Below are 144,179 nucleotides of genomic sequence, written 5' to 3'. Positions count from 1 at the left end.
GCCGAGTTATGGGAGTGGTAATTTTTGACCCATGTCTATATACGAATCTTGGGGTAAGATTTGGACATGAATTTCGACCAAAAAATCGGTGTCGAGATTTGAATGCCAGATTGATCTAGAGGGAAAACCATGAAGAAAAAGCCAAACTTCGTGGAAATCGGATGAGGTTTGACCGAGTTATGGGGGTGGTAATTTTTGACCCATGTCTATATACGAATCTTGGGGTAAGATTTGGACATGAATTTCGACTAAAAAATCGGTGTCGATATTTGAATGCCACATTAATCTAGAGGGAAAACCATGAAGAAAAAGCCAAACTTCGTGGAAATCGGATGAGATTTGGCCGAGTTATGGGGGTGGTAATTTTTGACCCATGTCTATATACGAATCTTGGGGTAAGATTTGGACATGAATTTCGACCAAAAAATCGGTGTCGAGATTTGAATGCCAGATTAATCTAGAGGGAAAACCATGAAGAAAAAGCCAAACTTCGTGGAAATCGGATGAGATTTGGCCGAGTTATGGGAGTGGTAATTTTTGACCCATGTCTATATACGAATCTTGGGGTAAGATTTGGACATGAATTTCGACCAAAAAATCGGTGTCGAGATTTGAATGCCAGATTAATCTAGAGGGAAACCCATGAAGAAAAAGCCAAACTTCGTGGAAATCGGATGAGATTTGGCCGAGTTATGGGAGTGGTAATTTTTGACCCATGTCTATATACGAATCTTGGGGTAAGATTTGGACATGAATTTCGACCAAAAAATCGGTGTCGAGATTTGAATGCCAGATTAATCTAGAGGGAAAACCATGAAGAAAAAGCCAAACTTCGTGGAAATCGGTTGAGATTTGGCCGAGTTATGGGGGTGGTAATTTTTGACCCATGTCTATATACGAATCTTGGGGTAAGATTTAGACATGAATTTCGATCAAAAAATCGGTGTCGAGATTTGAATGCCAGATTAATCTAGAGGGAAACCCATGAAGAAAAAGCCAAACTTCGTGGAAATCGGATGAGATTTGGCCAAGTTATGGGGGTGGTAATTTTTGACCCATGTCTATATACGAATCTTGGGGTAAGATTTGGACATGAATTTCGACCAAAAAATCGGTGTCGAGATTTGAATGCCAGATTAATCTAGAGGGAAAACCATGAAGAAAAAGCCAAACTTCGTGGAAATCGGATGAGATTTGACCGAGTTATGGGGGTGGTAATTTTTGACCCATGTCTAGATACGAATCTTGGGGTAAGATTTGGACATGAATTTCGACCAAAAAATCGGTGTCGATATTTGAATGCCAGATTAATCTAGAGGGAAACCAATGAAGAAAAAGCCAAACTTCGTGGAAATCGGATGAGATTTGGCCGAGTTATGGGGGTGGTAATTTTTGACCCATGTCTATATACGAATCTTGGGGTAAGATTTGGACATGAATTTCGACCAAAAAATCGGTGTCGAGATTTGAATGCCAGATTAATCTAGAGGGAAAACCATGAAGTAAAAGCCAAATTTCGTGGAAATCGGATGAGATTTGGCCGAGTTATGGGAGTGGTAATTTTTGACCCATGTCTATATACGAATCTTGGGGTAAGATTTGGACATGAATTTCGACCAAAAAATCGGTGTCGAGATTTGAATGCCAGATTGATCTAGAGGGAAAACCATGAAGAAAAAGCCAAGCTTCGTGGAAATCGGATGAGGTTTGACCGAGTTATGGGGGTGGTAATTTTTGACCCATGTCTATATACGAATCTTGGGGTAAGATTTGGACATGAATTTCGACTAAAAAATCGGTGTCGATATTTGAATGCCACATTAATCTAGAGGGAAAACCATGAAGAAAAAGCCAAACTTCGTGGAAATCGGATGAGATTTGACCGAGTTATGGGGGTGGTAATTTTTGACCCATGTCTATATAAAAAAATATAAAAAAATTTGGACATGAATTTCGACCAAAAAATCGGTGTCGAGATTTGAATGCCAGATAAATCTAGAGGGAAAAGCATGAAGAAAAAGCCAAACTTCGTGGAAATCGGATGAGATTTGACCGAATTATGGGGGTGGTCATTTTTGACCCATGTCTATATACGAATCTTGGGGTAAGATTTGGACATGAATTTCGACCAAAAAATCGGTGTCGAGATTTGAATGCCAGATTAATCTAGAGGGAAAACTGTGAAGAATAATCGTATTTCATATATACATATATTCTATTTTAGAAGCTACATGTCAAGTTTTGTGACTCTAGTTCTTATTATTTACCAAAATTGCCCAAAAAACAGGATATCGATATCGATTTTTATCGATTGCTTGGAAACGGAGTACGTTATCGATTATCGGAAACAAACTCGATCTGCGCAGGAACCTGAAGCATCTTCATCTATTTCAAGTCTCTAGCTCTTATAGGTTCTGAGATCCTTGCAGACGGACAGACGGACGGACTGACGGACGGACAGCAGGCGGACATGGCTAGATGGACTCAGCTATTTATGCTGATCAAGAATATATATACTTTATGGGGTCGAGTTGCTTCCTTCTGCCTGTTACATACATTTGGCTTTCGCACAAATACAATATACCCTTATATCCATTTTTAATGGGTTACAGGGTATAAAAATGTTGTGTGGGTGAGACCTAAATATTATATCGTGCTTTCCGAGGATAATTCATATTTCTTGTTCTTTTCTTTTTAATTAATTTCTGCCCCAAATACCTTCATTATACATTTTCGAGAAACACATACCATTTTTGTTCTATCTGCCAAAAGTTTTCTTATAAATAAAAACCGAAATGCTATAAATTGTATGCTAAATATAATTACGTGGAAGCATTGTATTCCTTTTGCGGGTGTAAAACTGTGTTAGCTGTTCGTATAATTGTTTTGTTTTGCACCTTGTGCGCGTCTCAGATCTTTTGCTTTCTAAGAGAGCCGTACACATAAAAATAAATTTTCGCAGCACCGGCAATATTATTAAGACAATTATACCACATATAAAATAAAAGTATGCTCCAGCGTTTCCGTTAACCTACCCTATACGACGGACTAACAAGGACGCAACATTGACAAATTGTTGGTCGCTGTTTGTTAAGAAGAAAATTGAAATTAAAACCAAATAAAACAAGTGCGCATGCTGTAGTCGAGTGTGCTCGACTACAGAGTCCCCTGTGCGTCTTAGGCTATATAATATTTGTGTAACTAGCTTTCATATTTCTTGAGCTATGCCTAAGAACCAAGTCTTAAACTCGAATTTTAATGATATTTTGGCAATGGGACGAGATATTGCTGAAGTTTTCGAGATCGCCGCGTTCATGCCGACGGACATAGAGGCGGGCATGCCTTCTTCATGCAAGTGCACAAAACCATAATACCCTTTCTTACTCAATTAGTACAGGGTATAAAAATAAAAAAAATTCAAGGAGAAGCGTCTGAACTGTTAACAACTTCTTGTTGTGAGTCTGACAGGGAGGCTTTCCTATCTTGGTAAGGACAGTTTAAGGCATAGCGCTATGGGAAATTATCGCATTTTTGGTGATAAATCACGCAGGTGTCGTCGTTGCTTGTAGTTAAGCTTGTAGACTCTTTGTCTTGACGGTGGCTGTGGTCGCATTTCAAATTCACCAAGTTGCCACTGTTAACTACCCTACCGCTCAACATTTTAATATTTCATGTATAAGCGCAAGTAATTAAATTCAAGGAAAAGTTACAGCGAGTGCTGCACTGTAAAAATGCCATAATTACACTGCATATTGTGTGGGCTTAGAACCCACCCCATAATACTCGCACATACGCCAAGCGTCATAACCTTTTACAGCCCGTAACGCCAGTTTCGTTTCTTGTCGACTCCTTGGCATTGTCGTATTCAATAACCCACGTTTAACAATGGGTATACAGACGTCTGAGACGTGAACATAGTCGTCGGGAAAATAATCAGAAACAGGAATGAAGTCATAAACATATTTATCAAACTAATTACCTGAATATTGATCCGAAACCTTGTTTGTTTAAATTATAATTTTTTAAATAATAGTTTCGATTGTCTATATTTGGGCTACACACATCTATATTTGTTGTATATTACTCATGTGAACTAATATTTACATAACTAATATATCGTTATTTTATTTATAAAATATTGTGAAAAATCAACACAAAGTAACATATATTAATAATATTAATAGTGCAAATGTTTAATTTATATTCTCACTGATTTCTTAAAATATGTCCTTAAACATGAACGGTATGATTAAGGGGTATATTTATGTGCAGATCAAAGTCATGTGTTGCACTTTCTTGTGGTGGCTGCTCATGTCTAGCAACCACTCGCCTATGCTCATGGCGAAGGCTGTGGAAATGCGTACGACCGTAGCCGTCTTAATCCTTTTTCCATTATTATTTTCATAATTCTTATTTACGTGACGCCAAACATCTTCGCCGTCGTCGGCTTGCCTGTCGCCTGTTTTGCTGAGATTTTGTTCTATTCATGTTGCTCGAACCACGGAGACACCGCTATGGGGAGCGGCTGTCTCTTTCGTTTTGCTCTTTTTTAATGTTTGGCGAAAAATTATTTTCTTATAACTGAATTATTTACTGATTACTTGCCGTGCTTTCTCGCTGCCGCTGCTATTTACCAACCCCTTTTCCTGCTCAAAAATGTATTGCTCATTCCACCAAGAAAAATATTGCCTATCTGCTTTTGTAACATAAAGTGGTTTTTTAATACCCTGAACCCATTGAAAATGGTTAAAAAGGGTATAATATTTTTGTGCAAATGTATGTAACAGGCTTAAGGAAGCATTTCCGACGCCATAAAATGTATATATTCTTGATCAGCACGGCGAGCGAATTCCATTTACCCATGTCCTTCTCAGAACCTATAAGAGGTGGAGAATTTTAAACGTATGTCCTTTTGTGTCCGCGCCGTTTCTAAGCAATCGATAAAAATCGATATCGATATCGATATGATTTAGAACAACCACATTTGGGAAGAAGAAGGTGTACGGTATATGGTGTGCTAGGTGAGCACTCCCGAAAAATAGATTTGCATACATATAAAATATCTTAAAATAATTTTTTTTTTATAGTTATTGCATTACCTATTCAATCAGTAGCCAGGCAATTTTTATGGTTTAGTAGCTAATCTTGTTTCGACTAGAGAAAAAACTTATTTGATTCTGAACTATTTTTAAACATTTATGTAACTTAAAATTCCAATTACTACTCAACTTTTTGTTGATAGGCGTTTTTTTTTATTTTTAAGTGACAGTTCGATCTTGGAAGCCCGTCCAGTTGGTTAGTTCAGAGAGATAGTTTGAAACAATGTGATCATTTTATTAAAAAGGACATTTGTGCATTCTCATCATCATCAACTCATCATTCAAAGACCCATCTGCTGTAACATTTTGGAAGGGTGGAATAGCCCCACGTTATCAACAGAGGCCACCGGCAGCATATTAATGGGTTAATATCTATGATTTCTTTCCAGCGTTTTTATCCAAAGCGAAACCGATATTTAAAAGAGACCTTAAGGTCGATCGGATAGTAGGGAGTAAAAGTTTATACGAACATTTTTGAGATATTTTCATACGTGGAATTCCCAATGCCTTAGCATAAGTACAGATAAAATTCCAGCTTCGTATCTCTTACGGCTTGGGCTGTGCGTTGTTCAACCAAGCAGTCCGTCAGTCAGTCAAGACAAACAGTTTGATGTTAAACTTATATGTCTCACGAGTAAGCATTACAGTGTTGAGCTAACTCATGCTCAATCCACAAAAGTTACTCACACTAAAATCTAGCCGTCCGTTTAGCGAGTCTCGACATCACTTTGGTGTCGGAGTTGTGCTTTTGGCACTTAATTCATTTGTGAATGTGACAAGTGGCTCAAAAGACGCTAAGCCGTGAGCTTATGGCCACGAGCTGAGACTGAGACCCGGACAGCTCCTTAATAAGAATTGGAGAGGTGTAGTAGCGAGTTGACAACATCGCTGTCAACGTTCAACTTTATGTTGATTACCTTTTTTGATTATGTCTAAGTGTATGAAAGCACACGGCACACGGCAAAAAGCTGGCAAAACAATAAACATAAACCAAATGACGGCGAGGATGCCGGCAAAGTCGACGCGCATGAAATATGATTGAAGTCGAAATAAAACAGAGCAACCACTTGCTGGGCCCCATGTGTAGAGCACTTGATGCGCAGGGGAAGGTGACAGTGGATGCCACTGGGGACCAAATTCGAGTTGAGTTGGAAAGGTGCGTCTCACACAGGACATAATCACTTGTGCCAGAAACAAAATTAAATCCAAGAAATATGCATAAACACACGAAACCAGAGCAACGGCCGCCTTCTGTGCTCCCACGTCTTTTTGTATGCGAAATATTCTAATTGCAATAAAAAGAGACATTTGCTGCGACACAAAAGTAAGGGGTACGAGTCGCGCACTCAAAAACGGAGTTTCTGTTTCGACGACTCTGTAATAATCATCGAATAAATTATGCAAAAATCATTCCCATTGTTGTAAGTGGCTTGTCGTCGCCGGCATCTCTTATTAACCTTCTCCCCATCTTGTTTGAAAACATTTGGTATCACATTACATTTCCTTTATTGGGACAACCCAGTATAGAAAGGAGCATTTGAATTTTTAATAACTTTAAGTTCTTTTTTACTTTATTCTGTTTAGCTCTGTGTGACAACAGTAACTTTTGACATATCTTGGAGTATTGAGCATAATGAATGAATGAATAGCGAAAATATTGATCACAAGCTTTAAAATTTTTACAATGTCTCTTAATGCAAGCAGCCATACGTACATACATTTTTGACTCTTGAATACTCTGAAATTGTCTAAAAAGCTATAATCGAAAATAACAATTTAAACTCTATATTTCTAAATTTTTTTTGCACCTGTTATTTATTATCATGCTTGACCTTTGCGTGGCAGAACACCACCTTTGGGTGTTAACTGCTAACCTTTTTTTTTATCGTCAAGGACTTGCTTTTGGCAAGCAAAATAATTAATATATGTGCTTGTTTCAGTGTGAAAATCTCCTGTGTTTGACACCACCAAATTCTCTATGCAAGATTGGGCCATTTAGTTTCTTCATCTGTGATAAAAAACACATTTAACATTGGGGATTATCAAGAGTTGTATTTTCCACTTTGCTTGTATATATTTTTAAATTTGTACTCTGTTTATACGGACAATATTGCCATTATAACAAGTCGATGGCAAGAACTGTGGCTTATCGCTTGCTCAGCTTATTTGCACAGGCGATTGCTGAAAACCAATCGGCGTAAAATTGAAACCAGCGCACAGGACATGCAAAAATCGTAAACAGGGATCAGGGCGGTTTCAATGTTTGGGTGCTACGGAAGGGCATGTGCCAGAGCATAATAATAAATAAAAAACAAATAAAAATGAAGTGAGCGCATTGTAAAAGTCAGTCAATGTTTGCCAACTTATGGGCGACGAAATATGAATTTTCAAATTAAACATACCGTTGGGAGTGCAGTAGGAGTTGCCTGACACGCACATGAACATCGATTGACTGACGCGCGATTTGACACGTTAAAAATGCATAAAAAAAAAAATCCAAAAGCCTGTCATCTGTAATTGTTGCACCAACCCCAAGGATGCTCAGGTCTGCTTCCCGTCGCGACGGTTCCGAATTTCGTATGCAAATCGACGACAGTCAACGGGAAAACCGCGTTGTTAAGCGTGAAATTTGTTTTTTACTCGTTACCGGGGTTCACTTTGGATGACATACAATCAAATCGAATTTTGGCCAGAGAGTCATAAGAAAATATTTGAATAAAAGCAAGCGTAACGAAAAAACGAACTTTTGGGGTGACGCTAGGCTCTTGAGTGTTGGTTCGACTTGACGCAGTTTTAAGACATATTATGCAAAGTGAACATGCAAATAAGTTGTGCTCTTGATAAGATTGCCGTTCACCGCTGTTGCTCATGTCGCCAAGATAAGCAGTCCCCTTAAGATAAAAAATCTTCCATATGCCACATTGGGGAACAATTATACGCGAGTTTTATTTGATTGCTAAATGATTTTTGCCAAGTTAATTTCAAGAGTTCTGTCATATAAGCGGGGCGGTAGCGGCGTGTATAGCCCTTGCTTGCCCGGACCAAGGCTTTTGCCTTTTATACCCTGAACCTTTTGAAAATGAGTAAGAATGTTATTAAGATATTATGTAACAGGCAGAATGAAGCAACTGCAACCCCGTAATGTATAGATATTCTGGCTTTCCGTCAAAAATAGTGTTGATTTAGGAATTTCCGTGTGCCTGTCTATAGGTCCCTCCGTCTTTTCTAGCCCGCGGAGAGCAAATTTCTTTCAAATCTGCAATAAGTTGCCTTGTTTCCACCAAAGCGTTCAAGATCTTCTTAGAAAGATATAATATGCGACTCTATACTTTATACACAGATCCAGAATAATTAACTTTTCCCCACTTTTCCGTGCCCACAAAATTGTTGAACCCATTATTGTTGGTATTTTCTTGGGATATGGTATTTACACCCATTTGAAGCCTACATTATTCTGTATAGTATTATTACTTTTAAAGCTCTATGTCAAATCTTAATTAATACGAGATATACTGATTTCCAAAATTCTACTCGCAATTGTAAAAAACTGACGGAAAGGGTTATATGTAACTTTCTGTTTATCAAGCCGATCCTCAAACTCATTCGCTTGTCTTTGATGGGAAATTGAATGGCCAAAGGTTGTATTTGCGAAAATTTATTTCTGCTCCGGCCCGGGAATCGCTACTCAGCATAAAGAAATTTGCCTTCAAATGATTTTTAAGTTTTGGTAATATCGTCTTCCATTCAACAGTGCGACATTTAACCCACCTAAGGGTTACCGGGCAAGGTCGGCAATTGCTAAGTAGTTCTGCAATGCCTCAATATATTTCTAATGTTTTATTAAGTTTTAGTAGTGTATTAGTAATATTATGATAGTATAATGTTAGTGATAAAAGACGTGGACCCAAAGAGGCCTACAAATTGTCATCATTTTTTTTTTCTAACCCGAGAAATATTGAAGCTATATATTTTGAAGCTTTTATATTACGTCTACAAGGCGATCCGATCGACGTTTTAATATCAGTAGACAGAAAATCATCTATAGACTACATCGTACACTCTGCTTAGTTACCAATTTGTATTTCAACTTCCTAAAACAGAAGCGCAAGGTAATAAATTATGAGAAGAAGTAAGCCGATTCCCAAACAGCTGCGTCCATGAAATCAACATAAAAAGTCATTTATATATTTCACCGACGTTTTTTCTTTTAATGTATTCTGCAGTTGATGTTTTTGCTGCTATGGTTTTTTCTGCTTCACGCTTGTTACTCGGATTCATATTCCTGACGCGGGCGAAGCACCCAAAAGTATGCAAAGTATGTGGCACTGGAATGACTGAGATGGCGTCTAAGTTGTGTTCCCGTAACTCCGACATTCATTTATCTAAGCGTCCGTGTCTTTGGCTTGTTTCTTTGTTGTTCCGCTTATTAGCTTACATTTTACGTGCGGTGTATTGTGACTTTTGGCAGGGGTTCAAAATAAAAGAAAAAATCTGAGAAAAGCAATGAGAAAAGCTATATGAAAAATTATGAAGGGGGCGGGCGGCAGTATGCGGCGGCATAAAGGATGGTTATTTATATTAAAAACCATAATTTCAGTATTTTGTTTGTCATTTATTATCATTATTTACTTCTACTTTTAGTAGATGTTTTTTTGCCAAATAATTTGGTATGAACTTACTGAATAGGACTGGCATCGATTTGCTTCATACTCACTTTCAACGATCAGGCTTCGTATTTAGGTCTACGCTAGGTCTGTAGCGAGATATGGGCGAATGTTTTATAAAACAAGTAAGAGTGCTCTGGTGAGAAGTGCCCGACTAGGAGATACCTTGAACCTTCTAATACCAACACCAAATTTAAAAGTTTCTGTATATGCAGCTTACCCTAAACGCTCCTTGTATTAACCTTCGATTTTTTTTTACTATTTTAATAGGTTAAGGGAAATACTAAGGAAATAATAGTAATTAATTAAAAGTAGTTAGCATCCTCTTGATGAATTTTCTGTATTTTATATTATTGTGCTATAGAGTATTCATATATTCGCATAAATACATCATTAAACATGTGGCTTGTTTGTGTACTATACACATTGTGTTACATACATTTTCAAAAAGATCTTTGAAAACAGTTTCAAATTTTAAACCAAAAATATACAGCTGTGTGTTGAATTTTCAACATAGTGGAGTTTTGAAACTAATTTGAGGCTTGGATCAAATCGGCTGTTAATATTTTTTAGGAATATATACCTTATGAGGTCGAAGGTGCCCCATTCTGCATGCTACATATACTTTTCATAAAACCATTAGACGGGCCATAACAGCAATTTCAAAGCAAAGGACTGATAAAGTTCATCTACTCCAGGGTACGTAAATATTAGGACTCTTCTTTATATACTCCACGGTGCGGGCACAACCCTTGCTTGCGACATGATAAATGACCGGTGTTATTCAAATTAATTGATCAAATCCGAATGTCAGACTGAAATCTGCGAGAAATTGCCAAATTACGGCATCAAATGATTTAAGTGGCGCACGGCGGGAACGCGTCTCACATAACACAGGATGTGGATGGATATACCACTGCTCATGGAACCGTGGTGTGAGCTGGGGATGCGTACCAGCTGGAAATTTGCATGTGTCATGGAAGTGTAAGAGTGCGGGTGTTTCAAGTGACACCCGGCGGGCCAGAGTGCACGGCTGACAGGATGAGAGTACCATGAGGTATATGTGTGTCAAACGGTATAGCTTCCGGTTGAGTGATTGAACAAATGAATGGCTTACAACCGGTCGGACGCGGGGAAAACGGACAGGAAGCCACATGCACACACATTCATGGCTGGGGGCTATACTGACCAAACACGTCGACTGTTTGCGGTTCAACCCAGACCCAGACCGAGACCCAAACCCAGACTCTTTGGCCAGTTGGATGCCAACGGAGCCACAAATCCCCGCCAGCATATTTTTCGGTGCAAAAATTTCTGAAATTGAAATGGGAATTGCAAATTAACAGCAGCGATTTATTGCTTAGTAGGGCGACTGCAGACATGATTTGGATTTCTCATTGGATTGAGTAAGACATCATTTAGTCAGTTAATTGAGTTAGATTAATTGCATGTGCTCGTCGTTCGTTTGAAAAGTACTGATTAATTTAAGAAATTTAACATGCTGCAAACAGTTGCAGACAAACAGATACTTGAACTTTTATTCTTTAAGGTCACAAGTATAATATATACTGTACAAATGATGCACAATTGTAGTATTGGCATTATCCCACGTTTATCGAGTCTGACTGGCAAGTGACATAGCCACTTAACACCCACTCATGTCACACACACAATCCGCTTAGCTTAAATACCCGAAAGGCTAAATAAAAAAACGGTAGTGAAACCACCAAGCCACCACACACAGCAACTCAGTGTGAAGGGAGAATGGTGATGGCGACGACGAGGACTTTCTGCAAAATTTAACAAAAACAACAAGGGTGACACACCCTGCTCAAACTTTTTTCTACACTAATCGTCCCTTTATGCGTTGGTTTTCTCTTGGACAGGGTTGAACGAGCCTCCGTGTGTGTACATTGCTGGGCCAAACAACCACCAAACACTACACGGGAACGCGTTGCTAAAGTTTCAACTTGTGTGCAAAAGAAATGCCACCCGTTGAGGAAACTAAAGCAACAAGTGCCCACTTGAGAAAAACGCATTTTAATCGCCAAAAAATGAATGAAATCAATATGCACAATATAGAAAGTGTGAATCCTATTAGGTAATTCACCATGAATTGGGGGCAACAATTCTTAGTAGCTTAGCGCTTTTCAATATACATAAATAACAATTTATTGACTGGTCAAGTCAATGTACTTTATAAGTTCAAGAAGCGAATGATAGAAATCAACAATGCATTTTCGCAAACGTTATTTTAAAGAGATGCGAATTTTTATCAAGCAATGCTACCGAAGACAGAGACCTTGTCAACGTTGTTAAATTCTCAGGCTAGTCGGTTGGGAAGGACAGACTTGGCTGACCAAATGACTGACCCTCTGTCTGGACTTTCAAAATTGTTTACCTTGGCATCAATTTCAATTTCCATGTGTACATTAAAAAAACAAAACGCAATTCAAATTTAAAAGTGTTTATGGCAGCGAAATGTAAATTTGTATTTGCACAAGCCTGCGAGTCCGCTAATATCAGTGAACGTATGAGTATAAAAAAAAACCGAGCCTTTTTTGAGAAAAGCCACCCCCGTAATGTCCAACTGGTTTGAGATTTTAAACTCGTACGGTATAAAGTCGATGGCCATGCAGATTATTACTGAATGATAGGTAAGAATGCAGCAAGCCGACCTCCAAGTAGTATCAATTAATATATATTATTATATTCTTTAAAGGTATTGATTTTTCTATATATACGCTAGCTGTATTTAACTGGCGTCAGCTGGCGCAGCTTTCTGTTTAATCTTAATTAGATATCGCTGATAGAAAAAAGGATACCAAGGCTGTTCATTAAAAATGGCAAATTGTGGATAATCTTAGTTTATTTGAAAGCAAATTTAGGAATTTCAAGTAAATGGGATTATACAAAGAAGTCATTTTCATAAGACAATTTCTGTATATTTTGCTTATTTTACGAAACGTTGTAACGGGAATGAGAACAAGAATGAGGGCTTTTCTAAACGGCTTTGCAATAGACATTGGCATTGCATCGGGCCCATAGTAATTCGAAATGCAATTTTCAATAATAGCTTGGATTGAAGCTCGCTTTTGTTGTAATATAAAATCGCGTTGCATACTTGCAAGCGCATTGCATCGTCTGCAGCTGCCGTCGCCGGTTTGCCAATGGGCAGGAACTGGGAATGGCAAAACATTTTGCCGCATTTAATTAATTGTTCAATAAAATTAATAAACATTTGTGGCCCTGGCGAAATTGCAACGTACCCCCTTCCAGCACCCCACACACTTCCTGGCACGCTGTCGTTCGGCCAAAATTCATGGAATTTTTTGGTCGCTGCAATGGCATTGCAATATGTGAACTGCCGGTGAGGCTGTTTTGACTGCACTGCAATCTGTGCATTGTTTGTACAAGCGTCAGAGCACCAATTGGAGTCAGCCCCGAGCGAGCACATGTGAAAAAGTCGTTTGGAGTAAAAACATTTTGTAAATTGCTTCATAAATATCAATTTGTAAAATAATAATTGTTGGTCGACTGTTTTTGGTTTGAGTTTCAACTGGTATGTGTGTCTGCTGTCCTTTTGTGTATATTTTGTGTTCTTTGTATGAGGGGTCAAACGGCAACCGGAAATGTTATGCATCGCTTTCTATTGCTGTTGACAAGGAGAGCGTCCCTTTATGGCTTGTTAACAATATGAAGCGTAGTTCCCTAAGACCATTCTCTGATGCTTATGCCATGTGTGTCTTGCGGTTGACAGTAATAGACGAAAGATGTATGATTACATTTGGCGCTGTTCTAAATAGTGGCTAGAAAAGCTTATAGTACGCAGTACCTTATTGAACTGTTGCCATTTGCTTGAAGTTTGGTGTATTTCAATTTAAATTTATATTTTATTTCATTTATTCAAGTGCCAGTTGTACAGTACTGGCCCACCTATTATCGCATCAGCAGTGAAAAGTTTTGCTCAAATGTGCATGAACAATTTGGTTTGTAAAATTTCATTTACGTTTTTTTTTTTTTATTATTGCCAACTCATAATTCCCATTACATTTACGCATTTGAAATGTGAAAATTCGTTCTCGTTCTCTGCCACTTCGACTGCCAAAATTGAAAAGTTCAAATTGAATTTGAATTCAATTTGGCTGCTATCACCACCAGTACTTGAGCAAAGGTTGTGCGGGCAAGGTTATGCCAGACAATGAAAATCGAGTGTGTAATGGGTAGTTTACATGCTGCTTAGGCCTAAGAATGGGGATGTAAAAATTGAACGAGCTGCCAAGAGGAATGCATTTCAGGAAGGGAGTGCATTTACCAATCTTTCAAAGTTAATTATTATGAGCAACTGCATAAAATCTATCCGTGCAACTATATTTGTCCAATGGAAGGACGAATGATTATCATTCATACCATTCCATACCCCTTCTTCTCAGCATAGTGGAGTGTCGACACCCCGGAATCACGTTTAAATTACTCTTACATAGACATTGACCGCGTTTCTCAGCATGATTTGCTGATGATTGCTGGGATATTGATATTGTATCATGATATCAAACTTCTTGTTCCATGCTCAATGAGCATATATTATAGAAGTATAAGAAGCTGTGATTATGTTATTTAAGAAAGTCTGTTCCTCACCTGAAATTTATTTTTGTTAGTTAATAATTAAGAATGTTAATTGACTTTTTTACCTGCGCTGTCCATGATTTAGTTTTTTGAAGTAAAAAACATTGTAACGCTTCTAGGCCTCCACTAGTCCTTGTGAGAGTCCATTTTTTTGCAACTAGCACAGATTGAAACTTCATGCTGCGTGATTTCTAATCAAGTTCTTTTGGTATATTACGCCAAATTGAAGGTGAGGTATCTCTTAGTCGGCCACGCTCGCATAGACCACTCTTACTTGTTCAAATACTAATGCGAACGAACATAAATTTCATTAAAAATGCATTTACGGAAACTCGACCCACCGCAGTCGAAAACTTTTGACCAACCCTCCACTTACTTCTATAAAAATAGTCTACAGGAAACCCAGCTGCGACTCGGCCAATTTCGACTCCAACTTCAGTTCGTGTTTTTTTGGGCTTAATATTCATGGTAATTGTATGCTGGGTTCAGCTGTTCACCGAATATTTTAGTAATATCTAAAAGGTTCTACCTACCCCTTAACGCGTCAACTACAAAATCAACAGCATAAAAGTTAAAAGCGATAAATATTTACCTTTTTAGCGCGCCTTCGACTCTGTCTGTGAAGATTTTAATTCTAGGTATAATTTTCTTGCACTTTTGGAGTAACTGCAAAGTCCAGCTAATGAGCTGTTGGGTGGAGGAATTCTATATAATCTTACAAATCTTCAAAACAAGGGAGAAAAAAAAAATTATCCTTAGGGTGCACTAGATTAACTAACCTTGCAGACGCTGTTTAAAAAACATAGCTATAGTTGTCTGATGAAATAGTTGCTCATGAGATTTTCCTATGTTAGTTTGATTAAAGCATCATGAGAAATATTAAGTTATGCCGCAGATATATAATAGTATAGTTATATAACAATATAGTTCCCATCTAGATAACTTAGTTAACATTAGCCGGAAAAAGCTATATTGGCGCTTGTCTTGCTTCTCTTTGGAGTCGGAGTTTCTCCACGATGCGTGACGCATTTTGTGAAAATATTATAATACCATCTGCAAGGGTATAAAAAAGTGTAACGAATAGCAAAATTAGGATAGGCAGGACTTGACAGAACCTGCCGTGGACACAAATTAGTCGCACCCTGCCGCGGTAAATGTCTTGAGTTACATTTTGATGACTTCTTTACATTTGGGGGGTCTGTCATCCCATTATGTAAAAAAATTACAGCTTTTAAATGTAAAAATTTCTTTTATGACAGAGACAGCGCGTGGGGAGTTTTTATTTTGTTTCCGTTATTTTACTCAGCAGTTTCCAAAAATATTTAGCATAAAATTGCCATAACAATTTTAAACAGATTTTCGGCGTGTTTTGGTGTTGAATTGCGTCAGGTTTCAGGCATTTTATTTATTTTAAGTAATAAAATAGTTATTTAAAGTGATAAAATATTTAAGCAATAAGTTCGGACCACACGATTTCCTAAAAGCTAACATAAAACGATTAGGCTAAGTAATCAAATAATTAGGGCAGCTTTCTTCTACAGAGGAAATATCATTTGTCGTGGTATAAACTTTTGACAAAATAGGCTCTGCTGGCCTATTTAATAGACCTATCTAAGTGGAAGAGGGTGGTTCTAAGGGCACGTGACGCAACGAAAAATCGACCTTAACGTCTCGAATACGTTAAATTTGATACATAGACTCTCATATACTATGCACAGAATAACCTTCATAAGGATCAGATTGGAGAGCTCGGGCCTAATCTACAAAAAGTACAAAAGTGATCACACATGCATATAAGTAAATAAAATGTAAATACCCTTAAAAAATCCCAGACGTATTTAAAGCATATTAATTATAATATCGCGAAATTCTCTTTATTTCGCTTGAGATTTTAATGCGGAACCATCTCTGTTGAGAATTTGATTGTTATTTTAACTATTTAATGTATTCATACGCCCTGAGCAAATAGATTATGTTGTGGTGCAAAGTGCAAGTGAAAGTACAAACGCGTGATACTTTCGATCGCCTTTGGGCATTTTCAAATTAAATTTGTTCGAAATGAATTAAAAATAATATAGAGGTGTCTCAAAAAAATGAAGAGCGTTTTTCAATGACGTCTAAAGCATTTCTGGTTGCTGCGATGTGGGACCCGAAGATGAGCCTTCGGTCCAGGCTTATGCCCAGATAGAAAGGTGAGCCGGCATGCTGGATGGTCCGTTCACGAAACGTTAAATTTTACTGGCAGTGGTTCTAAGGGGCCTGAAGTGGTGCTTGTAATTAGCGCAGCGTCATATAATTTCCGCGTCTGCCTAAAACTATGCAGTATAATTTTTCGTTTGATTTTCATTTCGACTAACTATTTGACAGCAGCACCAGAAGATTCAAGAGAGTGCATCCGCTGGATCTTCCAAGGGACCAAATTACTTAATCAAATCGAAACTATATATATCTATTATATAGACTCGATATCATTGTGCCATGATTCAATGCTTAAACAGAATGATACTTTTTGCAGCCAACCTAGCTGCCGCGTAGTCATAAATTCATGTAAATATGCAGTAAGCAGATTTATAGTTTGGAAAAATAATAATTATTAGCACACGGCCAAGGGAGCACGGAGAGACGGAGACATAAGCCCGACGGCAGCACAGGCTCCACAGCCTCAGTCCAAGGGGAATTGCCATCCACCGCTAGATTCTTAGGGCTGTACCTCTATCAACTTGTGCCTCTGTTTTGCTCTGATGCTGCTGGTGCTTATTAAAGGCTTGGACGCAGATTAGTTTATCATTTAATTATTTTTTGCCTTTGCGTCCAAAAAACGACCAAAATAAAATTAAATGGTTGTGCCGAGGCTTATGAGAGCGTCTCTTTTGCGAAAAACCTTGTGTATATGAACATATAAATACATTTTGCACACTTTTAATTCGGTTATATTAGTTTGCCGAAATGATTCAATTTGTTGCTCTTGAGGGGCCGGTTGGCTGAAGAATTGCAATGGTATTCCCTGTGGAAATTTCATATATTTGATTTTGTCTCCACATCAGATTATGTGAAGAGTGTGTGGTATTAATAAAACGCCTCTGCTTGTGTACAAATATATTCGGACGAAGAAGGGAAAAACACATTTGATCCTGTTAATATTAATCTCTGATTAGCTTTTTTATACCCTTGTTGAAGATATTATAATTTTGCCTAGAAATGGGTAACGCATACAATGAGATATATCCGACCTCATAAAGTATTTATATTCTATATCAGCAACAACAGCCGTTCCCATGGCAGCTATATGATATAGTTATGCGATGCTGGGAGCATAGTGAAACTTATAAAACCCGAGTGTGGTTAAGTGTTTCATACAAGATTCTTCATACAAGATCCAGTCGGTTCCGATATATGTACTGCGTGCAACAGAAAGAGGGACTTTTTCAAAGTTTCATGACGATAGCTTAAAGACTGAGAGACTAGTTCGCATGGAAACATCTCGATGGACAGATAGAGATGTCTTCTTCTGCGCGTAACACATTTCGAGACACAATAATAATACACTCTGCCAGGGTATAAAAGGACTTTAAGCCGTGAAGAGCAAGTGTTTTAAAATCACGAAATGGTGATAGGTTGCTTACAGCATCGCCTAATCGCAATATATTTTGTTATTTATACAAACAACAATAACAACGCAAGTGAAAGTTCTTACACTTGCATTGTGCTTATGCTAACCAATAACTGCCATGTGCTAGGTCAGATTTTTCATGACATATCCTAGGCAGGAGCTAGCTGGGGTGACAGACAAAAGACAAGAAGGGACACGGCCTGTTGCTCTAAAATGAGATAGCTGAGCACGAAGAATACGAACTGTGAAGTAAAGCAACAGTGATACTACTCAATGACATTCTTGAAGCATAATTTAAACCTGAAACACATCATCAAATTTAGTTGAATTAAGCGAAAAATAAATGGAAACAAAGATATTTAAAATTGAGTTTAGGTCGATTGAAAAGTAAACAAAAAATGAAACTGTTTTCTGTGATTTTTCGCTTTCGGATTGAATTTTCGATTCCCCGTCTGTCAGCGCAATATTGAGTATTTAAAATAATTTAATTGTTTTCTTATTTTTTATTTTTTAAAAGTGTAATTGTTTAAGTAGTACCCACAGATTTGCTTTAACCATTGACCGGGCTCCACGGCAACATTTTGATTGCATACAAAAGAGGCGATGGTGTTGGGTTGGCATGGCTGTGAAACTCGGAAGTTACAGTTGTCAGTTGACACTTATGGCCAGCTGGTCAGCAGCCTGAACTGTCTAATTGTTTGAGTTCCTTTGTGACCTTTTTGGAAGGTGTCAAACGCATTTGCTGTCACACCTTCTCCGCCCAGGCACGTGCGAGGCTTTGATGCCGCCAACGTCACATTTCATATTGAAGTTGAATATTTGGTAGCTGACCACGGACTTTTACATATGACCATTAGGGGCTGGTTTATGGCGATTTTAACTTTGCCTTTGTCAACAGTTGCCTTTTAATTTCGCTTCATTTATATTAAAAAAGAAGACCAGAAGCAACACACTCTGCTCTCTAATTGCTGTCGAAATTTGTTTGTTAAGTGTTGGCCACCTCCCACATTACCACTCCCCTTCGCATGCGACTGTCGAAGACCAAAACACAGACGGGAAATTTTCAAACGGATGTTTTCACAATGTTACGTGTGCTTTGTTTATTTTCGTTTCCGTCCAGTCACAGTCTCTCTCTCTCTCTCTCTTACATAAATTCTCTGCTCTGATATCTATAAATTGTCAGTAATGTTGCATAAAATGACACCATAAATACAAATTACAGTCACAAATTATTGAATTGAAATACAACACTCTTAATATCTACATTTAATGGCGCTTATTAATCCAATTCGATGGTTTGGTTTGCCCTAGCCAAGGACAATAATCTAATAAGAGAATGGACTTCCTGAATAACTGCAGGACTAGCATCAAAACATTTTGCAAATCTAATGAGCCTCAACGGCATAAAAATGAAAAAATTAAAAAGCGAATGAAAAAAAGTAAATCTTGCCACGAGGAACTCTATATACCCTGCTTGATTTAAAAGAGTTTGCCTACATTGGGTTATTACATGTTTTTAACATGGATCACCAGCCCATAATCAGTAAAGTGCTTTAGATAGATATGTAAAGAGTAAATATTGAAAAATATATTTTATAATTGTTGTCAATATTTATTTTCAATTAGTGATTTCTCGATAGTTTCAAGCGTAATAGCAAAAAACGTTGAATTAAATATTATAATGTTTGTTTTTATTGTTTTAATATTAACGAAAACCAAAACTAGCAAAAATATATGATTGTATAATATGTGACAAGCTTCATGTGCTAGTTGTGTTGTCGTTTCTTCAAGGGTGTAAAAGAAAACTTACGCGAGGCGACGAACATTTGGCGTGCATCAAAGCATTAAGCACAAAAATTGACGCGTAGGTCGCTAACTTCGAGCTAAAACTGGTCGCTATTGTGGTTGGGGCGCATTGCTGGGGCTTTCGGCTCTCTGTGGGGTGCGAAATCAGGAATTAAAACGTCTTAATGGCTGTGTTTTTATGAGCTGTTTGTCTGTAAGGCATTGGGGTGGTTTGCTATTGTGCTTGGAATCTTCCTTAGCAAGTTGGTATGAAGTCCTAAATTTAGTTTCTCCTTAAAGGTCCAAGCAAAAATATTATCTGTGACTTCTACTAGTCAATTTTTATGCGAATAGGGAAAAATAAAAAATAAGATGAAATGCCTGTTTTATGGCTTCACTAACACTTACTTCATATATCTCAAATTTAGTGAGGTCGGAATGTAGCTTTGGTTCTAGAGGAATGTTCTGATTTTATAAAACATTCTAGTTGATTACAAACAAATATGTTTATTTAATTCGTATGACATCAAACAGCGCGGTTTTTTAAATAACATAAGTTTGAATAAGTTTTGTAGCAAAAATTTGGAATTGCCCACAATTTGGTGGAAAATTCACACTTTAACTTTTTCCACCAAACTCGGAGAACGATTTCAGCAACAATTAATCTATTTAGTTTTTATTTGTGTAGTAATAAAATTTTAACGGCCAGAAAATTTGGGAAACATTTTAGATATCAGCTTTAAAATGCCTCTTATCGATTACAACTAAAATAAAGATTAATATTTTGAGCGATAATGAAATTATTGAACTGCAGGAGGGGGGCCAAAAGTCTTTTAATGATTAGGATAGAATATTTTTATATATTTGAATGTCTTAGCCGTATTTTATACTCTTACTCATTAAAACGGAGTAAGAAGGATAAAATAGTTAACAGGAAGAAGGCGGCTATCTATATTCTTCATCAGAATAAACATTCGAGTCGCTCTAGCAACGTCAGTCTAGTGTCCATCACATTGCGACCTCAGTTAGTATGCGAATCTTATGTAGTTGAGCATATATAGGAGCTTATAAAAAAAGCTAATGCTAAAATGTTTTGAATCTGGGTATACACAGATAAGATTTGTGTGTTTGCTGTTAAATGTCTTGCGGGTGTAGTTGGTCAACAGCAAATACCCATGGATGGACAAAAAACAAAACGTTATTCCATTATTTATTAATAAACTTATTAAAAAGTAGAATTGTTTGTTTTTGTTCCAATTGTAATTTTAAATTCTTGTTTTGTTCAATGTATTTATTGATTTGTTCGCTTTGCTTGCTTCGATAATTTTAATTATTTTCCACCAAATGCTTTAGGATTGCATTTTTGATTAGATCGTCATATTTGCACCAACAATAACCAAATTAATTAAATGCATTCAAGCATTTTTAATTGTTTAGCTAATTTGACGCTTAGGTGTTGGCTGTGCTGGTTGGGTATGGGAACTTGGTCACACAAACATTGCATATTTTATGTGTTTGTATTATTTCCATTTGCTCTTTTTATGGTTGGTTGCTTGTTGTTTTGTTGTTGTGTAAGCTGACCGATGGGTAAATATAAATATAAATTTATATACACAATTAAATTGCCGCAACCGATTTTTAACAAATCAGTACGATTGCAAATGTTAAACTTATGACCACTTATTCATATATATTAATATACACATAACTACAAAAATGTGCACTTTAAGCTGAATTGCTGAAAATGACTAATTATTAAATTTAATTTGACTTACTTAAGGGCGTTGCAGGTATTTCTTCATGAACTAACTCGATTAATCATGTTATATTTCCGAATGGATCTGAATTAGAGACTATAATTTGACACTCAGTTCCAATATTCAAGATTTTGAATGCGGCAAGCTAGCTTGATCTGCCCATAAGGCTGCTTAGTCTCGAAGATCATGCAGTAGACGAACGTTTAGACAGTCAGGTGGACATGGCTAGAACAACTTGTATGTTGTGTGCTGTGTTGGAATACAAATTCTTTATACATTTGCAAAAAAACACTATACACTTTTTACCAATTCTCTATGGGTTCATGTTAAATTGAAAAGTTGATTAAGCGTGAATGTTGGGGCTTGCCCACACCGAATACAATTGCTAAATATGCAGCCAGCTGCATTTGATTGGACGCCCAATGGAGCATTATATTCGAAGACCGACTATTTGTAATCGGATACGTATTTACTCATCAGACAGCAATATGTACACTGTCGCTTGCTTTGCAAATGCGAGCAGCTAATAAATTAAACTAATGCGAATCGAAAAATGTTATTATTGCACGCCGGCCTTTTGTTTGGCGAACAATGCAGTGGCAACAATTACGTGAAACATTTTGAAAGCATGCTCATAGAGAAAACCTCTACAGGCCTGCCATACTGCCATAGTGTAAACAAAGGTGTCAGGGAATTTCTTAGTCTACCAGAAGCAAACAGCCCGACAAACAATAAAAAATAGAAATGCAGGACCACTTTGACGGCAAACAGCGGAGCTACCAAAAGGATATCGCGTGCCAAAAAATCAGCATGTAAACACCGCGCAGAAGACAAAGGTATAATGGAGACTACGAAAAAGCTTTCAGCATAGCGCCAGCGATTGTCCTAACATTCAATTTCATCCCCAAAGTGTGTGCGATGTGAGGAATGCTTCCCTTTGAAAGCCAGCCGTTCTGCTTTGTTTTATTTTATTGTGATTTTATATTAGTTGTTTTGTTTTGGCATATTGGCAAATATTAGTTTCATTCTTTCATAGAAAATGGTATGTCTCTCTGTTGATTTATAGTGGAATGTAGACTCAGAAAACATATGTATGTACTTAACTGCATGCATATGTATGTATACTAAACATGCTCTAGATTTCGAATCGATTATATATCTAATTCAGTTTGCGATAGTACCGATTCAAATAACTGTTCACTGTAAAGCATTCTACTTGTAAAATGTAAGATTATATAACACATTATGGTCTAATTTAGGACCCGACTAAGAGATACCCCGAACTTATACTAACTTTCTTCTATGCACAGAAATAGAACGTATGTATGTTACATACGTACTATACACGTATACCAAAGCACACCGCTTTTAATTTATTCAAATTATTCTTGTTTATATACTTGTGGAATCGCAGAAGGTATACGGCATACCACACACCAAGTTCGGTGTATATAATTCTTCCAAGGCAAGCTTATAATCCTGATCTAAATGTTTTGGGCTTGAAGCTGCTTTCTTCATTCGGTTACTTACTCGTTTAATAATTGAAAATGCGTTGGGTGAATATAAATCAGCAGAAGATCTTTATTAATAGAACAGTTTGATTATCATGAACATTTTGATCATGTAAGCCTAGTTATGCGTTCCAATTAGAAGTAGACTTAAGATAATATTGTTGTTCCCTTTTTTTTGTCGCTCATGGAAAACTGAAAAAAAATAATTTTTAGTACCTTATTAATTTAACTAATTGAATTTAAATTTTTATTTAATTGTTATTTAATTGGGCTTATATTAAATTATGGGTTTTTTGAAGCTATAATTGCAATACTTTACCTAAGCTTTAGTAAGTACGCCTGTTGGAATATGTGAAGCATTTAAAGATGTAAGCTTTTACAAGCCCTGCATAAATCCTATTTCAACCCAATGCTGACAGTACAAATTTGTACTTCTACGCTGTGCAAAATTTGTTTATTTCATGTGTGCATGCAACTTTAATACTAAGCCCAACGACCAAGAGAAACCAATGCCAAAGAAAACACTTCTATGTTTGCCCCTCGCACAAACGCAAATCAATTAAATTCAATTAAATTCGAAAAACCACAAGCCAAGTGCATTTGTCTTGGGAAGGCGTTTAACCTTATCGCACAGTGTCAGTGGAGCCTCGTTGAAGTCCGGGCTACAGCCATTGTTATGCTCTTGGACAACCCCGTGCTTAGCTGTCAATCTTATTCTAATTGAAATGCACACAGGCTCTGCGTCAGCTCACAAATTGACTTTTACGGACAAACAATTGAAATTGCAAGGCTCTGGGAGGCTCACAATTATAGGTTACACTAGCTTACAAAACATCGCCTTTTGGCTGCTCTTTAGCTTAGGAAAAACGTTAGTAGCAAATCTGTAGCTATTTTATTTTAAGGCAGAAACAAATTAAAGTTGCATTCCATTATCTGCGCATGCCTAATGTAAATGGAGTCTTTAAACTCAAATTATTTTTTAATTTTTGTGTGCATTTTTAGTATTTCAAATATAAGTCTGCTTTGAGATATCCTTATCGGTGCACTACATATTTCTTGGCACAACATTTGAATGTCCTGTTTAAAAATCATTTTGTTTGTCGACTAGTTTTATGAAAATCAACAAGTTAACTGCATTGGCTGCACTTTGGATGCCGGGTTTTTATCCTGCCATTCATTTAAGCCAGACTGCAGGACGTTGCATTTCATTGTTTCTCGAATTCTAATTGACTGCGCCACTTGACTTTTGTTTGGGATATCCAGACAGTGAACTAACTAATCCTAGCTACAGAATAAATTCAATGTCGTACGATATGCCCGAAATCGTTGCCATTGTGTTTTCACGCTGTAAAAAATGCAGCTGAAGCGGACGCTTAATTAATTAAAAAAGTTTTCACCTTTTACACTTAATGTTTTTTCATGCCGTTGGCCCAAAAATGTTGAAAATTTTTATTTCGCACACGCTTGGGTTTGGCAAATTAGCACGGCTTCCTCGCATGCCTTGTTAAAATATTTGAAAATATTTAAATTGGCATTTTTTTTGTCAGTTTGCAGGTTTGCATTTTTGCTGCCATGTTATGAATATGAACAATGTCAATTTGTCGGCAAGCCGCCTCAAGGCACAAGGGTTAACAGCATGATGAGACATATATTTTTTTTTTTCTATAAAGATTGTTGTATCACAATAAGCGGGAAACGAACGAAGAGCTTGCATTTTCGACAGGCGGACTTTAAATTTGTTTGCTGTCAACCCGTATGGCAAACACTTTAAGTTTTATTCGCAAAATGCTGCGCATCCATATGAACATCGCAGAGCTACAACTAATCAAAACAAATTCAATTAAACGACACGAAATACGGAATGGCCAAGTGGCGGCCATTCAAGCGGCAGTCCAAGCCCAAGTCTAAGGCCCAGCCTTTGCATGGGTTTCTTATCTGGCAGCACAATCCATTAAAATTGCACATCGTTTACACCAAAAATCAATTCGCCAAAGCATTTAGGCATTACAAATGCCAAGCCAGCCACTGACTAGCTATACGAGTAGACAGCCAACACGGGACTCGTCGACAGAATCCACGTCCTCATCCAAGCTCCACCAGTCGGCCACCAGTCGGGGGCCCGCTTCAAAATGAACGTTGATGCCCATAAATTTCATATACGGCGGTTGTGTTTTTCGTTTGTTTGTTCCTGGCTGCTGTTGTCGTCTGCCCTCTACAAAGCGATAAACGCAGCTTATAAGGCTGCAGTTCGTTTACCGGGTATTGCTTTGAAATAAATCCGCCAGATATTGGTACACAGCTATGTTTCTAAACAACCACGAGTCGTCTGTCATTTGTTCGGCATGTGTTTTAGTTTCGAATATTGGGATTTCAATACATTCGAATGAGAACTTTAAAACAGCGCAGCTTAAGAATTCTGTGATGGAAATATTGTGACGTGTCCGCGTTCATTTATTTCCGGCATATTCTCGAAAATTAGTATATAACTAGAGCAAGTGTTGCCGACTTTGATGGGGTCCAAAATGACGAAAATAGTGTGTTTTTATTCGTGCAAGGCGATAGACCGAATCGTTAATGCTGACCAAGACTACATATAGTACTGCTTTATACTGTCTCTTATACACTTTTGGGCACATAATTCAAAAATTGGAAATCAGAACAGCTTCACTTAAAATAGTACGTCTATCCACTGCACAGCCGAGCCGGTTGCAAGCAGAACCCGCCATACAACATTTTAGTTTGCACAATATATCCCTTCCATATATTGTATAGTCTCTGGTACTTGGCATACAAACACATCTGTACTCTGAAGAATACCGCCCTCAATATTAGCCTATCATTCAGAGCTGCTATCAGTGCAATGTGTCCCGCGACAAATTTGTCGCTCGCAAGAAAGAAAATCCCGATGGACAATGTATGTGATACAATCGCAATAAATGCATTTTCTGTAGTACGGTGCTCTCAGCCTACTGTATGCTGGTGGCGTCAGTTTGCCGTGCGTTTTATTAGTGGCACCTGAAACAGCAAGTTAAGATTAGAGTGCCGCCGCGAACTAAAAGTGTGCAGTCCCAGAAAGCACACGTTAAGCCGATGAGTTATGGCATGCATTAACACGCAGTAAAATGTGACTCAAACGCAGACTTAAAACTGATATTGAATATATTGTCTAATACATACGTGCATACGTATGTCTCTGTTTACGTCTCATTCACTTTGTTTTTTAAGTTTGAAACTTAAATAGGAAATTTGTAGTACCCTTTATAACATATTTTTTAAGTTAGATTTTCTTATTTTTTTTTTAATTCCACAATTCGTTGTGCTAAGATTTTCAGAAATGCTTTGCTTTATTTCGTTACTTCACGCTTGCAATTCCCAACAAGTTAAAGCTTCGAAAAGAGTATAATCGTTTTAATCTTATAGTAAATTCGAGTATTCTCAAAGAGACAATTAAATTGGTGGGAAATACAAATTGGTTTATTACTTGATTTATAGTTGTGAGGTGGCGATAGCTATAAAATGAAAGATACTATATATTTATATCTATAAATCCATATATATATCCACAAGTTTAAGGTTTTTGTGAGTTTTTAAAGAAGGACGATTAAATGCTGAGTGCAGAGTATCTCTGAGACTTGCAATCCCGACTAGAGCATTCTTATTTGCTAAACTTTTATATTTTCTGCTTAAGTTTGATTCTATATTCCTTCAAACAAGCTAAGCATGTAACCGACACGCGTCGGACTCCAATTCAAACTCTTAAATCGGCTGCTTGCTGTTTTGTGTAGTTCAGTTAGCCTACAACTTTGCTTAAAAAAGTTTACTCTAAAAAAAAAAAATTCGAAGACGTTATTTGATTTAACATGTCGCGCCCGCTTCCATTAATGAAACAGTAACAGATGAACAAACGCGAAGTTTTGTATATTTTATACGTACCATCCCTTGCCACAAATCAGAAGATAAATTGTTTTTGTTCATGATTTATACACAACAATATGGCGTTGACTTCGCAGCACTCTCCCTAGCCTACTTTTACAAGGAATTACTTCCCTCTCGCCTCTTAAAGAAAGCAAAAAATAATAATGTTGTTTGTGTATCTGATGCCTTTTTATTTCAATTTCAAATCGCTATTTTGCTTTACAGTGAATTTAATATTGTAAAATGTGAGGGAAGCCAAAATTGATTTTACCGGTAATGTTGTACAACAGTCATATCCAAATGGCTTCTATACACTCTGTTGATAACAAGTAAGAACGCTGCAGTTGGGTGTGTTTGACTACAAAATGCCATGCTCTCCTCAGTTAATATATATTTTTGTTTTCAGCACCCCGCCTTAAATTCTTTAAATCAAAGAACACACAAAAATGCTTTAGATGCATTTATGGAAATTTAATAAAAGTTTGAGGGAACAACGTGTGTTTACCATTAAAAATTAGATATTTTCGATTTTTGTTGGAAGAGACTACATATCAAAGTGACAAGAGATTGATGATAAACTTATTATATTCGTATGGTATAGGAGAATATTTATTTCAAATTTCTCATTTTCTATACAGCCTTCTATCCCATTTCTACCCTGGGGAATGGATTTTTTGAAAAGCCGATATATTTGCTTATTGTATTAAAACATCATCAGATTCAGAGCTAATGAATGTGATTTGTATCACTCACTCTCTTGCTTTGGAGCCGATTAGGACATGTGCAGGCGATGAAGGCGATGTTCGAAAACCTTACGATTGAGGACCTCAATCAGTTTTCCAGGATCGTTAGGCTTGTTGCATATTTCCTTCGCTGAAAAGTGATCCAGGTACTCATCACGTTTGCAGTAGAGGCAAACACCATTGATATACTCCTCCTCGCATAGCGTGGCGTTCGTGGAACGCGCCCAATCTGCGTTATTTAGTTGCTTGAACAGATCTCCAATATAAATGCGAGCCGAGGCCACAGCGGTAAATGCATTGGACGCAACAGTTGTAATTGGATTGTGCTCCAGATTTAAGACCAAGAGATTCTTAAGCTTATTAAAAAGGCCGCTAGCAAGAAAAGAACAGATTGGGATTGTAGAGCAAGGAGGCTTATCAGCACAAGAGGACCTACCCTTGTATGCGATCCAAATTGTTGTGGGCCAGGTGAATTTCAAGCAGCATTGGTGAGTGGTGGAAAAGCTCGTCCGGTAACCTGGCAATGTTGTTGCGCTCCAAATGTAGCATTAGCAGCTGCCTTTGCGATTTGAGGAAATCCCTGCCCAGATAACTAATGTTACTACGAATGCCGATGTAGGAGAGATTCTCCGATTTCCAGAACAGCTCGGCGGGCACATTGTCGCCGCAGTTGTGCAACTCGAAGCCACGGAGCTTGGTCATGTGCCACAACTCTTTGGAGCTAAGCAAGGACATATCCACACTGCTGTTCTTAAGCGAGCAATCGAGCGAGAGTTGGAGCAACTCCGTCTGCTTGGCAAATATCTCGCTGGCCACGCTAGCCATATTTCTGACAACAATTGATAGCCTCGTCAGATGTGTGAGCGGATGCAGCAATGTGCCTGGCAAATCACTTCTGCCCTTAAGCGTCAGTTCAGTGATCTCTGTAACATTCTCGAAAAAATTTGCGGGAAGCATCGCCTTAAACCCAATTAAGGAGATTTTTTTGAGCCCGGGGTAATTTGTAAAATGTTGTTCCAGCAGCTCATCTCGCTCGTCGCGCGTCTCAAAGTAGTTGGAGACCTCCAGTTCGGTGTAGTTACTAACTCCCAGCTTCGAAAGCAGGCTGCGTATAGTTTGGGCGTTGGGTATAGCGCAGTTGTCGATGCTTAGCCGACCAATGCTACCGGCCTTGAGAGGTGGCAAGTAACCAAAACCGCGTACATCAAAAATGCTGCAACTGATACTGTACAGCTGGGATGAGCTGCTAAGAGTTACCATACCGCACTTGATGCGCTTATCCTGGCACTCGCACTCATTGTTACTCTTCAATAATGACTCACAGCCCTCTCTGGTGGTATATAGGGCAGGTGCTTCCTCAGAGACCGTTACATTGTTCTGCAAGCTGGACACGAAAAGGTTCAGCAACAAGAACGCGACCAACATCCTCGAGTCTTGGTTCGACATCGACTGAGCGCTGCAAGGAAATAAAGTCAGCATAAATAAAGTAAAGTAGCAGAACCAAAACTCAACCATCAAATGTGTTTACCTGCCTACCTACCAACCATTAGCATTGCTTCAATAAAAAGCTGATCTCACTCTCAGGTAAGGTCAAATTTCAATGGAAATGAAATGCGCTGAGAATTTAGGCAAAATTTCAGCTGTTCTAGGATGTAGCCATTTTGCCAATTACCTGGAAGTTCTACTCTACCTTAAAGGTTCTCCCTTTTACTTATTTTCCATGGTGCCCGAATAAAATAGTTTGCAATTTACTGTGCAACTTGTTGCATATATATTTATTAGAGATGTGAGCGTGTAGTGTTTTCATTCGTGTCACGAACACAATCGCCGCTTTACGATGTTAAGAAAAAGAAAAAAACCGACTTAAGAAACCTGAGTTTTTATTATGATCTTTTCATTGTGTAGCGCACAAAATGTCCGACCTTATAAAATGTATAAGTTCTTTATCAGTGTAAATAATTAAACAAACTTGATAATTCGCTTAATTAACAGAATCTAAAGAGCGATATTTATCAATTGATTTATGATAAACTTGATCTACACTTCCCACAGGCATGATATCTGCCTCGTCTTTTTCTGCAAAACTGCAATAGAATTTTCATCGAGTATATCCTGTACGAATGTAAGAATTAATATTTACCCGAACTGTTAAAATTTTGGGAGTTACAACGCTTACAAAAAATTAAATAAATTAATTGTTTTTTCAAAATATTTAGACTTTATCAACTTAGGAAAATTTACGTTATCTAGGTTTTGCTTAAATATATATAGAAAGCGTTTTGAGCAAATTCTATCTGACGGGGTTTCCCTTATTTTTGCCTGTTTCTATACAAACTATTTATGCACTTATTTTCGGCACACAAATTCCTAACTTACTTAAAATATATACAACTTAATATGGATACATAATTATATCATTTAAGCCCTGACTATCTACTTATTATCTTCTCAAATGTATGTGGATTCTGTATTCTGTGCGACTCCCAAAGTTCAATGCGCCTTTTAGTTCGCATTCAATAAGAGCATGTCGATCGACTTTGTTGTTCGACTGTATTTTTTTTTTTGTGTGCTGCTGCGGCTTGGTTGTGGATATGGCTGCTTGGTTCAAAAATTACATTTCATTCTGGTTTTTAGTTTCATTACAAATGCAAAAATGCAAAAATGCAAAATGGCAAGTCGGCCATTATCTTCATTCGCGTCTGCTGATCGATAATCGCAGGCAGACTATCCAGTCCAAGTCGAAGTCGAAGTCGAAGACCGGGCCGGGGCCCGGTGAATCGTTCGAGGCGTTCATGCGTAAATGGCTGCCCACCTTTACGCAGTTGCACTCGCAGATCTGGCCAATGCATTTGAATTTGCAGCCGCCAGCCTTATGATCACATCAACATGAACCAATCAGCCGGCCAGGCTCACGCCAGGCCACTTTCCTCCATCTCATTCCCCGTCCCCGGCTATAGGCTTCAGGCAGCGCGGTGGCAAACATTTTTTACGATTTGCTTTTGGTGCCTCGAATCGCCGTTTCGTATTCCCAAGAGCTAAATCAATAAATTACGTGACAGGCATGCAGAAAACTTGATTACTCCCAACTAAATGTGTACATGGACTGAGCGTACTCCAGCGATCTTCGTTTATTTCGTTCATTTTGATTGAATCAATCAAAAATAAGCATTTATATTTAAAGGCAAGACGTCATATATCTTCCACATCTTTCGTATAGGCAACCCAATAAATTATTACCAAAGCAAGCCACTATAAGCTTTGCTTTTGGTTTTGAGCATTGCGTTTGATAATCTCCATTTCTTCAACGCAAGAAATATAAAATTCGTTTCTCCCCTCTTTATGTTAGCTTTATCTACCTTGGTAAAGTCGCAGCGATATCCACTTAGATTGTAATTAGCAAAGTCTAAAAGGGGCAAAAACTAAATTGCAATATGATCTGTAGTCAATTTTGAGTGCCTTAAAATGTCATATAATAAGTAGTATGTATATACCACAGGCCATGTCTATGCCTCTCGAAGAAACCCAGCCAGATTTATTGATATAATGAAAATCAGCAGTGAAACCCTGTGCCTAAACGGGGCATATTAACTCTTACTCGTGGCAAGTTTAATTAGCTTTCTTAAGATTTATTTCAAGCCTTGTGACACAAAAGTCAAGAGCATGTTTAATTTCTTCAGTGGCATTTAGCTGTTTCTAAATTAATATTAAATAATTTACGGTTTGTTTTAAGTTTGCATCAATTTGGCGTTCAATAATCCAAGCAGGGATTCAGTGGCTTCAAAAGTTGATGGGTTCTGGCAAGCGAGGCAAGGGAGTCAGAGAGACGGATGAACTGGAAGCCATGCTACTATTGAACTTTATTGTGCCGCAAATCTTCATTGATTTTGATTTCTTGGACTGCAATGTTGAATCGCCTTATTCTAAAGCTTTTTCCCAGACTAGCCGCACTGACTTCAGGCCACCTCGAATGGGAAATACTTTTGTAAGACTACCACACAACATGACAAGCAAATAAATGGTCTTAATCCTGGCCAGACAAAGGGCTGCTCTCATAAAAGGGCAAGGCATGGACTCGGCTTCAGCTTCGGCTAATAACTCACTCACACACTCCGCCGTGAATGTCTGGGCGTCTAATGGAATAGCCATGAATGGGGTTGGTGGTCTTCTATTTATGCGATTTGCATTTGATTTATTTATTGTAAATTATACGCCGCATGCAAATTGGTAGCTATACAAAAAAAAAAATTAAGTTGTTGCGCTATGGTTTTCCAAGAAACGTTTCCAGTTGCGCCAAAATTGGCCTGAAGGGCTTTTCCGTTGCTCAAATAATAATTCGCTTCAAATTCGAATACGCACGTTTCATAACAGAAATAATATATACCAAGTACAAGAAGGCAGCCAAAACATATTATATAGCCCGGAGCGCCCACGCAATGAGAAAGCCTCTCTGCCAAACCCTTTGCCTTAGGCATGGCCGTATCCCACTCGCCCCCTTACCCGTGGCCCCTTAGTGGCAAATCAAATAGACGCATGAAATTTAATAGCACGTACAATTTTTGACATTTGCCTTTGAAAACAAATGAAAATGGAAATGGAAATGGTAATGGCAACATGAACTGGGGCAACGCCCATGCCACACAATTTGGGTGTTTGGACTCCTTAGTGCATGGAATGGTAGTTTTTCTATTTGGCTTATTTCTATGTTTCCGCCTGTTTATTTATTTTAATTAAAATGGACACGTGTTGCTGTTTTCTTGTTTTCATTTGACAGGGAAACTTTGCGACAAGAAACGGAATAATGGCGTTCTTGTGAATAATTCGCAGTACGAGAAGTAAAAGAAATTGTGAGAAGTGTAACTAAGAGCTGTTTTAATTCTGGCTGTTAACAGTTTCGTCAGTAACCAAGCAAGGACATGGAAAATTCTGTTAACCCATTGAAAAACAGGTAAATTAAGTTATTTAAAGGAAAAACAGTATGATTCATATATCTGACCCTGTAAAAGCGTTAACCAAAATAAGATCTAGACTATAACATTGTAAATGATGTTATTATTTTTATTAATATTTGCCATCCCTTTCTCAATTGCACAAACTTATGTTGTAATAATAACACTTGATTTTGTATATATAAACGCTAAGACATCAAAGAGGATTTGTCAGTCAGCCAGTCAGAATTAACGCTGAGCACTTTCATGCTTAAAATTTAATTTTTCCTCAACTGGGTTGAGTACGCAGAGTTTATAGGTGAATCAATATTTTTACAACAGCCTTAAGTTGGTTTGCGCTCCTTAGTTACGTTGCAAGCTCCCATGACAATTGCTATTGTCTACCATAAAGAAATGGGCGTGGCTATTCATGTTGCACAGTCTTCAACAGCAAATTTGCATACCGCCTCCTTGCAGAAGCTGCAGCTCGCGCAGAAATGCCCCTGAGTGGTATTTGCAAAATTGCGCCGGTATATGAATGCCTAAATCATGATCGTGCCTAGAAAATGGCTAAGTTTCTTGACAGCCAGTCACCGGCTGCTTATCGCCTTAAAATAAAAAGAAGCTGGTAGCCAGTAGCCGGCCGCTCGTCAGAAGTCCGAAATTAGCAAAGCCGGATTGCTGCCGTTCAATGCCTAAGACTGATTGTTGTTGTTGTTTTTTTTTTTTTTGCTGTTTTGCTATTTTGAATGATGTTTAATGTTTTAATGCACTTGTGCGTTGAAAATTATAGAAATGACTACTGAGCCGGCTGAGCGGGACACGGGCTCAATTCGTGGAGTCGACGGCATTAATTCTATGCAATTAATGGAAATTATGAGTGGAACATTGAAATTCCTTGTGAACATCGCCCAGGACAACCGAGCCAAAACCGAGCGACTCAATTGCGAACTTTGTAGCAACGTATCGGGGGTTCGGCTTGGGTGGCCCTCTTCAGAATATTTTCATTCCAGATTGCTTTGCCAAATGAAAGAAAATTAAATTTTTCACTGTCTGCTTAATTGAAACATTAGCCGAAAACATTTTATCTACTCTGTCCCAGTTATGTTCTGTTTCTGTCTTTTTCTCTTTTGGCCCTGTGTTCATTTACATTCAAATTAACTCGTAATGAAAACGAGTTCACAAACTTTGACTTTGGGGGTTGCGGCATTTAATTAGTTGTTCTGATTGTTGTTGTTACTGATGTTTGTTGGCCATTTCTTTTAGCTTAGTCAGTTCAATTATCCACGCACAATGTGCTGCGCCATCGTAGAAAGCTTTATGGTCTGTTTGTTTAGACACTATCAAAGCTCGTTTGTTGAATTTAATGTGAGCGCAAATAAAATCAGTTAAACCAAGAACTCGCTGAAAGGGAGCGCTCGACTTGGAAATACCCTGAACCCAGCACCGAGCTACCGTTAGAAATTGTCAAACTTCCTTCTACACAAAAACAGGCATAACTCGGATGTTCTTCTTACTTAGCCCCATATCAACAAGAACTCGATCCTGAATATCTTCAGTGTTTCTTCTTCGATGAGATTCTTCAAGTTTTGCAACCTTGAATAGAATCCGATATTTCTGAATACTATACGGAAGACCTACGCTTAAATTTTAAAGTCTGAAACTCTAATAATTTATCAAACAAATAGAAAAACGCGACTTAATCGACCCGATTTCTAATGTGCTCAAGAATATATAGTATCTATGGGTTCGGAGAAGCTTCCTTCTACCCGTTGCATACTCTTGAGCAAAACCATTATACCCTTTTTACCAATTGTCAATGGGTTGGGTTTCACAATGTATGGAGTCATTTTAGAGTGAATATATTCATGCCAATTTTAATGTCTCAAGGTCTCATCTCATGTCGAGATAAGATATGGATGTGAAACAACTCAATCGAATATTACGTTGGTTATCGAAAAATTGTACATTTGTTTGCATACTTTTCGATACCAGACACTCAAATCTAGGGTCATAGCCCATTTACCATTTGCCACAGCACTTGGACATGGACCCCATTTTTTGCATACACTGCACAAACTGCAATCAAAGCCTGCTGCATCATCCGTCCCAAGCTGAGCTGCCAGGCATACCCCATACTTCCCGTCATTTTGGCACTTCAAATTGGCAAACAAACAAGCTCACGTTCAAATGAAATGTGAGCATAAACAGACATTTTTCACACAGCTCCCGTCACCGTCACATTTGCCAAGGTAAACAACTTGAATGCGTCCTGGCGGGTACGAGGAAGCAGAATTAAGGGGAAGCATTGCTCATACGGCGAGATGCATGGAGTGGGGGCCAAGAGTGAGAGATGTACTATATATGGAGATGGAAGGAAAGAGAGAGAGAGAGATAGAGGGAAGGGAATGGAAGCAATTCACTTGACACGCAAATGTGCATAAACAAGGCATGAATATTCATGCTCAGATACATATAGTCACTTCTGTGGCTGCAACTTGAAAGGGACTCGTTGTCCTGGTCTGTGATATCTCGACTAAGAGATGAAATGCAATGCGCATAGAAAAATTTGTCCGCAAATGTTTGCACATATGGTTTAGGAGGCGTCGGCTGCTGGGGCCAGCATTGGCCAAGTTGACTGAACCGGGTGTTTGGTGTAATACATGTTATGCAATCTTCACAGCACATGAATGAGCGATGTTTGCAAGTCTTTTGAAATGATCTAAGCAGGTCGTTCACATCGAGCCCTTCGATATTAAAATTTCAACTGACTAAAAACATTTGCACAACAATCATAAATCCTTGTCAATCACACGCGGGACACACTCCCCTGACCCTCCTACTGCTACTTCGAACGACTGCCATCATCATCAGCCTTATCCTAATCCCCAGACCCCATATGATTCCAGCTGCAAACCATCTATTGCCTATCGCTAGTTGCAACTTTCGGGCTCCAGACAACAGCTTCGACAACGACTTCGACTTCTGACTTGCGTAAGCGGAACTGATTACATCTGTCGTCATTGCCAACGTTTTTGAAGCTGCGTGACAAAAATTTTTGACTGTCGCCGTCATTTATTTGATGCGTCGCTTTGACAGCTGTGTCTTCGATAGCGACTTTGACTAGCCCTTGACGGTGGCTGAAAAAGTTTCGTCGTGATTGCGTGTAGGCTGTTTTGTGCTCTTTCATTGATAGTAAGTTTAATTCTTTTTCATCTTCTTGCCAACAATAGCCTACAATCAATCATTGTATATTAAACGTACAAATATTATATAAATTTAGTGGTTTTTGGCATGAGTGAGAGTGAGTGCTGTACAATGTTTTTCTACAGTAGTATGTGAGATGTTATTTTACACTGTTTTTTTGCACGCCAACAACACAACAACAAGCCATCCTCTTCCTTTGTACAACTGCATATACTTCCTTTGGGCTAATATTTAGGTGTAAAATCACAAAAGAAGGTTTGCATTTTTTTGATGTTTGAAGCGTTACAATTCGCAACGAGTTTAAGGCCCGAACAAGAAATGGCAATGTGCGTCTAAGCCAGGGACCGGTACTTACTCAAACCATCAGCTTACCTCTGAGTTTATGTATATTGGTTGTTGTATAAAATAAACAAAAAAAAAACTTTTCTATTGACAGTCAGCATGCAATTTTAGTTTAAAAAAGTATATCCAGTAACTTCATTTACGTTTGTAATTGAACAAAGCCAGATAAATACAATTTAAGATTACGCTAAATACATCATAAATTAAAATGTTTAAAAAAAATGCAAAGCAATACGGCTTGGCCGCAAACCCAACGGTAGCCGATTTGGGCTTTTGTCGGCAAAAGAACATTAACAAAATTGTTTAATTTGAGCTGCAAATTGCTTGCAAAGTAAAGTGACTGAAACCAACACCGAAAACCGCAAGAGTTTATGGCCCGCTCGCTCCTAACAGTATCTCATTGTCAGGCCTAAATCATATTTAACGATCAATAAAAGAAACAACTAAGAAGTTGTCTGAGACTCTGGATCTCCTTCCGAAGCGTCGAGACGCATTGTCAGTGTGCATTCGTATTTTGTTTCCTTAGAACTCATCCTCTGTTTTTCGTTTTGTGTGGGCTAGTTCAGGGTAGAGTTGAACTTCGCAAATTGAGTGCCCGAGCGGTAACTTCAAAGCTTCGACGGCAACTTTGTTGTCAGACCGAGCTACTTGTTACAGAAATTCCATCTCGGATCTCTATTACTTTGCTCTCATAGCGTTATGCAGCGGCAGCCCAATAAAGGCTACCGAGGACTTGCAGACTAGCACAACTATCGTCTATCGAGCTAACACAAAACAAACATGACATGAACCAGACATAACTAACTACAACATTGTAACAGTCAACGCATAACTATCGATATCGCCGTGTGAATTGTGCTCCTAAAAAATCGTGGAAAAAAGTGACAAAAAACGGACAAGCCCACCTAACAGTGGCATAATAATACAGCTGAAAGTGAATTGAACCCCAAAAAAATCAAAAACTGCGTTAAAGTGCCTAAAATAAAGAAAGACCCAAAAATCAAAACTGCAAATGTGCAATTTGCACACAAGCAAAAATTGGGAGCTGTCAAAGCCAGTGCTGCCAATGTCAATGCCGAGTTGCCTACAAAAATAGCAGTCAGCTTAAACAACGTTCAGGCTTCCATGGCAAATAAAAACTTAAAAAACGATGACGTCCCTGGTACCCATGCATACAACACACGCAGCAACACCTGCTCCAGTCATGCAGTGTTTAGCAATATTCCACCGCCAACTAACCCCGAAGTCAACAGCAATCAAGTACACGGTCTTCTAGCCCCGCTCACTGAAGCAAGTAGATCTTCACCTGATTACATGAACGAGGTTCACGCGTACACTCCTGAGGGATGGGGACAGTCGAACCAGCTACAACTACAACAACACGGCATTGTGTGCACAACAGCAACCACAACAACTACAACCACCGTGTCCTCAAGTAGCGGCTGCAGGACCTCTGCCTCCAATGGTACAAGCTGTGCCGCACTGGAGCCCTCTGGAACACACCGCAAAAGCACCAATGAAGCTTTCCAGCTTATCCCAGTAGCAACATATAGCGCCCAGAGCTCTTTCCCGGCAGCTGCGTCTTGCAGCGGTCTTTGCAGCCAAATCCCTGCTCTGCACCCTCTAAAGAGCAAAGGTAATATGCCAGCCTTCCAAGAAGCGCTGGTCAATTGGCAAACGACTAAAACAAAAAAACGACAAGGAACAACACTAAAGGCCGGAGCCATCAAAAAAGGGAAAGTACCCACAAAAAACGGGAAAACCAGCAAGGCAGGAGAAAGTTCAACTGCTCCCAGTGCCTCCCTGACAAATGGAAACAGATATGCTCCACTTGCGCCTCTGGAAGAAGCCTCTGACATCGAAGACGACGAGATTGAAATTGCAGATGAAGCTCCGCCAGCTCGTCCTGAACCTCATCCTGAAAAAAAGGTCCCTAAGCCCAGGCCCATAACACTTCCTGGAGTTAACGACATCGTCGCAATGGAACAGACACTTGACCAGGCAGCTGGCCCAGATGCCTACGAATTTAAGGTCTCTCCCTCCGGCACGCTGAGAATATACGCGAAAGATTCCGACACTCATAGAGCCATTATTCGCAAACTCACTGAGGTCAGGGTCCAGTTCACGCACTTCTGTCTCAAGGAGGACAGACCATATCGCGTAGTCGTCAAAAACTTGGCCGCTTCTACTCCCAGAAGCCAAATCGAAAATGTCTTTGCAATACACGGCCACGTTGTAAAAAATCTATACAACCCGGGGACCAGGCTACCTACAAGTGACGCTGATGCTGACCCCGCAAACGATTCGCCAAATCGCAACTACTGGTTCGTAGATCTTAAGCAGGCCCCAAACAACAGGGACGCGCTTCTAATTAGCAAGGTTGGTCGTCAAAGGGTCCAAGTTGAGCTTCCGAGAAAGAATAAAAGCATCAGGCAATGTTATCGCTGCTATGAGTTCGACCACACAAAAAACTATTGCCTCAAAAAGCCCATATGTGGACGGTGCGGCCAACCCCACTGGACCAACTCGGAGCAATGTCAGGCCAAAACGGTGGCAGACCTGCGATGCTCAAACTGTGATGGGAACCATGCTGCTTATTATAAAGGATGCAAAGCATTCCAGCAGCGCTTGAATGCCCGACAACCGGCCATCAATGTTGCCCTCCCGGCACGACACAACCAACAGGAACCTGCATGGCGCATCAACTCGCAGTTCGTACCCTCCCGAATTGTGCAACAAGGCCTGTCGTATGCTGACGCGTTGCGGCCAGGACGCAACACGTACCAGCAAAATGCACAAGCGTGCCAACCCCCTGTGTGCAATCAGCCCACCGCTACAACAATGCAGCCCCAATACCTCCAGCATGGATCTCAGGGGCAAGACACGTCCCTCGGAAGTATCCTTCAAGGACTCCAGCAGTCGATCGCAGCACTGAATGCAGCAGTCACAAGTATCCTGGTCAGCATCAAGGAGCTGAAGGACGCGCAAGCTCCACAGCTCGGTCTTCCCACTCACCGCAAATAATGGCTGCCCAGATGCGCCTCGGATCGTGGAACGCTCGCAGCATCTTACAAAATGCAAACGAGCTCAAACTGTTTTTAAGAAAACATGAAATAGACATCATGCTTGTCTCAGAAACCCACCTACACGCCGGCCTGTACTTCGCCATGGAGGGATATGTTTGCTACCGTGCGGATCACCCAGCAAATCGAGCCAGAGGAGGTGCTGCGGTGCTTGTCAAGCAGAACTTGGTGCACTACCAACTATCTCAGGTGACTTCCAGCGCAACACAAATGGCTGCTATTATGGTGGGGACTCCTTTGGGCGAAATACCTGTAGCTGCAGTGTACTTACCACCAAATCTATCCTGGAGCCGAGCTGGATTCGATTCTCTCCTTGATCAATTTGGTCATAAATTCATCGTTGGAGGTGACTTCAACGCCAAACACCGGCTGTGGGGAAGCTACAGAGCTGACAACAGAGGCATTGCGCTACATGAAGCGCTCACCAGCTGCTCAGCCCAGGTCTTGGCCACCGGGAGACCTACCCACTTCCCGTATAACAGGCAAAGTACTCCTTCGTGCATTGACTTCTATATATACAAGGGTATTCCCAACAGCTTAATATCAGTTCGCGAAGAGTATGAGCTTTCATCTGACCATCTACCCTTACTTGCAACGGTATCTACGTCTGCTCAAAGGACTGTAAAAAAGCGAAGGCTTGTCACCCCCCAGTCGAACATACAACGCTTCAAAGCTGAACTGAATGGCATGATTGATCTAAGCATGCCAATCTTGACAGCCGAGGATGCCGACGCTGCAGTTCAAACCCTGCTGTATCAAATACATACCGCGGCTGCCAACGCTGCGCCAGCACAAATGTATTTTACGCCTACAAGCCAACCTACGAGGACGCTTCCCCCCATCGTTGAAGGCCTTCTTTGCCTGAAAAAGCGGCTGAGGAGGGAGTACGTCCGGACCCAGGACCCCAGAATCGATAGGATCTATCGCCGTATCGCCAACAGAGTCAGAAAGGAGTTGACCTTACTGAGAAGAAAAGCCACAGACACCATGCTGGAGGAAGCAACGGCAGACGAGAGCTCCAAATTCGCACTGTGGAAACTTACCAGTCGATACAAGCGGCAACCTGCACCAAAGTTTCCCATTCGACATCCCGATGGCACCTGGGCCAGGTCGCCAATGGAAAGAGCCGAAGCCTTCGCCTGTAACCTGGAGGAGCGTTTCAACCCGTTTGAGACCGCATCGCATAGAAGGATACAGCGAGTCGCGCAAATCCTGGAAGCGCCGCTACAAACGGCACTCCCTTTATCACCAATCACCTTCCAAGAAGTAAAGCAGGAGATAAAGAGCCTAAAAAACAACAAAGCCCCTGGGGAAGATCGGTTGGACAACCAGACAATTAAGCTATTGCCATACAAGGCGGTGCTTTTTCTCGTAGCCATTTTTAATGCAACTCTTCGGCTAGGTCATTTTCCAGTAGCCTGGAAGAAGGCGCACATCATTATGTTGCACAAGAGCGGAAAATCCCCTAATCAACTGGACTCTTATCGCCCCATCAGCCTCCTGCCTACCTTTGGCAAGATACTGGAAAGGTGCATCCTTAGAAGGATCCTGGATACTCCGGAAATAAAACGCTTAATCCCGAAGTTCCAGTTTGGGTTTAGACTGAAACACGGTACCCCTGAGCAACTCCATCGGGTCACAAATTTTATTTTGGACGGCTTTAACAGGAAGGAGTATGTGGTGGCAGCATACCTCGACATCCAACAAGCTTTTGACCGGGTGTGGCACGCAGGACTCCTCTCCAAGATTAAGGGCAAATTGAATCCGCAGCTCTTTAACATCATTGCGAGCTTCTTGAACGAGAGGACATTTAGAGTGGTACAGGATGGAGTAGCCTCTCAAACCAAACGCATAAAAGCGGGCGTACCACAAGGCAGCGTCTTGGGTCCCACGCTATATAGCCTGTTTACACATGACATGCCCACAGCAAATGCAAGCAGACGGAATGATCGGCAGGACCTTCTGGTGGCCACGTTTGCTGACGACACGGCAATCCTTGCAAAAAACAAATGTGTGTACGTGGCAACTGACCTCTTGCAGGAATACCTCAAGCGATTTGAAAACTGGGCTTGTAGATGGAACATCGCAGTGAACCCTGGAAAATGCGCCACGGTTACCCACACTCTACGCAAGGACTCATGCCCCGGACTTTTTCTTCATGGTGAGCTTCTAGAGCAATATCGTCAACACAAGTACCTAGGTGTCACTCTCGACAGACGACTTACATTTAGTAAGCACGTCTCTGCAGTAACGAGCAACATCAAATCTAAGATAAGGCGAATGAGCTGGCTCCTCAACTCCAAAAACAAACTCTCGCTCCGAAACAAGGTCCTAATCTACAAGGTAATCCTTGCCCCAGTGTGGCGTTACGGGCTTCAAGTTTACGGTATAGCTGCAAAAACACACCTGAACAAAATTCGCATCATTCAGGCCAAACCCCTGCGCAAAATAACTGGAGCCGAATGGTATATTCGAACACGAGACATTGCAAAGGACCTTAAGGTTACTATGATAGGAGACCTTATTAATCAACAAACAGCAAGTCACTTATGTAAGCTCCGCAACCACCCTAACGTCTTGGCAAGAAACCTGCTAAGGAGACGAAGAAGGAGGCTTAAAAAGTGTTATCCTATAGACCTGGCCAAACGCCGACTATAATGAAGCAAAATTAACATGTACATATATATACACATTGTAAATATTTAACTTAAGCTTTCATTACCCAAAACTCACGCTGATAAAAGTTGCTAAAAGTGAAAAGTAACAGAAAATTAGCAAAAATAAAAGTAACTTAAACAACAAAAAAAAAAAAAAAAAAAAAAAAAAAAAAAAAAAAACAACATTGTAAACAATTCTATCAACGGCTTACCTATCATTGCTTTATCAGCCTGCGGTACTCTATTTACCGAGTACTTCACATTGACAGCTGTAGCTGGACTCGTGCAATAAAGAATTTGATAAATTTATCGTAGCCACGTGGAGATCAAATTGCAATTTTCCAACAGCTGTCCAAAAAAATTAGCCTTTATTTCAAAAAAATAACAGCGGATATTAGGCCAACATTATTTCCGCTCATTTTAATATCAAGCGCGTGGGAGACACAGTACAAATTCAAAAGATAAACACACAAATCAAAATCATGCTAAGCCAAAGGAAAGTGAAACCCGAATAGGAAAGAGATTTTCAAAAATTCAAACATTCTTGGCATTTTTGGGGTAATTTCTGTAACAAATTTTATGATGGAGGGGAGAGCTTATAAAGGAAGCACGTGCTGCGAGTTTTCATGATATTGTTAAAAAAAACACCGCAAAATCTTATTAAAAAATTAAACGACTTATTTGGTTTCTGTTTTTTTCCTTTTCGGTAGCATTAGCGAGCCTCAAAGACAGAAAAGGTTTTTGGTATTGGGGGTGTAACAAATGCATTGGGCATTATTACGAGCAACTGCAATTATTGTTGGTAATAAACATAGAAACAAGTAAAAACTTGCAGTGGGGTGTAACAGACCGCGCTATACTCTTTCTCGGTGTAATAACAGCTTAAGTCAGTGGCAGAGAGTCTCGTTGACTTTTACCATTATGTATTGACTTTGAGACTTTGGGAATTATTGTTTTTTGGAATAAGCAAAGGGGCGAATGGGAAAGGCAGCATCAGTTTAGCTTTAATTTTTCAATATTGGTGAGACTAGATCTAATAGAATGTGTCCATTTCTAGAACGAATGCCCTTGAATAGTCAACCAGCAGAAGATACGACAGATATCAATATATGTTAAGCGTCAAAAGCCGTGAAAGTACGGACAGTCGCGCGGGCGGTCGTTTGAATGGCTGGGGATTGCACGAAAGCACTCTCTTTCACTTTGTGAACAGTGTATAATGAAAAGAACATAAAAAACAGGCGCTTACAGCGAAATGGCATTTAGCCAGGTAACCCACTGTGCACAGTAGGCAAAGCTACGCAGGGTGGGGAACAACGACTAATGCACAAAGGAAATTATAATAAGCGCAGCATTTCCTTGTACGATTCCCCCAAATAAGAGGAAAATAAGAGACGCCGCAAAGTAAGTAATGTAAATCGTCTGACGGCCCTTGGTTTGTCATGTTGCGCCCATTCCCGGCATTTATCGGACTTATATAAAGGCTTTTACTCGAAGGAGTCTCGTGTTTCGTTTTATTATTATACAGCAGTCAGTAGGTGGTCAAGGCGGTTGGAGCCATATTTTTTACAAGACTTGTCATATTGCAACGACTTCTCGCCTGGCTTATTATTATTTTGTTATTTAGCTTTTTTATTTTCTTCTTCAGGGTCGCTTCATATTGTACACTACCTTCCATAAATGGATTACGGCAATTAGAGTGTGTATCTGGATGCATGACGGGTAGGGTAAGTACCTAGCGAAAATTGCGTTGTACTACTCGACTGTTGATACTAATCAAGAATATTTATACTAAATGTAACCCCATATTGGGTTTTTATACATACATTGTACGGTTATAGGGGATATGGGAAGCATTCCCTTTCACTTAACTTGACAATAATTCGATAAACATTGGAGTATTTTTTTTCTATTGCAAATACTTCCATTGATCAGACTTACATAAAAATTTTGATCAAGCTTTAATCCGAACGCATGAAAAATGAGAAAATAAGATATTCTCGGCACACCGAATAATGCCAATTGTATACATTTGACTTACGGCTTTGCAGATTTGTGAGAATAGTAAAGCACGCAAGTGCTGAGTGAGAAAATATAATTTTTTGCCATATAGAGAGCATTATAATATAGCTCATATGTATGTATGCAGCATAGTAACTAGTAAATGCCTCGTTTTCTTTATATAAAAAAAAGTGTTCTATGCAAGACCTACGCTTTGATTAACATTCTTTTACATTTCTCTAGTCTTCGATTTCTTGGTAGTCATTCGAAAACTAATTAAACAGCAGCCAATCATCATTAGGCAATGCTACAAAATATACTAAATGATTCGGTTGAGTTGTAAAAACGGATTTCACAGATACCAGCAATAAATTATTTGTAGATTGCATGGACAAACACAAGATTAAACAGTTGCAGTTGGACTCTACCGACTGCGTAATACTCTATTTCTGGCTTTTAACAAGAGTAGGAGAAAGAAGCTCCTCTTACTGTGGGCGTGGCAATGGATCCTTGTTGTTAATTCGCCATCGACCGACAATCATTAGCAATCCAACATCTTGAACTATGCGATCGCCAATACTTACTTTGATAGACATCGAGATTAAGGTTAGGGAATTAGATTCAAAGAGATTGACAGACAGACAGACACGAAACCGATATACTGTTCTTAGCTGGGTACACAGTATCATAACAAATTTGAATCTATACAAATATGTACCGTGAAATTAAACAAATAATGTTTCAAGAAAGTAGGCGAATCAACTAGAAAAACTCGAAACAACCTGGAGGTTATTAATGATCTGATGTATCAATCCCCTTTTAGGCCAGCATACGTAAAATAGCTGTTAGCATACCTGGCAAACGTGTGTGCTTTCTTCTTTCTTTTTGCCGTTTCCATAGCCATAGTTCATTCTTGTTTATATATATGTTACATATATGTACGTGGTGCGGATGTAATTAATTTTCGTTATAGTTGTATGAAAATATTTGCAATGCGACTGTAAACTCTGCGAATACTTTGAAGTGCACAAAATGCCAAGCCGAAACAAAAATTCATCGAGTATTTCGTTGTTGAACAGAATAGTTTGCAATTGGGTTTGTGCCACACAGCTACCCATCAAAGACATTTAAATATTTTGCGGTTTATTCTGCATGCCTCAGCCAGGACAGTGCTCCCAGGGCCATAGCTGCTGCCGGGACAGGACATGTGGACAAAAGTGTTGTCTGCAGCTCGTTGAGTGCTGGGCACATGCGACATTCTTTTTTATGCCACACTCAAACTAATGTGAGATTTATGCTGGAATCATGCAAAAGCCGCCCTTGCTTGACATTTATAAAATTTGTGCGGAATTTTAGACGAGCCACTTGAAAGCCGCATATCCCGAGCACCGAAACAAGAACGCGTCTGCTTCAGCAGCAGCAGTCATTCCCGTAGTAGTCCCGTGTAGTCGTGGTAGTTAGTATTATGATCAAATTATGGGCGTATGTGTGCTCGCTCGGCTTCTTTTTAAGCTACTTTTAAGTTTTAATTTATATGCAAATAAGCTGCCTGTCGACGCTGTTTTGTGGTTCGTCAGCCAGTTTTGCAGTTCAGCCAGAAACGCAAACTACAAGCACAAAGCTGCAAATAATGACACTTTGAGCGAAATTTGATGACAATTGCAATCTATTTGCAGCTGCCCACTGCGTGCTACACGTTGACAAATAAGCTGGTGGGGATTTATTGATCAGTTACGAGGTATTAATCAAATTCATATTTTGTTAGTCATATATTGTTATATTATATGTCGCAATAATACACAAATAGTTTCAGAAATATGTTCACTCAAAGCATATATTTAAACTCACATACGCTTGTCAAATCAAACGAAAACTGGCATTAACGAGCTTCACATAATTCCTGAATACAATTTTAATAAATGCCGGTTAATGCTCGCTAGTTACTTACATATTTAAATTACTTACATATTTAAAATTTTCGAATCAACTTCTTTGAGCAAGGTTACGAATTGAGATCATTATTGTGGTACATATAAAAAGGTAGAAAACGTGAAAGGAAGATACCCTTTAGAAATGTAAACAAACTGTGCAGCAAACGTCCCTGGGTTCACACCAATACCCTTTAATTTGTAATAATTCTTTGAGTTATTAAAATCTATCATATGCAATATTTGATTTTATGTAGTGCTTACTTTAGTTTTAAGCTTACCCAAATAAAATTGATTAAAATAGAGGGATTATAATATTCTGAAACCTTGTTGACCGTACCCACACCACCTGAAACACCTGCCAATTATGCAACCCCAACGCTCCAAACTCAACAAAACACATATTATCAGACTGCCAACACTTTCGCAGACGCAGACAAAAACATTTTCCAATAACGACCCATTTTCAACCCTTTTAAAGTGAACCAAAAAAAACTATTCAAAATTCATAAATCATTAAGCATGTTATACGAACTATACCAAAGGTAAGCACGCACAAATTTCATAATATAAACATGAACTCATAAACACTGAATGTTAAATTCCATTAATTATTATCATCATCTACATTCTTACTAATTTTTTATATGCATAGCACAAGTTAATGCTTACAAGCACTTTAATTTATCTGCAATTTTAATTGCATCCAAGCAATTGAAAAATAGTTTTAAGAAAATGAATGACAATCTGAAATAATATTTTAAATTTGGTGCTTGAGATTCGGATTAAGAATTCACATTCTGTATTAAGTGGAAAATGTCTGGTTCTGATACCCATTTAATGAAAGCCAATTATTACCAAGCGAAATTGACGCTTTGGAGGAGCAGCCAAAATCCATTGATCAACAATATTGATGATCATTTTGGCGTTCAGCAGAGCGAAGTTGTCTTGAGGCAGCTGCCGAAAAAAAGAAACTATCGTTTTTTTTTTTATTATTTACTAATAATTAAATGTTCAGGCTGGGAATACGTGCAAGCTGCCAAACAGATAAACAAGAACAGGAGAAAAAAAAAACGAATATGGTGCTAAATGAGAGCTTTGCCAGTGGTTTTATTTGACTGGGGCTGTCTACTTATTAGCCGCAAACGGCAGTTGGCAATCATAATCACAATCGTACTCGTAATCGTACATGTAATCGACAATCGTCATAATTTATGGGGCCTGCCTGGCGGACCCCATCAAAAAGCCACAACAAAATTGATAAAAAGAGAGAGAGAGAGAGAGGGGGGAACACAAAAGGACAGTCGGCAAACAACAGGCAACAGTTGTATTGGACAAAAAACTAATGGAAACGAAGCCCAGTGGCAATTGGGAATCGAAAATTGGCAAAGGCCGACAGCAAAGCGGGAGCTGGCGACAACAACAAACTGAAAGCAATGCTCGACAGCTGCCAGCATTCACACGTCATTTAATTTCGATTAGTCGACAGACAAACGACCCAAACAGCAAATAATGCGAACAACATTTGTCGTGCAATTGGAAAGCGCGGCAAATTCTCGTAATATCGGCCAAGAGACACCTGACCTGATCCAGAGCATAATTGTCGCCTTTCAAAATGTACAAAATGCCTAATTGGCACCTGAGGGCGCGTGCATCATGCGACAGGGGATAAATCAACAGGATGGGAGCTTTCAGTAAGTGCCCTCTAATAGCCGGCTTGCATTCTGACTTCTGGCAGGTTCATATTTGCCAGTTTCCACATTCGTTCCCATGCCTGGGTCACTAATTTCTTGATTGATTATAGCCAACTCTCGGTGGCGGGCTTAATTAAATAAATACATTAGCCAGACCTTAGTTCGAGCTATTTCTCGCTATGCTAGCCGACTGATTGAGTCTTAGTTAAGATTTAGCCTCTGGGATTTAGATATGTTCATAATGACAGGCCCAGCGATAAGTGTGAGAACTGGATTCCCAAACATTACGTGAGGAACAACTGTCCCAACTAAGATTTGAAATAGGATTGTGTCTCCCCTTATACATTCAACAGCATTTTAAATATTTATGATTAGCATGGCATTCGTATTGTAATTGCCTTCAAGAGACAAGCTGATCTAGTCAAATTCCTGCCTGTCCCCATTGTCTAACTCTTCCGACTAGTCCCGTTTAAGAGTCTATAGACTTAGGAACAAGACTTTTGCCCAGAAAAAAGGATATAAATAAAACGTTTAACACGCAACGAACAATAACAACAAAAGAAGCAGCTACGTTAACGTTAACGTTAACACAGGGGGCTATGTTTTTTGTGTAGCGGCCGCTTTGTAAATGATTATTAGTCCAGTTGCCGACAGGCCCTGAACGCATCCGAGGTATCCGAACACTGGAGGTAGTTACTTGCCCGGAGCGTCGCGTCGCAGCGATAGCAGCAGGACATGTTGCTTGGGGTCGTCGAGGGTCGTGTTGCATGCCTATGTGTTTCGCGTTGAGTAGTGAACGGGGTTCAGGTACAAGTCGGCCTTACACGAAAATAGCTGGCATTCCTTTTGAAGTTTACGCACAAATATGCCCCCATACCCGCTCCCATACCCGTTGCCCTCCCCATCCATGTTGCCCAGCAGCGTGCCAGGCAGCCAACAGGATAATAATTAACGCAATAATCATCGATGAATGAATATGAGTGAGCAGCGAGCGGGCAGCGAGAGATGACCTGTTTGGCATGGCATGGCGAGTGCGCTTAACCCGCTGCCAGCTAGCCGTGTGCCCGGATGTCCAATGCCATGAAAGGTGCCCAGATGCCTGTCGGACCGGTCACCCACACAAATCCCGGGGGATTTTGGGGGACCCCCCCGCTTTTATTTCTGGTGCGTGTGTTCATTTTGTAATTTGCGTAGGTGATGCCATGGAATTTGATTTTCACACGTGTTACTGCTGGCGTAGCTGCTGCTGGCCCCGTCTCCTTTTCCTTTTTGTTGTTCATTTTATTGTTAATAATAATGCAAATGCTCTGTACAATTATCTTCCACCCGATGATTCCGCACACGCGCCGCATAAAAATAGAAGTCCAAAATAAACGTCAGACCAGACCCCAGACCAGCGACTAGCGAGCATAGAAGAACAACTCAAATAAATTAATATGAATCACGAGCGAGTCGTAATACCCATAATTGTAAATATATGAATTGATGACAACTTTAAGCACTCAAGATGTTCATTGCTGACAACGTAAACTGTTGCCCTTTGGTGCACTATTATAAATCACGGCCAATTTGCGAATTGTGGGAGGGTCACCTGAGTTGGCAGAGACTCTTACGCAGAGATAAGCCTTACAACTGGCTTGGGATGAAATTTTGCGAGGGCTTGACAGCTTTGGGGCCCGTTGACAAGCAACTACTTGTGGTGTACATCGTGCAAATAAATATTTATACATATGCACAGTGTAAGTTAAGTCTAGTTACACACGAATGCAAGTCTCGGAACGCTCAAATTATACTAACAAGAGCAACAATTAAATACCCTTGTAGGTGAGGAAAGGTGTTCCGCTCCAACGCATTTTTCAACCCATTTGTCCTATAGATACTAAGTACGATACTGATAAGACCTTACACAGCATGGTAAAACTCGCAGGTACCAAGTTTTGCTTAGATATTTCGAAAAACAAAACGTGATTTATACAAGAACTCGATCTTTAATATATAGTAGTCCGGTCTGCAATAGAAAGACGGAACGACTAGAGGCAAGCCTTTATAGAAACGGACAGACGGGCAGGGCAATATCAACAATCTTGATACTAATCGGGAGTATATATACTTTTTGGGGTCGGAGATGCCTTCTTCCATTCATGACAAATTAAAATACCCACCACAAGGGCACAGGCATGCAAAATGCATCGGTTGAGTTAGGGGCCCAGACTTTTGCCCTATTTTAATGGCAGATAAGCATCAAGAGCCGCTCAGCCATTTTGTTGGACGAAAAGTTAGCGTGTGTTTTGTAATTTATCAAAGCATTTGATTTAGTTGTAAGAACTGCAACTTAATTTCTCGACTCCCTGAGAAAGAAATGCTAAATTTGCAACTACCACCGACGGATGTTCCGCAATGTTTGTTGCTTCGTATGTACAAATTTAGCAGCTGTCAATTTTAGACTGTGCGCATTTTTAATATAATTTCAAATAAAGTTTACACCAGCAGCAATGAAAACAAATATGTGTGTGTACCCACTGAAATCTAAAATATATAAACTAATATCTACTTATAATATAAGGTCGTGTACATTTTGTTAAAGTTAATTGGAAATCAATATCGATACGAAGCGGACGTTGACTTGTGCAATATCTCTATAAAAATGTCAATAAGCTATTACATTTTATTTATTTATTATTATAGATTGATTTAATAGACATGATAATCGAATGTCGAGTATAATCCCAACGAAATGTGAGTTCAAAATAGGAATATCGCAGCGAAAAAGGAAGAAAAAGCTCATAAACTAAAGTTCTCAGATTCAACTACAATAATAGGTCGATTTAGCAAAAGTGATCAATAAGCAACTTATTTGTTTTGGTCTTCCTAAAAAATCATTTTTAATTCTTTGCAGAGTTTCGATTTTTGCAACAATCAAAAAAATGTATACAAAATGGTGGAAAATATATCTTGTGCATATGTACATATGTATAAATAAATAAACGAGAAGCTGATAGGCAGGCGGTCAACCGGGAGATGGGCGGGACAATGCCGGCAATGAATCAGAGAAAAAGCCAGAAAATAATACACATAATAATAACACATACATACATACACCGACACAATATTGAGAACGTGAACTTTAAATAAGGAAAGGATTTATGTATGAAGGCTTCAATTGCATTTTTTTATTTGAATATGTATGCATATTTTTTTATTATTATTCATTCACACGTTTTGCGGCTGTTATTCGGCTATCGGCTACATTAATACTTACAAAAGCGTAGAAATTACTAAATAGCATCTGCAGACGCCGCTGTCTGAGCAACAACAATTGCAGAGTCTTTTTGGCAGCCAATACAAGAGCCGAGAGCCAACTGCTGCTGCATCTGTTTGTATGCAGATATTTGTATTTGTTGGGTTCAGCAGCTCTTGCATGCATTGGTATTTGTTTCGTAATTGCGCTCTCTGAGCGTGCGTATGTGTAAGTGTACGTCTCTCTCTCTCTCTCTCTCTCTCTCTCGGAATTTGCTTGCTTGTGTGTGGACGAAATGGTAGTTCAATTCCCATTTCTATTTCATTGCGAGATTTCGTTTCTATGCCAGTCGCTTGGCTCCGCCCTCAAACGCGACGCGCCGCAGTGTTCCGTTCTCGTTTCGTTCCTTATATACAAAACGACTGCGCTGTGTGTTTGCTTTTGCCTTTTCTGTTTTTGCATTTGCTGTCTTTGTATGTTATATTCCCTTTGGTTTTTAAGAGTACCTTTTTCATTATTTACTTAAGAGCTTTTGCGTCTGTTTTTACAATTTTATTATTTGTATGTGTGCGTTTATGTTTTCCTGACTGCTATGCATTTGTTTATGCATCTCGTTTTACAATTTAAAGGCATTTTCATTCAGCCAACAAGCACCCGCCCACCACCCCCCCACCCATGCAAGAAAATATTGTACTATATTGAATAAATATTTTCCTTCCAAGGTAATAACAATATTTTGGTTTAAGTCTCTGCCTAATTTGGGCCGCTGTCAGGTCTGGCTTAGCTGTTCTGCTGCTGCTGCTGCTGGTCTCTGGCCAATTTAAAATTTATGCTTTTGCAATTTTGTTGGGCCATTCGGCGCTGCAGCAGTAGTTTTTAATGAAAATTTTACGACGATGATAGAATACAAATGCATTCTATGGCAGTTCTTATTCGTATGCAATTAAAGTTCCTAAAATCGTTCTGCTTCTTTTAGCAAGTTTCTTCTCTTTCTCTCTATTCAATTTGCCCCGTCTTCTTATATCCCGTGTTTTATTGCTTTTTCTCAGCATTTCATTTGCAGTTTTCTTCTGCTGCTGTTCGTGTTTTATGACTTTTCTTAAGCTCTTCTTAACTGCCCCGCCCACGCCAGGCACAGGACTCGGCTTCGTGCAGTTGGCAACATCTGCGAAATGCAATTTTCCTGACTTGCCAGCGAAAATTTGCTTTTCCTGGCGCCTGCTCTGTGATCCTGATTTTCTTCATTTTTTCTGCAATTATACTGTTGCCAGCTGCCATCTTTATTCCTTGCTGCGACTGCATTTGAATTTCGCGGCAACGCCCACAGTCCTGGCAGCCAGGATGAAGCTCTGAAGATGCCTTCCTTTTAGCAAATCCAGCATCCTTTTCTTTATTTTCATTTGTACACATTTATATGCGAATGCAAGTGTATTTCTTACCATTGCCAGCGAGCTGCTGAAGACAAGCTAAATATCTAAATGTGAGCAGATTTTCAAATCCCAAACATTATTTTGTTTTTTTTAATAGGGCTCTGCTCATATCGAGTGATCAGCAAAGAGACATCCGATAATGCTGTGTACATAGAATACGACATACATATGTATATGTATGTCTGCAAGTGGGCGGGTGCCTGATGTTACTTTATATCTCTATGCTATGCCCGGTCATATCCTGAGTGTCCTTTGTTGAAAGTTTATGACACTGCCCAAGTTCCACGTCGCCAGAGAAGTGACAATAATTCAAAGGTACACAAAAGGCTAGCTCACTTCACCTAAAAATTTATGATCACCCCAACCATTCTGGCAAAAGCCAGTCCCCATGCTTTTGCTCGAACATTTTTGGCATTTTTTATTTCAAATTTGGCAAAACGACTTATTTTATAGTGCAGCAAGCCCATAAATACCAGTAAGGCTTAAAGAGAAAGCATTTAAGAGGCAAACTTGTTTTCTCTATGTTTATACCCTATTACTACCTATTACTACTACTCTGATTATGCTTTAACTTTAGTCTTTCTTTCAATCAGTTCTCGTTCTTAAACCTGTCTTTTGACAATTGGCGCAGTTGATCACATCCATAGATACACTCGATGCTGGAAGCTTAACCCCGATTAAAATTGTTTAAAATTAAAATTTCAGGTTAGAGAGTTATGAAATCAAATGTTTATGTTCACGTCAATATCTTTAGATACTACAGCGAAAACTTGGCAAGCTTCTGCTCCTTGAGTAATGGGTGCAGGTCATCAATATGACTTCGTTATGCTGATTATGTTAGCGACGCACTCCCGACCAGAAGCATTTTATCATATTTGCTTAATATATTAGAATTTCTATAGAAGTTTCTCACCCGTATGCTTTCCCATTTCCATCCCCTGTCCACGATTCCATTTTTTATTATCAGTTTGCTGACTGACTTGTGAAAACTTTGCTCAGCAGTTTTTGACATTTTCTATGATGGATTGCACTTTATGCTAATTGAGTTTAAACACACATACACACACACACACACTTACACACGGACATCTTTCCGAATCACTGTTTCCCTGCTCTATCGCCTTTTTTGCAGTCATTGCCTTTTTTTTCGCCAGCCAACTTCTGTTCTATTTGTGCCCCGGCTGGAATGGGTTTAAGGGTTCCAAGTGGTGGCAAGGCCAACGAGTAGAGGGCTTGGCTGCTTCCATATAGCCTCGGAATTGCTGGACCAGGCAGATGAAGTCGGGCTTATGTTCACGTCCGAATACCTGACTGTTCCTATCTATTATAGGTAATTATAGTCCGTAATTAGAAAATCAAAAAAGTTCTTTTTTCAACTTCGGGAGCATGTGGTACCCGCTTGCTGCCCGCAGGATCTGTGCAAAGTTTCAAATAGTATAAAAGCAGGGAGGCTAACCTGACTAAGAATTGATAAGCTAATAATAATTGTTATTGGTTAGTTTCCACATCGTAGAAAATTGTTGGCCACAAGCCGAACCTTTTAAATGAAATGAAATTTTCTTGCAATCACAATGCATATTCATTAAACAAATTGCCGAAAATTAGAAAATTATATGCGCCAGACAGAAGAATAAAAATACAAATGAGCATATCAATGCAGAGACAAACAAATTTTGTAAAAATTGCCTCTGCCTGATGATGATGTATGATGATGGATTGTCAACTTAATTACAATGCCAAACAAAGGCAAATTGCATAAAACACTTTTCCGAGAGTACATTTTCACATTGTGTGATGCCAACTGGCCGCAACTACCCAACTGCCTTAACAAATGCGAGTATGCAAAAGCAAACATTCAAGGGACAAAAGGACTCGACGGGCAACATGCGGCATCTGAATAAAGGGGCAGCGGCAGCAGCAGGAGGGGAGTGACGGCTTAGCTGCCTAATCTTGGTTGCAATTGTTCACCAGGCGACGTCCACAGACGGCGGCAGGCGGCAGTCGGCAGCGAAAATCAGCTTTTCGAGCATACCATATATTCTTTATAGTGCTGGAGCGAACCCAAAACCGCATAATAATTACACTATCACATTCCACGCACACATGGCTCACATGTCCTGCATCCTTGCGCGCACTTAATAAGCATAGCATCGTAAATTAGAATGTTTTTGCTTTTTCACACAATTAAAGTCAACACACAGCCCCGTGGGGAAGCAATTAAAATTCTCAGTCGCCGTGCATTGTTTTCCTCTCTTGTGCCGTTTAGTTTTCGCTTGTCATGTGATATTTGTTGACATGGGGCTTTGATATGGAGACGCTCTGCAATTCTATTAATTATTGTCAGAGCGAGTCCATCTCTGGATCTGTGAATAGCGCCCGAAAACCTAGACCGTCTCTGATTTATACGAGTTTTTGGCCACTTCACTAAAAGGCGCTCAATCATTGAGCTAATCGACTGGCTGAAAATGAGTCCTTCGTAACTTCTTTGACTTCCTCTTACTACACTACACGCACGCTCCGAGGGTTAATTATTTAATTTAAGGCCTTTTAGACAAGTGACAAGATATTGCAGTAGTTTTATCTTGCGGTTCTCCTGCTCTGTTGGCCAAATGAAAAGTTTAATTCATTTTTTATGGCACAAATGTTTCCTTTGTCCCGCCCCAAACATTGCTTCCTTGGACTCTTGAGCCTTTCCTCGTTTGCTGACCTTTTAATGGCATCAATTAAAATTTTGCGTACGTGACAAGAATTTCGTGCAGCACTTCGAAACTTCACTTTTGATGTTTAGGCCAATGAATTAGCCACGAGAGCAGCCCATCAGCAACAACATCCAACAACACAAAGTGTAAAATTTTAAATTTTGAAGCGTAAAATTAAATTTTTTAAAAGAGAACGAACCCAAGTGAAGAAGACGCACCAAAGCAGACGACTGCAAGTCAGATGACTTCAAAAAGAGGCCAAACATTGTGGGCGTGCCCAGATGTTGCACCAATAACAAGTAACAATCAAAAAGGGCTTGCCAATGTGCGCCAGGCTCGCTGATGATGGTAGAAATTCGAATAGGACTGCCTTGGGTACTACAAGTTAAAAATTATTGGCATTTTGGCAAGTTCCAATGCGACTCGCAAGATGAACAAAACAATTAACTGATATGTTAATATCTAACAAATACTGCGACATTCTTTTATAAGTGCATTGAACGTTTTTTAAATTGCCTTTCGGATTAATACAATTAGTCGACTACTTAATGATATAACAATAATTATTAATAGATATGCTGCACAAATTTGTTTCTTCATTTTTGGAGAAAAACTAAACAGAGCAACTAAAATGTCAGATTAGCTTATACCCTGAAGCTTTTCTTCTACCTAGAAGCTTCTTCTATCCTAGAAGTTACATTGATAACTATATGATGTTAAGTACGAATATTTTTTAATATCTGATTAAGTGTTGAGAGGAATGATTGTTAGCTTGGTCGCGATATTTCAAAAAGCCAAAAGCGTATCCTATGAAAAAAAACCCAATTTTTGGCCGATCGTTCGATTCGATAGCATATCCTTCCATATTGTATCTCCCACCCCGCTTGATCAATAAACAAATAGCAGGCCGCAACGCATTTATTTGTGAAATGGTGCGTGAAATAAATGTCAACCGCAACTTAAACCGCATATGCTGATATCGACCCCCAATCTCTTGTGGTGGTAACCCACCCGAGACACGGGACACGGGACACGAGACTCGAGTCCCGAGGCCCGAGACCGCTGCACATGTCCCAGACGCAGGCACATGCCCAGAACTATAGCCAGACGGGGGCGATATGAGTCGTCGCTTTATCTTTTTATTGGCTGCCGTCGTCACCGTCGTCGAATCCCTAGACACACAAAGCGAAACAAGTGCCACATTACGAGCTTGTTTTTTTCGTTTTTTTTTTTTCAATTTTTCCAGTCAATTTTTCATGCGATTTTCCCTTAGCTTTTTGCGATGTTAATTTTTGGCGTCTTCGATATTTGCAATGTGCGAAAAGGTCTTCCATATACGTACGCATGCAGGCTTACGATTATGATTCCGATTTTATTTCCTATCGCGACACACATGGGAGTTGACTTAGCGTGGTAGCTGGGGCAGCGAGTGCTGCTAATAAATTTCACATCCAACAAAGTGTCGAACCGATAGACAACTATGGGACGTGGACATGGACAGAAGTTCAACGAAGATTGATCTGGCGGAATAAATGGGGCTGTGCGAAGAGTGGGTGAGAGTCCAACGGGAATGCCTGCCAACGGCTGACTGCAGGCGATTTCGGCTAGCTGGCTCGAGTATTATTCATTGTTTTCGCTCCTAAAGGGCAGACACCCCAAGCGATGGCTGTATAAAAACAAAAACTTGGCCAGACGGTGACAAAGCGCAAATAAATTTTCGGTGAGCACATGAAACGGAGAGCGGGGCCCAACAGACATTTAAACGTTTGTACAAGCCCATGAAATGTCCTTGCCAGAGAGACAAACGACAGAGGAAAAAATGTTTGGCAACTGGTCAGGGGCTCTCCATGGACTTGACTGCGATTGGGGAGCCAAACACATTTAGTCAGTCAATAAAACTTGTTAACGCCGTAATTGCCGGCAATTTATTTATGTGGCTAAAATTAAGGAGTGGGCCTTCGATTGGTCTGAGTAGTTTCAATTTCGCATAGAGTCGAGCAAATCTTTTTGGTTTACCTCACAAATAATTAAAAATTTATTAGAACGCACATAAATTGTCCAATAGCACGCTATGCACAAAGTACTGGGAATGCAACAGCTCCAGCTTGATTAATTTAAATTGGATATTAGACTTAGACCTTTGACTCAGGCCCAGAAACAGCGACGGCAACTTGGACTTTGCATGCTTGCTAAAAATAAAGTTGTCGCAAGTGTTGCCCCAAAGCTCTTTGGGGGAAGTAAGGCCTACTCTAGCCTACCTAGCTCTCGATGTGAATGAGCCGTGACGCCAACATTCGCCATACACAACTCGGAAGAGCGTTCTAATTGTAAATTAAGTTCAGCCCAGGGCAATGGACCATGGCAATGGCGATGCCAGAAGTGATAAGTAAGACTATGTACTGTGCTAGTAAGAAGTACTTAGCTGTCACACATTAGTGATTAGTAGCTTGATGTCTTCACTCGCCAAATAATAGTGATATTCGAGCAGCTTAGCTATATTTTCACATTATAGAATTTTAGTTACATTTAAATGTTCTAAAGCAGCATGCTTTCATCAAGCTTATTTAATTGTTATGCCTAATACCGTGCATAGAAAATTGATTCTCAAATGCAATATTGTTATTATCTATCCATATGTACTTTTCATGAGAGTGACAAAAATCCATAATGTCATTGTGAGACATAATTTAAAAAACTGACTTGCATGGCAATACCCTTTTTCTAGCCGGCAGGCCTTTTCGCAAGCATTTGCATGCGATAAATGTAAATATCATTAAGTTCGTAGAATATGCTTTTTTTTTGCGCATTTTATAAACTCTTTGCTGGTCATCGTTGCCCCATCCAAAGATCAAATAACCGCACTTTGTTTTCATAGTCAAACGGCCAACAATTTGCATAAGCATCGCGACATCGACAATCCACACGCCGCCCACCAGCAAGGCCCCTACCTACAGCCAAGCCTCATCAAAGGGTTGGCATCAAAAAAGTGGGCGACTGAAGCGAGTATATATGGTATGTTTCTCCGTTGGTGGTTCTGCTCTTCTATTAGTGGGTATTTTCCCTTATTGTCGTTTTTACGCCACGTTGAATGTAATAGAAAGCATCCAAGCGTCCAATACCCAATATGGCTAACATCCCTATCCACGACTCTTTTCTGTTTGCAACTCAAATGCTGAGGACTCGAAGCATTTTGTTTCAAGTGTCAAATCTATAACAAGTAGGAGCGTGCTTTTCGAGAGTGTCCGAGTAACAGATACCCTGTACTTAGTCCCGAGGTGCCACACACAATCAATTTGTTTGGGACTTAAATATTGCATTAATATGTGAGTATCTGCCAAAGTGCAAGACTATAACTAAAAAATAACAAACTGGGAATATTCCAACTTTACGGAAAGCCGAAAATTTATGAATACCTAATTTGGGATCTCCAGCTTGGCTCTGTATATATATAGTATAGACTGTCTAGGGCAGGTCCAACCTACTTCTCCCTGTTAAATACATTTGGATAACTACAACAGTCTTTTTTAGACTCATTCGCAATAGGCACAGGGTATAATGGGTACAGCACATGCAGACAATGGAGGCGTTTGTTGCATTGATTCGTTGGCTAGGGGTTTCACATGTGCGAAAAGGGGCTGCGTCAGTTGGAGGCGCGTTAGTTTAACAACTGGCAGTAAAGATTCCAGGGATTAAATTTAATTATTGCGGCTTTGAAATGAACAATTTTAGCATAAAAGTTTTTCACCTTGGGCCATGAATGGAAACTTTGTACAGCAAAATTTAATTGAAATGAAATGTCTGTTTGTCATGATATCGTAAAGCTCACAACACTTATTTCTTGCTGCCATTAGCATAAGATGTTGGGATGGGTTTTGTTTAGTTCGAAAGGTGTCTGCCTAACATATTAGAAGGGGCTACCTGCATGTCCGATCACTTAAGACTGTCTGTAAAAGCCATGGGCTGCTAGCTCGCAACATAATTAAATTAAAATTCAAGTTATAATTTTCATTAGCTTGGTTACAACTTTCAATGCACATTAGCTTAAATTTCGTACACGGTATCGAGAAAAGCAAACATTTGCTTTCTCATTAAGATCAAACCATGAACAAAGAGCCAAAGTTCTTGAAAATCGCAAGAGTTTTGATCGAGTTATGAAAGTGGGAAATTTGGATTGTCTTTATAGGTATTTTGGATATTTGAGAGCATATGTTGCCAAATTTAGATGCCAAATTGATCAAATTGATATATACAAGTGTAGACATAATATTAAACCCATTAAATATATAAGTAAAAGGACAAGGAGCGAGTTAATCTAGCCATGTCCGTTGGTACGAACGTATCGACCATGATATCTATAGTCGCAAGAGACGTGAAATCTACAAGAGCAACAACAATCTGAAATATATTTTCTTATACTAATATCAATCGCAGCACAAGCTTATCATTTTTTATACAACTTCGCCAATATTCTTAATATCAGATGAAATCTTAGAGATTATACGGGCTAGAGATACAAAACTTGGTATTTAGGTTTCAAAATCAAATAGCAAATGTTCAGCTTGAAATGAGTAGCTTTATATTCTATATATAATAATAAAAGATAGCAAAGTTTAAGTTGATCAGTGCAATCTACTATTATATTAAACTAGCATAAAATGTTTCTGAATTCTCGTCAGTTACTAAACATAAACTTTTGTGAAGAAGCAATTTTCTTTACTTTTTGCATTTCTTCTTAAGAATATGTGTACACATAAGGCTGTCATGTTAGTACAACTATATTTCATCCATATTAAACCCATTCATTTAATAGATACGTTACATTGTATTCGACCCTAATGCGTTATTAGAGGGAAAACTGCATGCTATGTTAGGAAAGAAAGCTATGCAGGTTGCATTTTAGCAATAATCAGAAAGCCAAAGGGCTAGTGAAACAATTTAATATGATTGATAGCCCCTTCCTCGGTTTCCGCCTTTTTCAACTGTGCGCCCCATACAAAATCTACCATCACTTAATGAAGTCACAAATCAAGTCGCAGTCTGGCCTGAAGCTCGCATGTTTGCCTGCATGCAACCAATTTCTGACTATGACAGCCTCACAAAAGTTCAAATCTGATGATACATTGTGGCAGGAACTGCAGTCCACATATACAACACAGCACCAGATTTAGTCTCTCAATTGCAGTTGCAGCAAAGAGTCTCGCAGTTCATTGTTTCAGTTTTGAGTTCGTGTTGTGGTACCAAAATTTACAAACTGTAACCAAATGCCTAAGCCAAGAGCAGGAGCTGGAGCAGGAGCATGAGCACAAACGGATGCGGGACCTGGACGTGCAAGAGTCGCTGGTTTATGAAATAAAGGCAAAGATAAGCGTCGAGCCGAGTCGCCCCGAACACATCCAAAAAACCTTGGCAGTGGTGGCGGCAAATTGCATATTGCATGCGACCTGGACGTGTTGTGGCAGGGGCGAGGCATAACAGTGTGAAAGGCACAGGCTGCACAGAGAGATGCACACGGCCTGATAGGAGACGGAGTGGGATGTCAGAAAGTTGACAATGTGCGAACAAATAATTCCATCAGCAAGAACAAAAGCGTCGAGTGTTTGTTTGGGTGGCGACGCGTCTGTACCACACTACCCCTACCATCCCTGTCCCTGCCCCTGTCCCTGTCCATGCCTGCCCTTGTTCAAAGAACCAATGCATATGCATGTGCAAGGACTCCAATATGGGGCTGACAATATGTTACAGTTGATAGCCACACAGTCGGTAATCTAGCAACGCCCCCAACACTTGTGTCCACCTCGACAATCATTGCTAAAATTTATGAATTGCCCTGAAAGAGTAGAGCAGGAGGGAAATAGAGATATGTTTCTGCCTCTTACGCAACCAGCTCAATTTATAGATCATCACATGCAACAAAATGCACTTGGGTTTGACATCAAGATAACATTGTTTTTGCAAAATATATTTTTAGATATATCCCAAAATAAAAAGCTATTATTTAATAATATAATATAATAAGCTTATCTGAAAAAAGTGCGAAACACATCTCAAGTGATTGTTCAAAAAGTCCATAAAAATGAATTTGACCACGAAGCTTCACACGCCAAATCTTCAGCTTGCATATCCAGCAAAAGATGGATTAAAAAAGTGTGGGTGCCCCCTCAATTTAAGTTGATAATATCATGAAACCGCCGTGATAGCGTTTGAATATTTATGGAATAGCATTGAAGAAGCTTACAGCGCATTACTCCAGCTCTTTAAACTCCCAAAATATGCTCAGAAATAGGATTTTGATATCGGTTCCTATCGGTTTCCTAAAAACAGGGAAATCATCGATAATAAGAAGCAAACTCTTACTGCGTGGGTACTAGGAGGACATACGTTCAACATATGGGTAGACAGACGAACAGGCGGGGCTAGATTCAGTCGATTATTGATGCTGACCAAGAATACATTCAATTGATGTGGTCGGAGATGCTTTCTTTTGCCTGTTACATACATCTGCACAAAAACATTATACCTTTTTTTGATCGATTTTCAGTAGGTTCAGGGTATAAAGATAATTTAAATTGTCAGGCATGCCTTCGTCTGGCAGTTATATCATATTTTTTGCCCTTTTAGGGATAAAATATAAATATATATTTAACGATTTAAAAATTGACGGTTAAATCACAGTTTGGAAACTAAAAAGTACATGCTTTGATAATATTTTCCACTTCGGAGTTTTCTCTTGGTTTTTGGCCATATATCAAATGGTTACCAGGCCGCATGTTGAAACGCAGCCTATATTGGCATATTTGGTCCCCTATTGGTTGGCGCACTTGCCAGTTAATTTCGGGCGGTCCGCGGAAGCGTCCTACCTACCTTGCAACATTCGCAACACTCAATGGTTCTTGTTCATTTGTCGTACTCTTGTAACACCCAACGAAAGCTACATTTTCTGCATGCAAACCAAAAATTTGCATATAAATGCGAAAACACATTCAGGCTAACAAAAAGCAACGCCAAAGCAATGGATGTGATGAGGAGGCTCCAACGGACCCCGTCCGTTGATATGGATGCAGCTGAAAATGGGGGCAGCTCCAAGTGCAGTGAAATAAATAAAATTTTTGTGCGAACGGCCATCGAAAATGTACGTGAAAGTAATTAACTAGCAACTGGGTAAGACGGGACGGGATTGGGTAGTGCAGTGCTGGGTGTTGGGCGAGAGAACTGGAGAGAGGAAATGTGCGCAGAAACTACCAGGGAAACTACACTCTCCACCCATCTACCCAATATCCTTCTCCCGTTCTCGCATATGCAAATTTGCCAAATGCAATGCACTTTTGGCTGATGGTGGACATCGTTGTCGTTCTCGTCGTCCCCGTCATCGTCGTCGGTTGCAGGCGGCCATTGCACAGCTCAATTGCATGCAGAGAATAGAGCCGGCCGTACGCCCCTCACACTTGCCCGCCGTACACCCATTGCCGACAAAATAATATCATTTGCGATCAAAGTAATTATTTTGCTTTGGTCTACAGAATAATTACGGCTTCTGCGCTGCGGCCCGGCATTGTATGGCCGGCGCAACGCAACGCTTTGGTTGGCTGACTGCTCGTCTCCTACCAGCGGACCAACGAACCAGTTGGTTTTCAACTGGTAGTGGGCTCTGCTCATGGTTGACACTTTCCAGGCATTTGCGGCGGCCATTTTGCCGCTCTGTTTTATGCTGTTCCAAATGAAATGTCGTGTACCGCAGTGTAATGCAAAATGTCTGAAATATGCGTTTGCATATGGCCAGCAATTTCCAAACCTGTCACGACGCCATTTTGTATATTTACGTGACATTTATAAACCAACTGGCAATAGGAATACCCCAACCATCTTTATGCTAACTTTTAGAATGCAATTTTATGTGGCCCACAAAAATCTTCATACAAAATAGGTTTATATAATAATGATAATCAACTTTATTAATTATGGCGACCGACATCTTAAATTAATCAGCTTATTGTTAAGAGCAGGATGTTAATTTTGGGTCTAGAAAATATAGAGTTTTACAATTTGTGGGAGCGCTAGGCTTAGGGAATGTTTAGAAACTATCTACATGTTCAAGTATTGAAATTTTAGCTTCAATTCAATAAACAATTTATGTATATATTTAACTTACAATTAAGATTTCATCATTGTATATTAACAATATACACTTACAGATATACACGCGTTTATATATACGAATTGATTTTTTTTTGAATATGTGCTTTAATTAGTTAGCAATATCGGTCTTTCTGCAAATTCTTCATACCTTAACTTCAAAGAATGAAAATCTCTAGTAGGTAACAATCTGCACAATCTGCAAAAATAAGAAACTCCAACTCCTTGAAGTATCTACCGAAAAAAAAGTAATCAAAATGCAGAGCGCAACCAAAGTAGCGGATGCGGGAATAACACCATGGCTGCGGGCTATACCACCAAACTGCATTCCAAATCAACAACAGAAGCTAACAAAACATGCATCAAACTCATCCACAACCCCATCAGCAGAGGCAGCGGCAGCGGCGAAGTAGACAACAGAGGCAACAGCATGGCGCAAGGTAGCAGTCGAAAATGGACTACGATGAGATGATGATGATGAAGGCAAGGAGGCCTGCCTCGGCCCGGTTTGGTGTCTCGCCCGCCTAAGTCAGCAACTATTCCATCAGCCCGACAACTTTTACAACAACAAAAACAACAACAACGACCCGGTTCGAAGCTTATTACTTACCAAACAACTCCAGCAGATTGTAATGAACTTGAGACATTTGATTGACTTAACTCGCGACTGCGACTGCGACTGCGACTCCGCCATGTTGCAATGAAAAATCGCAGCACTGTGTATGAATGATGAATGCCAATCCCCGTCCCAGGCAGACAGACCCTGTTGTGGCAACATGGAAGCCACAGCCGCTGAGCAATATCTAAATGTGAATTTTATGCATTTTATACAAGGTGAGCAAGGCACAGTGGCATAGGAAGCTACAAATTTATTATAAACTTGCAGGCATTATCCGGGTGCGCAAATTTGACAAAGTTAAAATCAATTATTAAACTTATTTGTGTTTCATCCAATCGCCTCAAAAATGATTTTCGATGGTCTATAAAAAATATAAAATTTATAAATCCTGGTAATTTATACCACCAGGTAAACAAATTACAGCTTATCGTTTTCTACGGGAAGCTTTTAAATCCCAAAAATCTATTTAGAAAGAATTTTCTAATAGAAAAAAAATGCAAATATAAAAAATGTTATAGTATTTTAAGTTAGTATAGAAGCCAATCCGCTTAGCAATCCAGCCTCAACATATATATTTTTTATCAAAAATTAATCGATTTGTTTTCACTGTAGCCAAAGGAAGTTTGCAGCTCTGCAGCCCAGCAGGCACAACCTGAAATCCTTGGCGATTCTTGGCGGGATACATTCTCATAAACGTACATATGTATGTAGAAATATAACATTATATAATATAATATTCACATATATATATATATATATATATACATGTATATGTATATATGTACTTATGTATATCATATAGAGCTTTAGGCGCGGCACAGCTATCCTTAACGGCAGATGGTAGAGAGATGCAAAGGTGTATAGAAGATGTAGAGAGGACAGAAGAGGAGGACAACATCTTTCGTTTTGAGTAGGTTGCCAAAGTGGTAAAAGCGGACGACTGAGTGCAGACATTTGCTAATAATTGCGAGTATGTTTCGTGAATTTGTAATTTTAAAATTATTATTGTCAGAGTTTCAGGGGAGAAGCACAGATACAGCACGCGGCTGGAGTTGTTAGCGTTGAAACTTAGCTTAGCAAAAACAGAAACATGGTGCGCATTGTTTCTATTGGAATGAATTTTATGTGATTTAATACCCTGTAAAAACCGTACGCGAAAACGAATTGTTGCATGAGTTGACAAACATTTCTTGCTGTCCAATCTTCGTAATTTATAGACCATTTAATGTGCCTTTGACCATTTCTTGCGCACCTAGAGCAAAAAGAAAACAAGTAAAGCACGCTAGTCGAAAGTGTTTTAAAAGTAGATACCCTTCACACAAATCTTCTCTCCACGAACATTTCAACTTAATTAAGGACCAACTACTGCTGATACCCATTTGTTCGAACTTTATATGAGAATGCCCGACTGGGCGATACTCTTGGTTATATATATTTTTTTATGTAACGCAACCTAAGAAAATATAGAGAATAACTTGGTTTAGAATGGACAAAAATGAGCTGGACTGATGCACATACTAATAATTACAAAGTCAGCAAAGCATCCGGGAGCCATAACATTTTTTATTTGAACTTTGTAAGAACAAAATTAAGAAAAAAAAAATTATTATTGTCATGCCACCAAATAATCGTCTCGGATGTAGCCACTGATCAGTATGAAGAATACAATAACGATCTTTTGGGGGTCAGAGACCTCTGTGTGTTGCACACTGTATCACACAAATATAATATCTCTTGCAAGGGTATAATAATTAAATCCTGGCATTGTCGTTAATTTACACGCAACCCAACAACGAGGTCTGAGACCCCACATATTCAGCTGAGCTCCACTGTTTGCTCATATAAATAATTAAATAAAAATTTTGGCGCAGGACCAACAACAATAAAGCAAAACGGACCTTTTTTATGCGGCTGTGATTTTTTTACGCTAACACACACACATGTGCGATGTGCTTACGTGTGTGTGTGTGTGTGTGTGCGTTCGGGTGTCAACAAAAGACAAAATAACGTTTATTGTTTGGCCTTTTCCATCGCAACCACGACCCTGGGCTTTCTGTGCTGTTATGTCCATCTCCACAACGATTTTTTGTCTGTTTTTTTTTTTTTTTTTGTTGCGTGACCGGTGAATGAAAAGAAAAGCCAGGATTTTAATTCCCATACAGCTGATTTTTGAAATATATATTTAAGAGTGTAATGAAATGCGTCAGTTTCTTGATCAGGACGAGAATATAATACTTGTCTATCTATCTGTCTCAGAGTTCATTCTCTCTCTTAGCCGCCAACGTAGCCTGAAAGACAGATCGGCATCTTCTCAAAAAAATTTAGTAAAGCTACGAAAAAGCCCAATTTGATTCAATATCTTTGTAAGAAATTATTTGATACGTTTTTCGCAAAATCCGACGCCTTTGGCTGAAATGCTCGTCAAAGACTCACTAAACAAAAATTGGGAGACATTCGATCTTATCTTCGGTTTTTTATTAGATGGACTTTAAACATATTTTCAAATATTTATGTAAAATATAAGCTTAGACGTAAAGTACAGGATTGTATGGATAAATTGAATTGGGTTTTAAAATCCAAATCAAATTTGAAGCACAAAACTATCCAAGGGTAAGCCCGGGGACCACCTACTAGTTCAACAAATACAATTTTTAAATAAATATTTGATAAAAAAATAACCTGGTGCTGTTAGCCTCCTTTTTATGTACTCGCTGATGCAATTTGAATCTTGATATCGCATTCTTCTCGTGTCATATTTTCATATCCTGAGCTATAAAAGTTGTGTGCAATTGTATATAACATACGGGAAAGATACCCCATAAAGTATATATATATTCTTAATCAGGACGACGAGCTGTATCAATGTAAGTCGGGCACTTCCAACTAAAGTCCTCCTACTTGATTCACATGCATGAGTATATACCTGAATAGACGTAGAGGCACAAACGCTGTTTGCCAAGTTTGGCCTACCCCTCTAACCATCATTGAGCTTAATTTGTTTCTACACAGATTTTCTATCTGTGCTACCACAAAAAGTACAGCAAGTTCTTCTCTATTTACCTTGACGCAAACAACATTTGCCAGCTGAAAAGTAAAATCTAAATGAATTATTGGATCCATTAGCAAAATCCATTTACACAAATTTAATGCAAAAGCAGCTACAGTACTGTCAGGCAGAAAAACTTTATACACTTCGTTGAACTTTTGGCAGTGGCTAAGTTCTCAAGGGTTGGGGCATGTTTCGGTACATTTCGGGGTTCGACGTTTGCACTGCGATGCTGTGGGGTTGGGGAGAAATAAAAACTTAACAATTAAAAAATAAGCACGCCAAAGAAAACATTTTGAGATTTACGCATAATGCGTAAAGGGTTGCGACTCAAGTGAAATAACTGGGTTCAGTCTGAGACCTCAACAGTTGCATTAAAAACAAGTTAGACCTTCCAACACGGTAATTCCCAACCACAACATACACTGTTCTCGCTCAAAACGGACAAAGAAGAGCATTATCTATTAAAAGTTCAATAATACTCATATTCAAATATTGAACTAATAGATACAACCATTATCAATTCATGGTTAATAATACAATAAAAAGAAATAATACAATCAGAGTTGGAATAATATGGATGGATATTTATGAGTCTACAGATAGGCGACCATTGCAATATACTACTCTTCCTTTGCGAACAGAGTATATACGGGCAAAAGTTAACAACGACGATGCCAGTTCGTAATATTGGCCTGTAGCATATAAAGCTTTTATACCGCAATGGGGAAATTTGGGGTTGATTTGGAAAAAGAAAATATTGTTTTAACTTTTTTCGGCAAGGTTAAGTCGAACTAAGTAGTAAGATGTTAAAATGCTTATTCCTAATACTATTGAAATAAATTATAAAAAAATCATTTAGTTCGAAAATGTCCGTCCGTATACACACATATATTATTTATATCTCACATTGTTTTAATTGTATAAACAATTAAGATTAAATATATATATATTAATATATGGTATAGTCGGATAGAAATTATTGCGCGATTATCCACAATTCGACATGTGATGAGGATATGGGGCTTATCGGAATTTAATAAATAGTTTGTTTTTATTTAATCTTAAAACGTTTTAAAATATTGCCAATAATAATGTACTTATTTGTTTAATAATGTGTGCATGAAAAAGTGTTTTATATTTAATATTTACCACAGCAGTTGAAGTCGAATCAATGGACATTTTTTAATTTATTTACAAACCACTTAATTTGTTGTTATTCTGTTTTAATTACATTCTGTGTACGGCGTTAAATTTGAAATTAAAAATGCATGCGCCGCCATTGTGGCAGAGTTTTTTCTGGTTTTGATGAAAGCCGTTGACATTAATGCATTCAGCTCTTACATAAAAATATATATACATATTAACAAGTGTGGCTCACATCTGTGTGTATACATATAGAATTATACAAATGTGAAATATATTATGATTTGGCAATCCCCTATGTTTTTATCTTATGGCTTTTGAAATAAAGCGAAAGCTTTATGAATCCTGCCCGAACGAAAAATTTGAGAAAATCGAAAAATTCGGGGAGAGTTTTCTTGTAAACTTCATTCACAAATCAAGTCTACCTCAGTTTTATTTGTAAACTAAATTGTAAATATTTAGGTGCATAATTAGTGAATTGTAAATTTCAAATATTTTGGTGCACATATGCACATATTCCCATATTATAATATTATATTATATTATATATATATCATATATATCATATGTGGAGTATGTTCAAGTCGGACGCACAACATTTTACACTTCACTTGCATCATATTTATATTAAATAAAAACATATTTATTATATTATTATTTATGACTTTATTTTGTGATACAATTAAGATAAAAAATTTTCGTTTTTTCAAGCCGCCTTTTTTATGTAACCCATTTTAGGTTTCACCGAAATTAATTAATAATATGAAGGAAACAACAAAGAACTCTTATTGGTGGTCATACAGGGACAATTCGAGTTCATATCATAGTCCACTTTATTGATGTTGGGTTTTTGTTTAGCCGAAAGTAAACATGAACATACAAGTTTCATATAACCGAATTTCGCGATTTCCGTCCATCACAAAAAGTAACTACCGTAAATATCCAAGCTTCCCAGATCTTACGGTTTGGACTGTGCGCAGATCACCAATTATTCAGTAAGTTAGTCAGTGAGTCAGTTAGTCAGTCAGTCGGATAAGCAGTTGTAAGTATGTAAGGAGATATGTATTTCTAAGTGTAGACATTGATTTCAGAGAGCTAAAGTAATAAAATAATAATAAGCCATGCTTCCCATGCCACATGCCACCACTAAGGATTCTTCAATAGCTTTTTCTGACACTTGGACCCAAGCTGGAATTGGCGAATCAGGTCAAAACCAAGAGGAGCCCAAGCTTAACCAACATGCAGTCACTCAGTAAACTGCAACCGGTAACCCAATACCAAGCAACGAAACAAAAGCAAATTGAGCAGAAAACCAGAAGGCGCCAGCTCGCTCAGCCACTGGTCAATCTTGAACCCTTGGCCGGTATTTTGACACTTGCCGTTTGTAAACAACAGTTGTTAAGGCTTATAATAAATATGAGCAACAGCACGAAGGTCACCCCGAAAGCGAAGTCTTTCAAGTTTGGTGATATGTGGCGTCCTCATGCCAGCGTGCGGTTTTTTCGATAGCATTATCTTAAGCAAACAATGAAAGGATAAGCAGAAAAATATAAAAATATTGTTTTGGATCAACGTCCAAAGTCAGCTTCGCTTTGGGCAACTAGCTTAGTTCTTATTAAGAATAAGATTAGAATTTCGGGCTTAGTAAACATAAAGTTATGTATTTAGGGCTTAATCAAGCTGGGCGTCAGGCATAGTTTTATTATAATTTTACACCCTTGCCATTGGTCATGAGTTGTTGTTCTTTAAAAAGACATTACAAGCTGTCAATATAGACATTATTATTATTCTAATGAAAAATCAGCCTCGGTTGCCGAATGTCATTTTTGCTTCAAGCTAAGGCGTTGTTGTAGAAAACTTATTTAAACAATTTGAGACGGAATACAATTTTGTTGTTTACCCTCCAATCGGCTTCAAGCTCATATTCAGGATCTTCTTTGAAGATGTGTATCACTCTGCCGGAATACTTAATGAAAAACACTTGACCCGGGCAATGCCGACTTTTAACCGTTCGTATACAAACGTCTTAATCGTATCGTTCTTCAACGCATGAAAACTTTTGCCTCGTGCATAGATTTAAAAAAAATCCTAAATGCTTTTGTGGCGCATGTCAATGTTTTAGGACATTTAAGATTCGACTACATTTAGTTTTTTTTAAGCTATTTATGATTTCTCCGTGCTTAATGGCACTTTTTACCCATTAAATATTGGTAAGAAGTGGTATATTGCAGCTATGCAAATATATGGAATTGCAACCCTTTTTAATTTTTAAAGAATATAAATATCAGTGTTAAAAGGCTGATATTTGTTTGTGTGAACGCATCTTGAAAACTACAAAAACTGGAGATTATAATTTTTAAAAATTATTTTCGAATATCAAATGCAAAAGAAGTTCATATTTTATTTTCGATATCTCCACCTATTTTCATAGCATAGAAAGGCCAAGTGTGCTAGGTAGCTTTTCGTGGATTTATACATAGGCTCCCTTCTTTGAGAGCACATCCACCGTTCCTAATAAAATTTAAAAGCACATTCTTAAAGGTAAAGCCTTCTGCGCTAGAAAACTCATAAACACCGAAGCTATGCGAGAGCTCAAAGCCCATTCTGTGGGGCTGAGAGATGAAAAAGAAAAGCCTCTGCTTTAATTGCGTAACTCGTGTTTTTGGTTATGCTTGTAAGAGAAAAACTCGGATGTTTGTTAGGGCGCTGGGCATAGGGTGTCTCCTAGTCGGACCATCGCGACCAACTAAAGCACTCCAGTTTTTAATTTCATTTTTCAAACGTCCCTTTGATACTTGCATGCCGCATTAACACCCTCCTCATTTATCGCATCGACTGACTGATGAACTGGCGAACCCTGGGCTGAAAATTTGATATACCTTCTGCCCTATTTTTGGGTGGGTGGCCGGGAGTGCTTTAATTTTATTTGCACACAAATGCGCGTCAATTTTAAGAAAAATTCTGACGTCTCATCGTGTTTCTGTTTCTTTTTTGTGGCCAATGCAAATAACATTCATTATAAATTTCTAATTATATCACCGGACTAACGAGACCAACCCAAAAGCCCCTCAAAAAAGTTTATTTTTTCAGCGTTTTTTTTGTAGTAGTCAACCTTAAAAAATGTCAAGCCACATTTGACAATGATGAATCTTCTCTGGGAGCAACCCTCGAAAATAGCAGGAGGAAAACTCAGCTGATAAACTGATTATGCACATCAATTGAGCAGCACTCTTCATTTGGCGTGCGCTGCTTACGGCAATTGTTTTGTGAAAATTAAATTCTCTTTTGTGTCTCATATTGCATTGTAAGTAAGCCCTCTACCAACAGCAAAGTTGGTGGCTTTCTAATTACAAATAGGTAAAAAGGCAAATGCTTTGCGGCTTTGTGCACCTGCTGCCAAAGGAACATTGAAATTATGAAAGGTGAATAGGGATGGAGCCCCAAATTGGCAAAGGTATTTGTTAAAATTATTATTGGACTTAATTATGCCAAGTCGGCTTGCGATGGGGATGTATCTGTAGAAACAAAGAATGTATATGAACAGACGCCAAACTAGAGCGGGTGGGAACGCAAGGAAAACAAAATTCCCAGAAATTAAAAGAAAAGCAGGCAAATAACTTAAAGTGTGAAATGAATTTGTGCTTTAAGGTCTTAAGCAATTTTTATTAATTACAGTACCAAACATACAATACCAACTGGATTCTTATTTATTAACAAACATTAAAATATTTCAACTTACAAGTAATTCGCCCCGATTTGGAAAATGAAGAGCATAGTATTTTGTATATATACATAGATAGGTAGTATATAAGCCAGCAATGCCATGTCTGAAGCGTTGCACCACAAGGGATGCACTGACATGTCGCCCCGATCAACCACACCCCTAGCCATCGGTGGTGCAACATTTGTCGGTAAAAATCTGTTTGTGCTCCGAGTCAGATACCGGTGGTAATCTAGTCAGACATTTTAGTCCTAAAGCAAAGCATTTTTCATATACATATTTATAAGTGTATCTCATTTCGCTATTAACAGCTATTTGACTATTATAGCTTGACTTAGAATATATTGGCAAATACCCGTCCAATATTTGCTGATGACCAATGCCAAGAGTAAATATCAACAAATAACTGCAGTCCATTAGTGCTATAGTGGCTAGTATCTGTATTAACCTAAGAGACTTGCGGTTGTTGTGCGCTGACCATAAACATCCAGAGGTGACACGTAATACAATGCTACCAGTATTATATTTCTAATTTATTTGATTAACCTATTTTCTCGCACAAAGCGAGAATTCCATAACAAATATTTAATCTCAAAGTAAATACCCAAAGACTCGGTGGCTGTTTAACTTGCGCACTGCTCTTGCTGATATTAATCAAACAACAATAACAGACATGCTTGTAGATGTTGGCACGGATTGGAGCAACTACATGGCATATGTATGTATGTATGTACATATCCGCATACATGCGTGCAGACGTAACATCGCACACTCGAAATCAGAGCTCTTTGCAGATTAACTATGCGCCTCCTTGCACACTCAGCACGCCTCTCGCATTGTGATACGCCCCTTGTCAACGCTAAGCAGCGTGTGAGGATTACTCTTAAGTTCGGGCAAAGCATTCTTTTGCAGCCCCTGATAGACAATGCTCGCATGTCCTGTGTATAATTGGTTGTGACACATGCGAATCATGCTCACACACACACACACACTCACGCACACACACTTAGTTTGCCGGTATTATTGAGACGGATGTAGTTTGGAACGGGCTATGTGTGAGCCTACAAATATCTTAACGTGTTTGTTTCGGGTATTTAATGCTTCAATTAATTTTTGATTTAAGTGCTGCCCCGTTGTCTCAAATATCAGCTGCTGCAATGACGCCCGTTTTTTTAAAGCCCAGCAGGTTGCCTTATTAGGATTCCTTAAGACAGCTTGAAGATCATTCAGCTCTGATAATAGTAAGAATTGTAAACAAAGCGATTCGAGAGTGGCTTGTGAAGCAGAATATCATAACAATAGGAATAACAACAAATACATTCAGACTGCTGCAGATTTAATAATCCTTCATACAGTCGCAACAGCTTTGCGATATATATCTATAATCCACATAACGATGGTTGCCCTCAAAACCTCAATTACAAGGCGACTGTTTTTGTCAATACCGACTTTGTGTGAACAGAGTAAGTTATCGATTATTTCAAATTAACTTGATCTACGCATGTCATGCCTGGACCTTCGTTCAGTCTCTACCTCTTTAAGTCTCTGAGATCGAAAGATCGCACTTACGGATCGAAGCTAGATCGACTCGGTTGTTGATGATTGTTGCCATGAGCTATTTATCAAGCAGTAGTTAAGTTAACCCAACTTGAAGTACGTAGCTTTTTTAAACGAATTAATATTTATTTACATCTTCATGTACGTGGAAAGAATTCATGCGTGCATATACCTATATGTTAATATTTGCAAAGGTTAGTATAATAAGAAAAATCTTCCATTTCCGCACACCGAAGATTAAATACCTTTTGATTTATGGCTTACTAAAAACTAATTTAACCACAAATATATAAAATATAGTAAATAATCGGATGATAAAGATATCTTCCTAGCAAAAAAGAAGATAGTTTTCAACTGTAATACCCGTAATACGGATTAAGAATACACGCACTTATTGCGGTCGAAAGTCTCCTTCCTTGCGTTGCACATTTCATGACAAAGTTAGAATACGCTCTTTAAGAGTATCAAAGTGACAGCTGTAAACAAGTAAACAAGAACGTTGCGTTGGGTATAACCGACTGCGTAACACCCTGTTCACAGAGTAAAACCAGCTTAAATAAGTCGATAAGTGCCTTTTTGAGTACTGTATTGGTTACAGTAAGAGTGAGGGTGTCGGTGGCCCTTTTTAGGATCTTTATATCTTACGGTAAGACTATAAGTAGTCACCTGCACAACTTAGTGACTGTACCTTTATAGTCGTGGTAGATATCGATTTGCAAGGCTTGCCCACGAGCTTTGACTCTGAAGCTTTAAATGAAACTTCACAACGAGAGACCGACCGTATGACGAACTTTTGGCTAAAGCCAATATACTTATGTTCTCATTGCAAACCGAGTAAATAAAAAAAATCCCAGAAAATGTTGTTCCATTGCCAGACAAACACCATGAAATCGCTTCGCAATACAAAAATCCTGATAAGGGCATCGTCATTATAACAAGCGCGCTGAGATAAGCTTTTCATTCTCGAATGAGAATCAAGTCGAGTATCGAGACAGTTTTAATTATACATTCAGAAAGTTCACACGTACTTTTCATATTTTTCTCAAATGAAACTATTGCTCATCAGCCTGTTGGGCGTGCTCAGCGTAACACGCAGTGCTAACGGCGCGACTCGCAATTCGAATCTTATTTGCTACTATGACTCGGCCTCATATCTGCGTCCGGGCTTTGCTAAGTTGGATGCGCACCATTTGGAATTGGCCCTTCAATTCTGCACACATCTGGTATACGGCTATGTGGGGCTCAAGCCAAGCACTCATGAGCTGTATAGCTTAAATGTGGACTTGGATATGTTTCACTTTAAGGACATTACTCAGCTGCGTGACAGATTTCCGCATTTGAAGGTGCTCTTGAGTATTGGTGGCGATCGAGATGTGGACGAGTCGCATCCCAACAAATACTTGGAGCTGCTGGAAGCGAACCGCACGGAGCAACAAAACTTTATTGATAGCAGCATGGTGATGCTGCGTAGAAATGGCTTCGACGGATTGGACTTGGCGTTCCAGTTCCCTAAAAATAAGCCGAGGAAAGTGCATGGAACCATCGGCACGTACTGGAAACAGTTCAAGAAATTGTTTACTGGCGACTTTATTGTTGATCCTTCGTCGGCACAGCACAAGGAACAGTTTACTGAGCTTGCCAGAAATTTAAGAAACACCTTTCAGAGCGCCAATCTCTTATTAACATTAACCGTGCTACCTAATGTGAACTCCACTTGTATGTTCTGGCTGAGTTTTCGTAAATTATATATTAATAACAACAATGTATCTGTCATTTAGGGTATTTTGACGTTCCCAAGCTACACCCATTAATGGACTTTATTAACCTGGCAGCATTCGATTTTCTCACACCCGTGCGTAATCCCGAGGAAGCAGACTATACTGCTCCAATCTTTCATTTTGACGAGCAACAGCGTCTGCCCCACTATAATGTTGAGTTCCAGCTGAACTACTGGCTGCAGAATCGTTGTCCACCGCAGAAGCTGAATTTGGGTATTGCCACCTATGGACGAGCCTGGAAGCTATCCAAAGACTCGGGGCTAAGCGGCTTGCCAGTTGTACCAAGCACCCTAGGACCCGGCCAAGGTGGACTTCAAGTTGGCAGCAGCGAGGGCTTGCTTAGCTGGCCAGAAATCTGTGCAAAGCTACCTCTGAATCAAACGGCAGTCTATCGTGGTGCGAATGCACCCTTACGCAAGGTCACGGACCTCACGCAGAAATACGGAAACTATGCCTTACGGCCAGCTGATGAAGAAGGCGAGCACGGACTGTGGGTAAGCTACGATGATCCCGACTTTGCGGGCATCAAGGCTGCCTATGCCAAAAGCAAGGACCTTGGCGGAGTGGCACTCTTCGATCTAGGCTATGACGACTTTCGAGGTCTCTGCACAGGCCAGAAGTTTCCCATTGTGCGCTCAGTAAAATACTTTCTGGGTTAAATTGTAGAGTTTTTCATAAGCAAATTACTTGTAATGCTAATCAGCTTGTCTCAATGTTTTACTTCTGACCTCGTATATTTGAACCGCAGTCTGAGACGGCTCAATAACTTTGCTTACGCAATTGAACTATTCTAAGAGCAAAGGTAAAATAAAAACTTGATTTGACTGGCTCTCTCTTTATCTGGTAATAACAAAATGTGCTGTGTTCCTCTCCATGAAAGCTTTTGCTATCGTCATCGTCGGTCGGCAGCTTCATTTGTCGTTTGTCGTTTGCCGTTTGCGTTTTCGGTTTCCATTTCAGCTTCAGTTCGATTTCATTTAATCGTCGATGCGGTCGTGAGTCTTGTCTACTAAGTATTTTTACAATACTGCAGCATGAAGCAGTTCTTTTTGCTTTCGTTTTTCACGGGCTTCCTTGTGACTGTCACACACGGAGCATCTAACTTAGTGTGCTATTATGATTCATCGAGCTACACACGTGAAGGTAAGGGGCATTTTCGGGTGTTAATTGAAAACCTTTTTCAGCCAAGCACCGAAAATTTGTTTAGCTGGTTAAATTTAAAATTGGAATCCCCTGGCAGAGGATAATATTATTTAGTTAATAAGAATTGGAATTCCCTTCAGAGGCAGATTGTCGCAATCAATTATAAGTATTCACATGTCAGGCTCAATTAATCATACTCGTAACAGGTGTATTTCAATTTCTTGATAATACTACCTTTTAGTTAAATTGTTCTTGTAGTTGTACATGTAAATATATTCCGGTTCAAGCCTACAAGGTCAGTGTAAATATTGGTACAGGGTATTTTTCAGTCTATGACTTCGTTGGTAGCATTAGCAAAAGTTTATTTTCAAGTGTTCCACAATTTCGTTAGGAATCTATTTTTAATAGAAAATATGTATATTTTTTGTTAAATATATTTCTGTGTGCCATATGCAGATTACGCTTAGATTTTGTCAAACCTCCCTTTAAATCAATTATTAATTATATCAAATTGTATTTGTTGTTTATAAATTTGAAAACATGGAGCGGATCGTGTGCGTGCTTGTCTGCATTAACATCAAAACCTGTCTCCTCGTCGAGCACACTCCGCGCTTTGCTAAAGATCAAACTAAATTCAGACGCAAATCACAAGATTACACATGTTAAAAGCTTTTAATTAGCATATTTCGTACTGCCCCATTGAAAAATCCGTTTATATTACGTATTAAACTATTAAACACAATTTAACTTCTTAATATTAAGTTCATTTTAAAGCCAGCGCGTAAACATATCGCGAGAGGCTGTCGCGTAGTTGTGACTGGAGGTCAGTGGCTTATCAGTTGAGCTGAGGTTCGAGAGAGAGTAGCTCTTACTCTAAACGAGCCGAGCTCTCAAATACGCTCTCTCTCTCTCGCTTTATCTCTCTCAATATTGTTATTAAAAGTATGATGATCCATGAAAACTGGCAATTTCAAAGGCAAACACAATTAAATACAAGGTCAGCTCGCCAACTTACTGACAATAATAAAACAGCAACAGCAATAAAGTAGCACAAAATTGTTATCCAAACGTGACAGTTTTTCAAAAACAAGAGCTTGAGCTCCACTCACACAATTCACGCGCTTTAAATCGAAATCTGAGTGTACAACTCGCTGCGAGTCCAGCGCGACAACTGCCCCAGCAACATTTCTCCGCTGGAGACCCAACAAGTGACTAACAGTATGACGACGTAATGTACAGTGGGACCAAATGTAATTCGTTTAGAGATCGCACCCGATTCATAAAATGGAAAAAGTATGGGCGTCAAATTACAATGCAGAAACATAGTCCTATTCTATTTAATGACATAAATAAATCAATTATATAAATAAATCAATTTATACACGTAACTAGAAACATTAAATCAGTCTAGAATTGATAATTAACGTGTTCAAATATAACACTCTATTTTTGGAATCATTTTTAATCACTCTTAGGCAACTGTGTACATTCAAGTGAATAATGAGTACTGCGAAGTATAAATTCAACAAGACTGTTGTTGCTCTTAATTGAGCCCCTGCGGGACAATGATCCCAATGTGTAGTGCTTTATGGGGAAATTGGATCGCTTATCTCGGAAAAGCCTTTGTTGATCCAATTGCAAACATAAACAGACTTTGATGTAAATTCATAACGAATACATCAAACTGCACGACGGGTCTGATAGCTAGCTAAGCCAGAGCTGTTAAGATAAAAGCTGATGAAATTAAAAAGCTTTACAGGATGTTTTTTCATTAAATTTTTTATTAATTTATCCATTTCGAGTTAAAAATAACAATTTCTAGTCTAAATTCTAGTCTGACTCTATTCGTAATGTGAACTATTTTACCATTTATTCACAGTATTACTAACAAAGTAAGAATTTTCACTTATTTCATGCTTAATAATCAAACTCTAATAATTGGTACAGGCTTAGGCAAACTGTTAAATCCGGACTTGGAAATCGCTTTACAGTTCTGCTCGCACTTGGTCTGCGGATATATGGGCCTACGTGGCGACAACTATCAGGCATACAGCTTGAATGAAAATTTGGACATCTATAAACATCAGTTTTCCGAAATAACAGCCTTCAAGCGAAAATATCCACATCTAAAGGTGCTACTCAGCGTGGGCGGCGATCGTGACATCGATGCGGAACATCCAAACAAGTACATTGAGCTACTCGAAGGGGAGAAGGTGCGACAGACGGGATTTATCCAATCGGCGTACTCGTTGGTTAAGAACTACGGATTTGATGGCTTGGATCTGGCATATCAGTTCCCTAGAAACAAGCCCAGAAAGGTGCACGGTGAGCTGGGCACAGTCTGGAAGAGTTTCAAGAAGCTGTTCACTGGCGACTTTATAGTTGACAACAATGCGGCTCTGCACAAGGAACAGTTTACAGCGTTTGTTCGAGATGTGAAGGATTCGCTACGTGCTGATGGATTTTTACTCAGTTTGACTGTGCTCCCGAATGTTAACTCCACCTGTAAGTATTCAAAGTTAATTGGCATTTAAGAAAATGCATTAGTTTGCAATTTTTCGCAGGGTATTTTGACATACCAGCGCTGAACGGGCTCGTTGACTTTGTCAACTTAGCCGCCTTTGACTTTCTAACGCCGGAACGCAATCCCGAAGAGGCCGATTATACGGCTCCACTGTACGAATTGGCAACCCAAAACCGTCTGCCGCACTACAATGTTGATTTTCAGGTGCAATATTGGCTTCAGCAAGGATTTCCAGCCAGCAAGCTGAATTTGGGAGTAGCCAGCTATGGAAACGCATGGAAACTGTCTGCTGAATCAGGCCTTGAAGGGACACCCGTTGTCCCTAACACCGAAGGGCCTGCTCCAGAAGGTCTGCAATCTCAAAAGGCTGGTCTGCTAAGCTATCCAGAGATCTGCGCCAAGCTGTCCAATCCGCAAAATCAATATCTCAAGGGAAATGACGCGCCATTGAGGCGCGTGAGCGATCCTTCTAAGCGTTACGGAAACTACGCATATCGTGCGGTCGATGGGGCCACAACTGAGGGTATTTGGATTAGCTATGATGATCCCGATGCCGCCTCGAACAAGGCAGCCTATGTACGTGCCAAGAATCTGGGCGGTGTGGCTTTGTTCGACCTGGGCTACGACGATTTCCGTGGACAGTGCACTAGTGACAAATATCCAATCCTGCGTTCCATTAAATATCGACTTTAAATTTAATTGTGCCCATATAAAGCTCATATAAATAAACTGAAGATGAAATTTCTTAGCTTATCAGTTTACTTCCAGTTTGAAAATGGATGTGTTAGACTAAGCAAATTAATATTTGTAGATTTTAAAGCGCTTAATAAAATATAGCTAGAGATTCGTTCAAGCTTATCGCGTTAAAACTTTTTAGTAAGTCATAAACAAATACTTTTAAGTTTTGTAAATTACCCAAACAGAGTGATCTCATTGGCCTCGACGTCATTTGTCACTCACTGTTCACTGTACACAAAACAACAAAAACAGTTCCGAGAAATTTGTTGATAATATAAAGCCTATTGTTCGGCCCCTTGGGTCTACGAAGCTCGCTTGATGCGATTTCCGTTTCCATTTGAATTTAGTTGCGGTTTGTCTCTCGTTTCGTGCGGACGTATTTAATTGCGATCTTGTTAGCCCCTGTCCCTGCTCTGCAGCTGCGCTCTCTCTCTCTGCTCTCTCTCTTTCTCGCTAGCTAGCTGCTCTCCAAGTCTACAAAAATGCGCTCTTTGTGGCCCTTGTGGCTCGGGCTAGCGATGACTTTGCTGCTCTCAGAGCCGCAGTCAATCAACGCCGCGCCCAATCTGATTTGCTTCTACGACTCAAGGGGCTTTGAGCGACAAGGTAAATATAAGTTTTTAAGTGCTCTCCACATTGTTTACTCTCTTCTGTTATGTGCGCTGCTCTCCCACAGGCCTTGCTCAGTTCACACTCACGGATTTGGAGCTGGCACTGCAGTTTTGCACGCACGTGATATATGGTTATGCTGGCATCAATCCGGACACCTTTGAGCTGAAAAGTCTAAACCAGCCGCTGGACTTTGAGCGTCGACATTTTGCTCAAATAACGGCGTTTAAGGAGAAGTACCCATACATTAAATTTTTATTAAGCGTGGGCGGCGATCGTGATGTTCAGCAAGAAGAGAAATACATCCAGCTCCTGGAGGCTGGCAGCCAGGCCCAAACACGTTTCATTAGCTCGGCCAGAGATGTCGTACGTCGTTTTAATTTCGATGGTCTGGATCTCGCTTTCCAGCTGCCGCGCAACAAGCCCCGCAAGGTCCACTCTGATGTGGGCATGGCCTGGAAAAGCTTCAAGAAATTCTTCACAGGCGATTTTATTGTGGACCCTGACTCTGACACACATAAGACACAAATGACAAACTTTGTCAAGGATCTTAGTAGTGCGCTTAAAGCCAACGATCTGCTGCTAAGTCTCACCGTTTTACCCAATGTCAATTCCAGCTGTAAGTTCGCTATACCTATTCTTATTTTAATTGTATATCATTAAACTAATGTTTGTTAATATCTTATTCTCAGGGTATTTCGATGCGCCTGCCATCGCTAATAAAGTGGATTTTATTAATCTCGGCACGTTCGACTTTCTCACGCCCACTCGCAATCCCGAGGAAGCAGATTTCTCAGCTCCACTTTACGAGGCATTTGGCCAGAACCGACTGGGACACTACAATGTCCACTTTCAAATGGAGCACTGGCTGCTACAGCGTGTGCCAGCTAACAAGCTGAATATTGCTATTGCCACCTATGGACGGGCCTGGAAGCTAACCCCGGATTCTGGTACCACTGGAGAGCCCATAGTAGCTGCTGACGGTCCAGCTGTTGCTGGTCCACAATCCAAGACAGAGGGACTTCTAAATTGGGCTGAGATCTGTCAACTACTGCCCAATCCTAGCAATGCGAATGGCAAAGGCGCCGCCGCTCCCATACGACGCGTTCCCGATCCCACAAAGCGTTATGGCAGCTATGCTTATCGCCTGGCCGACGAGGACGGCCAGTATGGCTTGTGGGTTAGCTACGATGATCCGGATACAGCTGCCAGCAAGGCACAATATGCTCGTGTCAAGAATCTCGGAGGCGTCGCTTTGTTCGACTTGACTCAGGATGACTTCCGAGGTCAGTGCACCGGAGACCGCTTCCCCATGCTGCGCGCCATCAAGTATCGACTGCTCTGATGTCTACCTTTGCATATATACATATCAAGTAGCCCTTTTCCAAATGTCACCACGTTGCGCCGCTGGCCGCCGAGGCTGGCCCCAGTGTGTGTCCTCTTGCTAATTAATTACAAAGTTGTAAACTAAAATGCGCCGCAAATTATTTCATTGGCCTGTGCACTGCAACTACTGCAACTACATGTGGTATAGTAGTGTTCGCTTGACTCGCTCCCTGGCTATGGATCTGGGTTAAATTGTCTGCCTTTGCATTGGATTTCGTTGGCACCCAGCGGTGAAACGTTCCCTTTATCTCTTTCGCCTTGCTACCATCTTGCTAAAATGGTTTGTTATTTTTTGCTTATTTCGTCGTTTCTTGTGGTTCTGCTTGCCCTGCCATAGAGATTTACAGATTTCAGCACATACGGCGGCTTTGCCTGCGCCGGCGCGGCTTTCCAATTGTTATTCACTGTACCCATTGGGAATGGGTAAAAAGGGGTACATGGTTTGGCGCACATGTAGCTATGTGTTTAACAAGCTGATGGAGGCAGCTTCCCCGACATAGAGTGTATATATTTTCGACAGCTCAGTCGGTCTAGACATGTCCGTCAGTCTCAGTCATGCATGGAAGGAATCTAAAGAAATGGCTACAGGGTATACTCTAGTCCGCCACAATTGCCATGGCTGTTGTTGGTGTAATTCGCGCAGCCGTCTATAGGCGAATCACGCTATATATGTATGCGCAGTCGGCTGTCGACTGGCCGATGAGACCAACCAGACCAACCCCTCATCCCTGCTCCGATCTTGAATCTTTCGTTTACTTACAGAAACGATGAAAAGGCGCCCGTGCCAAGAGTAGGACCGATTGCTGATCAATGACAAAAAGACGGCGTCGTTGGCTGACGACAACGACACGATTGAAGACAACTAAATCAAGCAAATTCCTTGCACACACATATTTTGGCCAATACACTTGGTTAAAAAGAGTCTGGCATGGTTAAATTATATATAAATATTTTATTGCCTTTCTCAAAACATATGGAGCTTTCACTGTATATACTAGACTTTCGATTTGTCTGATCTTCAAATTTGTATCCTTTTCCTATATTCAATAAGAGCTCATAGAATAACTGAATTTATTTTTAAATATTTTCAGCAGTTATTACACAGTGAACAGTAATTTTCACGATCTTGTTTGATTGACTTATACATTTTATTGAAATAGTATTCACGTAAAGTACCCATAAGAATAATTGCCAGTTTTAGAGTCTTTCTAGTCGACATATATACAAATTATTTGAAAATCGTGATATTGTTAGGCAAACTAAACTCTAAAATTATTCGCAATTGGCGCAAAGCCCTTTTAGAATGCAAAATATGCATTTAGTGGCAATTGACCGTGGCGGCTTCTTGCCAGATCTTGATGTAGCTCACACACAAATGCTAACTTCAGTCCTTAGTCAGGGCAGAAAAGTGTCTACAGTATACCACAAAAAAAAAGTGGAAAAAAGAAACCTGGCATAGCCTACAAGTTGTAAACATGGCATTGTTTAGCAGAATCTGTCGCCAAGCTACGGTCGCAGATCCCAGTACTCTGCTATATCCCATCGAAAGAAAGATCGTGTCTGCTGCTCATAGCTCGACTCCGACTCCAACTCCCGCTTCCGCTCCCGCTCCCGCTCCCGCTCCAGCCCCCTGGCAGCTTGTCGCCTTATCTAATTAAGGCACATTGGCGGTAGTGGTGCAACAAGACCTCTGCATGATATTTGCTTTGCGATTATTGGCAGCCTGCGCCCCATGCGAATGACAAATATGTTGCCTATGCTTCCCCAAGCTGGCTGCACTCCGAGCTGCTGCCTTCTGTGGAAGGCTCACAGTCGCCAGCCTGGGGCTACCTCTTTAAATAAAGATATTTTCGCCCTCATTACGCTCTGTGTCCTTTTGTTTTCTGATTTTTTTTATTTGCGGTGGCCGATGAAGTGTCGCTGATTGCGCGTTGTATTGTTTTGGTTAGTCGAAGATGTCCACGATGGCGATAAGAAATGCATGCATGTACATTGCTTGAAGTCAGGATTTGGTCAATTTGCGAACATTCAGATACCGCTGATATTATTAGCTGCTGCACTGTCACCATGGACAGAGATTTTCGTATACATTGGGTAAGCTTTTAGTATCATGGATTTGGCTTAATGCGGAAAAAAAATTTTACTAAATTCGCAGCCTTTGTTATTTACGCTCTCTGTATGATTGTGCAATAATAATGTATGTATCATTGCAAGCAATGCTTGTGCATACGCTGTATATTTCTCTTGCACAGCGCACTATACACTTTGAATATCCCATCTCTATATAATTAAAACAAATGTTGTTCAAAAATTGTTGACCTTAAAGGAAAACACCGAATGGTTTCAATTTTACATAAAATGTTTTATTTAAATGATATATTAAGCATTAACATAAAGGTATAAAAATACCTTAACTCTTAAGCATGTGCATCCTTCCCTTCAGCTGTCTGTCTATGAGTGAAACATTTTGCAAACCCTTGCCAAACTTATGTAAGCCTTGCTCATTGCAGTCGTTTGCTTGTCGAGTTTGCTTCGAGTCAGTTGTTTTATTGTTTTGTTCATTTCAAATAAATCACGCTATTTTATGGTGTTCGCCCTGCTCGGCTCACATGTTTTCATCATCGTTAATCGAGTTCATATTTTAGAAGCCTGGAATTTAGCTGTCCATCTCGTTTTTCGTTCAATTGTCAGCGGGTTGTCACACAAAATGATTTAAGCCTAGTACCGGATGACGATCACTGGACGCCAAGTGGCGCCAAGCCAAGCCAAGCATTCTGCAGAGCTCCCCATTCCCTTATATATGCTTAACACCCAGCTCGTGGCAGCCTGGTCATAATTATGTTGAAGATTCACTTTATTGCTTCTGCTTCTTAGCTTATACCCTTTAACCATTAAATATAACTTAGAGGAACAAAGGGAGGCTATCTTCAGCACGCCGACGATTTAATACCTTAGCAAACATATGTCCTGAATAAATTATTTGTATTTTATTTCCAAATGATTAATTATCAATTCTTATACTCTACTGCAGCCCTGATACATATTGATCCATAGACTGTAAGTCCAATTTTATAATATGTTCTATTCCAAGTTTACACTTCCCCAGCGCTGAATTTGATTTCGCACGCTTAGTCGAAAAAACGGTCCGGAAAATGTTCACAATTTCTAGGCTCTCTACTTTCCTTTTTAAGCAGAGTATAATAAGTAAGAGTGCGCTGCCTGAAACTGCTTTGACATTCATTCGGTACACACATGCGCACAACACGAAACTTCAATTTCAGACAATAGTTTTCAGCTTAGGACATTAATGAGATATTCCAGTAAGTGATTGTATGGAAACACCTATATATCGATCATAGGCTCCAAATTATGAATAATACAGAATTGATAATTTGATTGAGATTTTTAATTAAGGCCTCAGTCAACAATTGATGGACTTTGTGTTTTCTTTTAGTTAGAGGCGCTACTCCGAAGACCTGGTATCAACTTCGTCCGGCTAAAGGAAGAATTTCTTATACGCGGAGCCTCAAACATATCTGTTTGTCTTGATGACATTGGCGGAGTACAAGAACATTGTTATTGTGGTTGTTGTTGTTTTATTCGTGAACAAGCGACAATAAAAATGTGGCATAAACATTGGCCTGATACAAGTTAAAGTTATTGTTGCTAAATGAAATAAACAAGTCCTACAATTATGCAACAACAAAAACTAAAGGAAAAGTGTGTTAAAAACTAAAAGTTTTGTTTATTTTCATACAGATTTTTCGCGCCAATCAAATTCAATTAGCTGTCGGCAGCGGCACGATGCTCTATGATGTGGATAGCTAACCATATAATACACAGTTCTAGAGTCGCCTTTTTCAACTCACACTGAGTTTTCCCTCTGTGTACGTACTGCCATGTGTATAACGACCGTAGCAAGTTGTAGCGCCACAGCGTCATAAAAGGTTATTTTAAACAAATAAACACGTGGAATTAATGAAGAAACGTGTGTGGCGTTTAATAGTTTACGTATAAACAAACAAGTAAAAGTGCCCTAACCGAGAGTGTCCGATAAGGGGATACCCTGCACGTTGAAACATTCGTTTTTGACTTCGATTGATTTAAAATCCATAATTGTTTTTACTAAATAAATATAAGTTTTAACAGTATTCTTGACTTGTGTATACTACACGAAACTCCACATACAAAGTTTTCTCTTTGTAGTTTTTATAATCGACTGTCTCAATATCGACGTTCTATGAAAAGGGGGAAAGATATAAAAAACAAAACAATATATATTATATATATTGATATTCGTTGTATAGCTTTTGAAATTTTCGAGATCGACGCATAAAAATATAAATCGATGCTTTCTATTCCACATATTGCTTTCATTTCCATAAAACCATCATCCCCTTGTTACTCAGCTTAGGGGTACAGGGTATAAAATTGATATAATGCTATTGTACATATTTGAAACAGACAGAAAGAAGCATCACCGACCCCATTATGAGTATATTTCGTTATCACGACGATGAGCTGAGTCGATCAGGTGTATTACACGCAAGACATAAGAAAAGCCGCAATTTAAGCGGTTCAGCCAGGCGCTTTGATATTTTCACACTCTTCGGCGTCATATTTAAGATCATAACGATCGAACTATCGAAACGAAAGTTATTCAAGAATACGCGGCCAATAGTCTAGGACTGAGGTATCAGAGTATCTTCCCGTCGCGCTCCCCAGATGGGGCCACCTTTGCTTGTTAACATTACAGAGAGGTCACTCGGAAATGATTAATTAAAACAAAATGGCAATGTATGTGTTCCCTCCCCTGAGCCATTAATTAATTTAGTAGATCAGCAAATGTGTGCGCAATTTAAATTTTTAGATAAAGACAAGTAAACTATTTTCCCTAGACTTGCGGTCACCAATAAATGAACATAAACATTTTCAACTTTTAATTGCCGCACTAAAAACGAAACAAAACAAGCTACATGGAAGAAGAAAACGTGTGAAACTGTTGGAGATTAAGAGCAACTATCTGGCTGCAACTGAAAGACTGGATGACAGAATGGGGCTGGCCGTAAGGAGGCAGACTGATGACGACGCGCCTAAAACAAACAAATAAATGCCAAGTAAATGGCCAACAACGTCGCTGGCGGCACGCTTTGCTCGGGCTTAATTAAATCGAGGGAAAAACAATAAAACTACATACGTCCATCAGTGCGGGATCGGTATCGAGTCTGGCTGAGATTTTATTACGCCTTGTGCGCCATGCAATAATTCAAAAAATACTTTGCAGTATATCATTATAATCAAAAAGTTTTACAGCGACGTCTACCACCCAGCGTGTGCGCCGTTTACTTTGGGGTATCCGGGAACATTACCAGGACTTATGATTCCCCATTAAAAATGTTTAGATGCACAAATAAACACTCGTAAAATCCCCCTGGCATGAGCCCATGCTATTTCCATTTCGATTGTAAACAATTCTATATCGAAAGCTAGTGTGCCAATATTTTACATCAAGAGCTATTTAACTTCATGCACTCACATCTTGAATTCAATCAACTTAAATAATCGGACATAGTGTGCTTTAAGAATGGGTAATCATATGATTATTTACGATTTCCCAACATAAATGTTAATGCCTTTGGTTTCATTAATTACAAACTTTGTGATATTCCATTAATATTGGAAACAAAAAAGGTCAAAGGTTTTCTTTGACTTTATTATTATGAATAAGTATCGGAATAGGGGTCACGATTTGGCCGAGATATTCTAAAAAATCATCAAAAAGGAAGAAGTATAAATAAGCCACTATTTGTTATCCATTAGCAATGTTTCTGTATTCACTTAAAATTGATGAAGCTAAAGAGGCAGCGGCTTAATTATAGGTAGTAGGAATTTTTGTCATTTGGCGCCAGTGGAAAAAAAAACTCACACGTTCTAACTATCCCTAAATGCATACAGTTGGACGGCAAAGTTGTTTTTAGGTAAAGCAAGCAACTGACAAGATATATAGAAATAATGCGTGCCTATATTTCACGATTATGTCAGCCGCTTGTGTTCAAGCCCCCGCGTGGGGTCTTCGAGGCTAGAGGGCACGGGGCTTTGAGTACTCTGCAGACTTGCGTGCGCACGCGTACAGCGCCAAAACGAATTAAGCCTGATACACTAACCGCTGATAATTCAATTTTTGTTATTTTCTGTACAGATGACAGACGACCAGAACTGGTCCTTTGCATTCAATTTGTACAACTGTTAAACACGCACAACATATCAACAACAATTTGGCAGTTCGATTTGCGACTACATGAGAAATCTGCACGTGACACGCAAGAAGCGAAGCGAGTTTGTGTTTAAGCCAAAGTGTTGTAATTGCTGTTGTTGTAGATTCTGATTCTGATTCTGATGTTGTTGGTTGTTATGGCTGCTGAAATTCTTGCATATCATCCCCGTAATCTCGGCTACTGTTAGAAAGCAATCCATTGAATAAATGAATGGGTTAAATCAAACAAACATTGTATAAATTTTGGATAATGTATGCAAAAATTAACCAAAGGGCTGCCTTTGCAATACCCTCTGCCGCTTATTCTACACCTCTATGTCTGTTATCAGCTGTCAAATTTGCCAAATCACGATGACGTATCACTAAATCGCGTTTGACATTCCCGTTTTGAACATCGCAAAAGGGTTGCATATTAATTTCTTGGGGTTACCCAAAAAACGAATTACGTGCTCTCCTTGCGTCTGGCGTGTGAAGACTTAGATAAGGATGCGGGTCTACTGCCTAAGTCATAGAGTGCATAAGTGTTGGAGATGGTGTCCAGTGATGGTAAACGCAATATTGCATGTGTGTGTGAATATTACTTTATTCTCATGTTTTAGCTTAAAATTCATAAATACCAAGAAAGAATTATAAGCATTTGTTTATAAAAGTAGATAATTTGCAAAGTGAGGTCTGTAAAAAGTGACATTGAAAAAGTTGTCATATAAAACTGATTAGTTTTTCAAATATAATAAAATTCAGCTGTTACGTCGCTTGTCTACATTTTACAGCGCATGCAGAATTGGAAAATCTGCCGTAATTTGCCGATTTCAATGTTTATAGTCTGTTTGCCCAAACCTAAACTCACCTGTTTCATGTTGTATATTAATATATAGACAATCCCATTGCATTGTGGGTGTTTTAGAATATATATGCAGGAATATAAGAAAACAAAATTACAGAAAACTAAACGTTAAGCAAAAGGCATCAATTACTTAAGTACGCCAAAAAGAAACAAGTTTGAAATGAACATGTTTTTTCTTTAAGTGCAGCACACTTTCAATTTAAATTTAATAGAAATCCCGTCATACCACCCCAAAGAGAAAAACCACACCATCCATCATGTAGCACTGTATATCCTGGCAAATAGTGCTGTCATCGATCAGCTCACATGTAGGCAGCTGCCTACGCGCTCAGTTCTATGCAACACGTTTGCGCTGACAAATTAAAGCGCACAAACAATAAAAAACTCGGCCAAAAAATCGACTTGCACAATAGAATTTTCGAAACTGATGACGAATGTTTTAGGAATTAAGATGGATCGCCTGGCATGACGGCCGAAAAAAAAAGAGAGAAAACTGAATCAATAATAAAAAAAGGATACACAGCGACAAACAAATGAATGGCAAAGGAATCAGCTGGGTTTGGACTGTTGTACGAAGATGTCGATGCATAAGTTATAAAAAACCAAAGCATCTTCGACTACTTTGCCATCTGATGTAGTCACTGAAAGCAGCAGCATGACGCGACACTTTTGCTTCCTATCGGCATGGTCATGTCAGTCAGTCTCAATCTCCCGATTCCCCAGCCAGGGGCAGCGACTCTAACAGCAGCTAAATCAGACACGCCGGCCGAAAAGAGTTTGATTTCAAATTGAATTGAAGTAAATGACGTTAAAAACAACATAATGTTCCGAGGCCTATACAGAATCTATGTGTTTCCTATTGTTGCTGTCGGCGATGGTAAAGACTTTAATGCCTTAATGTTTAATATCGCGGCGCTAAATCATCCAGTCATGGCGCCGCAAGACGTACGTTTCGATGGAGGATGGCGGATGGAGGATAGAGGACTTCGCATAAATGCAGGGAATAAGCAGACAATCATTTACAATGCCCAAATTTTTAATAAATATTCGTAACTCACATGCTTGCAAGGAAGACGTCTAGGATGAGGGTTCACTGTGCACAGCACACACACGCACACACACACCCCTCGCCCACTGCCTTTCGCCGAGTTCTTTTTTAATCAGAACAGGAATCTGATACTTGTACAAAAGGCTTTTCTTTGTAAACACACATCCTGAACTTTGCGAAGCAGCAAAAGCTACAATAACAACTATGACAAGCATACTATACATGGAGCGGCAGAGAGGGAAGGTCGTTTATTGTATGGATTTTGCGCATATTTACACATATGAAAAACATGTTAACCAGAAAATTAATTATAAAATTTTCAAAAACCTTAACAATGTCTACAATATGGCGTTTATTTTACTCAAACAAGAACTAACTAACTGGCAACTGTTGTGTGAACATGGCTCTGAGTGGGTATATATGCAAGCTCTTTCTGTATAAGTGGCAAGGCAACTTTTATACAGACGCTTCGATTTTTGATATCTTTAATGCGGGTATAAGTTACAGTAAGTAAACCAATAAAGGCCTCTATATTTACTTCAGTGGCGATTGTGACGAAACACATAAGTAGTTTTGACAGGAAAAATCAGTTCAAATTAAAGACGTAAGAGATTTGAATTTGTAAAGCAATTGTATATAAAAATGTAACCTTACCTTAGGTTTTTTTTATATAATCTCTTTTTAGTAAGATTCAGAATTACTTTGCCACATCACCCTGTATGTATACATGCACAGTTTTCATTCTTATACACTTTCCCCTAGCAATAATCTATACGTAAGTATAATAAATACATAAATGTTATATATATATACGTACACCGACATTGTTTAAGGCACAATGCCATTGCAAGAAGCAAGTAGCAGGAACTGGAGGAGGAACAAAAGACAGCCAGAAGAAATAAAAGTTCGCTAGTCGAGAGCGTTTGACTAGTAGATACCCTGCACACAGCTCCGAGAAACCGCTATGCTAGCTAGATTACGGGAAATTTATGGATTAGAATAACTACGGCTTTTCACTGAGTGTTCATAACGATACTTATCGATAACCTAGAGATTTCTCGAATTTGCATTCTCTAGCGGTACGAACAGAATTAGCTCCTCCGCCTAATCAAGAATTAACTTTATGGAATTTAATATGCTTCATTCCGTCTGCTAGACACATTTGCATTTTACCATTTCTTATTTATTTTTAATGGGAACAGGGTATAAGCATAATATAAATATCCCATTAGAAATTTTGCATTTTTATACCCTGAACCCATTAAAAATGGGTATAAGGGTATATTGTATTTGTGCAAAATCCAAATGTATGTAATAGGCAGAAGGAAGCTTCTCCGACCCCATAAAGTATATATATTCTTGATCAGCATCAATAGCTGAGTCGATCTAGCCATGTCCGTCTGTCTGTCCGTCCGTCAGTCCGTCCGTATGTATGAACGCAAGGTCTCAGAACCTATAATAGCTAGAGACTTGAAATTTTAGATGTAGATGCTCCTAGTTCCCGCGCAGACCGAGTTTGTTTCCGATAATCGATAACTTACTCCGTTTCCAAGCAATCGATAAAAATCTATAGAAATCGATATCCTGTTTTTTGGGCAATTTTGGTAAATAATAAGAGCTAGAGTCACCAAACTTGACATATAGCTTCTAAAATAGAATATATATATGCATTTGCTGTTGGAAGAAGAGAAGGGAGCTCCCGACTGAACCTCTTACTTGTTTAATATTATGTTCATGCAAATGGCTTGGGTATGCAAAGTAAGTATATGATTTACGTTTACGTTTTTTGGCCAACAACTTTTTTTTAATGAATGCCATATGATAGTAGGGATCCGTACGCATTTAAAAAGGTGTAACATTTTAAAATGAGATTATATTTACCCGAGATTTTCGAAAGAATCGTCAAACAAGTTGAGATATTCGAACCTACCCCGATTTTGGAAAAAAACGTGATGTAACCCCTTGCTTTTTTGTCAAAAATAGTATAAAATTATAATATCTGAGATTATTTGGCCGAGATAGTCTAAAAAAATTATCAAAAAAGGTTGATTTTACAAACGAAACGTTTTGTGGTCAACAACTAATTTCAACCCATCAATTTATAATTTATTTGAAATGTATGATAGTAGGGATTCGTACGAATTCAAAATGGTATAATAATTTAAGATCAGATTATATTTAGCCGAGATTTTCAAAAATATATTCAAATAAGTTTTGATATTCGAACCTTCCCCGGGTAATAGCTCCGCGCGGAGGTATGTCGTTTTGGAACGTCATATCTCCAAGCGGAGTTATGTCGTTTTGGAACGTCATATCTCCAAGCGGAGTTATGTCGTTTTGGAACGTCATATCTCCAAGCGGAGAATATGTCGTTTTGGAACGTCATATCTCCAAGCGGAGAATATGTCGTTTTGGAACTTCATATCTCCAAGCGGAGTTATGTCGTTTTGGAACGTCATATTATTTCAACCCCTCAATTTTTAATTTGTTTGAATGCCGTATGATAGTAGGGATTCGTACGAATTCAAAAAGGTATAACATTTCAAAAACAGGATATATTTACCCGAGTTAAAAAAAAATCGTCAAAAAAGTTTGTTTTTGTTAAATTATATATGTTTATTGTATTGAATCAAAAAATAGCATACATTTTTATTACAAAACCGTTAACTTAGGTGGTATCTCGCCAATCCTGGTTGGCTCCTCCGGCTTTATCGTGGACAAACGTCAAAGCCGTCTTCTTTGAGTAAGGCTGCTCCTTCACGTAGGTAGTCGGTTGGCTCTGGGGCTTCTCCTGTGTCGTGGTTGGAGGAGGTCTCTAAAGGATCTTTTCTTGAGCCTTCTGACTACACACCTCTCAGCGAGGTCTCTTGTATGGGTTGGCGAATGCTTCGACTCTGAGATTACTTGGCCGAGATAGTCTAAAAAACTCAACAAAAAAGGTTGATTATTGACCAACGAAACGTTTTTAGGTCAACAACTTTTCCAACCCATCAATTTTTAATTTCTTTGAATGCCATATGAAAGTAGGGATCCGTACGAATTCAAAAAGGTATAATATATTAAAATCAGATTATATTTACCCGAGATTTTCAAAAAAATATTCAAAAAAGTTTTGATATTCGAACCTACCCCGGGTAATAGCTCTCGGGTAATAGCTCCGCGCGGAGATATGATGTTCCAAAACGACATAACTCCGCGCGGAGATATGACGTTCCAAAACAAAGGAAGCTTCTCCGACCCCATAAGGTATATATATTCTTGATCAGCACCAATAGCGGAGTCGATCTAGCCATGTCCGTCTGTTTGTCCGTCCGTCCGTCCGTCCGTAGGTATGAACGCGAGGATCTCAGAACCTTTAAAGCTAGAGACTTGAAATTTTAGATGTAGGTCCTTCTAGTGCCTGCGCAGATCGAGTTTGCCTTCTATAATCGATAACTTACTCCGTTTCCAAGCAATCGATAAAAATCTATATTGATATCATGTTTTTTGGGCAATTTTGGTAAATAATAAGAGCTAGAGTCACCAAACTTGACATATAGCTTCTAAAATATAATATATATATGCATTTGATGTTGGAAGAAGAGGGTTCAGGGTATCCCCTAGTCGGGAGCTCTCGACTAGAGCCTCTTACTTGTTTTTTTTTTTGGCTCTGAGGCGCCTTGCACACAACTAAGCACAGCGGCTTTCCGAGAAGGGAAAGGATATGGATTTTGTGTGGTAAAATTAAACATGGCATCTATGTATCTAAGAAAATGGCAAAGGCGCACACGGAAACAAAAAACGGGCACAATTTGCGGCCTCGTTGGCTTGAGAAGCATATCATCTGGAAAAGACGGTGAATGAGTTAAACGAAGGGAAACAAAAGGTATTTGCGGGGACCTCACGAACTCAGCACCAATCCTGCGCTCAGAAACTGTTACGAATAGCTGCTGCAGCTGTTGTCACCTGTGCCCAGACAGAATGTGTAAATCGCAGAATCTGCTCAGCAAATGCAAAAAAAACTAAGGAATAAAAAATTTACATAATGTGTGGTCTGGTCACATAACGGTAATATATTAAAAGACCAAGAGTGCGGACTTCGGAGTGCGGAGAATGAGTATCTTTCGGGCATGAACAGCCCGCAGACACCAGAGAAGGCTCGAAAGAACAAAAGATAATAATACTTATAAATAACGGATCGAATTGCATTCACACACAATTTATGATTATTTTTCAGAAAATTATGATAATCAGTGGTTACTCTATAAGAAAACTTCGACTGGCAGTTAGGAAAAAATATGCAAAAAGCGAGTAAAAAATGAAGAAAACAAAAGACAAGAAGAGTCCTTCAGTTGCTTGCTGGCGCATTTCTCAAAATAAAAGTATCGAATTAGCAATATAATATCAGATGTCCTGTACAGGCACAGGCACAGGCAGAGGCACGGCCAAAACGAACAAGGGGACTACTGCAGGCAGTTCCACTTCCACTTGAATTGCCAGCCGGCATGCTGCTGCTGCTGGTGCTGGTGCTGGTGCTGCTCAGACTCAGTCTCCTCCACCTCAAAGTTGGTTCTTTGGTCATGTTATGCGCAGATTGTTGTCATTACCTTGGGTTACGTCAGCTGCAAGGTCCTTTGCCAAAGGCTAGCACACACAAGTAACACAACGGAATCAAACCGCAATTCCGCGCCCTCAACATATGTAAGCCTAATTCCAAACCCAGTTGCATGTTGCTGCTACATTTATAAGTACTTAGTTCCTTTTTTTTTACCCATTACAAGAGGCAACCGCATTTAAGAACTTGTTCGCCTGAGTGCATTAGAATCGCTTTCGTATAGAATCGGGGTCGTTGCAGCCACTATAGCGCCTGGCTTCTCGAGGATTTATGAAATAATGTACACAAAATATGTTTTTTATAATTCTTTGTTTTCTGTTCTTTTGCGTCTGTATTCGACAAGGGAAAACTACAAACAAAAGGTGACGTGGCACATTGTGATCGGGTTTTTTGTTGTACTGAGCGGATTTCGTACCAACTACGGGCTACTTCATCAAATCGCTTACGAACAGAGAACTTGGCCAGCAAAGTAGCCGCACCTGTCGGATTAATGCAAAAAGGTAAATCTTGTGCGGCATGTATTTATGTGCTCTTATAATTCGCACAGTCTTATTTGCGAAATGACAATTTTTTCTTACTTCGAGGACACAATAAAATGGGTATTCGTCTGTCAGTCGCATACATATATACATATGTGTACTTTTTTTTTAAATAGACAACGGATTTCACATTCCGTAAGTATCTGTTAAGTTTTTTTATAAAGAAAGCATATCGAAAGAAGTGTTATCATTTATTGAGCCTTGAGGCATTTGTGAGTGAATGTTTTCTTAAAATTTGAATATATATTTACGTCATCGATCTGGAGGCCCTGCGGCATACGTGCTATTATCAGTGTCATTATCAGGAAATGTTCTTAAATGGATTGTAGGTCTCAGCGTGTCTCAGCCATATCCATCTATCATACTTAGTATAAATGCACTTCTTGCTGACAAGCAACTGTCACCACCAGCACCCGACACCAGGTATTCGTAAAGCTAATTTTAAAGCTTATCTTTCTGTTGCCTGTGATTTTCACATAAATAAATCGTAACCATAACTAAAAAAAAAAAAACAAGAAAAGAAAAACAACCAAGCAAGCAACAAAACGTCAATGGCCAGACACGTAAACATTGGCCCAAAAGGGCTTTTTTTCTGGACGTTGCTTATAAATCAGTTGCGCTTCTTTTAATAAATTGTAATTGAGTCGCGCTTCGCCATTCGCGATTGCGGCCATGCGCAGCTCATAGATACTTTTGTATCTGTGGGCACTCGGTAGGCTGAAGCTGCACGGCGATAGGCAACTGCGATTCCAATCGCGTGTGGGAATGCAGACGAGGTGATGTCGATCCTTATGGCTTGGCGACGACCCTAAATAAGCCTCTTCTTGTTGTTGTAGTAGTTATGTACATGATGCTTGCCGGCTGTCGCCACTTATGACGCTCCGAGTATCTATCCTCCTCTTACAACTCTGCTGCGTGGCATGCTTGAAAATCACGTAATGAAAAATGTTTTGTGTGCAATTTTTCTTTTCATTTGTTTCGTGCTTCTCCTCCTCTTGCTTTTGTTGCTGCAGTTGTTGTTTGTATGTTGAGCAGCAATAAAACTCATTGAACACGAGTTGCTTTTCAGAAACACGAACAATTAATGCAACATATGTTTGCTTGGGACCGTACCAAACCATACTAAAAGAAATCAAGTAAGAACATTCCAGTCGGGTGTAATCGACTGTGCAATACTTGATCCACAGTGTAACTACCAATTAAATCAGTTGAGAAGATTGATTATTGCTACTTGACTTTCAATCTGTGGCTTTAAGAAATGACGATTTTGCAATTCCTCAGTAGACGAGGTCAAACAATTGGAATACTTTGGAATGGCGAATGTGGACGAATATGTAGTCCATTTACAATTCCATAGCTGGCAGACGGACGGCCATCGAAATGGGCCTTGGCACATGCCAATATACCCTTTTCACTTCGTGAACTGAGTATAAAAATTCACGTTCTTCGATCCTTTTTGTAGTCAATGCCTTAAACAAATCGAATTAGTTGGCAACGCGACGCAGCACTGTTTGGCAATTGATGCACAACACGCGAACTGTAAACTGAATTCGAATGAACACTTTTAAGGCTTTAATTCAACGCAGCTCCTATACCCTTACTCACTTTGTTTAATAAACAACTTTAAGTATACATTATGGAATATAAAACACAACCATTTAAACTTAATAAAAATGGCTTACTTATATCGCTTTTTAATTTTATACATTTTATATTTTATACAAATTTCAAAAATGTTGAACTTTTTTTTTTATGGAATTATGTTCAGCTAAAAATTATAATTTAATGTATCAGGGCTCAGATATACTAAAACAAAAACAAATTAAAAAAAAAAAATAGTTATACAATAATAAAATATAAAAATAATTATAACATGGAAAGGTCGCCAAATCCAACCTTATATAAACATAATCGCTATGCAATAAAAAAAAATGGTAATCATTATGATGGTCGCGTTTCATAAAAAGTCGTAGAGTACTCACTGTAGAGTATTCAACCTTTATTTCATAACGATGATGAGGCTACACGCCTCTTGTGCAAGCCAAAAAAAGTTCCTGGACCAACACTAGCTTAGATGGTCATACGAGGCAAATCGCTCGATCGAATGTGCTGATATAAATTATCCCAATTGCAATAGGAGCGCGTAAGGTGCACAAGTACAAAATGCAATCGCAGATGCATTATAAAAAATTCTCTTTTTAATTGTCTCTAAGCAATCGCTAACCAATTTCGGATTACCTTTTTAATTGCTTAAGGCTTAAGCGTATTTGTATTGGGCTTACAAGTCTTTTACAGGCCAGTGCATTTCTTAATTTTCTGCAATTTATTTCGCTTTTAGTGTGTGGGTGCGATAAGCGGCTTTGATCAGGTTCATGTTAGGACCGAGTGGTTTAAGGAAGTTGGCAAACAAATTTTAAAAACGAGTCCTCACAAGTTGGGTCTCAAGCAACACACACAACTCGGCAGCAACTCAACTGCTGCGCAACATAATCAATGCGACGCCCCAATAAAATCGCAATAGATTTTGAGCCAGAAATATTTAAGATATATAGATATCAATATTTAAAAGTGCGAACAGAGTAAGATATAATAGCTGATAAGACTTTGCTGATATATCAAATGTATAACAACTTTCTCCATATCCTGCAGCTTTTAGCCTATACTCAAGAAATTTTGCATAGGCTCCGCCGAGATTCTATTCTTTAATATATCTTAAATAAAGTAACTATTTACAAGCTGTATCATACTTCTAAAATATAAGCATATATGTATAAATAATCAGCCATGTTTCTTCTGGGCATTTAAGCTTATTATTTCCTCTTTACAATACTTCTACAATATATCAAATATTGGCATTACTTTTCAGAGTAAATTTCTTTGTTACTTGGCGCACGTTTTAAGCTTAATTGCTTGCAGATTTCACATTAAAATACTTGCCAACACCACAGTTAGAGGACGGCAAAGTCAAAGCCAGATAAAGAACTGAAAGGGAAATTAAATAAAAACTAAATATGATTGCCAAAATATTTGAGGGACTGACAAGCGACCAGAAACCCGCAATTAGTTAAACGTTGCACGTTGCCCAAGAGAAATTAACGAGAACTGAGCGACCTGCCCCCCAAATGCCAGCGACTGCGCAAGCGGCAGCGGCAGCGGCGACATGTGCCCCAAGTATCACACTGTCCCCGTGCATAACATCAATCCCGATAATCAAAAGCATTCCATTTAATTTGAACTTTTTGCATGGTGATCGACACGATACGTCCGGACCACGACCGTGCCAAATCAAAGAGTCCAAATCTAAACCAATAATAAAGTTAAATCGATAATTGAGGTCAAGCAAAAGGTATTTTTGGGCCTGATAATATTTTGTATATCGGAGCATTTGGCGCGCATACGTGATCGTTTAACTGTAAATTAAATATAATTTACCAATAAGTATAATTACAATACGTAGTTTTGTTTTTGTTGTGTTCCTTTGGTTCGGTTTTTTCTGTGCGCAAATCTGGCATTCAGTGAAACTTACGCTTGCGATTTGGCTGATCCCTTAAGCCACGCCAGACGCATAAATCATCAAGCAAAGCATTTTTGGATCGATAACTGTTCAGTCTGATCCTCTAACCGTGAGATCGTTTGCCGATTTGTCCGTCTGTATAAACGTGCCACGCAGTTAATGTTGGTTTATCTTTCTGCCACGGTTGATCGATCACGCTCTTTTTGTGCGGCTGCATTTAATTAAGCTCTAAATTAAAATTTGCCAGCGTATATCAAATGTTTTCTCTATTTTTTGCTCAAACTGCAGAAGACACATCATGATTAGAGCATTAACTACATTCAATACCGCATCCAATTTAACTAGAAAGTATGTTGTTAGCAAATACGGCCTCTTTATGAAGTTATTCACTTATTGAAAAAAAACTAAGTAATTTTCGATTGCTTTTTGCCAAAACTATAAACTTAGACAAGGCTTTATTTATACATATGCATCCATCAAGATTTATCCATTCTTGATCAGCATCAACAGTCGAGTCAATCTGATGATGTATGAACTTTAAAATGCAGTTTCTCGAAATATCAATAATTGCACTTTTTCTAGAGAGCTTAAAGCTAGATTTATTTAAAAATTACTTAAAATGTTCTCTTTTCTTATCACTGCTAGCCGTTTGCTAGTCTGCTATCATACTGGCATTCCCATCTAAATTGGGGCATATAAACGTTCACTAGTACAAGTGTCTTAATATGCAAGAATGTGGTATCGATTTTTATTCAATGACTTGAGGGTGAAATGGAAAATGAAATAATACAGGGTTACAGATATGACAGTGATTTGGCTGACTCTCCTGGTTACGTGGCAATTGCAAAATTGATGAAGTCAGGATGCTGTCATATGTTTCTGCTGCTTCAGTATGTAGGCATACTCAACGATACACAATCCATCTTATTGCTTGGGTTGTTAATGAATCCGTACAATTGTTTGCCTTTGGGACTTACAAGTCAAGAACCGTACAATCACTAAACAATTTTTAATTCGGATGCCAGCATGAATCCAACTACCAACTGTGTAATTTGTTTCAAGGAACATCCATTTTGGTATTTTATACTATTTTTACTTTTAAGTTGGTTTTTAGGTAGCGTGTGATGCCGACTTCAACACTGAGATTCTATGTTTGTGGATTTCAAAAGAATATTCGTATTCTTCACCGTATGGGTTCATGATTTAAACCAAGGCCTCGGTTTAATTTTCGGTTCGCGAACCTGGTATATATAGTTCAATCTATTCAATTTAATTGTTTCTAGGAATTTTGAAATAAAATGTTTAAGTAAGAAAAAATAAGAATATAGTCTGTTTGGGAAAAAATGAATTTTTTATTCAAAAATCCGTTCTAAGGTTCGGTTAATGGTGAATATAATGAATGAATAAAATGAATGAAATGAAATAAAATGTAATTCTTGAATCAGTAGATTTTTATTGCCAATGTCATTGCATTTATTGCATAATGGTTATGACCAGCGCATATCAGAAACGGAATTGGCTAGAATGGCCGATGCTTTTATTACCTTGGCAAAAAAGGCAACAAGGGTAGACTGAGAAGGTAAATAGTTAGATGCGGATTTTATTACCTTTATTTCCATAACATAAAGCCCGATGTGATCCAAAGCAGATACGATTTCTTTGGACAGAAGTCTGACGCTCAATGTCTTTAATAACAACTTGCAGAGTTTCCATTGGAACGTAGAATGAAATGATATTTTCTTAAATTAATCAGTTAGCGATCTGCAGTATTTATTGCATTTTATACAAAGCGACATAACTCCGCGCGGAGATATGACGTTCCAAAGCGACATAACTCCGCGCGGAGATATGACGTTCCAAATCGACACACCTCCGCGCGGAGATATGACGTTCCAAAACGACATAGCTCCGCTTGGAGATATGACGTTCCAAAACGACATAACTCCACTTGGAGATATGACGTTCCAAAACGACATAACTCCACTTGGAGATATGACGTTCCAAAACGACATAACTCCGCGCGTTTTTTTTTCAAAATCGACGTCGGTGCGAAAATCTAAACTTTTTCGATGATTTTTTTTTTAATATCTCGGGTAAATAATGTCTGATTTTAAAATGTTATACCTTTTTGAATGCGTACGGATCCCTACCATCAATTGGCATTCAAACAAATTAATCATCGATAGGTTGAAAAATGTTGTTAACAAAAAACCGATTCTTTCGTAAATTCAGCATTTTTGATGATTTTTTGGAATATTTCCATCAAATTATGTCCGATTTTGCAATTTCATACCATTTTTGACTCGTAAGGATCAGTTCTATCGATTGGCATCAAAAAAAGGAAATCCAAAATTTTGACCCAAATCGACAAAATGGCAAGGGGTTACATCACGCTTTTTTTTAAAATCAAGGGTATAAGGGTATATTGTATTTGTGCAAAATCCAAATGTATGTAACAGGCAGAAGGAAGCTTCTCCGACCCCATAAAGTATATATATTCTTGATCAGCATCAATAGAATATATATATGCATTTGATGTTGGCAGAAGAGGGTTCTTACTTGTTATTAACTGTCTCAGCCTATGTTAAATAAATAAAGGCCCCTAATTTCTTTAGATGCTGCTCCACATTACTAAAACATCAAAGTTAAAGCCAACTTCGACAGTCAAAACATTTGTTTCCTTACCCACCAGTTGATTGCCCTCCAATTAAAACAAAATAGTGCATTTATGCATTTGCAATAATAATTTATTATGTATTACTTTTAAACTTCACTTTTTGTTAGGGTTGATTTTCTCTTGTTGCTGATTTTCTGTATTTTTTCTGCATTATTTTAATGGTATTTATTGTAATAATTTGTATATTTTTGCAGCGAGCGACAAATGTTGCACAATTAGTTAACACTATTGTTTCAATGTATTATCCTTTAGATATTATTTTTAGTGACTATTGTGACTAAATTTAATGTAATGTTCATATTTTTAGTATATATATATATATATATATATAAATTAGCATATGAAGCGTTAAAATATATATTTAATGTCGAGTTTATAACACATTTTCCAATTAAGAGTGTATTTATGTCTAATTATCTATATTTATTTATATATTATTATTACTTTAAATTGTATATGGTTTAATGGGTAAGCATGTGAAATACTTGAAGTGTTTACTTTATAAAATATAGCTAAATATAGCTTAATGCGCTTCTAAGTTAATAAATAAATTAAAACAAATTAACCCCAGCTTACTCGCGCCAATACCAATATTTAAATATGTACCTATTTAAAACACTAGAAAGCGCTTTATAAAATATTTATACATACATAAGTACGTATAACAAACTAAGTATATATTATGCTTTTGTAGTTCGAAGCTATGATAAAATGTGTGGCTTAATTCTCAATGCTAAGTATGCCAACTAGTAGAAGCCAATAAAGGCAGCCCTGCACTACTTTTTTAAAAGCCTTTACATGCCTATATACAAAATGCTAGTAGCTATCCATAAATCTAAAGCATTCAACTGGGTTATATCTATGCTTTATATGTTGGTATCGGAAGTAATTTATTTTCGCTATTTAAAAGTATCTACAAAATAGCCGTTCCAACATTTGCAACGCTTTTTGCACGAACATTCTCAATATTCATAACTGGTTTAAATTGTTCAAATATATATATATATATATATATATATTTGTATATACATAAGATTGCTCTAATATGTTGGAGTTCTGCATTTTGGTCCGGCCGCGCTCACAAGACGCGCACTTCTCAATGCCGCCACCTGGATTGCACTTTGAGATCAAATATCCTTGTCGCCTTTGGCAACAGCTGACCGCATAGAAGCTTAGTTGGCACTCCCAAAGAGCACCGAGTTCTTGTAATACGCCGTCGGCCTCTCCGACAACGGACTTTTCACATCGCGCTCAGCATTCGCTGCACGTGTCTTGCGCTCCATTTCCAGCTCCTGTGCGAGGGATTCTTTAATAACAAATGTTAGGAAAAAGCATGATGGAATATTATCAACTAAGTTTCTTGGCCTTAAATTAATCATTTATTTTAATATAGCGAATTTTCTAGGCATGTTCTTAAGAGTTTTTATCCTTGCGGGAAAAGTTTATTCCGCGCATCAACGACATTTGCACACAACCATTTTACCCTTCTTTTCTACATTTTCTGAAACTTGCAGAATATTTTGTTGAAAAACATCCCCCTTGCTTGGAAAACAGGTCTACCCACAAGCTCTGAAACCTTGATATTTACTTCTAATGTAGCTTATTGAATATTAAATGCACATCAAGTATTATTAACTAGTTTGATTACATCGAAGTCCAGCTGATTCGCTGTTTAAATGTTTTTTTCTGTGCCCTTTGTGAATTTATCAGATTTATCACGGTCCATGTGGCTTTTTAAATCGGTAAAGCACAATAAGATGGAATTTTTTTGAAGACATCGATAGCTAGCTCTGGGTTCGTAAAATCGAATATAATCAAAATAAACTCTCTTTATTTTGAGCACATTTCGGAGCTTATATTTGATTAAGTTAGCCGAGAATGCCCTTCCCAGCCAGTTTCTTTGGCAACTGGGCGCTGTGTTCAGAGTATCTTCAAGTCGGGCACTTTCGACTGGAGCAGTGTTACATGTTTGAGCCAAACAATTTGTGAAAAACAAACAACTGTTCCGATTAAAGGTTCGGTTCAATAAGTACAAGAAAAAATAATATGTGTTCGGTTTTTTGCGGTGTCTTATTGGTTGCGGAATTATAAAACTGCGACGGAATTTGATTATCGACATCTTGTTATCTTTCAGTTCTTTTTTGGAAGGAAGCCTGGCTAACTAAGGAAAGGAGTATATCGATTTGTGGATTGTCTGTCTTGTAAATCTGTCCGTCTGTGCCTATAAGTGCAATTCATGCGAGTGGCTGAAGATTCGCGTCGGAAAAATTCCAGCTCAGCTTTTAAGCTAGCAATAAGTGGTAGCGGGCATTCACGGATGACCCCTCTTAAAAATGCAAGGACTTATCAGGACGGAATTCTTGTAATGCAACTCACCCGAATAATTTTGCCAGAAGGCGCCAGTGGCCATCAGATCGATGCCTGGATAGCTCCAAGTAGCCTTGCCGTTGCCAGTAGCAGCTGTGGCTGCAGCGACAGCGGCTGCTGCTAAGCTGCCCTCTGCAGCGGCGGTAACAGAAGCAGCAATGGGTGGTTGGTCCTCGCGATCACGACTGGAGCAGCGCGGTTCATTATCGCGGACAGCGCTGCTGCACTGCTGGCGCTCCATGGAGCCTTCGTGATCGGAGTGAGGCTCGCGTTTAAAGTGGGTAGGGGGATCCGAATGTGTGGCGGATGCCGCCTGGACCGTTTGACTGGTCACGTCACATGAGGAGCTTAAGGACTTCTCAGACTTATCACTGCCGCCACGACTGCCGCAGTCCGTATCTATGGAGTTAAAAATAAAACAGAGGGCGCTGTGTTGGTTATCAAAGCGTTGGGCGCAGGGGGGGATCGAGAGATCCGAAAGCGAAAGGCGGTGGGGAAGTTGGGATATTGTTAGCCATGCTTTGTGGTCGGTCGCCTCTGCTTTTGCCTTAGCACTTACCTTTTAGCGCCTCAGCACCTTCGCTGCCAATATTGCTGCATTTGCCATCGGCGGCGCTGCCTGCGCACAGCTCTGCCTCGCTGCAGGTGACGTTGTTGGCATTCGAGCTTGTGTTGCCTTTGCTGCTCTCTTCGCCCAGCTGTTGTTGATACCGGATACGAATCTTGCGCTCGCGTCTGAACCGTTTCTGGTAGAGCACTGTAAAATGTTAAATAAGAAAAATCGAAGAAACAATCAGAAATATATTCAACATCCAATTCTCTCTACAGTTCGATAAGTTCGGTATTTACGATTTATCTTGTCACAATATATTTTGGGGGAATCGAAGAAGCTATCGAAAGTTTAACATAATAAAATAATTGGTTATGCTATGCAAGCACATAGGATTTTTTTACTTTATGACTCCAGCAAAGCGCAATGACCTCAATTTAATGCTTATATTTTTAAAAATTATTATAAAATAAATTATTATTATTACTATTATAATTATTTTTAACTTTATTATTATTTTAATTTTAATTGAAATTTTTAAGTGAGCCTTGCATCAAGTGCTTTGAGTGAATCCGCAAAGTCAAGGTTACTTAAAACTAAAATCACGGTTGGTTGACTTCACGCTCTTTTTTGTTCATGTTTATACAGTGCATATTTTACGGATAAAAACAGTTTATTTCGATCTAAAAATTTAATAATAAGAAACAAGCAACAGCCCCTTTTTCGCTGTTTTCTGTATTTAGATACGTATAGAAGAAATTACCCGTCGCCCGGGAATCAATTGAATAATGTTGAAAATGCAAGTGCAATTTTGTGCCAACTTCATTCATTAGAGACCCACTTTGAATGGCCACCACGGGTCTACGCATTCACACCACACCCGTCCCCCAGACAATCTGCTAATTACCAATCGACTGAACTCTTGCCCAGGTTATTTACCCGTGTGACCGCTTCATATCGGACCTAACACATTATCGGTCCCATTGCCCCCGTTGCGGCGCAATAATTAAACTAACTAGCTAAGAAACTCATTACTGCTCTAGTTGCTCATATTAATATTGCTTCATTTAAATTGTCCCTCCTCAACTGCACTAAAGAACAATACTCTGTTTAAATTATACTATATTAAATTATACTATATTAAGATTATACTATATTATGATCTTGAAAGGATCAAGCTCATACGGCTTGCAATGTGCAATTAGTCGTAAGAAACTCTTTTCTATCCATAGATGTGTTCAGTTCAGATTGGGTAATGAGTATCTGCGAGTCGATCCCTTGCCACTAGAACACTCTTGGTAAATAGCAATTGAGGGTTAGCTGTTCTTGCATTGATGCTGCTTGCAGATAATTGAACGAAATGGCAGAACCCCAAGAACTGAGGGATTCTCAATTGCATATCCGCCCGCGTGGGTGTGGAAGCGATTGCGCTTGCCGATTCTGATTTGGCGGCAGTTATATCATAGAAACAGAAACTGATTCAAGCACGATCGTCATCAATGAACACTGATCAAATCAGTCAACCGTGGTTGCGCAGCCATTTAAAGGGTGTATCGAATTCACATTGAATTCAACTTATTAGCCAATGGGATCGGCAATGCTTAAAGACCGACTGTGCAAAATTTTATGTGTTGCTCCGTTGCACTCGTTCTCTCCCGACAAACTTAAGATATTTATCGCTTGCTTTATTATTATGGGCAATTAGATGCCCGTGTGGCTTTTGCATAGTTGTGGTCATAATCTGTGTGTTGCCCGGCCCCAAACAGATTTCTGGTGGCTCCGACATGCATAAATGCAGTTCCATTAAAAGATTTATGTACCACTCTGAATGCGGATTTCAGAAAAGAATGGCAAATGAGAACAGAACTAAAGCACAGCAAGTGAGAAGTGAGAACTTTGCAGTCGGGTGCAACCGATCACATAATACTCTGTTTACAGAGCAATACGAGTGTTAACCAGTCGCATTACGAAATACCGATCCTTGCCCTACTCCTTGCCCTGCTCAGCGTATGCATGTTATAAGAAAAACTGATCACAATTACAGTTCAGAGTTAACAATTTCGGTAGCTAAATTGGCCTTTACCAGTTCATAAGTGCTATCCCAGGTGTCGGCGTCGAAAACTTAAAAGCGACCAAGAAGTGGGCCACACAGAAGTCATATTAGTAGTTATACGTACTAGTTAGCTATATTAGAGGCTAAATAATAATTGCGGCGTTTAGCAATTGTTAGTAATGTAGTTTTTGGCTTGGTATTGCTGTTTGGAGAGCTCGTAACTAGCAAATGGTAAAGCGTACTTTGAGATATATGTTTTGTACTCTCCCACATATCTACTTCCCACTCCAAACGCATGATATGGAAGTATGATATTTAATGGACCCCATAGTAATTGGCGGAACGGTTTCTTGTTTCAAATATGTATTACAATCAATGTAATGCAAAAATGTAGCTGTCCGCGCTGACACATTGCCAACTCACCCTTAACGTTTGTCTAGAGACGCTCACACCCACGATTCGACAACCCTTTTAGTCTTTTGGAGTCATCATAAACATAATAACAACCAATTAAAAGATCTTTGTGTGTGCGTCAAGTAAAACTTTTTGTCTGTAACCAAAAGCAACTCGAATTCCAAACTCAAAGCCCCCAGACCCCAGCCCCCACACCCCTTCCAGACATCTTCGTCTAATGATGCGGCGTCGTCGTCGTCTTCGATGTTACGTCGGAGTTGCTACTTTTTGCCAATCGCTCGAGTGTAACTAAATAATGAAATGATATTAAATTCATTTGAATTGTGATTTCTCTTGAAAAGGTCCCGGTACAGCAAAGAACGAAACAGAACGGCAGCTTCGGACTTAAAGCCTATTTTGAGTCCGGCGACAACCAGAACGACCACCAGAGCGCCGACAGAGAAAGACGAGCAGTGCGGAAGAGTGAAGCAGTCGACATATCAGGTGTCATTGTCATTTGAGTCAGTTTACATTAAGCGCACACGATTGGAGCTGGCATAGGCACTGGGAACAGCTCGCAGAAGGCCTGGTTCACTGTGAAAAGGGATTGGTGCCAACTCAAATATTGGGCAGAATTTATATGAAATTATGAATAGACATAAACTAGTTATCTACATTTGTGTGTATATACAAAGCACTGACTGACTGACTGATTGGTGACCAACTCACAGATTAAATGCCAAAAGCTAGAAAACTTCCTTTTAGGGCGAAGACAGCACAATTTGGGGTAAGTGAAGGTCACAGCTTGTCTGAGAAACATTTCAACAAAAGGAACCTGTGTAGTTGAGGTGTTTGCTCGTCGGCCTGTTCGAGAATTACAGCAAGCGACAGGGTTATACAAATATAGCTAAAATATGACAGGTTTGTTCAAATGCATAAAAAAGCAAAACGGGTCCTAAACTAAGCTCTCGTATAGTACAGTTCCCTGGTAAGGTACCAGAAACAGGATTATTATTATTTTTTTCACACTCTTTTAGAACTAAAGTGTTTAAAACTGAAATGGGAACTACTGAAATGCTGCTCTAAATATCGAACTCAGACAAATTTGTATTTTTACATACATACATATATAAGTTATTTTGCTTTACTAAAAATTGTATTCCGCAACTTTGATTTAATTTTGTATGAATTATTAGAATGTTTATAAAAGAGCTTAGTTATGCAAATAAAAACGTTTTATGCCATAAAATTATATCATATTATATTATATTGTCTTCCTTTTAAAAAACAAAAACCACACTTTTTAATATGTTCGTCGGCAAAGAAAAATCTAAAGACAGGCAAGCATAAAATAATTTGCAAGCAACATTGTGAGACCTGCTGCCAATTTTGTGATTTCAGTTAACTTTAGTAAATTTCATGCAAATATTTATTTCTTATTTGTTTGTGTACACAAGAAGATTTTAAATTCCCAATCACAGTTCAGAGATAAATTTACGTGTTTTTAGGGCCAGATCTCATGCGCAAGCTCGACATGAAAAATTCGATTTTTTTGTATATATCTACATATATATTATCATAGACTGGAAATTGCATTAATTTATGTTTTATTCTTACATGTGGCTAGTCTTACGCTACAAATTTTGATAAATCATTTATTTAATTTATTCATTTCAAATTTGAGCACCTACAATCAACTTTTATTCACAAAAATATTAAGAAGCACATTGTTCTAGCCAGAGACAGACAATATTCATTGTGAATCTAACGTGTGAACTGGATAAACAAATTATACGTTCTGTACAATCGATTAGGGAATGTATATATGTACGGTGAACTTTTGCAGTTTCTTATGGAATACGTCATAGATTAATTCAAAGAATAGTTTTAAACTTACCACGTAGCTTGCGCTCGTCGACAAGCTGACGTTCCAGGGAATCTTTAACCTCGCGTTCGCGTAGTACGTCCATCTTGAGCTCGGCTGTGGCGGGCATATAAAGAGAAAAAGAGAAAGGAAAACGAAAGAGAGGAGTGGAAAATTATTTCCGGTCACATACAACACGATTTACTTTGCATATGATAAAAGGTTTTCGCTATCCGTCAACTCACCTTTCTCATAACTAATCTGCCGTTCCTGCTGCCTGGCATTGTCTGCGGCCACCTTTAGGAGACTTTGTATGTTCCTCAGCAACGTTTCCGTGGAGCTTGCGGGCACAACGGCATGAGCATCGAGGCCGAGCGGACCCAGAGCCAGCCCGCCAGCCAGTGCAGCGGCCGCAGTTCCATCATTGGAAGCCAACAACGCCTCATTAGGCGTCAATGCCCCACCCCCGCCGGGTGAAGGCCCATTAGCTGCTGCCGCTCCGGCGGCGGCGCCTGCCGCACCATTGGCCACGGCAGCAGCAGCCGCTAGCTGGGAGTAGTTTAGGGCGCGCTGATGCTGCAGTGCTGCGGCGGCAGCTACATCGGCCGTCGGTGATCCATGCTGGCCGACCACGCCAAGATGATGCGCTTGCCCCGGATGATGGTGTGAGGCGACTGCAGCATGTTGATGCAAATGAGCAGCAGCTGCGGCAGCGGCGGCGGTAGCGGCCGCCGAACCCGTGGATAGATTATCACGCTCCGTGTCACTCAAGTCTGGCAAAAGACATACAAAGCAATCGGAGTCAGTCAGCCAGTCAGACTTTGTAAACGTTATTGTTTATCGCAAAGGCAAAGTTTACTCACCCTCGTCGTCTTTTGCCAAGCAGCGTTCATCGACTTCGGATTGGTTCTCATCGCTCAGATTCTCTTCCTCCTCGTCGTCCTCGACGCCAATTATGGGACCGCCGCCAACGCTACGGCTGCCTTCGTCTAGGCTGCGCGACCCACGCGGCGATGGCGCTGCCGAGAGACAATCGCTGCGGTCGCTGCCGGCGTCGCAGTTGCTGCCGCCATGGTCCGTGTTCCCGCCGGACTTGCTCAAGTTGAGAACTGGACTTTGGCGTGTGGGGGAGCCTGCAGGGTACGCAAATCGAAACAACTTATCAGCACTTGCCTCTCCAGCCACTGTCCATATATTCTCCTTACAATTGCGCGAGCTAAGATCCCTGGGCTTCAAGTCCCGCTCGTTCACAATACTCCCGCATCGGTCGACTCCACCGGCGCATATGGCCTGCTGTCTCTCATCCGTGCGCTCTTCGCGCAAGCGCTCTAAGTGCTTTACAATGTCCTCGTAGGCGGCACGGCAGTTCTCCCAGATGCCCGAGCGGGCCAGTGCATCCATACTGGCAGCCGACATGCCAGCATTTTGTGCAGCCGCCTTCAGCATTTGACTCTCTGGACGGGCATGGAGACCATGTGGAGGCATGCCAGGCGACATGAGTGCCGCCGCGCCAGGATGATGGGCATTAATTTGCATAAAGGCCATGTGGTTAATGGGCGGAGGATTATAGCCGTTGGCCAACAGCGGCGACTTTTCCATACGATTTATATCTGCAACATCATACAAGCAACATCGAATATATATGTAAAAACTACTTTATTTTTTGACTAATATGCACGAGCTCAAAATTAGTTCGAGCATCGTTTAACTGCAATCGAAACATAAATATTCTGCTGAGGGATCGAAAGAAATTACAAAACAATCTTGCTCTCCGAGCAAACACGAAAACGGGGTGGACCAAAGAGGAAAATCGAACATTTTCCAGCTAAATTTGGCTACATTCACAGATCGACAGCCGTAGATAGTTTAAATATAAAAGACATCTAAGCTTATTTAGCAATTATAAGACAATATCAAAACCAATTCACAGCAAAAAGCTAATTCGACCAAGCTCTATCCGTTTAAACAAATTTTCCCGAAATCGGATTTCTTACATTTCCAACCGATTGGGAGCTATTTTAGTGATCGGTTATCGGCTTGGCAGGGATATCTTATCTGTGAAAGCAATATGATATGATGTACATAGTTGTCTGATGCTGATAAAATATTTGTAGACTTGTTTGTATGGAAACAAGGAGAGGGGCATGGCAATATCAACGCGACTGACATCAACTAAGAACATATAATATAATAAGAACTTACATATAATATAATAAATAATATCATATAGCGATGCCAGCCGGCAGATTGGACTGAAGCAAAAAGACGAACTATGTCGACTTTCATCAAAATAAGTAGTTTGATAAATAAGACAGACAGATGGACGCTTGGAAATACCAACTTTTGACTAGAATAGAAAGGGATAGATACATTTGTACAGTGTATATTGCACGTACTAAATATTTCCAGAGTTACTTAACTGCATAGATGGGAAACACAGAATAGTTTTAGCGCTTTAAATTCTTAAATGCGGTTGCATTCGTTGGGAATAGTGCAATATCACTCAAAAATCAACGCCCCATAATTCACTCAGTATTTCCCAGCCGGCTTGTAGGGATTGAATGACTTGGCAAACATCTATTTCGAGTTCTCCATAAAGAGGCGCCGACGGCGCATGGTTCTAAAGAAAGAGCATAAGATCTTTTTGATATATGTGTCTGATATTGTGCTGTTGCTTCAGACACATTAATAAAATGGGGCGTGGTCGAACTTGTCAGATGCTTCAGGAATTCATAGAGGCTCAATATGTAAAAATCAATTAATTGTGCGCGTTACCTTAGAGGGCAAGTATCTTGAAGAACTTAAAATAATTACAATGCCTCCACATACAGAAACATGAAACTCGAAAACACAATTCGAGCAGCAAAAGCAACAATCATAAGTCCAAGTCCGAAGTCTCTTTGTAACTCTCTTAAATGCGATTTCCTGTACAAATCACAGTGGCGAGTCGGAACGTTTTCGATTTGATTGCTTGCCTTGGACAAATGGGCATTTATCTGAACTTGGAGCTGGGAACTGGCAACTCGCAACTGGCAACTGGCAACTGGCAACTGAGAGTTGGAAACGTGCAGAAAAGTTGTAGGTAAAACGAAACAATTGTGCATTGTGTATCTGTATCCGTTCGGCAAGTTATAATCAAGGCATCCACAAATCACAAATTTTCTTCATATTTTTTTTTGTTGCTACTTTCAATTGGCTGCACGAGTAGTGAAAACGAGTAGTGTAACAGATCCCCAGAGCGAGTTGGTTGCGATCCAAATGATTTTATTACCATTTCAAGTGCGTTTGGCAATTGCCAATCGATTTGTTCGCTGCCTGTGTGGATCGTGATTATGGCGCTGCCGACGGCCATAACAGATATTCAATAATTCGAACGCCCTGAAATTGGCTGGGAAAGCAACGACATATGCACGAGCAGCAACTAAATACAGATACGCTATAGTTAATGACTTTCTTTACTTACCACTAATATGGCCATTCTCATAGGCATAGTCACCGTTGTCCAGGCGATGCTTCTTCAGCTGCGGATGCTGTGTGAGATGCGTGGGCGGCAGCGATAGGCCAACAGGGCCACGTTTCGGTGGTCTACCCGGTCTGGAACTGCGGAATTGCAGAGAGTTACTGTTGGGTTGAAAGCAATGACAATTGGCTTGGTATCAGTATAAAGCAGCTGTAGCACACACCAAACGACGTGGGGTAGGAGAACAATAGCATTGCGCTCACTGGGATAATGGTTGGCTGTATTGTGCTGCATAGTTATGTTCAAAAGGTCTTGAGAGTTTCTACGAGCACTAACAACTATTTAGATTTATTATTAATAAATATTTAAATTCGTGTACGAGCCTGTGCTTAGCAGCGAGAAGTCAGCGGTTCAACTCTAACTTAATATAATTCACACAAGATATAGAATACTCAAACAGCTAGAACTTGTCTCTTTTGCTACTAAAATGCCCCAATTTTAATTATCTGCCATCAGAAACTATTCCTTAGCGATTTTTACCAGCAAATGCTATTATTTGTTTCTGAAATATTTAAATAAGGCTTGTGCAAATACTTGACGTATGCAAGATTAGTTACCAAAAGCCATAAACAAGTTTGCACAGCAGGCAGTCATGACAAACAAGTGATGCAGATAAAAAAACAAATATAAAACTGCGTCTGCCGCAAATACTCAGAAACTAGATGCAAATAGAGACCAAACGTGGAGTCAGATTCTCAACTATCTACAAAACACATGGGCGCAGCAGCGGACAACAACAATTAAACAATTACCCAAATTAAAAAAAAAAAGAAAAAGAAAAAAAGCGCTCCTACCTGCTGTTTACCTGTGGCAAACAGCAGGGCAAATAAACTGAGGTAGCAATGTGGGCACAGATTGAACAATTTATAATTGTGCGTGGGCCCAGGTGCTCCCCGATAGAGTTGCACTCGTACAGCGATTGCAAATATTTACAGTTATTTCAACAATAAATATCAATATTTGAGTGTAAGATCCAGCTCGAGATTTAATTGTGCAGCATAATAACAAAACACATACCGTTCGTAGACTCGGCCACGCGGGTCGTGTAAAGAAAGCCAGAAAGCCAACTACCAATGCGAGGCACTGAACAGAAGCGTGGCTAATAAAAAAAAATCAAAAGCCCAAACGTCATCAGCGAAAGTGTTTTTTTGGCCCAAACGGATGCCGTACCTGTCACTGACGTGCAAAACATGCGAGCCATCTGGTTGTGTCAGTCAAGGTAATGAATTTATGAAAACTAGAAGAAAGAGACAACTCGAGCAAACAAAAACAACATCTCCAAGCAACACTCTGCTTGGACCCTGGAAACAGGGCCAACGATAAGCGGATGCTTCATACCAGCTGCCATTGGAAAAGTTCTTTCGGGCAACTGTCTGCTGAGATTGAAAGTGCATACATTTGTCTTTTTGCTTTTTGCTTTTCGTTTTCCTTGAAATGTGTCATTTGTATACTGCGCGGATAAGATTGCACGGTTTGCATCGTTACAATACATCTATTGTGCTCTAAATAGGCAACAATTTTCAATCGAGTTGCCGAACTTGGCTTTCTAGAGTGAGAATGCAAAGACACCAGAATTTTTCTAATTTGATATACATTTAAACTTAACTTTCTTATTTGTCTTTCCTTTGCCTCATTCCCCATTTTGCTACCAGCAAAATGTATAAAGATACATCCATTTCGGATTTGTCTCATTAACCTCAAGCTGAGTATACAATATTCTGCATTCCAATCTTACCATCCAACTAACTAACTAAAATGTTCTCGATCTTCACAGATACGAAAAACTAGTATGAAAGCCGTCGGGTACAACCGACTGCACAATATTTCGTTTACAATGAACAGAATTTTGAACTCTCTTGACAATTTTGTAAATGACTTTCAAGCGAGGAACTATTGATTATTGTAGCTGTTTGATTCGATTCGATTCTTTTAGAAGAATCGGTTAAGAAAATATGGGATACACAAAAGTTTCTAGCCTTAAAAGAGTCAAAAAAGTGCCAGATGTATGCTCAGTAATGTCAGTATATGAATATAATTGTGTTCACTTTGTAAACAAGTATAAAGAGAAGACATGTCCAGTGAGGAATCAAAAAGCAACTAAATTCTTTACAAAATAAACTCCACAGTTTTGTGTTTTTTTATCTATAGAGATTTGTCATACAAAGTCCTGAGAAATTAAAAATTGGTTCACATAAAAACTCTGTCTTCGGGCGATTGTTCCCATTTGATATAATAATGAGACCTAATGAGACCCTGAGTATGAAAGGGCGAGCAGAGCTATCTCGAGTCGGCTGATACAGATCGGGAAAGAAAAGCGTTATGTGCTGCCAGCTTGAGCTGAAGATAAAACATTTTTTGATTATGCACTTGACTGCGGACTTAACCCAATTTAAGTGCAGCGACTCACTTGAAATAAAACCCATATACATATATATATATATGTATATATGAATATATGTGAAAACAAACGTCTAGTCGGGAAGAAACAACAAAAGCATGCTGTACACGATGCAAACAGGTTCGCAGTGGCTACTTATAACTTCAGCAATTTGCTCGGAGGGCGTTTAGCTGCCAGAGCGAACCAGTTTGCAGCTGTGTTTCGCCGAGTGTATTTCAATAATCAAGGGATAGCCGATCTGTTAAACATTGAATTGTGGCACTCGCCGTCGAACCGATCGAGTCCTGGCTCGAAAAACTGCGCTAAATGCGCGACTTGGCAAGTTATTCGCATGAGACCCAAAAACATTGCTGCAACTGCAATTGCTGCAACTGCAATTGCAACTGCCTAAACTGCTGGGCGTCGCCAACATTTGTCATCAGTGCTTCCACGGGCACAGAACAGCGAGTCAGGCAGAGATCTCATAGTTTTTGTTGCAAGTGCATTTGTCGTTTTCCAATTGGCAAATCAATTAAATTTATTGCTGCGTTGCCACCTCACATTCGAGCGTTTGATTGCTGTGGAATCAATGGAACGTGGCCAGCCGCCAATTAAGCGCCAGCGAAATTTCCATATTTCAATTATGCAATGCTCGGTCTGGGGCTGGGGCGGGTGCTTTAATTGAATATGCGATTGAAATGGATTTTGCAGCTCGATTGTCTTTGAACCAAGACTCTGGACTGGATTTCTGAGAAGAAGCCGTGGCCTTTTGAAGTCGACTCGAATTTCTGCAACGACGATAACCCAAAGACAGTTCACGTTTAGCATTAGAATAACCATGGAGTTCCTTACGCAACAATCAAGCTCAGTTTCAATGCCTGTCCAACTGGGAATTCGCTGTAAATCGACATGCAAATGCACAAATGACATGCCATTCACATGTGCCTCCAAGAATGCATACGGAAAAGGGGACAGATACACAACACTAATTGTGGGCTCGAGCTCAGCGAATTGTGGCCAGTGGAGAATACAAAGTGCCGAGTAAAAAACAAAATGCACTAGTTGTGCGCTCTTTTTGCCAATTGGCAACATTCATAAATATCATTCGCATGGACATGCAGCTACAGACAGATGCAACTGCATTTACAGTTTCAGTTTCAGTTAACAAAAGCTTACAATTTTCCCTGACAATAACGTCAGCTATTAGCTTGCCAAATTAATCGAATCACTTAGCATTTGCATAGAGAGTCGAGCTAGGGCCAATCAGGTTTTTTTGTGGAGCAGCTATTTGATAAATTGAGAAAACTACATACAGGCAGGGAACTGTAATTAAGAATTTCGGCTGACTATTTCTTGGGACGTCTATAATTTTTTACAATTTTGTTTCTCTCACAGGCCAGCGAGTACGCGTAGCTCGAGGCTAGTCGCTTTTCTTGTTGCTGTTGATGATTTCTGTTGACTTCAATTTTCAATTGGCGTGCTAATAACTCATTTAGTTCGCATACTGAATTACAAGCATGCTACGTCGTCGGGTGTCGTGTTTCTTACAAACTGCTCAGCCCGCTGCTAGTCAGGCATTCACCGAGCCTCCTCCTCCGCCGTACTCTACCAGGTAATGTAGCCTGTCAGTTGAGTCAGTCGCCTCGCTTGCAAGTGCTCGCGATGCTAAGAGAATATTAGCCGCGTTTTCCTTCTTTTTATTATTATTTTTTCTCTGTTTTTTTTTTTCTGTGTTTTTGGTGGCGCTGTAATTATTTATTATAAAAATAAATTGATCTATTGTTGCTTCATTTATACTAACAACAATGTTGCTTTTGTTTTGTTTTTTTGTTACACTCAATTAAGTAAGCATTTGAGAAATGCAAATCGCAATCATCAACAACAGTAGACTGAAGCTTGCATCTCACAGACAGCGAAACGGGAAAATTTCTATATATTTCGATTTAATTCATAAACTTATTATGTGTACACCCTGTACCCATGGGCAAGACGGGTATATTTAACAAATGGAAATATCTCTGGCTTTTACTCAGTAGAACAAGTTTGAACAAATATTTGAGAGCATCTTTCACATTCTCAAAATCAACAAATATCTGAACTAACGGCCTAACATATTAGTTCAACTCGGAAATACTATAAAATTAATAACAGACTAAAATATGGGAAGTCATTTAAGAACGAATTTCAGTAGTTTTAAGCTACATGCAGAGCATGCTTTATAGGGGTTAGGGTATCTTCAAGTTCAATGTAGAATTTTGGTTTCTTTTCTAGCTTGTGAATTTCTTCTAAATTTGAAAGGTTGTATTTTTGAGGTGATTGGTTGGTTTTCACAATATTTTCATATAAATTCATATATTACGTTAATTAGCTGTCACAATTAGTTTGCCGTCGTCATTAGTAGTAAATATTTTCGCAAATTAAACTTTATTTAACACACGTTAACAGTTAATATGGTCCTTTGCAGCAGAGTAAATTGATAGAGAGAAAAAAACAATTTGTGTGTTTTGTCTCGAAATGAAAATCAATATTATGCCAGTCCATGGATGTAAACTTAGATGGATGTAATATTGTGCATGCCAAGCAAATCGAATTTAGTCAAAAGGTGTGCCCATCAAGTTGACTAAAGCACATTGCATTGATCCCCAAGCAAATGTGGCCCCGCCTCAAAAGTCACTTTGTGGATGCCGCGCGGCGACTCTAAACGGCGTTTTGGTCAAAGAGACAGCTAACCGTCACATGAGATCAAATTCAATATCAATTTGCCGGAGCAGTACCCAGCGCATTCGCAAATCAATCTCGATTGAAGCAACTGACAAATTGACTGACTGATGGACTGATGGACTGACGGACTGACGGACTGATGGACTGACGGAATGCCTGGCTGACTGAGGGAGTGAATAAATTTGCGGTCCCAATAGTCTTGGAATAACAATCGCGCAGAGTTTCTAAGCGGGGCACAACAAACAAATTAAAGAAAAATGTCTTACAATAAAGCCTCGACAAAAAGGCAAACAAATATAATAAAAAGTATTGCAAAATAACACAAAACGGATGAGCTCAAGAGTATTTTAGAGTGAAAAATAAAGACATATTCAAAAACTTTCTTTCTTTTTTTTCATATTGCTTCATAAACCACCGACTGCGGCCATACTCTTTCTCAACTGGAACGACATCTGTTCGCGTTATCCTTATTAAAAAAGTATATAAAAAAAAAGCATATTGACATGCTCTATTTGTTTCATTTGAAGGTCCTAACACTTCCGCCTGACGGACGCGGACGCGGACTCGGGGCTCGGCCCATTTCCGCATTATGCAATTAATTTAATAACAAATATTTTTTCGCTCTAAAAACTCTCAAGTGCACACAGAACGCACATCTCTTGTACGATTGATTTTTGATCATTTCAACAGATTGCCATAGTTTTTTATTATACTTGTGTGTTTACCTCTCTGGCGGCTTGATCGATAGGCATCTGCAATTAAAAAGAGAAGAACAAGAGAGACAAGTGAAGTATCGTACTATAAAAAACAATTGTTAAGCGTTGTGTGTAAGCTTCGCCAAAAAAATAAAAAGAAGAAGAATGCAAATAACGGAAAGCAACCTAATAATAAAAAAAAAGAAACAACTTGGGAATTATGTTTTTTTTGGTTTTTTCATTTATGTATGTACACATGGCGGGCGAGCGGGTGTGAAAATGCACACGCCTCTGCCCTCGGTCCCGGCCCAGGTCCGCGCAAGCAGCAACAACTACACTTTATAATTACCCTAGCTCACAGAAAATAAACGCAATGGGGTGCAACCTGCCCCGGCCCCAGCCCCGACCCCGACCCCGACCCCGACCCCGGCTCCAGAACCAGACAGCCAGGCTCTATAAAACTGCCAACAGCCAACTGCCAACTGCCTTTGGCAGTTTATGGACTCGCAGCATTTTGGCTTTACCCTTTTTGGTCAGTTTGTGGACTCGGCCGACTCGTTGTTTCGGTTTCTGTCAGCGCCCAATTCTTTAGTTGTTTCAATTTTACGCAGCTCTTTCAGGCTAATAATAGGTTTAACCGCATTTTTAACTGTTCTTCAATTGGTTGAGCGCATTCTGGCCCGGGACGCGGGACACGGGACTCGGAGCTCGGCCCTTGGAACTGGGCTCAGCGCATGTGCACTTTGTGGACGGGCGGGTGGGCAGAGAGCAGCACTCTTTCCATAATTAACTATATGGTTTTTCATTGCGATTCTCGTGGTTTCTTGGTCAGGCACAGAACACGTTGAAACCAAAAAACTGTCCAATTAAATGTGTTGTCTTATTTCTGTCCATTTCGTTGGCTGTGCGAAACATAGAAAAATGCATATTCATGATTGGAAAATAGGTAAGAGATCAACATTTTTTAAAGGTTTGATCTATGAAGCACTAGTTTGAGTGCATATCAATGTTATTCCTCGAAAAATGTGCATAGCCCCATATTCAGATACTTTTGTCTAACATTTAAATAGGTAAAAGATAGAAATTTAAGGAGGTTTGATTTATGAAGAAGTATTATGTGCATACGAGTGCAATGTTTAGCCAAACGTATTATAAGTAATAGAAAAATTAGCCCCATATTCAGATACATGCACATGCTAGTATCTGGGTTAAGGCAACGTTTGGTTGTTGCTGTTGTTTATAATCGAACGGAAATGCTTTGACAAGGCACCGCACGCGTCGAATGTTTTATGTTTTTTGCTATTTGTTGCAGCTACAACAGGAGGACAGGAGGACAGGTGGAGAAGAGGTGAAAACTGTTGGCAAACTATTGTTAGAATCGTTCACAAATTTACGCAACTGTGATGTGCGCTGTGCTGTTCGTTAACAATTGGCTGCAAAGGTGCAACGAGGTGCAACTGCTGTCAGTTGGGTATTGTGAGTTTCGATTTGACGGGGCGCGGCGGGGCGGGGCCGTGATACCGTTTGCATTGCGTATTTCCGCCAAATGTCATCAGAGTAAAGTTTCTTGATTAGTTGCGCGATGTAGTCGGTGGCCAGAAGTCAATCGATATCGATACACCGATTCCAAACTATTTGCACAGCCAATGCGTTTCTCTATCCCCGAGCTAAGGAGCAGGCAGTTGTGTGAAGTGAGGAAGTGGGGGAAGGGGCATGATTGTCTCACGCAACGGAAAGCGGAACTCGAACAGGAAATAGGCAAAAATTTAACAATTTCGTATTCGCATTCGCATTCGTACCTGGCAGTAGTGCAGTCTCTGTAGAGCACATCAAAGTCCTTACAGCTGAGCAGCTTGCAGCGATTGACGCCCGGCTGGATGGCGCCCAGACCACGCAATATGCGCACCTGCTCCACATTGCACACAAGCGGCACAATGTCCAGTCGCTTCAGTTTAGTGTAGACCGTGTGCAGGCCACCGACCAGGTGCTTGAGAAAGAGCTCAAAAGCCTGCGGCAGGCACAGCATTGTCTCATTGCTGATTATAAAGGCGGCCACCTTCTGGCCGCGATACTCGACCAGCTTGCACTCATTGGCGCTGGGATCCGAGGTGGAGATGGGCGGCGGCGAGTTGTACGAACGTGGCGGCACATGATGATGCGCCGCGGCCATCAGCTCCAAGGGCGACGCGTGATGCATCATCTGCAGCGAGTTGAGCAGACCCAGCGAGTGCGGCGGCAAGCCGTGCGGCATGCGTGGCGCCAGGCCCGTGCCCAGCGCTCCGGCGACATGCGGCGGCGGACTGAGCTGATGATGTTGCTGCTGCTGCTGCTGTTGCTGCTGCTGCTGTTGTTGCTGGGCCATTTGCGCCATCATCGAATGGTTCAGGGAGCTCACCGGACTGACAGCGCTGCCATGGCGCGTGGGACTGCTGGCCGGGGAGCAGCTGGAGCCGCGTCCATTGCCCGTGTGTGAGCTGCGTCCATTTGGCCGTTCGTCTCCGGCTCCGCGCGAGCTGTTGCTGCCGTCGCGGCAGCCATTCTGTTGCTGTTGCTGTTGCTGATGTTGTTGCTGTTGCTGCTGTTGCTGCTGCTGCTGCTGTTGTTGCTGTTGGGCTGCTGCTGCTGCAGCGGCGGCCGCTGCTGCCGCCTGCTGCTGCTGCTGGTGATGCATCAGCATCGCCGTCGTGTTCATGTTGCCGCTGACCAGAAGCTTGTGTGCACTTATGTTGCAGTTGCCGTAGCTTTGCTTGCTTTGTTGGCTGTGATTGTTGTTGATTGCTGTTGTATTGTTGTTGTTCAACGACCGTTTGTCGGCTTGTTGTTGCTCACTGAATTCACTTGTCACGGATTGGCTATTGACACTGACAGTATCCATGCTTCGTCATTGGCTAACAAATTTTTTCGTTTGCGGTTTCTCGCTTTCAGTATTATTTTTGTTAAATAGCGCGTTAACCTGTCTTTGAGCTCACTAAAAAGAATCAACGCACGCGTGTTTAGATAATTAATGAACGTTTAATTCGTTTTTAATTATTGTTTGGATCTTTGACGTTTTTAAAACTCTATAGCCATCATAATTGTTATCTGCTGACCATTCGAGATACAAATAAAATACGCATGTGTTTGTGTTTATTAGCTTTTGCCAAAGTTCGCATTCAATTTGAATTCTCAATGGTATTCTTGCTACGATTAATGAGTTTTTTTATCTAATAAACTATACAATTTTGTTTTTGAAAAGCAATTTAGAATCTGAATAATTTACGAAATAATTGATGACAAAATTAAAATATATATTTCAAAAGCACATAAGTAAACACAATAAAAATAATATTTAAAACATTACAAATTATATTTTTAAAAATCAAGTTCACAAATAAATTTTGTCATTATTTTGTAGCAGTTTATTTGGCTGTGTCAATGTTTACATATATTCTACTAATTTATCCCGTTATCTGAAAACACGTGCCACAATATATGCATTTTTATGCGCTAATTTTGAAATATAATATATTGTTTGTTTTTCCAATTCATTTATTTGTTCAGAGATTGGCATTAATCCTTATGTCCTCAAAAGAAATTTACCTATTTAATCTTGGTTTTAATTTAAATTGTACGCACTTTTTTTATATTTGCAAAATACTTTTTAGTAGTTTTAATATACTTTCGTCAATAACATTTACAATCCAACCGAATTTGAGATGCGTTTTCATAAATTTTCAATAAAATGATTTTATCATCTTTTCACAAATCAGAATGCAAATCAACACCGAGTCAGCTAAACGCCAATTGGGCGAGGGAGAGCACGTAACCGTTACTCGTTACCGTACCGACGGCGCGTCACTGAGCTTTTGGGGCCATTTGCTGCCGCTGAGGCCACGAGCAGCACACGAGAGGACTACGACGACAACTGAGACTGCAAGAAATCAACGAAACGAATTGCATTCGAAAGGGAATCGTCACTCACTCGCACAACCTCCCACACACAAAGACACATTAATTGGTAAAGCCGCTGTTACGCGATAGACAGAGAGAGAAAGAGCGAGAGCGAGCGAGCACACACACACACACACACGAATCGAATGTTATTTTTTTATACACCCACACCATGCGGCGCTGGCGCTCCGTTATGTACCGAGGTACATTTTCGTCAACGATGTCGCGAGAGTCGAAAATGGAAATGCGCGCGCAAAACTTTTATTGCATTACCTTTGCTTACGAATGACAAATTCGTAATGAAAGGCGAGCCAAATGTGTTTCGTTTCGTTGCCAGTTTCCAGTGTTCGAACCAAGCCTCGGCGTCCGCAGCGCCAGCAGTAGTAGCTGCAGCCCCATCTACGTTACATATACATGTACGCAATCCGATGTATGTGAGCCTGTGTGTGTACGTGTTTGTGTGTGTGTGTGTATCTGCGATTGTGCAAAACCCGAAACGATATGTATACGAATGCGTTGCTGTTTGAATTGTACACCAATACAAACAAAAAGTGGGAGTGGTATACAATAGTTACCTCTGTCTGTGTATGTCTCTGAGGCTGTCTGGCTTTGTGCGCTTGTGTTAGCATCCCCGAAAACACAATGACAAACGTAATAAAATACAAACAAAAACAAACACAAACGAAATGAAACACAGAAGCAGAAAAGACAGAACGAGAACGATGGCTGAGACGGAAGAAAATTAGCAGCAGCAGCACTCACACATATGCATATCTATATGTATACGTACATACATTGACGGCGCTCTCTCACTCATACTATACCGAAAGAACAGCACTGACGCTGACGCTGACGTTGCTGTCGCCGCCCTATACAATACGGTAACATTCGTTTTATTTATTTTTTCATTTCGTTTGTTGGCTTGGCGTTTTTTGATTGCGACGATTTCATTTCATTTGCGTTTCAATTTCATTTCGTTTCAGGCAACAGGGCGCATTCTCTTTCTCTCTCTCTCGTTTCTTCTTATTATGCTGCAAGCACCGCTCTCGCTTACACATCGCGCACATACAACGAACACACAGAGCAGGTGGCTTGCAACCAATAAACATGAGGGAGCGTGAGCGACATATTTACATATTTGCATTGTGTGTGTGTGTGGTTGAAGTGAGCGCTGCCCAGTAGCGCGCACTCACTCACTCCAATGGCCGACATCGCTTATATAAACAAATGACAATTGTTTTGCATTTCTGTTCGTTGGCTGTTTTTTTCTTTTCTTTATGCCAGAGTAAATTAAAATAAATGCATTGCATTTGCAAAAAACTTCGTGTACTCCCGACGTTAAACTTCGATCTCGACTCCGACTTGGTGGCAGCAGCAGCAGCTTGTGCGCAGCTGCTTAGCGAACTCCTTTTGCTTTATTTTTGTTAGCTACACAGCTCATTTTCTTATTGGAAAAGCATTTTAATTTCAATTAAAAAAGTAAATGACAAAGTTTTTCGTCCCCCACCCCACTGAACCTACACACTCAATTGCCATTACCCTATTCTTATTAAGCCCAACTTTTGGGTGTGCGAGCGAGACAGCTGCTGCTGCTCGGAATGATGTCCATCTCATATATTCAATGTTTTTTATGCTATTTGTGGGTTTGTCAACCGTTTCCCTTTTCGTTTCTCATTCGTTTCACTTTTTCCATTTCGTCTTCGTCGTCGCATTTATATTTCTTGCAATTTTTTGCTTCGATTCTGAACAGTTCGGCAACAGTCTGCCGCCGTCCTGCTTGCACTCATCTGCGCTTTAAACTTGCACTGTGTGCGCGAGTGTGGAGCTAGAGCAGGAGTTGGAGCCCTGAAGTACGAATGTTAGACTTTTGGGGCTGGCCTGGGGCGCTTATACTTATAATAAAATACCAAATACTTGTCGTTGTCGCACCTTTTTGGCATCTTTTGATATTTACATATACATACATATGTATTCGGTTTGTATGTAGTTATGTACATACACACGCATATGTACAACCCATACATATAATATGAAATGCATGTATATGTACGACTGTATTTGTGTACACAGCGTACATGTGTGTATGTGTGTATGTGTGTATGTTTGGCGTTAATGCGGTGGCTTCTCTTCTCTTTTATTCTATTATTTGTTCCCCGTGGCTGCCGATGGCGATTCTTGCTGTTATGTGTTTGTGTATCTTATTCAATTTCAGTTGGCACCACCAATCGGAAATCGTTCTCTTCTCATTGCTCTGTTTTTGAGAAGTTTTTTATCTCACATTCAAGCATGTTTATGTACATGCGAATGTATTATGTGCATACATGAATGTATATGTGTATGTAGAAACACAGATGTGCTTATGTATTTGTACAAATACAAAGTGTACGTGTGTACATACATAAATAAAAATCCATTCTCAAAATAATAATACGTACCTTAGCTATTCTTTAAGCTTAAATATTTAATTAAAACGATTATGAAACAACTTTTTTTCGATTAACATTATGTTCATATATTAATTCCTTCAAAAACAAGAACATAACGGAATATTCAGTTTCAATTAAACTTTGAAATCTTAATTTAAATAAGTTGAGCAAAAAAAATGTATATATACACATATTTATAAATAAAATAAATTTAAAATATTAATAACTATTGTTTTAATATTTTTATACTCTTGCTTCTTATTTAAGTTTTTTAAACAAAAAATCCTAACTGGGCAATACTATTACCAAAGTTAACCTAAGACTCAAGGCTCAATGACTTGGCCAATTCAGCAGGGTCACATTTTTGTCTCAGAAAATTAGGGTACATAGGGTATATATTATGCGAAATTATGTTATCGGCAGCTAAATCGAGACATCTAAACATTCTGTTGTTTCTCTATAATAAGTTCTCTCTGTTAGCATGATGTCTATGATATCTACAATTGTATTTAGTCTTCGGGAATCCAGAGCAGATAGTTTCTAAAGAGTACAAACAAAACCTTGGCCTGATTATGGTCGCAAACCATTTCTAATTGGCCTGTTTTCTCTGTTGCCCTATCAAAATGACTGACTAGCATACACCCTGTATTAAGCGCATTCAAACGCATTCAAAATGCATTCCATGCAAACACAAAACCGCACAAACAGGACACGAGTCCTTCAAAAATGGAAAATTACAACTTTGGATGGAACATACGAATTTATCCAAGAAATGAAATATTATAGATCTCTGGCTTCCTTTCGAAAACAGCTCTTACTGCTTGGGCTGTGAATTGATCAATCAGTCAATCAGTCAGTCAGTTTTTTTCGCTTAATTTCCACTCGTTTCCTGCCCGAGAATAATTTCGATCTGCAAATAAATGTTACAGCCAACAAAAACTTGTAGAAAAATTATTTCGAAACACGTTTTCTCAAAAACTCAGCTCAAAACTGAAAAATAAAACTTGACATCCATTTTCCATCCAGCAGATGTGGATTTTACAAAAAGTGTGAAACACTTTTCCACGGCGTAAAGTCAAAGAGACGGGCACAGGGTATAAAAACGTCGTTTTTATTCAAAAATCATGCATTGTTGATAAAACAAAGTTTAAATTGACAATAAAAAATCAAATATGTCGTGATCAGCCCAGCTAAATTCAGGCGAGATTTTTGAGGATGCCAATTCCCGTGCTGGCCATTTCCGAAATTCCACTTAATCTTGTGAGAGATTGAACTCTTTAAAAACCGATCTGATTATTAGAAGGATTAACTAATGTAAGGCTATGTAGAGGCGGTTGTCAAGGCGTGAATCGTTCGTAGAATCTCCTCTATCGGGGAAGACTATATTGAAGGGCTTAGTTCTTTGCTTGGGGTTTCCTCCAAAGAGGATGCTCTCAATTTTTTCACAAGGTTCATGAAACAATATTAAGTATGACGTCTAGTGAATCAGTGGGTTTTCGTCGTAGAGATTCTTCTTTGTCACAAAGAGACAGGTCCTTAATGTGATAGCCGGCCAATATCCTAAGACTTCGTCAATTAAATTGAACGAACGGAAATACTGAAGCTTCCAATTCCATGCAACAAGCTGACAAGCGGAAGTTGTCGCAAGCTCATAGAGAAAACTTATTTTTTATGAAAGAAATCTTTGAAAGTATTTTTGAGCCATCTCTCTCTGTCAGATTGGACATCAACAGGTACTGGTAGCTATACCGCCTGTCTGTATGAGGAAGAAATCGAGTCCATGTGTCGTCCGGTTTCCTTAAAAGTTCAAGCGATTCGGGGGATTTTGATAGCTTATTTTTAAGCCTGGTTGAGAATAATCTTGTCTGGTGCAACGTTCCATTTATGGAACTTCCTGAGGTAATCGTCAGCAAAAATCGTTCCTCCGTATACCCTAGATTCGTGGAGGAGGATAGTGTCGACTGCACTCTGGCTTAGGATTAGGATTAGGAGAGCACATCTTTGCCTTTCCATCCGTGATGACCTTAGTGAGAGGCCACTCATCCACTTTTATCGTACTTTGGCCAAACTAAGCTGGAAGTGTATGATGAGCTTGTCATTACGGTAGTATATTTAAGGGGCATCATTAAGGGGGAACTATAGAAAATGTAAATTATTTAGTTACAGTGTACGTACGATATTATGTCAGAGAATATCTCAAGAAACAAACATTATAACAAATAATATGCACTATATTTATTATTTATGTGCTATTGTGCAAGATTTCAATTTTGAAAAGTGCGCCAAGAACACACAACTCAAAGCTGGTCGCTACAAGACCCACTTGACTTTTGAGGTTTAAGCTAATATGGTAACCCTAACAAAGAAGCAGACTGCTATAGATATAAAATACGTAAATTTTTCAATATTCTTTTGAATGAATTTCTTACCTGCTTGCTAGAATTCATAAATTTATTTCCTTTCACCATAATATACATATTACACTAAATAATAGAACTTACTGGCTTTGCAGATGCATAATTTGAATAAAAAATCGAATAGGGATGTTTAACTTATACCGATGATTTATCGCCATCACCTCTGAAAACATCGTAAGCATCGATATAACATCGATATAAACATTCATTCTTTCATTCATTTCATAAGCACGCTGATGCTGTCTGTCGGGTCAAAATTTTAGGACATATATAATAAATTTATAATATGCTTCAATAATATTGTGTTTTGGCTCGTGCAATAGACAACATAGTTCAGCAACATTAAATATTCCCATTACTGTGACGAAAATACGAAGTTGACTGCAAAAAAGGGGTGAAGACCAAACCAATTTCTCATCGTGCACGGAACGGAACGTACGAAGTTGTTGTTGGTGCAAAACAAAGAAGAGAAAAAAAGCGTATAAACATTTAACGCAGGCCAAAAGCTTGACCCCGTATTTGTTGTTGCGGATGGACGTCATAGAAATAAGCGATAGCGAACGCGAGGAAACTTCTTCGACCTCCGACATGGAAGTGGAGCTGCCAGAAGCCCCTGATGCGGAGCAGATTGTGCCCAAAGACGCGGCAACGTAAGTATTCACCAGCCTTTCCTTTTATATGCATATATACATATATATGTATATGTACGTACGTTTGTCTATGTATGTGTATGTGTATGCTTGTGTGTGCCTAGCAAAATGTTAAAAAGTCGCTTTGACAACAAAAATACGATTATACGATTGTAAATGTGTATGTGAATTATATTATTATTTTGAACTCTGCTGGCCGTAAATTTATATAATCGATCGACGCCTCTGCATTCGAATACACGTTTCACAAGGTGAAAAGAGTTTATGCAGTTTGAAGCTAGAGACTGGAAACCTGGCATAAACAGATATTCGCGTGACCACGCCCTTTGGGGGCGCAAAAATTTCACCATTTTGTTTTTAGCATCTTTTGCAGATGGCCTCCAAATGGAAGTGAAGCGAAAAAATAGTTGTTCTTGTTAAAGCTCTGAAACTTGTCACAACCTCCGCTCAAATCGATAATTCCCTTGATTTCTGTTTAATAGCACTAATTAAAATCAGCCCGCGAACAAGTTACTAAGAATTGCGCTGTCGTTTTTCTTTACCTGCTTTTGCCTGGTATGGTCACCCCTACGCCCTGCTGCATATGCCTGCAATCCGCCCTCTCCCCGCCTCGCCTTCGATACGCAAACATATATGTATGTATGTATTGGTATGCTAGCTGCCCAATTCAATTGATTCTTTCCAGAAACTCGTTCTTGTTTCTGCGTGTGTGTGTGTGTGTGTGTGTGGGTTGTGTGCGTCAGGCCTTGGAAAAACAGTAATATTTGTTATCTGTGTTCGCACATACATGCACACAAATATCTATTTGCATGTATATGTTCAATGTCTTCAGTTGCAATAGGTCTGAATAACACACCTGATATTTCAAGTCTTGACAATAATAATCAACATTTATTTACCTTTCCTTTGCTTTATTTGTGCCTGTTATCACTTGTTTGTATTTATTTACGTTTTTGTAAAAATACACAAAAGTGCGCCTCTCTCTCTCTTTACCCTAAGGTAACGCATTTTTTATAAGTCGCATTAGACAATCTTAGGATATCTAGTTATCCCTTGAAAAACTATAGCTCCGAAGCTTGTCGAACAGAGTACTGTGCAGTCGGTAGCACCCGAGCGCAATGTATTTACCTTATAAATGCTTTCAAACCAAAAGGATTTGCTTCGGACCAATTGTTCCTGCAGGAGCCATATTATATAGATATATATACGCAGATTTGTTGGGAGAATTATGTATCTCGCAGTTGCGGCTCTTGGTTGAGATATATTGACAAATCTGATAAGGTGATATATCTTATAAGAAAGTATTTGATCAATCGACTCTATAACAACTATATGATATGAGGGTCCGATCCGGACGTCTCTGATTTATGTGTTCCTTGTACGAGAAATGCGGGTGTACAAATGTCTCTCTGGGATAGAAATCGACTGGGAACGAAGACGTTTCCCTTTAACCAGAAGGGTATTAAACTACATCATTTAAAGGTCTGAAAGCAAGACTTGCCTTTTATCTACAAGTTCAGCATTTGACTGAGGTATTCAAATGATTCGTCACGACTATTAAGAAAGTTATCTTGTTGCCTTTTTCGTTAAAGTTGGTTTTTTTTATGGGGCGAATCATATTATGGAACTCAACCATTCGCCAGACGAATGGGCGGATGCTATTGAAGTTATAGAATCCCAGTTCTGGATATATACAGGACGCATTCCCGCGACAGATAATCCCACATCTATTTCTTTCACAGCAATAAAACGTAGTCAATCGATTTTTGCCAATAATAAACCTCAGAGATTTACCATGACAACAAAGTAAAATAGGTATCTTGCACAGATTGAAAGACTTGGCTTTGCGTGCAAAACTTAAAAGTCACAGTTCTCATAATCACAAGCTTTTAATAAGTATAATTTGTATATGGTATCTGTGCAACATTCCCGCTTGTGGTTTTGATTTATTTATGACCTTCCCTTCAGTGTTTATCACGTTTGTGGTTAATCCAAAACAATTTGAATGGAAACGTTTAGTTTAGTTAAGTTAAGTTGCTTACAATTGTAAAAGAGTTCAACAAGATCTTAATTTCCGACCAATTATTCTTATGGGAACCAAATGCAAAAATCACAAGTCGCCCGACTAATTCAAAATGTTTGCCAAATGATGGAAGACTGTAAAATAAAATGAAACCATTTAAATTAGTCCGATCGGGCCAATTATAATTCCCTCTCAATCTCAAGAACTATAAAAATAATAATAATATATATTAGCAGAATATTACATTCGTTTTCTGCATAACAAGCAAAGGGCAAATAACTGAGCAATTCTTTGTTTTTTTATGAGCTCTACGAAACACAAAGAGGAAGGGTTCCAACTATTTTTGGCTAATAGTCTCTTGAGTTCCGAATGCCACTTCTTGGCATATTCGCAAACGCAAACGCGGCACAAAAAACTTTTTATACCCTTGCAGCGGGTATTCAACTTGCGCGAAGAAATGTACAACGCCCAAGAGCAAAAGTCTCTTATAGAGTATATGTGGATATGTCGGACAAACTGTTTCTCTGCAAAAGCTTTACAATATGACGACTATATCATCAAATCAAGTTAACTGATCAGATAAACTTTTCTGTTTAACAAAATATCTTGGCTGAAGTCGGTTATAACAAGCTTCAACTCTTTCCTAACATTCTAGTTGATTATGATCCGGCTGATATATTATATGGCTTCCCTGAAGGAACAATCGTTTGTATAGAAATACTTCTGTTTGTCATAAGGGTATTTGCGCTTCGGCGTGCTGCAGATATGCATTCTCTACTTGTTCGATATTCATTCGCCAGCTCGTTCTCATTTTGCGGGTACTCGCTCGATGCATTTGGATGCATTCGCAGTGCGTTTCTTCTGTCAGCGCTGTGCATATCTTTGTCGTGGTAAAGTCGGATCGTAGAATATATTGAAACATGTTTGCGAACAAACTGAATTAATCGGCCTGATAACGTGCTGTTGAACGCTTTGCTGTCACGTTTGGTTTTGAGTTAAATGTCGCATACTAAAAGCAAAATTTTAGTTTTAATTACTTGTACAAAAAAGCCAATAGTTTCTTACGTGAAAGTGTGTCAAACAGCAATCAGCATCAACGTGCAAAGGGGAACAAGAATCTACAAAAAGACTACAGACCAGAGACTAGAGCAACCGTCAATAGAACTTTTCAATTTATAAAAGGCAGCTGCCAACAGAAATAAATACAAATAAAAATTGGCGCACGATCGAAGAAAGTCAAAAATGTTATAGTAAGTTTCTTTTTTTATTGCAGTTCTACTCTTTACATTGCAGTTCTTTTTATATATATATATACATAATAGTTTATATATATATATTTTCGTTGCACAGAGTATCTATTTCCATGCGTGCGTGTATGCACTAGCTTGAAGGCCGAGCCCATGTGTCATCCACCTCCCAGTTTGCTCTTCCTTTCACTTGTTTGTACCCTCATATTCCGTGTGCTATACTTTTGTCATGAAATGTGTGACGCATAGAAGGAGCTGCACCCGACCCCATAAAGTGTATCTGTTCCTGTTCCTGTATCGACAAACACAATGTCCGTCTGTTTCAAGGCAAAACCTGGCACTTTATTCCGCATGAAACTTTTCATATGTCCGTTTTTCTATTGCAGGCAATACATATATCGGAATCGCACGGATTCGGCCACTATATAGCTGTCATAGGAACGTTTGGTACACAATTGAGTTCTTGTATGAACCATTTTTTTTTGCCTTTCAAGATATCTTAAGCAAGGTTTCATTAAATGCAATATGCTTTTCACATAACAGACAAATCGTAGCACAGTCCAAATACTATCTCATATAGCTGCTATGGGAACTCAGTTCTCTTCACATATTTTTCTCCAAGAGTATTTATTTTAACTTAACTGCAAGCCGAGAAAGAAACCTAATTGCATTCTCTTATTATTTCTATATTGTCCAATCATAAATTGAAGCATTTAGGTCCAAAATGATGTGAAAAGCTTCTGTCGACACAGCAGCTGCACTCGAGACATTGAGGTATTTCAAATATTGCACCCTAGTTTTTAGGGTGTGTCATTTGTAACCGGGCTAAATGAAGCTCTATGCTGTTCGTCACGCATCTTAGAAAATGTTCATTGGTTTCTGCGGAAAATGGTTGCATGAGACGCTCGTGCTTATTTTGCAATTGGCTTCAAAATCGCTTTCAAAGATCCTTGCTAACGTTCTTTATAGCTCTTAACTTTTGTGATTGTGTACTGAAAAGGAGTTTTTCGAAAGAGTTGTAAAATTTGTGTTGATTAGATTTTCGAATGCACCTGCTGAACCCACAAAAGAAGCTTTTGCAAAAGCAGTTTAATAAGAACGTACGCCAAACAGGATCTAAACAGGATACTGCTAAATTCATTGACAATTGCTCACTAAAGGATGACATTTTGCTTGCCTTTCTTTTGGAATGCATCCAAATGCAATATTCGGCTGTTAACTGACGGTTTTTCAATTTGCTTGCAGTATTGCGGAAGAGAAAAAAAAACTGGGAAACGACCAATACAAGGCACAGAATTATCAGAATGCACTCAAACTTTACTCAGATGCCATCTCGCTGTGTCCGGACTCGGCTGCCTACTACGGCAACCGTTCCGCCTGCTACATGATGCTGCTCAACTATAACAGCGCCCTGACGGATGCCCGACACGCCATTCGGCTCGATCCTAGCTTCGAGAAGGCATATGTGCGCGTGGCCAAATGCTGTTTGGCCCTGGGCGACATTATTGGCACCGAGCAGGCCGTGAAGACGGTTGCCGAGCTGGAACCGCAGAGCACGGCTCTGAGCAGCGAGCAGCAGGCTGTACAGAAACTGCGCCAACTGGAAACTACAATACAGGCCAATTACGACACACAAGCCTATCGTAATGTGGTCTTCTACTTGGACAGTGCGCTCAAGCTGGCACCCGCCTGCCTCCGGTGAGTATAGATGTCCCAGACGTGAAGCTGCCACAAAATGGTTATATGGAGACAACTGATAATTCCATTGGTAGATATCGCTTGCTTAAGGCCGAGTGTTTAGCATATTTGGGACGATGCGATGAGGCCCTGGATATCGCCGTCGGCGTCATGAAACTGGACAACACTTCCGCTGATGCCATTTATGTGCGTGGGCTTTGCTTGTACTACACGGACAATCTGGAAAAGGGCATACTGCACTTCGAGCGCGCCTTGCAGCTGGATCCCGACCATCAGAAGTCCAAGCGCATGCGCAGCAAGTGCAAACAGCTGAAGGAGATGAAGGAAAATGGCAATATGCTTTTCAAATCGGGACGCTATCGCGAGGCGCATGTCGTCTATACGGATGCGCTGAAAATCGACGAGCACAACAAGGATATCAATTCAAAGCTACTCTACAATCGTGCGCTCGTTAATACACGCATTGGCGCACTACGCGAAGCCGTCGTCGACTGCAATCGCGTGCTTGAGCTCAATGCTCAGTATCTGAAGGCGCTATTGCTTCGCGCCCGCTGCCACAACGATCTCGAAAAGTATGAGGAGGCGGTAGCCGACTATGAAACGGCTCTACAGCTGGAGAAGACGCCAGAGGTTAAGCGATTGCTGCGGGATGCGAAGTTTGCACTAAAGAAGTCCAAGCGTAAGGACTACTACAAGATACTGGGCGTTGCGCGCAGTGCCTCTGAGGATGAGATTAAGAAGGCATATCGCAAGAAGGCTTTGGTCCATCATCCAGACAGGCATGCTGGCAGCAGTGCAGAGGAGCGCAAGGATGAGGAGCTCAAGTTTAAGGAAGTTGGCGAAGCCTACGCAATTCTTTCGGATGTTCGCAAGAAAGCCCGCTATGACAATGGACACGACATTGAAGAGCAAGAGCAAGGTTAGTGCTTACAATATTTTAAGCGTGTTATTGTTTATTAACTAAATGAACCCTCTCCTTTACAGCTGACTTCGATCCGAATCAAATGTTTCGCTCGTTCTTCCAATTCAGCGGCGGTCGAAATGCATCCTTCAACTTTGAGTATTAAGCCACCGCAGGATAGGCAGACACAGTCTTGCCAGCCACATCATGCACAAATCGGAGTCTTTGCATTTTACACACTTACTTTAATTTGTCCCAACGCAAAACACTTAAAACCCGACATCAGCCAGTTTCAATATATCTGGGGTTTTTCTTCTTTTTTTTTGTTAGGCGTTTCGCTTTCTCTTTTGGCATGCAAAACATAATTTAAAGGTAATAAATTGTAAAATACTAAAGCTCTTGGTTTTCAGTCTAGGCTAGTTGAGTATGCAGTTTAATAACAATTAATTGATTATTAATTACCTTTGCCTTTGCCTTTTATGTAACCAATTAAATTTGTTTTAAGCAGCCACATGTGTGTTGTTGTTTTTAAATTGAGTGCAATGTTTGTCAAAAAAAGCCCAATTGTGTCGACTAAGTCTTACTTGAGCTGTACTCGAAGTAAAGCAAAATAGCTTAATCCGAAATACAAATTGTAATTTCATACAATTGGCGGTTAACTTCGGATATGCTAAACAATTCATCTATTGTTTCGAAGTTTGCTTTAATGGACGTGCTCAAATTTATAAAATGTAAACTCTTAGTCATGCCGAAAGATTAATGATAAGCCTACAAAATATTAAATTGTCAAATCGACAAAAAAAAAAAGAAAGAAATATTTGATGTACTTTATTTCAAACACAGTTGCCCTCCGGTTTTCTCCAATACATTTTGATGTTTTCGGAGAATGGACAGTTTCAAAATAGATTAGAATAAGAAGTCTTGCGTGTTCGTCTGCTCGAAGTGGAAGCCACTGAAATCCCTCGGAGCCATAGGAGGTGAACTGTCACATCCGGTTAAAAGATATTGCAGCGATCCCGGAGCCTTGAATTACTGTATTGTGCAGACCTCTACCCTTACGTGTGTGGGCCTATATCATTATGCAACGATGTGAACAGAGTTTCTTGATCCCAAAGGGCTTACGTTCCATATTTATCTGGTAGGGATAAGAGTCGATTTGGGTCAAAATTTAGATTTTCATTTCTTGAACGCCAATCGGTAGTTCTGATCCTTACGAGTCAAAAATGGTATATCTTTCCAAAATCGGACATTATTTGGCCGAGATATGCCAAAAAATCATCAAAAAGGGTTGACTTTACAAACAAATCGTTCTTGACTCAACAACTTTTTTCAAGCCATCGTTTGTTAATTAACTTTAATGCCAATTGATAGTAGGGATCCGTACGAATTCAAAAAGGTATAAAATTTCAAAATCAGACGATATATACTAGAGATATTCAAAAAAAATCATCGAAAAAGTTTTGAATTTCGGACCGACCCCGATTTTGAGAAAAAACGTGATGTAACCCCTTGCTTTTTTGGTCGATTTGGGTCAAAATTTAGATTTTCATTTCTTGAACGCCAATCGATAGTTCTGATCCTTACGAGTCAAAAATGGTATATCTTTCCAAAATCGGACATTATTTGGCCGAGATATGCCAAAAAATCATCAAAAGGGGTTGACTTTACAAACAAATCGTTCTTGGGTCAACAACTTATTTCAAGCCATCGATTGTTAATTAACTTTAATGCCAATTGATAGTAGGGATCCGTACGAATTCAAAAAGGTATAAAATTTCAAAATCAGACGATATATACTCGAGATATTAAAAAAAAATCATCGAAAAAGTTTTGATTTTCGAACCGACCCAGATTTTGAGAAAAAACGTGATGTAACCCCTTGCTTTTTTGGTCGATTTGGGTCAAAATTTAGATTTTCATTTCTTGAACGCCAATCGATAGTTCTGATCCTTACGAGTCAAAAATGGTATATCTTTCCAAAATCGGACATTATTTGGCCGAGATATGCCAAAAAATCATCAAAAAGGGTTGACTTTACAAACAAATCGTTCTTGAGTCAACAACTTTTTTCAAGCCATCGATTGTTAATTAACTTTAATGCCAATTGATAGTAGGGATCCGTACGAATTCAAAAAGGTATAAAATTTCAAAATCAGACGATATATACTAGAGATATTCAAAAAAAAAAATCATCGAAAAAGTTTTGAATTTCGGACCGACCCCGATTTCGAGAAAAAACGTGATGTAACCCCTTGCTTTTTTGGTCGATTTGGGTCAAAATTTAGATTTTCATTTCTTGAACGCCAATCGATAGTTCTGATCCTTACGAGTCAAAAATGGTATATCTTTCCAAAATCGGACATTATTTGGCCGAGATATGCCAAAAAATCATCAAAAAGGGTTGACTTTACAAACAAATCGTTCTTGAGTCAACAACTTTTTTCAAGCCATCGATTGTTAATTAACTTTAATGCCAATTGATAGTAGGGATCCGTACGAATTCAAAAAGGTACAAAATTTCAAAATCAGACGATATATACTTGAGATATTCAAAAAAATCATCTAAAAAGTTTTGATTTTCGAACCGACCCCGATTTTGAGAAAAAACGTGATGTAACCCCTTGCTTTTTTGGTCGATTTGGGTCAAAATTTAGATTTTCATTTCTTGAACGCCAATCGATAGTTCTGATCCTTACGAGTCAAAAATGGTATATCTTTCCAAAATCGGACATTATTTGGCCGAGATATGCCAAAAAATCATCAAAAAGGGTTGACTTTACAAACAAATCGTTCTTGAGTCAACAACTTTTTTCAAGCCATCGATTGTTAATTAACTTTAATGCCAATTGATAGTAGGGATCCGCACGAATTCAAAAAGGTATAAAATTTCAAAATCAGACGATATATACTCGAGATATTCAAAAAAAATCATCGAAAAAGTTTTGATTTTCGAACCGACCCCGATTTTGTGAAAAAACGTGATGTAACCCCTTGCTTTTTTGGTCGATTTGGGTCAAAATTTAGATTTTCATTTCTTGAACGCCAATCGATAGTTCTGATCCTTACGAGTCAAAAATGGTATATCTTCCCAAAATCGGACATTATTTGGCCGAGATATGCCAAAAAATCATCAAAAAGCGTTGACTTTACAAACAAATCGTTCTTGGGTCAACAATTTTTTTCAAGCCATCGATTGTTAATTAACTTTAATGCCAATTGATAGTAGGGATCCGTACGAATTCAAAAAGGTACAAAATTTCAAAATCAGACGATATATACTTGAGATATTCAAAAAAATCATCTAAAAAGTTTTGATTTTCGAGCCGACCCCGATTTTGAGAAAAAACGTGATGTAAACCCTTGCTTTTTTGGTCGATTTGGGTCAAAATTTAGATTTTCATTTCTTGAACGCCAATCGATAGTTCTGATCCTTACGAGTCAAAAATGGTATATCTTTCCAAAATCGGACATTATTTGGCCGAGATATGCCAAAAAATCATCAAAAAGGGTTGACTTTACAAACAAATCGTTCTTGAGTCAACAACTTTTTTCAAGCCATCGATTGTTAATTAACTTTAATGCCAATTGATAGTAGGGATCCGCACGAATTCAAAAAGGTATAAAATTTCAAAATCAGACGATATATACTCGAGATATTCAAAAAAAATCATCGAAAAAGTTTTGATTTTCGAACCGACCCCGATTTTGTGAAAAAACGTGATGTAACCCCTTGCTTTTTTGGTCGATTTGGGTCAAAATTTAGATTTTCATTTCTTGAACGCCAATCGATAGTTCTGATCCTTACGAGTCAAAAATGGTATATCTTTCCAAAATCGGACATTATTTGGCCGAGATATGCCAAAAAATCATCAAAAGGGGTTGACTTTACAAACAAATCGTTCTTGGGTCAACAACTTTTTTCAAGCCATCGATTGTTAATTAACTTTAATGCCAATTGATAGTAGGGATCCGTACGAATTCAAAAAGGTATAAAATTTCAAAATCAGACGATATATACTCGAGATATTCAAAAAAAATCATCGAAAAAGTTTTGATTTTCGAACCGACCCAGATTTTGAGAAAAAACGTGATGTAACCCCTTGCTTTTTTTGTCGATTTGGGTCAAAATTTAGATTTTCATTTCTTGAACGCCAATCGATAGTTCTGATCCTTACGAGTCAAAAATGGTATATCTTTCCAAAATCGGACATTATTTGGCCGAGATATGCCAAAAAATCATCAAAAAGGGTTGACTTTACAAACAAATCGTTCTTGAGTCAACAACTTTTTTCAAGCCATCGATTGTTAATTAACTTTAATGCCAATTGATAGTAGGGATCCGCACGAATTCAAAAAGGTATAAAATTTCAAAATCAGACGAGATATACTCGAGATATTCAAAAAAAATCATCGAAAAAGTTTTGATTTTCGAACCGACCCAGATTTTGAGAAAAAACGTGATGTAACCCCTTGCTTTTTTGGTCGATTTGGGTCAAAATTTAGATTTTCATTTCTTGAACGCCAATCGATAGTTCTGATCCTTACGAGTCAAAAATGGTATATCTTTCCAAAATCGGACATTATTTGGCCGAGATATGCCAAAAAATCATCAAAAAGGGTTGACTTTACAAACAAATCGTTCTTGAGTCAACAACTTTTTTCAAGCCATCGATTGTTAATTAACTTTAATGCCAATTGATAGTAGGGATCCGCACGAATTCAAAAAGGTATAAAATTTCAAAATCAGACGATATAAACTCGAGATATTCAAAAAAAATCATCGAAAAAGTTTTGATTTTCGAACCGACCCCGATTTTGTGAAAAAACGTGATGTAACCCCTTGCTTTTTTGGTCGATTTGGGTCAAAATTTAGATTTTCATTTCTTGAACGCCAATCGATAGTTCTGATCCTTACGAGTCAAAAATGGTATATCTTTCCAAAATCGGACATTATTTGGCCGAGATATGCCAAAAAATCATCAAAAAGCGTTGACTTTACAAACAAATCGTTCTTGAGTCAACAACTTTTTTCAAGCCATCGATTGTTAATTAACTTTAATGCCAATTGATAGTAGGGATCCGTACGAATTCAAAAAGGTATAAAATTTCAAAATCAGACGATATATACTAGAGATATTCAAAAAAAAATCATCGAAAAATTTTGAATTTCGGACCGACCCCGATTTCGAGAAAAAACGTGATGTAACCCCTTGCTTTTTTGGTCGATTTGGGTCAAAATTTAGATTTTCATTTCTTGAACGCCAATCGATAGTTCTGATCCTTACGAGTCAAAAATGGTATATCTTTCCAAAATCGGACATTATTTGGCCGAGATATGCCAAAAAATCATCAAAAAGGGTTGACTTTACAAACAAATCGTTCTTGAGTCAACAACTTTTTTCAAGCCATCGATTGTTAATTAACTTTAATGCCAATTGATAGTAGGGATCCGCACGAATTCAAAAAGGTATAAAATTTCAAAATCAGACGATATATACTCGAGATATTCAAAAAAAATCATCGAAAAAGTTTTGATTTTCGAACCGACCCCGATTTTGTGAAAAAACGTGATGTAACCCCTTGCTTTTTTGGTCGATTTGGGTCAAAATTTAGATTTTCATTTCTTGAACGCCAATCGATAGTTCTGATCCTTACGAGTCAAAAATGGTATATCTTCCCAAAATCGGACATTATTTGGCCGAGATATGCCAAAAAATCATCAAAAAGCGTTGACTTTACAAACAAATCGTTCTTGGGTCAACAATTTTTTTCAAGCCATCGATTGTTAATTAACTTTAATGCCAATTGATAGTAGGGATCCGTACGAATTCAAAAAGGTATAAAATTTCAAAATCAGACGATATATACTCGAGATATTCAAAAAAAATCATCGAAAAAGTTTTGATTTTCGAACCGACCCAGATTTTGAGAAAAAACGTGATGTAACCCCTTGCTTTTTTGGTCGATTTGGGTCAAAATTTAGATTTTCATTTCTTGAACGCCAATCGATAGTTCTGATCCTTACGAGTCAAAAATGGTATATCTTTCCAAAATCGGACATTATTTGGCCGAGATATGCCAAAAAATCATCAAAAAGGGTTGACTTTACAAACAAATCGTTCTTGAGTCAACAACTTTTTTCAAGCCATCGATTGTTAATTAACTTTAATGCCAATTGATAGTAGGGATCCGTACGAATTCAAAAAGGTATAAAATTTCAAAATCAGACGATATATACTAGAGATATTCAAAAAAAAATCATCGAAAAAGTTTTGAATTTCGGACCGACCCCGATTTCGAGAAAAAACGTGATGTAACCCCTTGCTTTTTTGGTCGATTTGGGTCAAAATTTAGATTTTCATTTCTTGAACGCCAATCGATAGTTCTGATCCTTACGAGTCAAAAATGGTATATCTTTCCAAAATCGGACATTATTTGGCCGAGATATGCCAAAAAATCATCAAAAAGGGTTGACTTTACAAACAAATCGTTCTTGGGTCAACAACTTTTTTCAAGCCATCGATTGTTAATTAACTTTAATGCCAATTGATAGTAGGGATCCGTACGAATTCAAAAAGGTACAAAATTTCAAAATCAGACGATATATACTTGAGATATTCAAAAAAATCATCTAAAAAGTTTTGATTTTCGAACCGACCCCGATTTTGAGAAAAAACGTGATGTAACCCCTTGCTTTTTTGGTCGATTTGGGTCAAAATTTAGATTTTCATTTCTTGAACGCCAATCGATAGTTCTGATCCTTACGAGTCAAAAATGGTATATCTTTCCAAAATCGGACATTATTTGGCCGAGATATGCCAAAAAATCATCAAAAAGGGTTGACTTTACAAACAAATCGTTCTTGAGTCAACAACTTTTTTCAAGCCATCGATTGTTAATTAACTTTAATGCCAATTGATAGTAGGGATCCGCACGAATTCAAAAAGGTATAAAATTTCAAAATCAGACGATATATACTCGAGATATTCAAAAAAAATCATCGAAAAAGTTTTGATTTTCGAACCGACCCCGATTTTGTGAAAAAACGTGATGTAACCCCTTGCTTTTTTGGTCGATTTGGGTCAAAATTTAGATTTTCATTTCTTGAACGCCAATCGATAGTTCTGATCCTTACGAGTCAAAAATGGTATATCTTTCCAAAATCGGACATTATTTGGCCGAGATATGCCAAAAAATCATCAAAAAGCGTTGACTTTACAAACAAATCGTTCTTGGGTCATCAATTTTTTTCAAGCCATCGATTGTTAATTAACTTTAATGCCAATTGATAGTAGGGATCCGTACGAATTCAAAAAGGTATAAAATTTCAAAATCAGACGATATATACTCGAGATATTCAAAAAAAATCATCGAAAAAGTTTTGATTTTCGAACCGACCCCGATTTTGTGAAAAAACGTGATGTAACCCCTTGCTTTTTTGGTCGATTTGGGTCAAAATTTAGATTTTCATTTCTTGAACGCCAATCGATAGTTCTGATCCTTACGAGTCAAAAATGGTATATCTTTCCAAAATCGGACATTATTTGGCCGAGATATGCCAAAAAATCATCAAAAGGGGTTGACTTTACAAACAAATCGTTCTTGGGTCAACAACTTTTTTCAAGCCATCGATTGTTAATTAACTTTAATGCCAATTGATAGTAGGGATCCGTACGAATTCAAAAAGGTATAAAATTTCAAAATCAGACGATATATACTCGAGATATTCAAAAAAAATCATCGAAAAAGTTTTGATTTTCGAACCGACCCAGATTTTGAGAAGAAACGTGATGTAACCCCTTGCTTTTTTTGTCGATTTGGGTCAAAATTTAGATTTTCATTTCTTGAACGCCAATCGATAGTTCTGATCCTTACGAGTCAAAAATGGTATATCTTTCCAAAATCGGACATTATTTGGCCGAGATATGCCAAAAAATCATCAAAAAGGGTTGACTTTACAAACAAATCGTTCTTGAGTCAACAACTTTTTTCAAGCCATCGATTGTTAATTAACTTTAATGCCAATTGATAGTAGGGATCCGTACGAATTCAAAAAGGTATAAAATTTCAAAATCAGACGATATATACTAGAGATATTCAAAAAAAAATCATCGAAAAAGTTTTGAATTTCGGACCGACCCCGATTTCGAGAAAAAACGTGATGTAACCCCTTGCTTTTTTGGTCGATTTGGGTCAAAATTTAGATTTTCATTTCTTGAACGCCAATCGATAGTTCTGATCCTTACGAGTCAAAAATGGTATATCTTTCCAAAATCGGACATTATTTGGCCGAGATATGCCAAAAAATCATCAAAAAGGGTTGACTTTACAAACAAATCGTTCTTGAGTCAACAACTTTTTTCAAGCCATCGATTGTTAATTAACTTTAATGCCAATTGATAGTAGGGATCCGTACGAATTCAAAAAGGTACAAAATTTCAAAATCAGACGATATATACTTGAGATATTCAAAAAAATCATCTAAAAAGTTTTGATTTTCGAACCGACCCCGATTTTGAGAAAAAACGTGATGTAACCCCTTGCTTTTTTGGTCGATTTGGGTCAAAATTTAGATTTTCATTTCTTGAACGCCAATCGATAGTTCTGATCCTTACGAGTCAAAAATGGTATATCTTCCCAAAATCGGACATTATTTGGCCGAGATATGCCAAAAAATCATCAAAAAGCGTTGACTTTACAAACAAATCGTTCTTGGGTCAACAATTTTTTTCAAGCCATCGATTGTTAATTAACTTTAATGCCAATTGATAGTAGGGATCCGTACGAATTCAAAAAGGTATAAAATTTCAAAATCAGACGATATATACTCGAGATATTCAAAAAAAATCATCGAAAAAGTTTTGATTTTCGAACCGACCCAGATTTTGAGAAAAAACGTGATGTAACCCCTTGCTTTTTTGGTCGATTTGGGTCAAAATTTAGATTTTCATTTCTTGAACGCCAATCGATAGTTCTGATCCTTACGAGTCAAAAATGGTATATCTTTCCAAAATCGGACATTATTTGGCCGAGATATGCCAAAAAATCATCAAAAAGGGTTGACTTTACAAACAAATCGTTCTTGGGTCAACAACTTTTTTCAAGCCATCGATTGTTAATTAACTTTAATGCCAATTGATAGTAGGGATCCGTACGAATTCAAAAAGGTACAAAATTTCAAAATCAGACGATATATACTTGAGATATTCAAAAAAATCATCTAAAAAGTTTTGATTTTCGAACCGACCCCGATTTTGAGAAAAAACGTGATGTAACCCCTTGCTTTTTTGGTCGATTTGGGTCAAAATTTAGATTTTCATTTCTTGAACGCCAATCGATAGTTCTGATCCTTACGAGTCAAAAATGGTATATCTTTCCAAAATCGGACATTATTTGGCCGAGATATGCCAAAAAATCATCAAAAAGGGTTGACTTTACAAACAAATCGTTCTTGAGTCAACAACTTTTTTCAAGCCATCGATTGTTAATTAACTTTAATGCCAATTGATAGTAGGGATCCGCACGAATTCAAAAAGGTATAAAATTTCAAAATCAGACGATATATACTCGAGATATTCAAAAAAAATCATCGAAAAAGTTTTGATTTTCGAACCGACCCCGATTTTGTGAAAAAACGTGATGTAACCCCTTGCTTTTTTGGTCGATTTGGGTCAAAATTTAGATTTTCATTTCTTGAACGCCAATCGATAGTTCTGATCCTTACGAGTCAAAAATGGTATATCTTTCCAAAATCGGACATTATTTGGCCGAGATATGCCAAAAAATCATCAAAAAGGGTTGACTTTACAAACAAATCGTTCTTGAGTCAACAACTTTTTTCAAGCCATCGATTGTTAATTAACTTTAATGCCAATTGATAGTAGGGATCCGCACGAATTCAAAAAGGTATAAAATTTCAAAATCAGACGATATATACTCGAGATATTCAAAAAAAATCATCGAAAAAGTTTTGATTTTCGAACCGACCCCGATTTTGTGAAAAAACGTGATGTAACCCCTTGCTTTTTTGGTCGATTTGGGTCAAAATTTAGATTTTCATTTCTTGAACGCCAATCGATAGTTCTGATCCTTACGAGTCAAAAATGGTATATCTTTCCAAAATCGGACATTATTTGGCCGAGATATGCCAAAAAATCATCAAAAAGCGTTGACTTTACAAACAAATCGTTCTTGGGTCAACAATTTTTTTCAAGCCATCGATTGTTAATTAACTTTAATGCCAATTGATAGTAGGGATCCGTACGAATTCAAAAAGGTATAAAATTTCAAAATCAGACGATATATACTCGAGATATTCAAAAAAAATCATCGAAAAAGTTTTGATTTTCGAACCGACCCCGATTTTGTGAAAAAACGTGATGTAACCCCTTGCTTTTTTGGTCGATTTGGGTCAAAATTTAGATTTTCATTTCTTGAACGCCAATCGATAGTTCTGATCCTTACGAGTCAAAAATGGTATATCTTTCCAAAATCGGACATTATTTGGCCGAGATATGCCAAAAAATCATCAAAAAGCGTTGACTTTACAAACAAATCGTTCTTGGGTCAACAATTTTTTTCAAGCCATCGATTGTTAATTAACTTTAATGCCAATTGATAGTAGGGATCCGTACGAATTCAAAAAGGTATAAAATTTCAAAATCAGACGATATATACTCGAGATATTCAAAAAAAATCATCGAAAAAGTTTTGATTTTCGAACCGACCCCGATTTTGTGAAAAAACGTGATGTAACCCCTTGCTTTTTTGGTCGATTTGGGTCAAAATTTAGATTTTCATTTCTTGAACGCCAATCGATAGTTCTGATCCTTACGAGTCAAAAATGGTATATCTTTCCAAAATCGGACATTATTTGGCCGAGATATGCCAAAAAATCATCAAAAAGGGTTGACTTTACAAACAAATCGTTCTTGGGTCAACAACTTTTTTCAAGCCATCGATTGTTAAATAACTTTAATGCCAATTGATAGTAGGGATCCGCACGAATTCAAAAAGGTATAAAATTTCAAAATCAGACGATATATACTCGAGATATTCAAAAAAAATCATCGAAAAAGTTTTGATTTTCGAACCGACCCCGATTTTGTGAAAAAACGTGATGTAACCCCTTGCTTTTTTGGTCGATTTGGGTCAAAATTTAGATTTTCATTTCTTGAACGCCAATCGATAGTTCTGATCCTTACGAGTCAAAAATGGTATATCTTTCCAAAATCGGACATTATTTGGCCGAGATATGCCAAAAAATCATCAAAAAGGGTTGACTTTACAAACAAATCGTTCTTGAGTCAACAACTTTTTTCAAGCCATCGATTGTTAATTAACTTTAATGCCAATTGATAGTAGGGATCCGTACGAATTCAAAAAGGTATAAAATTTCAAAATCAGACGATATATACTAGAGATATTCAAAAAAAAATCATCGAAAAAGTTTTGAATTTCGGACCGACCCCGATTTCGAGAAAAAACGTGATGTAACCCCTTGCTTTTTTGGTCGATTTGGGTCAAAATTTAGATTTTCATTTCTTGAA

At 39.0% G+C, this 144,179-nt stretch overlaps 6 protein-coding genes across 9 annotated transcripts; 4 read left to right on the top strand and 2 right to left on the bottom strand.

Annotated features, from left to right (window-relative positions):
* Nucleotides 1-23,170: 23,170 nt before the first annotated feature.
* Nucleotides 23,171-29,166, bottom strand: LOC115760145 (leucine-rich repeat-containing protein 15). 2 transcript variants are annotated; one of them, XM_030701354.1, is made up of 3 exons: nucleotides 28,147-29,166; nucleotides 27,721-28,082; nucleotides 23,171-23,244 (listed from the first exon to the last, which is right to left on the bottom strand). In XM_030701354.1, the coding sequence occupies exons 1-2, from the start codon at nucleotides 29,154-29,156 to the stop codon at nucleotides 27,740-27,742; spliced, it is 1,353 nt and encodes a 450-aa protein (XP_030557214.1). In that variant the 5' UTR covers nucleotides 29,157-29,166; the 3' UTR covers nucleotides 23,171-23,244; nucleotides 27,721-27,739. The 2 variants fall into 2 exon arrangements, with proteins under 2 accessions (XP_030557214.1, XP_030557213.1); XM_030701353.1 differs by lacking the exon at nucleotides 23,171-23,244 and having other exon boundaries at nucleotides 27,169-28,082.
* Nucleotides 29,167-32,494: 3,328 nt separating this feature from the next.
* On the top strand, nucleotides 32,495-79,416 carry LOC115760148 (chitinase-like protein Idgf2). 2 transcript variants are annotated; one of them, XM_030701358.1, is made up of 4 exons: nucleotides 32,495-32,655; nucleotides 43,570-43,648; nucleotides 77,999-78,556; nucleotides 78,616-79,415. In XM_030701358.1, exons 3-4 carry the CDS (start codon nucleotides 78,070-78,072, stop codon nucleotides 79,266-79,268), a joined length of 1,140 nt encoding a protein of 379 aa, XP_030557218.1. In that variant the 5' UTR covers nucleotides 32,495-32,655; nucleotides 43,570-43,648; nucleotides 77,999-78,069; the 3' UTR covers nucleotides 79,269-79,415. The 2 variants fall into 2 exon arrangements, with proteins under 2 accessions (XP_030557218.1, XP_030557217.1); XM_030701357.1 differs by lacking the exons at nucleotides 32,495-32,655; nucleotides 43,570-43,648 and adding an exon at nucleotides 75,866-76,051 and having other exon boundaries at nucleotides 78,616-79,416.
* Nucleotides 74,125-75,744, top strand: LOC115760147 (chitinase-like protein Idgf1). Its single transcript, XM_030701356.1, has 2 exons — nucleotides 74,125-74,846; nucleotides 74,909-75,744. The coding sequence occupies exons 1-2, from the start codon at nucleotides 74,177-74,179 to the stop codon at nucleotides 75,565-75,567; spliced, it is 1,329 nt and encodes a 442-aa protein (XP_030557216.1). The 5' UTR covers nucleotides 74,125-74,176; the 3' UTR covers nucleotides 75,568-75,744.
* A 130-nt stretch (nucleotides 79,417-79,546) lies between the features above and the next one.
* Nucleotides 79,547-81,395, top strand: LOC115760146 (chitinase-like protein Idgf3). The gene is made up of 3 exons (XM_030701355.1): nucleotides 79,547-79,919; nucleotides 79,990-80,541; nucleotides 80,615-81,395. The coding sequence occupies exons 1-3, from the start codon at nucleotides 79,796-79,798 to the stop codon at nucleotides 81,265-81,267; spliced, it is 1,329 nt and encodes a 442-aa protein (XP_030557215.1). The 5' UTR covers nucleotides 79,547-79,795; the 3' UTR covers nucleotides 81,268-81,395.
* A 20,414-nt stretch (nucleotides 81,396-101,809) lies between these two features.
* Nucleotides 101,810-120,223, bottom strand: LOC115759942. The gene is made up of 12 exons (XM_030701081.1): nucleotides 120,201-120,223; nucleotides 119,956-120,127; nucleotides 119,138-119,895; nucleotides 117,369-117,395; nucleotides 111,489-111,625; nucleotides 109,231-109,635; nucleotides 108,889-109,158; nucleotides 108,271-108,798; nucleotides 108,059-108,142; nucleotides 103,725-103,922; nucleotides 103,175-103,564; nucleotides 101,810-102,104 (listed from the first exon to the last, which is right to left on the bottom strand). Exons 1-12 carry the CDS (start codon nucleotides 120,221-120,223, stop codon nucleotides 101,971-101,973), a joined length of 3,126 nt encoding a protein of 1,041 aa, XP_030556941.1. The 3' UTR covers nucleotides 101,810-101,970.
* A 6,117-nt stretch (nucleotides 120,224-126,340) lies between these two features.
* LOC115759832 (dnaJ homolog subfamily C member 7) lies at nucleotides 126,341-133,406 on the top strand. Of its 2 annotated transcripts, none has more exons than XM_030700924.1 (4): nucleotides 126,341-126,761; nucleotides 131,277-131,729; nucleotides 131,804-132,648; nucleotides 132,714-133,405. In XM_030700924.1, the coding sequence occupies exons 1-4, from the start codon at nucleotides 126,643-126,645 to the stop codon at nucleotides 132,794-132,796; spliced, it is 1,500 nt and encodes a 499-aa protein (XP_030556784.1). In that variant the 5' UTR covers nucleotides 126,341-126,642; the 3' UTR covers nucleotides 132,797-133,405. The 2 variants fall into 2 exon arrangements, with proteins under 2 accessions (XP_030556784.1, XP_030556785.1); XM_030700925.1 differs by lacking the exon at nucleotides 126,341-126,761 and adding an exon at nucleotides 129,794-130,034 and having other exon boundaries at nucleotides 132,714-133,406.
* Nucleotides 133,407-144,179: the final 10,773 nt, after the last annotated feature.

Source organism: Drosophila novamexicana, unplaced genomic scaffold (genome assembly GCF_003285875.2).
Source record: "Drosophila novamexicana strain 15010-1031.04,08,12 unplaced genomic scaffold, DnovRS2.1 tig00000387-arrow-pilon, whole genome shotgun sequence".
NCBI lineage: Eukaryota > Metazoa > Arthropoda > Insecta > Diptera > Drosophilidae > Drosophila > Drosophila novamexicana.
This window is presented reverse-complemented; position numbering and strand designations above follow the sequence as displayed.

Coding starts and splice junctions, on each gene's coding strand:
- LOC115760146 (XM_030701355.1), top strand. CDS start 79,796: ATGCGCTCTTTGTGGCCCTTGTGGCTCGGGCTAGCGATGACTTTGCTG. Junction 79,920..79,989: donor AAGGGGCTTTGAGCGACAAG/GTAAATATAAGT, acceptor GCTCTCCCACAG/GCCTTGCTCAGTTCACACTC. Junction 80,542..80,614: donor ACCCAATGTCAATTCCAGCT/GTAAGTTCGCTA, acceptor TCTTATTCTCAG/GGTATTTCGATGCGCCTGCC.
- LOC115760147 (XM_030701356.1), top strand. CDS start 74,177: ATGAAACTATTGCTCATCAGCCTGTTGGGCGTGCTCAGCGTAACACGC. Junction 74,847..74,908: donor ACCTAATGTGAACTCCACTT/GTATGTTCTGGC, acceptor TCTGTCATTTAG/GGTATTTTGACGTTCCCAAG.
- LOC115759942 (XM_030701081.1), bottom strand. CDS start 120,223: ATGACGAAGCATGGATACTGTCA. Junction 119,896..119,955: donor CGGCCGCCGCTGCAGCAGCA/GCAGCCCAACAG, acceptor CAACAACATCAG/CAACAGCAACAGCAACAGAA. Junction 103,565..103,724: donor AGGTGCTGAGGCGCTAAAAG/GTAAGTGCTAAG, acceptor TTAACTCCATAG/ATACGGACTGCGGCAGTCGT.
- LOC115760148 (XM_030701357.1), top strand. CDS start 75,943: ATGAAGCAGTTCTTTTTGCTTTCGTTTTTCACGGGCTTCCTTGTGACT. Junction 76,052..77,998: donor ATCGAGCTACACACGTGAAG/GTAAGGGGCATT, acceptor TAATTGGTACAG/GCTTAGGCAAACTGTTAAAT. Junction 78,557..78,615: donor CCCGAATGTTAACTCCACCT/GTAAGTATTCAA, acceptor AATTTTTCGCAG/GGTATTTTGACATACCAGCG.
- LOC115759832 (XM_030700924.1), top strand. CDS start 126,643: ATGGACGTCATAGAAATAAGCGATAGCGAACGCGAGGAAACTTCTTCG. Junction 126,762..131,276: donor GTGCCCAAAGACGCGGCAAC/GTAAGTATTCAC, acceptor ATTTGCTTGCAG/TATTGCGGAAGAGAAAAAAA. Junction 131,730..131,803: donor CTGGCACCCGCCTGCCTCCG/GTGAGTATAGAT, acceptor TTCCATTGGTAG/ATATCGCTTGCTTAAGGCCG.
- LOC115760145 (XM_030701354.1), bottom strand. CDS start 29,156: ATGTCGAACCAAGACTCGAGGATGTTGGTCGCGTTCTTGTTGCTGAAC. Junction 28,083..28,146: donor AATTTGGATCGCATACAAGG/GTAGGTCCTCTT, acceptor TTTTCTTGCTAG/CGGCCTTTTTAATAAGCTTA.